General features: G+C 40.6%; 11 protein-coding genes across 22 annotated transcripts; 6 read left to right on the plus strand and 5 right to left on the minus strand.

Annotated features, from left to right (window-relative positions):
• Positions 1 to 1238: 1238 nt before the first annotated feature.
• On the minus strand, positions 1239 to 49563 carry LOC137125022 (histone deacetylase 4-like). 6 transcript variants are annotated; one of them, XM_067499893.1, is made up of 27 exons: positions 49410 to 49563; positions 46460 to 46818; positions 35485 to 35553; positions 27154 to 27473; positions 22954 to 23104; positions 20498 to 20621; positions 18983 to 19101; positions 14726 to 14854; positions 14507 to 14616; positions 13009 to 13143; positions 12665 to 12857; positions 10839 to 11062; positions 7921 to 8145; positions 7322 to 7517; positions 6551 to 6684; positions 6345 to 6447; positions 6196 to 6242; positions 5957 to 6064; positions 5794 to 5849; positions 5465 to 5552; positions 5186 to 5305; positions 4785 to 4882; positions 4354 to 4472; positions 4039 to 4172; positions 2705 to 2789; positions 2364 to 2508; positions 1239 to 2256 (listed from the first exon to the last, which is right to left on the minus strand). In XM_067499893.1, the coding sequence occupies exons 2-27, from the start codon at positions 46482 to 46484 to the stop codon at positions 2217 to 2219; spliced, it is 3297 nt and encodes a 1098-aa protein (XP_067355994.1). In that variant the 5' UTR covers positions 46485 to 46818; positions 49410 to 49563; the 3' UTR covers positions 1239 to 2216. The 6 variants fall into 6 exon arrangements, with proteins under 6 accessions (XP_067355994.1, XP_067355996.1, XP_067355993.1 ...); XM_067499895.1 differs by having other exon boundaries at positions 49414 to 49552; XM_067499892.1 differs by having other exon boundaries at positions 49204 to 49549.
• Positions 49564 to 58062: 8499 nt separating this feature from the next.
• aamp (angio-associated, migratory cell protein) lies at positions 58063 to 65228 on the plus strand. The gene is made up of 11 exons (XM_067499898.1): positions 58063 to 58382; positions 58571 to 58714; positions 58799 to 58918; positions 59347 to 59486; positions 59863 to 60007; positions 60228 to 60311; positions 63155 to 63270; positions 63359 to 63453; positions 63564 to 63654; positions 64096 to 64250; positions 64545 to 65228. Exons 1-11 carry the CDS (start codon positions 58292 to 58294, stop codon positions 64618 to 64620), a joined length of 1257 nt encoding a protein of 418 aa, XP_067355999.1. The 5' UTR covers positions 58063 to 58291; the 3' UTR covers positions 64621 to 65228.
• A 121-nt stretch (positions 65229 to 65349) lies between these two features.
• LOC137125026 (G-protein coupled bile acid receptor 1-like) lies at positions 65350 to 72463 on the plus strand. Of its 3 annotated transcripts, XM_067499902.1 has the most exons (4): positions 65350 to 65600; positions 67211 to 67294; positions 69397 to 69992; positions 71385 to 72463. In XM_067499902.1, the coding sequence occupies exon 4, from the start codon at positions 71453 to 71455 to the stop codon at positions 72461 to 72463; it is 1011 nt and encodes a 336-aa protein (XP_067356003.1). In that variant the 5' UTR covers positions 65350 to 65600; positions 67211 to 67294; positions 69397 to 69992; positions 71385 to 71452. The 3 variants fall into 3 exon arrangements, with proteins under 3 accessions (XP_067356003.1, XP_067356004.1, XP_067356005.1); XM_067499903.1 differs by lacking the exon at positions 65350 to 65600 and having other exon boundaries at positions 66947 to 67294; XM_067499904.1 differs by lacking the exons at positions 65350 to 65600; positions 67211 to 67294 and having other exon boundaries at positions 67321 to 69992.
• Positions 72464 to 73137: 674 nt separating this feature from the next.
• Positions 73138 to 82376, plus strand: LOC137125024 (keratin, type I cytoskeletal 18-like). Of its 2 annotated transcripts, XM_067499900.1 has the most exons (9): positions 73138 to 73273; positions 79106 to 79487; positions 79673 to 79755; positions 79904 to 80060; positions 80165 to 80326; positions 80421 to 80546; positions 81017 to 81246; positions 81524 to 81558; positions 82054 to 82376. In XM_067499900.1, exons 2-9 carry the CDS (start codon positions 79110 to 79112, stop codon positions 82080 to 82082), a joined length of 1200 nt encoding a protein of 399 aa, XP_067356001.1. In that variant the 5' UTR covers positions 73138 to 73273; positions 79106 to 79109; the 3' UTR covers positions 82083 to 82376. The 2 variants fall into 2 exon arrangements, with proteins under 2 accessions (XP_067356001.1, XP_067356000.1); XM_067499899.1 differs by lacking the exon at positions 73138 to 73273 and having other exon boundaries at positions 78971 to 79487.
• Positions 74407 to 78939, minus strand: LOC137125025 (intermediate filament protein ON3-like). Its single transcript, XM_067499901.1, has 9 exons — positions 78595 to 78939; positions 77461 to 77669; positions 77210 to 77270; positions 76937 to 77032; positions 76284 to 76448; positions 76029 to 76154; positions 75727 to 75947; positions 75598 to 75623; positions 74407 to 75441 (listed from the first exon to the last, which is right to left on the minus strand). The coding sequence occupies exons 1-9, from the start codon at positions 78724 to 78726 to the stop codon at positions 75434 to 75436; spliced, it is 1044 nt and encodes a 347-aa protein (XP_067356002.1). The 5' UTR covers positions 78727 to 78939; the 3' UTR covers positions 74407 to 75433.
• A 521-nt stretch (positions 82377 to 82897) lies between the features above and the next one.
• On the minus strand, positions 82898 to 90223 carry arpc2 (actin related protein 2/3 complex, subunit 2). Its single transcript, XM_067499905.1, has 10 exons — positions 90005 to 90223; positions 88360 to 88394; positions 87387 to 87499; positions 85748 to 85793; positions 85336 to 85522; positions 85143 to 85236; positions 84749 to 84875; positions 84537 to 84637; positions 83910 to 84010; positions 82898 to 83020 (listed from the first exon to the last, which is right to left on the minus strand). The coding sequence occupies exons 1-10, from the start codon at positions 90076 to 90078 to the stop codon at positions 82999 to 83001; spliced, it is 900 nt and encodes a 299-aa protein (XP_067356006.1). The 5' UTR covers positions 90079 to 90223; the 3' UTR covers positions 82898 to 82998.
• Positions 90224 to 94155: 3932 nt separating this feature from the next.
• Positions 94156 to 96375, plus strand: LOC137126206 (C-X-C chemokine receptor type 1-like). Its single transcript, XM_067502722.1, has 2 exons — positions 94156 to 94678; positions 94846 to 96375. The coding sequence occupies exon 2, from the start codon at positions 94848 to 94850 to the stop codon at positions 95895 to 95897; it is 1050 nt and encodes a 349-aa protein (XP_067358823.1). The 5' UTR covers positions 94156 to 94678; positions 94846 to 94847; the 3' UTR covers positions 95898 to 96375.
• Positions 96376 to 97055: 680 nt separating this feature from the next.
• Positions 97056 to 105044, plus strand: slc19a1 (solute carrier family 19 member 1). Of its 2 annotated transcripts, XM_067500868.1 has the most exons (6): positions 97056 to 97123; positions 98110 to 98757; positions 100014 to 100788; positions 101265 to 101457; positions 102058 to 102199; positions 103556 to 105044. In XM_067500868.1, exons 2-6 carry the CDS (start codon positions 98467 to 98469, stop codon positions 103787 to 103789), a joined length of 1635 nt encoding a protein of 544 aa, XP_067356969.1. In that variant the 5' UTR covers positions 97056 to 97123; positions 98110 to 98466; the 3' UTR covers positions 103790 to 105044. The 2 variants fall into 2 exon arrangements, with proteins under 2 accessions (XP_067356969.1, XP_067356970.1); XM_067500869.1 differs by lacking the exon at positions 97056 to 97123 and having other exon boundaries at positions 97147 to 98757.
• Positions 105045 to 105409: 365 nt separating this feature from the next.
• Positions 105410 to 110244, minus strand: LOC137125431 (uncharacterized). Of its 2 annotated transcripts, none has more exons than XM_067500872.1 (11): positions 109992 to 110244; positions 109024 to 109143; positions 108751 to 108879; positions 108436 to 108599; positions 108040 to 108145; positions 107833 to 107931; positions 107693 to 107713; positions 107393 to 107413; positions 107264 to 107290; positions 107133 to 107180; positions 105410 to 107010 (listed from the first exon to the last, which is right to left on the minus strand). In XM_067500872.1, the coding sequence occupies exons 1-11, from the start codon at positions 110062 to 110064 to the stop codon at positions 106988 to 106990; spliced, it is 831 nt and encodes a 276-aa protein (XP_067356973.1). In that variant the 5' UTR covers positions 110065 to 110244; the 3' UTR covers positions 105410 to 106987. The 2 variants fall into 2 exon arrangements, with proteins under 2 accessions (XP_067356973.1, XP_067356972.1); XM_067500871.1 differs by having other exon boundaries at positions 108994 to 109143; positions 109992 to 110243.
• A 624-nt stretch (positions 110245 to 110868) lies between these two features.
• On the minus strand, positions 110869 to 115083 carry cyp4f3 (cytochrome P450, family 4, subfamily F, polypeptide 3). The gene is made up of 13 exons (XM_067500870.1): positions 114784 to 115083; positions 114304 to 114448; positions 114145 to 114198; positions 113920 to 114047; positions 113448 to 113569; positions 113222 to 113368; positions 112726 to 112855; positions 112553 to 112619; positions 112253 to 112382; positions 111967 to 112100; positions 111667 to 111731; positions 111508 to 111587; positions 110869 to 111421 (listed from the first exon to the last, which is right to left on the minus strand). Exons 1-13 carry the CDS (start codon positions 114985 to 114987, stop codon positions 111202 to 111204), a joined length of 1626 nt encoding a protein of 541 aa, XP_067356971.1. The 5' UTR covers positions 114988 to 115083; the 3' UTR covers positions 110869 to 111201.
• A 472-nt stretch (positions 115084 to 115555) lies between these two features.
• Positions 115556 to 120058, plus strand: LOC137125433 (insulin receptor substrate 2-B-like). Of its 2 annotated transcripts, XR_010914138.1 has the most exons (4): positions 115556 to 115697; positions 116189 to 116693; positions 116986 to 117878; positions 117964 to 120058. XR_010914138.1 is itself a non-coding variant. In XM_067500873.1 (3 exons), the coding sequence occupies exons 2-3, from the start codon at positions 116203 to 116205 to the stop codon at positions 117269 to 117271; spliced, it is 777 nt and encodes a 258-aa protein (XP_067356974.1). In that variant the 5' UTR covers positions 115556 to 115697; positions 116189 to 116202; the 3' UTR covers positions 117272 to 120058. The 2 variants fall into 2 exon arrangements, 1 of the variants encoding a protein (XP_067356974.1); XM_067500873.1 differs by having other exon boundaries at positions 116986 to 120058.
• Positions 120059 to 123003: the final 2945 nt, after the last annotated feature.

A 123003-nucleotide genomic window follows, 5' to 3' on the forward strand; every position in this document is an offset into this window, starting at 1 on the left:
CTTTTCCCACCACGGAGAACTAGCTACATGAAACAGCCTCTAAACCTCCTGTTGTGAACGTGTGATGTTGTCAGAGTCAAAAGGTAAGTGCATATTACTCATGCACAAGAGGAAAATGTGTCAATTAGGCAATAAAGTGATCAAATGTTTTAACTCTGAAGGTGTTCAAAGTCTCAAAGTCAAATTGCAGTGCTATGTAATGATCACCTTTCATTTGAGGGCGACTTGAAAACAGTGCAGTCGATGACAAGTTAAATATGCTGCTTTTTAAAGTTCATGGAGTAATATCATACACCATACTGTTTTTCGCTCACAATATCATAGCTAGAGTACATTTATAAATTTTTCCATATACAAATCTCCTATAAACAGTACATGTTATAAATACATAATTAATGAATTGGCTTAGACAGCCATAGAAAGAAAGAAAGAGAGAAAGAAAGAAAGAAAGAAAGTGTTGCTCCTTATTTTTGATAAATACAAGAAAGAAAGTTTTGAACAAGAAGTGATGATAGTATTAAGTACATGAACGGCAGCCCTATAACTATCCAGAAAATGGATAAAAACACAAAACAAAATCTATGGATGAAAAAGAGAGAAAAATAATCTTAAACATAATCACAACAAAGTAAGAAGTGGACACGCTTACCAAACACATTTCTGATATTGTAAATTGACAACTCGATGTGAAAATCATACATGTAGATACAAACAGGCAATACTCGATTACTGCCTCTCAAAATATATTCAATTCAATATACATGACTAATGTTTAGCTCACACTAGTAACCAAGGTAGTTGCCAACTGGCGAAGCATGGGAGGTCGATGGATAAGGAACTGCTCCCTTGAACTGTGAAAGATTAAATCAGTAAACAGTGAACTGTGTATTGGGAGCCTGTTCTGAAAGGGCCAGTGTGAAAAATGCTTGTGGACTTGCCAGCTAAATGGAGTAAAAGCACTACTGTATATGCAAACTCATGCTTTGGCTTTTCTTGCTCGGCTTTCTTTTTTGGATAACATTCAAAATTCTTGCAAAAATGTCTGGTCTCTGCTCAACTGCATGCTTTACACTGTGTGTGTTTTTCAAAGCAATGACTTCGGTTAAAGGGAAGCTACATAAAAGGCTAAACCTTTTTCTTTTGACAGTTTTCAATCTAATGTCCTTGTTTGAAGGTCTCCATGTTTGCACCTTTTGTCTACTGAAGCTGGCAACTACCTTTACAAAGCCATTTCTTTCTTTTCTTTCTTTTTTTTTTTTTTTTACAGAAAAATAGATCCATCCAAAAGTAAAGTAACTCTTCACGAGAGACTGTGAGAGACATAAACGTTGTCATCATCACGATCCAAGTAAACATGCTGAAAGATTGTTTGCTTTATGCTTGTTGTCCTCAAAAGGACTCTCCATCCCCCACCCCCCTCCCTCCCTCGTGCCATTTCTCAGTGAGAAAAATCTTTTTAACTTAAGGCAATCTTTTCCTGAACAATCCTGAAATCCAGCAGACCCCCACCAAGGCACTCCTCTCACTCGTCAACCTTCAACGACAGGCTGCTGCAGCGAGGTCACAGTCTTCCCAACAAAGCTTTCTAAGAGCCTACTCTAACTTCGGCCAACCAAAGTCCACAGTGAACGCATCTTGTAAAATATTATCTCAGTCGCAGCGATGCCCTTGTTTTGTAGGGAAAAAATAGAAAAGAAAAAAGAAAATCCCCGAGCTGCGTTGGACAGCTGGGGATGTCTGCTGTCCCTGGTGTCCAAACGGTGTGTGTGGTTGGAGGGCAGCTGTGTAAAGCACCGTATGTTTCTGCACAGAAGTGTTATCGCACCTTTCTATGACGAGACCTGATCTCGACCCAGCTCCAAATACGCTCTTCCGCTGCCTTGGTCACTTGGTTAGCTGCAGTGGGGCTAACGTGAGGGTGCGAAGACTGACAGAAAAACGTAGTGTCTCTGAGCGAGTGCTGCTAAAGCAACGCTGTTATGTTTAATTTTTTTTTCTAATTCAGTCCTCTGTCTCCTGATTGGCTCCCTACACTGAGGCTGAGCCCACCCCCTTCCCCTCATTTTGGCCGAGGGGCCGCCAATCAAGGTGACTGACGTGGTGAGTGGGGTTAGGGGGACTAAATGAAGGGATCAGTCGAGACTCTTTGCAGCTCAAAGAGGTTGTTCTCCGGAGAGGTCAGTGATAACAATGTGAAACCCTCGTGTTTCCCTCCGTTACAAAGGTTCCTCCTCCTCCATCGGTTCTTCCTCTGGCCTGATGGTAAAACAAGACAAAGTTAAAACTTATTTGCCCCAAACCGCCTGTAAACATTTCGCACTCGGTAGAGACCATGCTCCTAGCAGTGTTTGTGGATCCTTTACCTTTGATCCATGGTGTTGGTGTTGGCCACAGACAGAGAGGCCATGGCGCTGACGGCCTCTGCCTCCTCAGAGTCTCCTCGTTTGGCCTCCAGCAGGGACAGTGCCAGCCGCGATGAGTAGCGATGCACTGAGCGCCAGTACTTACCTGACAGGATAGAGCAGTCGCATGAGATGGAGGTCAAAAGAAGAAAGACCATGAATCAAAATGCAGCATGGGGAAAAAAATGAAGGTAGCAAAAAGTTACAAATCTGACTCTCACCTACAAATGTTCTGTTTTACTAAAAAATACGCAATTAATTTGTCTAAAGACGCTGTCTCATATTTTTAAGAACGAACTCACTGTGAGTTTCCAAAACTTTCTCCAGAGAGCAGACGGCGTTGGGGTTGGGCCTTTGCTCCAGTACGGCCTTCGGCAGCGGGTCCAGCTGCAAGGAGCGAAAACAAATGCAGAAAATGTAAACACAGGAAAGTAACAGGCCAAATAGCCATAGACAAGTTCACATCTATTTAGAAAATGACACAGTTTTCATAATTCTGACTTTGTACATGGGATTCGAAATAAAACATTTAACATGTCCACTATTATTTAAGGCTTTGGCTGTAAATTTTTAATTCACTGTGTAGGTGTTTAATCTGTGTTTAATCATAGACCCCCAATTTTCATGGCTCATAAATATTTGAACACAATTGACGTAATCGTAAATGAAATATTTGGTTTTAGTTTGGCTGCTGATCATTTACAGTCAATGACTGCCTATAGTCTGGAGCCCACAAACATCACCTGTAGATTTCACATTTGTGACAAACTGGTCTTCCTGGTTTCTAGATTTACACTCTATATTTTTACGTTACTTTCTTGTAAATTATTAAAGAGGGGATCAACCTGGACACAGAACAGTGAAATAATTGTGAGCTGCCAAAACTGGTTTATGAGCTATACGTTTAGTGCACTTCATACAATAGTTCCGACCAAAGCATTAAGTTAAAGGGGACAGTCTGCACTTTGAGCACATATTGATTGCTTGTCAATGTCCAAATATATATGAACCTGACTGTAATTCTATCAACATGGGGTCAACCTGGAAATAATGGATCCGGTCATTCCACTGTTCCCCATTGTTGTTACTCAGACTTTAGATGTCTAATGAATCATCTTGTGAGCTCATCCTTTTCTCAAACACTTTACCATTAGACATTTAAATTTACTTTAAGTTCCGCCCTATTTTAAATGTCAAGATTTCACAGTGTTACCAAGTCCCTTCACTTTAAAATGTTTCCATTGTTTTTTCTATTGTTTTTCATGTTTCCTAAATCACATTAAATGACACATTAACAAAATGCTGAAAGGTATCAAAAGGCATCAAGAGTACTGGAACAATTTGTCACCTGATAAAGCTGATTTGTAGCAAACATTTCCATACATTTACCAAAAGATTAAATCCAACAGCTGGAAGAAGTCAGACATCAGATTACAGCTAAAGTAACAGCATGTTTGCACTAGCTTTGTGAACTTTGTCCTTCATCATTATATACCACTCTTCCTATTTTTAAGTTTATATTGTCATTGTATTTGGATTTCACATCCCCAGGATGCGAAATAATGACCCTTTGCTTTAGCATAAGAAACATGAATTAGAATTCAGATCCTGTGTTTGGGCAAAGTGACCTCCTTACCTCCTGGCCTAGCAGGGCAGCTACACAGGCCTCAGAGGCATCACAGATGGCAGTGAGGTCATGACCCCCCTCCAGAGCCAAGACCACCCGCCCTCCAGCGAGGGTCATCAGCTGCCTGGTCAGATAGCCAAAACCTGGAGAAAGGTTATAGAAAAGAGGTGAATATACGTAAATTAATCAGCAGAATGCTACAGCAGCCGAATTCCATTAACATTTCTTTTTGTGAGTCATCAGCTTGTGTGCATGTGTTTGTTTTGTGCGGTCAGTAGCTGGAGTGTGAGATAACAGACACACTTCAGATAATCTTGTACTCACATTTGGACGTCAATGTGTAGCCACCCAAAGGTGGAGGGTGTCCCTCCACGGCATCAAAGCCAGAGGAGACCAGCACAATGTCCGGAGCAAACTCATTGGCTATGGGCATTACCACTGACCTGAGAGTGTGAGGGAGGAGTATAAAGATTATACAGTTCAACAGCTAACAGCTCATTGTGAATTAGAAGATACTAACATCTTGGTTACTTCTCTGCATTATTTGTCTCACACAAAAATAGTTGGAGAAAAATGACAAGTATACATTTACTGCTGAGGAGATTTCACTGTCTAGATTAAACCAACTCAGCTTGAGAGATATTTTAATAAGTTATGAGATAAGCTAAAGTAAAACTGTTATTTGGAAGAGAATGGTTTTAAATGGACACTAATCTTTTTCTTCTTGTGCGTGATTTGGTTTGTGTCTCTGGTACCTGAAGGCAGCCAGGTACTCTGCATCTCCCATGGGTGGATCAAGACCCCCAGTGAAGGCAACGTTGACGTTGAACCCAACCCCGGGGCCGCTGCCCACCTGCAAGGAGAACCACATGTGTGACTCATACTCATACAAACCCCCCCCACAAAACCCAAACCATCATGTCTACTTGTTATTTTTAGCTGTTCGTGTATAACATCCATATTAATAGTTGTCTGCAAAAACTGTAATTTTTTATGTTTTTTTTGGTCAATGTTATATTTCCGTTTTTTTCTTTTTTTCATTAATGCCTACTCTTAAATTATTATTTTGTTGGACTTCGTTTAAATACAACTTATTTTAAAGAATAAATCCCCTGTATTAAAGCCTCATCTTTAGAAATGTTTTGCTAACACTCACCTCGTCAGGTGCTCCGCTTCCAGGAAAGAAGTTTCCGTCATCGTAGCGATGAATAGACATGTAAAGGACATTGGGGTCATCGTAGAAGGCTTGCTGGGTGCCGTTGCCATGGTGAACGTCCTGAGGGCAGGTAGGACAGACATGATGTAATCACAAACCTTTCCACACGGCGTGCAAGATGAAACTTTCAGAAGACAATAAAATCTAACTGCTCCTGTTCATTAAAAACTAACAGTGTTCCCACTACGCCAAAGAGATGCACTTTCTCAAGAGACTGACCCAGTCCACGATGAGGATCTTGTTGACATTGAGTCTCTGCTGCAGCAGTTTGGCAGCAATGGCCACAGAGTTGAAGTAGCAGAAACCCCTGAAACAGCAGCAGACAGAGGGAGGGCTGAGTCATCCTGCTTGTTATAAAATTCATCTGTGCCAAAGCTATTTTCCCACTCCATTTTATACATGTTGTGAGAAGGACATGAAAAGTAAATAAAACGTATCACTCTGTGATTAGTGTGTTTTATGTTATTTCTTCTGCAGACATTGACATCCAGTGTTGGTTATGCATATAACGTGTCTCCATGTGAATGTAGCGATTGCTCCAGCCTTACATTGGAGTGCTCTCTTCTGCATGGTGTCCAGGAGGCCGGACCACAGCAAAACCATTCTGTAAAGACAGAGAAACACTGAGCACCATCCGGTTTTACCTATCAGACTATTTTAGATAAAGGAGCTTTACTATAGCGTTACCATACATGTACTGATGGTGGTTACCTTCAACTCCCCAGTGGCCACTTTGAAAACAAGCTCCACTACTGAGCCGACAGCGAGACGAGCTGCGCTGGAGGAGTGGACCTCATTCCAAATGGTGTCGCTGTCCACCTGGAAACACAAAACACACAACACTTACACCTGAGCTAGAAGCACAGACGTTACCAGCTGTTTTAATTCACCAGAGAAAGGCGTAACATGTTGCAAACGTGTGTAGTATTAATTCACCCTGCTGTACTTACCCCCACTCCCCCACATGGGAGCCGTACAAACATTGGAGTGATTGAACCTGGTGGTCAGATAATAAATAGTGACATTAGGAACAGTTAATGAGTGGATCTTAACAGTTGTCTAATACTGTTGCCGGGCGTGTCTGTGTGCGTGAACTTACAATCAAGTTTCTGTCGGAGAGGGTTGGTTCCATACAGCAGTACGTGGGCTTCAGAGTGAACTGTCTGCAGCTCTTCCAGAGTGGCCTTCCTCCCCCGGATACACTACACAAAACACACACGCACACACACAGAGGAATACAACTTTGTTATGCACTTACTACCTTGTGTGATGTTCAGAGATGAGATATTTCCACGTTCAGCGTACCTCACACTGAGCTCTGAGTCCAGTCTCCTGCAGCCGAGACCAAATGCTCTGAATTCGTCCAGCATGCTCCGGGTGGCTGTTAGTATTTCCACACATACACTGATGCTTCTGCATTAGAGAGTCGTACACCAGGCCTGAGGAAGCACACATTAAAAATCGTATGTCACACGTCGCATGATTTTGCATGACGCATTTTCTTTGGATACCCTAAATTCTCTATTCAGTTTGGAACTGGAGTAAAGTCGGCCAAATTGTTATTAAAAATATCCATGGTTCATGCATGCAAAGGCTGTCTTTGTATTCTTAAAGTAGCAAATTGCAAGTCTATTACAGTCAGCAGCTTCATTCTTTCTGAGGAATGATTTCTTCCTAGCTCCCTTTATCATTTTCATCTTTGTTTAAACAGTCAGATGTCTGAGTGGAACAAAGAGTGGGAGAGAAAAAAGGATTTTGGCGAGATTTACTCATCTAGCTCAATGATTGCTGCTACCAGATGGAGGCCCAACTCATTACACCATTTTCTGGCCAATTCACCTGTTTTTTGGATGGAAATTTCTCTTTCTAGTCCCCAGTGGATTAGGAAGGAAGTAAAATTTAAAGCCAAATGCTTCTTAAATGAATGCTCAAGGCAGACCAGAGGGAGGCTACTATTGTTGAAATAACTACTACTGGCAGCTTGACAGCAATTTCAGATTCAAGAGTGGTACATGAATCAGTGCAACACCGCTGAGTGGCGGACAAACTTCAGTGTCAGAATTTGGGGGTGCTGACCTGTCGTGAATCGAGGTTTGACCGGAGGATCGGGGGCTGGGACACTGATTGAGAAAGAGGAAGCTGAGGCCGGGGATGACTGGGCCCTGGAAAGTGGGCGATGTCCCGGGAAGGAGATTGACAAGCCGGCAGCCTCCATTGAGGCTTGATAGTTTCTCAACTGGTGAATCCGCTGCTGCTCCAACAACAAAGCCTGCTGCTCACACAGAAATTAAGGAGAAATACAGACAATTATATAATAATTGTGAAATAACGTGAAATCTAAAAACATTAGGGTAATAAAGGGAGGTTGTAAGTGCTGCTTTAGGCCAAGAGATGGCAGCCAAAACAAGTGATGCAGCTTCAATTTCACCATCACTGGAATGCCATGGGGCACAGAGCACCATATCCAATGCTCTAAATTTTATTTCTGTGTCTTTCTTTTGAGTTTTCACCTCTGCAGGACTTCCCCAGGAACACCTACAATACATTAGTGCCAAGTAGAGTCAGAGAATCAATTCTCTGAAACTTCATATTGATTCTCTCAGCCTACATTGTTTTGCAGCTGTAAACTAGGGCAGACTTTTTTTTCCAGCTCCCCCCACCCCCTCCATCCCTACCTGTCTAAAGAGCAGCTCCTGCTCTGCCTGCCTCTCCCGCTCCCTCTCCCTGTGCTGCTGCAGCGCCTCCTCCTGAAGCTCCTGTGGGTCGGGCGGCTCCTGCTTTATGGTGACCCCCAGCAGCAGAGCATCGCCGTCCTGATGCTCCCTGAGCTCCTCCTCAGTCTCCTCGGGATGACTCTGGTGCTGACGGCCCACAGGTGAGTCGCTGGGCTTGGCTATCATCTTTGAGAGTGGGAGAGGAGGGTGATGATGCTAGGATGTGAAATTTATTTTACAATTGAACAGCAGGATTTTACAAATCCCTTCCATCACGTGAGGCTACATTCAGACAAATGCGTACACTCTTCTCTGAATCAAATTCCTGGCAAATCACTCCTTTCTCTGGAGCATTCTTCTTTTAACAAGCTTAATTTGGATTACTCAGTCTGATTGGTGCCTTGCTCATTTCAAACCTATCCGTTTTAATTGAATGTGAGGGACTGCTCTGCCGACTGTACTCCAGGGCAAAATGTGTCTCGTCGAACAGAGACATTCCACACTCCCTGTTGTGCTCCTTTTCATCGACACATTCTGGGCCCTGCTGTTAAGCGAGTAGTGATTCAGTTGTCTATTCATTCACTTTCACTGACAGGAACCATTCAAAGTGCCATTCAAAGCTGTTGAATACTTGCCTCCGTAGTGAGCGAGTGCTTATGACTAAGAAAGACTAAGAAAGAGATGTGTTTGCTGGACGTCTCTAGAGCAAGATACATCTACAGGTGTGTGTAGGAGGGGGTGTATGTGTGTGTTTATATCCCAGAGCTGTAAGACTCCGGGTCCTCTGGGTCTGTGCCAGGGGACAGGATTGACGTCAGAGCATTCACCAGCTCTCATTCACCCCCCCACTGCTCTTGTCTTCTTTGCGTCCAAACAAACTCTTCTCTCTCCCCCTATTTTTCACGTCCTCCCTCCCTCGACCCCACCACCCTCCTCTGCTCTCATTTCACAGAAACATCCTCTTTATCTGGTTCAAAATTACACTCTTCCTTTCCTTGCTGATTATTTCTGTAGATACATGAGAACACAGGCTTAGAGTAGATATTCAAAAGATAACAACAATCCTGTTCGTGAGAGTCAGGTTGATGACAGATGTAAGTTTACACAGTGTGCAAATGCTAATTTTCATTATCAATTAAGCGGGTTAGTTTACTGATTAATCAACAAATAATTTAATCTATAAAATTATGATAAGAAAAATATATTATTAATTCTTTCCCATAGCCTAAAACAATATCCTGAATTTGATACTTTTACTCATCCTAACATTAACCAAAAAGGTTAAAATCATATACGATAAAGAAAAAACACCTCACATTTGAAAAGCTTTAACCAGCAAATTCGACATTTATGCCCCAATAACTGAAATAATTAACCAATTATCAACATAGATGCATAATTAATTATTTAAATATCTTTTTACATCAGTTAACTAGAGTAAAAACATTTGTTTTTGAATCACAATGTTGTATTTATCACATTTAGAGCTGTTCCTTATGATTTAATACTTGATTTAATGTTTTAAAACATAACTTCATATCCTATTTTAAATGTTTCCAATAAACCCCCACTATATCTCTTAGATATGAGCTGTCATGCTTTGTTTTGTAAGTTGAATGACAAGAAAATGCTAACAACAAATCAAACGTATGTTACAGCCCGATATCTTCCCATAGATCAGGAAACAGCCTGTAATATTTACTAAGGTTAATGTTGCGCAACAAAGCATCGTCATAAACTGCCTAAATGTGTAAAATGTCTCCACACACTGAGATAAAATTATGAGCAGCTGGAACCAGACAATGTTTTTTTGTTTTGTTGAGTGACAATTAAATTAATCTCAATTAATTTTATATGGCAAATTAAATAATCAAATAACAAGATATCTACATTATTTACATTAGAATATCAAGGTAAAAAATTATTCTCATTCTTAGTGACTCTACAGAGTGAAATATTCGAAGTGGTAATTTTCATTTTTGTTCTGACTAAACACCTGCAGAATCCATCTTTGACATGCCAGAGGCTGTTATTGAGGTGTTTGTGTAAAAAGTTGCAACTCGAGAGCTCTGAAACATATGGAGGAATTGAAAAAGAGCAGAGCAGAGCGGGGGAGGCGGAGGAAGAGGAGAGGAAATCCCTTGTTTCATCCACCCACTTCTCCTCCGGCGAGTACTCTGCTCGAATAGGTAAAGCCATCCAGGGAAGCGGCCGATTGCTTCCTCCCTGACCATATAAGGCAAAGGCTTCCGCTCTGTTGCCATGGTAGCGAACACCCCATGGCAACTCTCTCAGCCACAGTCACACAGAGACGTAGATGCAAACATTCACACACACACACACACACACACACACACACACCCTCTGCTATACATGTTAACCCATACCTGCCTCCACCTACTCACAAACAAAAATACTACAGAGAGAGAGAAGCAGGGAGAAAAGGAATAAACAACAAAATCAAGGACTTCATGCACATACAAAGCCAATAATGTGTTATTGGCTGTGTTACTGTCTTACTGGCTGCCACCTACACAAACAACTACACTGCAGCTCCTGTGCAGGCCTACTGTAGCTTATAGACCTAATTAATGATCATTTTATTTGAATGTAATGTCCGATCTGTGGCCTTTCCCATCACTGGTCTTCATTAGTCAAGTGAGCGAACCGCACATACCATGTTATATAACAGTAATGATAACACGTACAACTTGCTAAACAAAAATAGCATCACTTGCATTCAAACTCTTAGGACGAAAATCCTAAATAATAATTAAATGTTAAAATTTAATGGTTCATCTTCTAATTAAGGATGTAAAAGATATAAATAAATGCAGAACAACTATGAGAAAATGGGATTGAGTCTCTCAAGCCTGTACCTTGTTGAGGTGGAGCTGCTGCTGTTGGAACTGCTGTTTGTGCTTCTCCAGAAACTGTTGGTGCTGCTGCTGGACCACCAGCTGTTGCAGGGCCAGGGCCTGGGCGTGAGCCTGGGCAGCACTCCCCTGGGGCAGCGGGGCAGACTGGGTACGCCCAAGGGGCCGGTGCTGCCGCTGCAGCTTGGCCATGGACGCTGCAGACGACATCGAAAGGCCACTCACACCTAGGACACCAGGAAAACTTTAGTTAAGGAGGAAGTGAAACCTAAAACCACAGAACAGATTTGTCTGGAGTAGGAGCTCGCTTCAACCAAAACAGTGAATGCATTGTTTGTCTGACATGGGCTCATGTTGTATGTCCAAGTTAGGGCACAAAGACATTCATAGCTTTGGACTTTATAAGGGTAGCACTCTGATATGATGTGAAGGTCACTGAATCCTTTGATTTCTACTGTATGTATTCATTTGCAAGTGCATTCTTAGTTAGAAGTTTGTCATTTACATTCAGGCTGTTTGTGATAAGTTTGTTTTGAAAACCATTTGTTACATTAAGGGTCTAAACCTCTCACACTCAAGGATCATTTAGCTCCCACCTTCCTTATGAATTATTTAGACTAGGTGCCATAATGATTCGGGAATGTGTGACTGCATGGTCTATTTTGGTGACTCTTTTAGGGGAAATATGACAACATTTCCAGAACAGCCACCATTTCTTTCCAGATTAAAAATCAGAAGCAGCGACGAGTGCAAGCTCAGAGATTTGGAAAGGGGTCATGAAAGGTTCATCTTGCAACTAAACAGCAGCTGATGCTTTGCTGGCTTAAAATAAAAGACCCCTTAGGAAAACACATTGATGAAATTCAAATTGATTTCCTATAAGACACATATTTGATGCACACACATAATTTCACTCTTTTTGGTGTTGGACCTACGATTAGTGAGCAGATGTATTTGTGAACCAAATAAAAACTACCATCTGTGCTGCCATACTGCAATTCTTCTATTGTGATGATACAGGCTGGAAAAAGTGAACATTTTAGTCCTTTAACAGTGTATCAACCGGGTGATAAAAGTAAGAAACAGACACAAAGAAGTCAGGGGAATGATCTGAGAAGCTTGATTACTGTGCAAAACTCAGAACAAAGGGCCATCAGAGCATCTTTGAACTGCTTCTAAAAACCCAGCTGATGCGTAAAGGCCACATGGCACAGAGTTGCTAGAGTTAAAAAAGAAGCAGAAGCTGACATGAACTGGTAAAGTATGTGTTACTGAGATATTGAGAGGCTTTAGTGGCTTGAAACACAATATTCCCTTCTCTGAACTGAGAAGTATTTTATTGCATCCAAGCTGTACAAGTTCATCTTCTACTCCTGGCTTGTGTGTGGGCGTACGCATGTCCTTGTCTGTACGTTTTTGTGCGCGCATACACTCGTGTGTGCGTCTCTATGTGCGTCATTGCCCATTCACTGCTACTGCCCTGCTGAAAATAGCAGCAAAGTGGCAGTCAATGAATGAGCCGATGGGAAAAGGGGGAACAATGCAACCGTGTCACACTGTGATAGCGTACACTGATATGTGAAAGGAGCTCATTAGTTGGAGCTAATGAATGAACTCGTGTCAGTGAGAAGGGACACACAATGTCCCAGGGTCACAAACCTCTGTCGATGCCTTTCTTTAATGTGTTGCAAGAAAAGACTTAATAATAATAATACTTTTAGCCACAGTTGCAGTACTTTTACAATAATTTCTGTACAACCATTAACTGAGCGACCACTTCTGCTTTTACATTCAGTCATTTGTAATGTAAATGTAAATGTTATCCCCACCTGTCACTAGGGGGCTCTGTGCCGGGCTCTGCTCCATCAGCACCATGTGTTGGAGCAGTGGACTGTGTGCACCGTGTCCGCCTGTTCCAGAGCCCGCCTCAGCCAGGTAGGGGGTCAAATGGCCACCGGAAAGGAAGGGAGGGCTGAGAGAGAGGGCCGGCTGTAGAACTCCATCCTGCTGGGCTGAGGTTACCTAAAAAGAGGAGACAGCAGGGAAGGTGAAAGCCGACTTTGAATAATTGGTCACGGACAACACACCCCAAACAATCAAATTATCCCAGCTAAACACGTCTAAAGGTGATCTGTGAGTGATTCCACCAACTTGGCAACAGTTTCCTCCTTACATTGGAAGCAGCAGTGGCCGTGGCAGTGGCAGGCAGCCCCAGGGTGATGTTGGGTAAGGATGGTGAAGTGTAGAGGGACAGCTGGTTAACGGAGCCTCGCTCAGCAGCACTGCACAGCCTCTGGGCCAGAGATGCCTGGGAAACAGATTTTAATGATTTATCTGTGTTTGCATCGTGTACAAACTCCAGCACATTGACAAACACTACAGCAGTGTAGAGTTTGTCCACACATTGAGAAAGAGCTACATGTGCACTGTACTGGTAGTGTAAAATTGTCACCACCACAAGACTCCTCCACACTGCACAAGTGCCTCTAATGACTACCAAAAATAGCATCTCGCCAGCTCCTCGGCTGCCCTTCTCCTCAGGATGTCTTTCACTCAAAACTAGGCTGTCTATGCGGTATATTATTTTCAGTGCCAATATACACACACCTATAAATTAGGGCTGTAAATATAGCTATATTGTTGTGGTCCTTCTAATGCAGTTTCACCACTGTCTGTCTTTCTGTCTAACGGACGGCAGGGCAGCTCCTATATACACACATACCCACTCACAGCGCATAGCAGCAGCGGAGAGATGGTGCCCAGCTGAGGTGAGACCCTCAGGTGGACAACTCGGTTACTGTAATGTTACACACGAATACAACTCGGCAAGCAAAAAGCCAATAAAAATAAATAATTAAAAGCCTGTCAACCAAGCATAAATCCAAAAAAGCAATAGCTCTGCCCATGGTGGTCACGTGTACGTGGTAACCACTGAGAGTTTGTCTAATCTCTCATTTCTATAAATATGCTCAACCAGTTGTCTGTATGCTAACCATTTGACCTGATTAGTCACAAAACTTAGTAACGGAGCAAGTTATAACGGATTTTATTAGTAGCCTCCATCTAAACCTGACCCCCTTCCCTCTACCAGCTGCACCAGTGAACCATGTTAGATCGATTGTGACTGATTTCATTGTGAATCATTTTAAGATGACTATTTTTATTTTATGTATCTTTGAGGATGGTAAATGGTAAATGCACTGCTTATATCGTTTTTTTATCCAAAGTGTGCAAACTCACACACACACAAAGACACAGACACACACACACACCGATAGCTGTGGCAGCCATGCAAGGTGCTGATGCACCGGGAACAATTTGGGGTTCAGTGTCTTGCCCAAGAACACATAGCCAGGAGGGACCAGGAGTCGAACTACGGGCAGCTGCCTGACCAACTGAGCTACAGCCGTAAGATAAGTGACACATTATGCGATTTTGTTGCTGTAGAAACTAATGAATTGGGGGGAAATATGCATTTGGCCATCACTTGACTCTAAAACCTTTACTAGTTAAAGCCATAACGCGCAGTTGTTCATGATTGGCAACTCTCAGGTTGATACAAAATGAGACTGAGAGCTTAAAACATCAGCAATTTTATTAAGTCTAAATCTAGGGTGCACTGAAGTGAAAAATTAATTACTGTATGTGTTTGTGTTTGTTTATTACTGTACCTCTGTGCTGTTGGAGACTGACACAGTGATGCCGTTCTCATTGGGGATGTTGTTTGAGCTGTTGTTTGGGGAGCTTGGGCCAGAGCCGGGGGCACTGCTACACGCAGAGTCTGAAACGCACACACAAAATTCACATGCTAACAAGAAAATTCAGCACAGTATCTTAAAATCAAGAATGAAGCGAAACGCTGGAAAGCTTTGTGTTTGTGTGTCTTTTACCTGCCATGTCGAGCGAGCGTTTCTTGGCAGTTGTGATTGGGCTGTCACGGCGACGCAACAGCGGACTGCTCCTCCGCTCGCTTACCTTCTGCTTCAGCCTGGAGCGAAGCTTCAAGTTCGGCTCGGAGGCTGAAAGGGAAAAAAAAAAAGTTACTGATACAAAATATCAAACAACTGTTAAGTGAATTCAATAATTATCCAAGGTTCCACCCTAAGCAGATATGATATGCAAAAAGTGGTTTGTTTAGGTAAAGCAGAGACCTACAGATGTATCTACTTCACTAAATTGTCGTTTCTTAAAAAAATCTCTTTGCTATGAAGACATCAATACCTTAAGCCAAGCCTAAGAAAGATCAACAGCTGCTGTGTTGGTTAGACAGTTGTGGTGTTTTCTGCCTCTGATATCACTTTGATATATTATATTATGTGTTACTAAAAATGTTAAACTACAGCATTTCCATCTATTTGTACTTTGTTTGTACTACCTCAAACTGGACAATATTTGTTTCTTGCTAACTCCAGCTTAGACACCAATAAACCTGTCAGCATCTGTACTGTTAAGACATATGCCAGCTGTACAGCTTTGGACAAATCAATCAAAAGGGTGTGAGAGTTACCTCAGCTACAATCTCAGTGGCTTTCATCTTAACCTGGGAGCCGTTTACATTGATCTGCCACAGAGCACTTTCCACAGAGCAGCACTGCTGTGAAACTTGTTCGGTAGACACTTAGTTACATGCCACGCAACGATTCCTCGCTCCTATTTAGGCACTTTCTGAACAAGCCCAAATCCGATTCATTTTCCCAAAGACATGAGAGCTAAAGAGCAATTAGCTCCAATTTGGAAGCCATGTCTGATTGTCTAAAGGCGGGTCTTTTGTGCTCGCTGTCACAAACTTTTGAATGGAATTGTGAAAGGAGACAGGGAGAAGAGAACGGCATGTCACCTTGGCTTCAGCCACCGAGGCTAATGGTCAGTTTACTTTGCCCTGCCAATCGGGCTTTGGATAATTTCACTATTCATTATCCAATTTTTGTTCATCAAAGGAGGCCTAGATCCAAATTTGGTACACCACTAACTCTGAATATGAAACAAACAGATTAATCTGCTACACTACTGTATAACTTTACTTTACTATGAAGCAAACTCTCAGGGAAATCTTTTCAGAAACGGTTTAATAAAAAAGGAAAAGAGTGAAATGCAGATTGTGAGGGTGTAGTAGCACAAAGAGGAGCTTAGTCCAGATGGAGGTACAGTAATTATTTTGAAGTGAGTCAGTGAAACCAATTTATTAGTGAATTTTACTACGGATTTCTGGGGTTCCCTGCCCCTCAGTTTGATCTTTAGGTTTCTGGAAGCGAATAAGGCAAAAATATTCTCAAAAACTAAAGTTGAATCCCATTTCTGCCAATAAGAGCCACAACACAGTACATAAATACTTCAAAATGCAGTTAAGCGTAGTATGATGCAATCTCTATGCTCATGTAATGCTCTCATACCCATAGGTGTGAATTACAAGAAGACTTATTGACTGTAAAGTATTCCATTTTGCTTACACTCAGGTTTTCAAGGCATATTGGTTATAATCATTAAGATTTTCCTTAAATTCATTTTTTTTCTACAATTGCCATTTATTTGTATGTTCCCTGTAATTACTAGATAGAGAACTAATTTTAAGACGTTGTTTCCCGATGCACATCACAAGTGCATGAGCAGTACATAAATACAAATAGGGCATTATTTTCTTCACTTGGACAGCAAAACTGAATGCTCATTATGTGGGAAGAAGCTTTCCATGGTTCTACCAGCAGAATGTACATCAGGATTATTCTGAGAAATAAAATTGAAATGGTTTGATTATTCGATTTTTAAAAAATCATTTCAATGCCTGTCCCTAGCAATTACCTCTCTCTCTATATATTTCGTGTTGTTACTGGCGAAGTCCACTATTGCCTGATTAGATTGTATGTCCAAGGTAATTACAGGAAGCAATGCATGCATGTAATTCAGCATTGCAATTTGTAATATATCACTGATATCAAACTAACAGTTTACTAATGCTACATCAGACATCTATGAAGGTACTTTTTGTGTGATTTTTGCATGGAAACAGTTGCATTTCTGGGGTTATTTGTGACAAAGTAGCTGTTACCACACTCCTTAAACTGTGCTATGGATGAGAGTATCAGCTGCACTAAAATTCCAAACTGGTGACAGGAGATGCACAAAAGAGCGCTGTTGCTTCCTTTGACCGTTGCTGGGAGCCCCGGGTGCCAGTCCGCTACTTTATGGCCAGGCGGTGATACAAAAGAGTCTCTAACCTCGCCCGAGCTGGCATTACCATAAGTAAACCCCACAAAACACGTCACTGCTATGGGCAAATATCAGTGTGGCACAGGTTCTTCCCTCTCTCTGCAGTCAAGCACAATCCTCAGCTTTATAGAAATCGAGGGACAAACTGACACTCCAGGGACATGTTTTCACTCACTGCCATCTTCCCGCCTGTTTTCTTTTCTTAATATGAAGCAGATTTTTAGGAGTGTGCTACTATTGTGTCACTTGCTGGATTAAGTTCAAATGTTGCTTGCCACCTTCCATTTGCTGCACTGTCATCTTCTACTTCTCTGCTTTTACGAAGAAACCAACACTCCCTCCATCCTCCACCTCAAATGTTTTTCCTAACCAAACAAGAATGCTGAGGTCTTTTAAATGGTCAGTGAAGCCACCAAAAGCTATTTGGCATGTCATTCTTTCTGCATCTTCCTGATTGTCACTACTTTTTGGCATCTCGTCATCTCATCAGTTCCTTCCCTTCATATTCGCTCTTCTATCCTACCTCTTCCTCCCTCTCTTCTTCTTCCTCTTCTTCTTCTTCTCCATCTCTCATAGGGAGGAATGTGGCTGTGTGGGCCAGTGTCAACTGTGGTCTATCTGCAGTCGTTTCCAGCAGCCTGAAGTCTCAGAGTCAACAGGCCTGAAGCAGTGGCTGTAGCTGCCTGCCACTGCACTAAGTGAATAATTGCACTGTAAGACGACCGCTGCTTCACGGCTACACCGCCACATACACCACTCACACTTTGCACAGACGCAAAGCCACACACAAACACACACCTGAGGAAAATCTTTACTCTGTAAAGGCTTCTATACTTTGAGCACTAAACTTTCCGTCAAAAACTATTAGAAACCAGTTCACTTTGTTTTATTCCTGCTAAGTTACAAGACTGCATTTAATACAGGTTTGAGAAATGAAATGAAATAATCATCCATAAAATGTTATAACAAATTTAAAGTAAAAAAACAACCCAGCATTTTTTGCCTTCTGTTTGGGGTGTAAATCCAGTTTTCCTATTTGCTTTATGCAAACCTGGCTAAAACCTACTAGCATTTAGGACTGGTAAATTACCGCTTTGATGTCTGCATGGTAAGGAGGAACTACACAGAGGAAAGGTCCGATGGGCTTACTGTGTGTTTCTGATCAGCATTACAGAGAAAAGAAATACTGCTTTTGTGAATATCTTGACCCAGAGGTTGTGCGTAAAATGAAAACAATAAAAGGCCAAGAATAGGCCCCTGGGGAACCCCAAAAGTAATTGTTGCACTGCAAGGAGGAGATGTTCCCAAATGACATAGCCCTTAAGTAGGATCTATCAAAGCCAATTAGTTTTAATGTGCAATTATCTAAGAAATTAAAGCCAGCAGAAAGGTTTAGTAACAAAAAACAGTACAACAGCCAGCATTCGAGCACTGGAGCAATTTCCAAAATATCAATGATAACATCAACCACCCATTTAGAAACATATAGAAACAGTGCTGAATACAAACTAAATCATAATAATTTCTTACTCAAAAGGATTAATTTATCAACCTAAGGCATCAGCCTTAAGTTTCTTAAAATACTACTCAAGAACAACTATTCAAAGCAGCATCTGAAGATATAGTTATAGTATTAAGATCTAATAAATGGTGCTGCTAAAATGGTAAAAACTCTTTCACACTATTGAGCTCTTGAACCACCTACACTTACATGCTCTCATGTGCGGGATGCTGAGAGACCTTGACAGCCTAATATGGATGTGATTAATGGTGTAGAGCACTGATGCCATCTAAATTATGCTCAATGTGAGTCTGCATGGCGGCTACTGTCCGTCACAGTTCCCATGTGTGCATGTGTAAAATCTTCTCTGCACGTGAGCAGAGACAACGCTACACTGCCAAGTGTGTAAGCATGTGTGTGGAAGTGTGTCTGCGTCATGTACCAGTCTTTCTCAGTGGGAAGTCGTCCCGGGGGTTGTAGACGCCTAGCACAGGGTGATTGTAGGTTGACACGCCAGTCTGTGGAGGTGAGCTCTGGTCCAGGGAGCTGTGCTGAGTTTTGCTACAGAACAAACACACGGACTGTTACGGACAGGATCAGTATAATAAAATCATGGGATATGATTCCAAAACATTGATAACTCTGTGGACGCGACTGAATGAGTAATTACAATAAAGTAACAATCTTCATGGCTGTCATAGATCTGTATGATTAAAGCATCACACAAATCCCTTGGCAAGGCTGCAGACATGCGCTGCCATCTGTTCGCTGCCTACAGAAAAAAGGTGGTGTTTGTAGGAAAAGTAAAGCCGAGCTGGCTCTGGCCCAAATGCATGTTCCTGACAAGCGGATATACACACTTTCGTCTTTCAGAACTGAGGGGGCTGAGGAGTCCAACTTGTGGAGAAAATTTACATTAGAGAGAAAGAGCACAGAAAAGGAGAGGCAGCATATAGAAAGAGAAGCTTTGTATCACTTTGAGCTTTTGAAAGTCAACGCTTGTGGGTGTTTCACTGGGTCACACATCAAGATTACGTAACATGATTTATTTGGTTATGTATTTACTTGGTATGGTTTTAGTGCTTTATTGCCAACATGAAATACATAATCATTAAGAACATCACTGGTAATTATGTCCTTTGCAACACAGCTATTGTCAGGTTTGTCAGGTGAAGATTTAAAAGAGCGACAGAGAAAAGCTAATCAATTAAGTGCACTACACAGCTGTGAGATACTTATGTTGACGTCAGCTCAACTCCACACAGGGATGGAGCTAGTACTTGTGAGCGACATTTATATTTGACAAATTCCTTGGTTCGCATTGTGTTTCCAATCATGCAGAGTTCCAGTGCTTACGCAAAAGCAATGAATTCATGTGACAGTGCGAACAAGGAGGAATCAACAAGTGTACACACCTGCAAACGGCTCCAGAAATGCTACTATAAACATTCAAGGCCGAGCCTTTAGCGCACGAGCCCCTATCATCAGGTTTTAATATCCTGCTCTCACGTTTAAGTGTGTGAGTGTGCATGTGTATTCCTGTCTTTGTTTTATAACCCCGCTCGATCCATCTCTCAGTCAGGCTCATACAGTGTGGAAGGTGAGGAAGAGGGGAAGCTCACTGACAGATTAAGACACAACCCAATACATTATTCATCAGCTGTCAGAGACAGAATTACCAGAGATCTGCAGTTAGCTTCTATTGTATTGTTCTGCTTACAACAATTACAAAGAATCACGCAAAGGACTTTAATAGTCTTCCAGCTTGTACACTGACAGTTTCTATTGATTTATCTGTGTGAGACAAGTAAGGAAGTCAAACATGACCCGAAGTCTCTGCTTTACTATATAATACATATGACTGGTTGAGTTAGCTACACCCTGTGAGCACAGCGTACAAATCTATGCATTTATTATATTTGTTTGACTTTTGAATTAAACAGCAACCGTTCCTCACCGGTACCAGTAGGGAGCATCATTAGAGAGGCCTCCTTGGTTGAGGCTCCGCTGGGCCAGGGCTTTCTTCTTGTTCAGGACAAACTCCTGGAGACGCATCTTAACCTCAGTACTGGCCACAGCACCTGAAAAGTGAAGTTTAAAAGTAGGAATTTTTAGAACATTACTGTGTAAAGATTGCCACTTATTATAAGGAGCTGGCAACAACTGGCAACAAACCTTTGTATAATGAATTACCTTAACTGATTATATGGCCTTGAAGGAAGCTTATGCCATTAGGTGAAAAATACACTATGACAGACAGTTGGCACAATCTCTACTAGTCTGCAGCAGTGAATACAATCTGTCACACAACCCTCCCCAAGTTCTACTAAGCTTGGGCACTGTCATTAGCTTCTATTGTACTGAAGCTGGGGATGGGAATGGGACAACTGCCTTAACAACTGACCTACAGCCTATCTCTCACTCAATTATACCAAATAAGCAAACATATTAAAACTGAGTCACAAAATTTCCTATTTCGTTTCCTTTAAAGTTTAAATCAGTTTTACTGCACTCTGAAAGTATATCACATTATAAATGTTTACTCTTCCAACTCTTCATTGACATTTTATCATGTTAAATGGAAAACTTAGATATTGTCATTTTAGACTTTGTCCAAAATGTCCAAAATGGCTTCTATAAATTTCAGTAAACATGTTGTTATTTTTCCCAAGTTTGAAGGCACAGCACGAGTTTGTAACAGTTAAAACATCCTTGGTTTAATAAGTAGTTTGTAATAAGTTGGTACAGACATAGACAAACGTTTAAATTTTGGGGGGGCTTTATGGATGACTTAGAACATTGGTTTTATTTACGACCTCTGAGGCCACCAAGTTGTCCGAGCTTGCACTAACTTTACGAATGACAAATTAATCCGACTGAAGATAAAAAATCGACAGATGCAATACACTTAAAGGTGATTTATTGAAAAGTCTTGATGTGTCTTCCAAGCTTAATAAGTAAAAGACCCTTTCTTGTGCTTGAATGATTAGTAATTAAAAAATAATATATATTGTTTTTTGTTCTTATTCTTTTTCATAAACTTTGCCAGCTTTTAGAGGATTTGTGACTTTTCTCTCGTTTACAAAATCTTAAATCACATTTAGTCGACTGTTTGGACAGAACAAAACTTTGGAAAACATTACTGTGCATTTATGAAGATTTTGATGAACAGTTTTAACTATGTTTGACATCTGAGAGAATAAACTATTCATTTAATTAATCTGTAAAAAAATCATTAGTTGCAGCCCTTTCCATCAGTCTAAAACACTGTCATATTTCTTGATGGCACTGGAGCTTGACTACCACAATCAGAGGACGGGGATTATGCAAGTTGCAGGAAAAAGATACAAAAACTATGCACAATCCTGAGAAAACTGAGGGCACTGAGGCAACAAACCAAACTCGCTCAAGTACACGTGAGAGCAAACACACTGTCCGATAATTCCCGCCCCAACTCACATAGATTTACACACACACACACACAAACACACACACATAAGACTCACACTCAACTCGCACAGCCTTGATCTGTAACCACTTTCCATATAGTGTGTAAACTGCTTTCAAGGACTCCTGTCCACTCGCTTTCAATGAACTGTTGAGAGACATCCAGCATGCAGCGGTAATAACTCTGCTTAACCACCACCAAGGCCACTGGCTAATACAGTTCGTTTACCACAGTAATTACACAGGTTCTCCAAGTAAAATGGAAATACACAGAGAAGCAACACTGATCTCAACTGTCCTTTCAACCTTGGAGCATTTTGAATGAAGTGTTCTTACAAACAGGTTTGGACCTCGTCTAAATGCTACCAAACAGCGTAACTTTTGAGACAGGAAACTAAACTTTTTGTCTGTAATTTATGTGATAGATGGTAACACAAAACGTTCACTAATCCATTCAGACCCCCATCACCTTCAGGTTTAAAGCTGATGTTAAACAAGCACACTGTGATTCAACAGCATCAGCTGGTTAAAACATTTTTAAGAAGTGAGTGTGCACAGACCGTTTTTCTGGTATATTTTCTTACGGTGCTGATATTGTGACAAAAAGGTTTAAATCGTTTTGCAGTCTTTTTCCGCTTTTGCCATTTTCTCCATGTTTGTTGCTGCTTTTAATGGTGGCAATGTGTGATTTAATCCTGCATAAAAGGTGTGAGGAAAGAAAAACCTCTACAGTCAGAATTAAGTGTCAGACTGGATTGATTTTTTTTTTTTTTTTTTTTTTTTGAGATTCAGGTTAAATTTCAGCTAGAAATGTGGTTCTGTGTGAATTTTGCACTTTCATTAATGTGTAAAAAACAGGTTTGAACTGTTCCAAATAACATTTGTCTGGTGGACAAATTTAGCAGCGCAGCTTGGGTTTGGATTTAGCTCAGCTGCTTCTCAAAATCACATCTCGTTGGGACTTACTCTCTTGTCCTCTCTCCTTGTTCTTCAGCAATTGTAGTTTCTGCTCTCTCTGCTGTTTCTCTAGCTCCTGCTCCAGACGATGGTTCTCCATCTTCCTTTGGTGCTCCAGTAGCTCCTGCTGATGCTTCAATGCCAAAAGTTCCTGTTGCTGCTACATGAGGAAACATCAGAAACATGTCAGTAAACACCTGCCTATTAGAATTCATCAGCCAAAATCTCTGGCCTGAAATTCTGCAAACTCTATATATCAAAAATCATTCACTACTTCTTTATCCCTTTCAGCCTGAAGATAAGATACCTAAACTTAACTATGAAGGTCACTTCTTCTTCTCTGTTCTCATCTGTAAACATCTATTTACATTCTACTCTCAGTACTCTCTACTCTCTGCTTAAGTTGCCATCTGAAGTAATTATGTCCGACAGATGTTTGAAGAAATAAAATAAAACCTTGGCAATTCCAAAAGCCAAAGCTTTTAAATAAATACAAACAATTTAACCGAGTATAAGGTTTTAGCAAGACACACAATCCTATCTGCTCGCTTCCTCATTGCTGCAAAAAGCAAGAGAACAGCATCTGCTAAAAGTTTAAATTGGAAAACTCGTCTTCCTCAGGCCTCAATACTGAACAAACAAACTCAGCCATGGTCTGATGATTTGTCCTGTAACCCAAATCAAAAGTCAAAAGTAAAATCCCTATAAAAAATGCAAGCTGAAACCTGCTTTCACTTTCGTCAAAGCCTTAATGCACTTCGAGTACCTAAGGCAGCGAATTGAGACTCCCAATTGCAGTTTAATGTCTCTGTAATATACAAGAAATAGGCAAGCTTCCTGTGGCTGCACTCAGCCAGCTACATAATAAGCTCTCTCTCACATGCCAAGAAATTGACACTCTACCCTCCTCTCCCCCGTTTCTTTGCACACCCAATGGCAACATTTGATCAGTTTACTGTAACTGCGTGTAATCAACCTGTGATGGTGTTTTTTGGACATCGTAAATAGACAGTCAGTAGCTGGGACATGCACTTGTGTTTACCGTGAGGGAAAAACAAGTGTATCAGACAAGTCTGTGAATAACTTAGTGGCTGAAGGTGAGACAGAGGTGAGGTGGTGATCGTGTGGGTGGGAAGACTCAAATAATGCATAGAAACATAGGTAGAACCCATGTGGCTCAATAAACCAGAGCTACACACTAATGTTCCTTTTTTCCATTCTGAATAAAACTCGCAGGAGCTTCAGGATTATTCTGACATTTTAAGAGTTTATGTTCAAGGAAAGTTTATGTTTACAGACATCAGAATGTGTGCATGCAGTGTGTGTTGCTGTGGAAGCAAACTGGGCATGCGTGTGGCTGTGTTTGCTGACATTTGAGAGGATATGTATGTTTTAATGTCTGTGCAACTGTGTGTGTGTGTGTGTGTGTGTTTGTGTGCATACACAGGAGCTGTGAATGGGGCTGATTGAGGCTGGGCCTCCCTGCTCAGCCTGTGCGTCACTGGCCTCCACCTGAGTGGTCCTGCAGCCCCACCACAGGCCAGACTGTCACAATCCTGTTCCCTGTGTTTAGTCTGTCCCTGCTTTCCCCAGCTTCAATTTCTATCTCCAGCTTTTATTTTGTAGCCCCTCAGCCTACTTCCTGTCTTTGGTGTCATCAGCGCTTGATTATTTTCACCTGCTTCTCTATCCTTTTAAACCCGGCTTTCCCCTCGGTTCCCTGCCAGTTTGTCTTTGCTGCTATGTTGTATGCACAGCAAGCCTCCCCATCTTTTCCCTATTAGGACTCCTGTTTCTCTGTTCTGCCTGTTCCCTGTTTTTGGACTTTCTGCCATTTGGGTCTGAGGTTTGGCTATTTTGTTCATTGTTTATCTGCCTCTGTTTTACACTAGGTTTAATTACTAGTTTATGTTTATTTGTCCCCTTACTGTTCTGTGCATATCCTTTAGTTTATTGTATAGCCCGGATTCTGTCGACTAATTTTGCGTTTTTGTATTTCTTACCCCTTTCTGCATGTTTTCCTTTCCTCCTAACGCAGCGATTTTTCTGTTGTTTTCACTCCTGATTCCCTAACCCTGCCATCTCCTTATTTGGGTCTTCAAAACCTTATACCCTAATCCATGACCCAGACAACCCCTAAGACAGCATCACTTATCCCCCAACATCATTAAACAACCCCACAACACTGACTCAATACACTCAACGAAACCCAAATTGAAAAAGTATCAAAGAATGAGTCCATGAATCCAACAAAGCTGCAGATTTTACAAAAACGAAAATGAAGAGAGCAGAGAAAAGATGGAGAGACAAAGGAGCTGAAATAAAGAAAAAAAATAGCAGGATGACAAGATCAACCGAGAACAAAAAAAAAAAGAAACTAACAGTAAGGGATGAAAGGAAAAGAGGGAATGAAAGAAAGCTAAACTGGAAAAGGGAGGTGGAAAAGAAGAACGTTTAAGGAAAAGAGTAGATAGGAGGTAAAATAAAGACTAGAGAAAAAGAAGAAAGAAAGACACACTTAAAAAAAAAGGAAAATAAACTAAAAATATAAATGACAATAGGGAAATAGGAGGACATGAAGACTCAGAGGGTCAAGAGCAATATAAAAGAGGTAAAGGGGAGACTGGATAAACAAAGAAGGAAAGACGGAAAACAGGAGGACACTAAAGAGGACAGAAGAAATTAAAAGGTTATGAAATGAGAGAAACAATGACGCACATATAGGAAGGATGAGGGAGGTAAGGGAGAGGGAAATGAAAACAGTATGAATAGGAAAAAAGAACCAAGAGAGCAAAGGAAAAAAGTCAAAAGTGATAAGACAAGTAGACTCATAAGCCACAGATTAAGGATAATAAATGTGAAAGACGACAGGTTGGAGAGAAATGAAGAGATGAAGCAAAAATAATAATAATAATAATAATAAAAAAAAAACGAAAGAGCAGTAGAGAAGTGAATAAAGAACAATCTCTAGTATGGATTAACTTACACATTAAAAAAAACAAAAATTCAAACTAATATAATCCAGCACAATCTAATCTTCTGCCCTCGCAATCCATTCTTGGGCATTTTGTTCTAAAGTCCTGAAAAAAAGTAGTTGAGCTGTTCCATTTGCGCGTATTACAATTCATATTACAGCAGTAAAAAAGAACAAACAGTGGAATATTTTTATATGACATATGAGCCCCACAGGAGCGCTCTCAGAGGGCCTGGTGTATTAAAGCTTCAGAGTGTGGGCGTGCTGATCTAGATTCACTTTGTATTTCCAGGTCACTATGATATGAGCATGTGATCCCGACTCGATCGCTGTGCGATGCATTGTTCAACATGTCAAACAATTCTAGCTTAATCTGCCTTTTTATTTATTAATTCAAAAGCAAAGTAAAGTATTTATTATTGGATGCTGATATTTAAAGTAAAGGTGCATAAGGGGTTGGTTATGTAATGTACCAGCAGAGTTACAAAAGTCTATCCTTTACACATTTTCTGACTCCAAAGGCACGATTATAGTGCTGTTCTCCATCCCTGAAGATGAAGTGAAAGAAGCCTAAGTGCCTCTTTGTTCTCTGCTCTCCTCTTCGCTTTTAATGCAAAGTGATTTAAAGCTGACAGACACGCTCACTGTTGGTGAGTTTAGTCTGTTAATGAGTGTTGTGGCAGACTAAATTAGGAGCTGCCTCTGATTTGTTTAGAAAAGTTTTAAATAGTTTTGGGCTGCGAGCCTGCTGCTTCAATATTGCGTTGTTGTCTCTTGAAAGGTTCATTAAAATGTACTTAGTATTTGTTTATGTACATGCTCTGTGTGCGGCAGTTTTAATTACTAGTGATGCTTCTTGAAAACAACTTATTTCAGGAGTTTAATATGTTCACTAGCCACAGGAATCAGGTGAGGTGCAGGGGAAACTCTTTTAATAAGCCTTGATTCATGTTTGAAGAAAAACATCTTATCTTAAAATACAAATGTAGGGCATGTATATATGTTTAGCGTACTGTATGGGCCTGAATCATCTTGCTTACCTAAAAGCCAAATATCTCCTGGTTAAGAGAACGAATGAAAGCTAAACCTTTTGATTAGTTCACTACTCTGATTCTGGTTTCCTATATTTTTCCTTTACTGTTTTTTTTTTTTGGTATAGTGTTTGCAATGTTCTGAATGCATAAATGTATATAAAACCCTAAACCCGCCCTAAACCTTCAGAATTGTAAATGTACCTTGATGTGTTCCTGGAGCTGGGCTTCATGTTGACGGGACAGCTGCTCATGCTGCCGCTGGAACTCGGCAATGAGAATCTGCCGTTGGATCTGCTGCTTCTGCTTCAGTGCCAGCAGCTCTTGCTGCAGCTGCTGTTCGCGCACTGATGCCGCCACCACGCCCCCGCCGGCCTGGCCCGTTCCGAGGGAACCGGGCGACTGCTGACCAGGTGGGGACAGCGATGACACTTGTTGCTGCTGCTGCTGGTGATGGTCCACGCGCAGGTCCATGGGGATGGCGGCTGGAGGGAGACGCAGGGGCAGCGCAGAGTTGATGTCCACTGCAGGGACAGAGACACAGATAAAAGACGCAGTAAGTATCTTCCTACAGAGTTTTAGCTAGTGGATTATTACATGAACTCCCTTAGTATCTTTTTAGATTTTTTTAGTGACAAAGCATCACATCTGGATAAAGTGTAAAATGTGTGCGATATTGGGTCCTGGTCACTGGTCTTTACATATTGTGATCAAGCCATGTATGTTCCTGTATGTTCTAAATGTTGGATACACTAAACTGCATTTAGCTACATTTAGATGTAAAAATAAGAAAAATCCAAAAGGACACAAAGAAAATCACTGCTACATGTTCCTGTATCACAAGGGCACTGATGTGTTTGAGTATTTAGTTATTACAAGTGCAAGGAGAGACACTGTGCCACTGAATGGGATAAAAATCAAAGCTTTTCAAAATGTTATTTAATGTGGGTTCCTCCTCAGGGATAGAGAACTGAGCGTTATTAAAAAAATACCTGTTGGCAACAAACCGCAAAGATATCTGACATCACTGTCGGCATCAATTCACATCATTGTGAGCCTAATAGCTCTGCAATGTTCACCAGCTTTTCTGCTATTTAAGTGAATGCAATACATAGCTGCATATATTTAGAAACACTACGTAGTATGTAACTTATTTTAATGATGCTTTTCAGTGATACAAAAGGTTAAATTCAATATCAAAATTTAACCAATATGCTTACACAAACAACAGATTATAAGAGTTTCATTAAATAATAAAACACTTTTACAGCCATGTACGACGTCAGAGATGCTTGTAATTGAGACGTATTGATCACCGTTCTACTCATGGTCCCAAGGAACAAGTCAAAATCTTTAATATCTATCAAATGTCATCAATCTTTATTATAACTATATTGGTGCTGCAATACTTACGGCAACTTCAAGTTGCCCTCTGCTGAGTAGCATCTTCCATTTTTGAATCATACGAGTTAAATGGGTATTTTTCGGAAGTAGACCTGTTTATGAAAGAGGTGGTAACATAATGTTCTAATGGGAATCAATAAAGTTGCACATTACACTAATATTCTGAAGTAATAAAAAACTGACAGTGTTTGTGTTTATCCTCTCATCGCTTCTGCAAAAACCTGCTACAAGCTCAACCTGTGTGACTGATGCTGCAGTTATGTATAAAGCTCGTCGACATCTGACAAAGATTGCATTGACCCAGCGAGGTGCAGGCCTCGAGCCGGGACAGCCACCCACAAATCACTGCACAGGAAGCCTTCCAATCACCGGGCTTCCTCCCTATTAAATCTGAATAAATAGGAGTCGATTGACTGATTATTTACCTACATGTTTACTGAGAGTGAGGAGAGAGCCAGAGATACTTGCCTGGAACTTTGCGTTAATAAAGAGGCAAACACGCCACCACTGACACTTAATGCACTGAGCCAAAAACAAACGCACAGGTACATTTATGCAGCCAATTATATGAAATAATACTCGCCATTGGATAATACTTAATGGCGAAGTCGTACTTGGGCTGCAGAGGTCTGAAGAGTAAAAACACTGTTACGAAGGCTCCGGTGAGCATAAATATGGTTTAGTCGTCAAATAGCTACTCAGGCCCACTATGCCAAACTGATTTAAGGGGTGTAGGGCAAAAAATAGACAAATGTTAAAATGCTAGAAGCATTGTTATTGGAAGATTGTTGTTACTTCTTCACTTTCACACCAGTTTTTCAGATGGATTTCCATCTGTCGAGTCACAACACAGACACGCTCTCTTCAGATTTGATTTATGATACATCTTTCTCTGAGACGTGCAATGTTTGGATACGGAGCTATAAAGCATTCGTAGAAGATTCCTTAAATGGCTTGGAGAGGTAAGCTTGGCTAGAGGCATTTTCTACCTCTAAGCACCATCCACTATGCAGACTAATAGTGACTGCGCATCACTGCAATTAAATCCATATGGGGTCTTTTAAAACTCCACTTCCTCTTGTGTGTTTTTGTGCAGCAGGTGAAACACACCCCTGCAGCTGTTGTGATCTACGCTATAGAAGAGCAGAGCAACAACATGCAACAGGTCCTTAAGGACTGCTGTCATGTGGGGAATGACAACAATATGTTATGTGCCGGCACCATCTTGTAATGTGTTAGCGTCAACCCACAGGACTATTAGGTTTGACATTTCCCAATTGTGCGATTCCTTCTTGCAATCCTTTATCGACGCTTCCATTTTCTTGTTCTTACCTACCAGAAAAACAGCTACTGGATTTTTATTTATTTTTTTTTTTTTTTTGGTGCTATTTTTGATTCCGCTTCACAAGGTACCAAATATTTAATTAAATGCAGCGATGTCTTCAGTTTTTGGCTGTTCCAGGGCCCTTGCTCATTTTAGAAGCAACGACGGTTACAGTTTGGCAGTTGATAAGAAGGGGGGGGTCTTGTTGGGAAAGACTAAACTGTAAATTATTCTGTTGATAGTTTTTGATTTTGCATCAGGGAACATAATAAAAGCTTCTTATTCACAGACACATTTTCTTTTCTGAAGTTGCTTTTCTCACCATGTTTTTCCAACAAAATTTCTTTCAGTTATGTAACTAATATACTTGAATACTGTTAAAGGGCTCCCTATTAGGTCTTTAGGGTTATTTGCAAGCTGACATCTAAGGTAAACATGCACCGTGACCATTGGCATCTACATGGAAAAAGGCCCAACTTTTCCTTTCTTTTCCCTTGTTTTCTTATCTAACATTTGTTTAAGGAGGTAGCCAATTATTTAATCTTAGAGGTATTACAAAAGGAAAGAAAGATGGGACAGGAGATATGTAATTATGACTGAAAACTGCTCTAGCGGTTCCAATCTTGGCTAATGCAAATCCATAACTCATACACACGAGCACACTCGTGCACACACACTCTTCCTGTACAAAATGTTCCTCTACAGATATTGAGTCCCTGACACAACACAAACAGCCCAATACACTTTGATGGTGATGCACACAAATGCGCACACACACACTTCGTATGGCATCCCTGTCACATCGGCAGCGCTAATTGCTCACCACACAAAACCGAGAGATACAGAAAGAGAGAGGTGGTAATGTGTGTTGTTGTTACCCATCAGCGCTCTCCTCCTCCTCCTCTTCTCTGCAGCCTCCTCTCTCTTCGTCCTCTCCTCCTTATTACTGCACCTCTACTTCCTCCCCCTCTTTCTAGTCTTTAACAGGCAATGACAGTATGCTCCTTTTCCTGTTCATCTGACTTTTCTACTCGCACTCCACCTCCGTCACTTTTGGCTCCTCGTTCATCCCCTCTCCTGTTTTAACCTGATGGGCGTATCTCTCCTCTCTCTCTCTCTCCTTTCTCTCTCCTCCCCTCGTCCCTCATTTGCCCAGTGGTGACATCACAGGGCAGTCTCAGGCATGCAGCCTGTTTATTCTGCAGCCCTCTGCTTTTCCAGGAACTAACGTCACTCACACACTCACACACACACACACTGTCTCTCTTCTTACTGTCTCTGCTCTTCTCCCCGCTCAACCTGCTTTCCTTGCTTCTAAGGCCAAGGAAAACCCTCCTCACTGTTTTGTAGTGTGTTCAATATCTCTGCCTGCTTCTTTCCAGGCATCTCTTTTGGCTTTCCCCCGTTTCCCTACTTATAAAAAACATCTCTCCCCCTCTCCTTCTTTCCCTCGGTCTCTCCTGTGCTGTTTAATACTGTGTACTCAAATTCCTGGCCTGGAATTTGCCTGCATTTCCCAAACAAATAAAACCACAAAATGGTTTCAGGTGAAGCTGAGTAAGGACTTTCCCCACAGGGAGGCTCCCCAGATTTTTAAATACTGGATAACTTAATATAATTAGGGATTAGTATTTGATCGTTTACTCTTATTTTAACATTTTAACTTCTGTTTAATAGTATGTGTGCGCATGCATGTGCATTTCTATTAATGAATAATTTTGGACCAGGTCTAGCTCCACAAAGGACAATCCACTCGCAGCACAGACCATTAAACATTGTGCTTGAATAAAAGTGTGAAAATACACATAACTCAAACTTGGCTAACCAGAAACATGCATGTCTCCCAACTTCACGGGCAGGTTTTAAAGAGAATTTATAGGCAAGAAGACTAAGCTGGCTGTCACTTAACAAAGATAAGCTCTAATATCGGACCATCTCTTTATACAAGCGGTGACGTCAAACGTACCTCAGTTTACTGATGTGCACAAGATAGAAAACAATGCAGGGACAATTGCACATAACCAAAACAAAGTCAACGGTGGTGTCTCATGGGAGACAGGAGGAGCAGACACAACTGACAATTACACTCAGATTAACCCAAAAGGAGTCCAGTTTATCAGAATAAAGGTATTTTTCTCTATGTAAAGTTTCCGTGATCATACAAAGTGTGATTCAGCTCAGATTTTAGAGACAAACAGCAAGAAAAAAAAAACAAGTGGAAAACTGACTCTTGACTCTCACTGCTCCGATGTAAAACTTTCCTCAAGTACAATATGAAACATGAATCTCAACAACTGTTACATAAAATTCTTTTTTTTTTTAAATCCTGGCACACAAGACTGTCACCACCAGTGTGCATTTATGACATTACTAGAATTTATTCCACTTTTAGGAATCTTTTTTCACCTTTCAATTCCATCTTGAGCCTTGACTGTTCCACCACTTTCTCTTTCAGCGGGTTCCTTCTTGCTCTATCCTCAAGCCCTGCTCTGTGTCCCTTTTCAGTCAGTAGTACCCCCTCCACCTTTCTTCCCTCCATCTCACAGCAACAAATCACAATCTGTTTACAACCCCTCAGGCATACTCCACAGCTCTTCTAGCTCCAATTGCAGATCTATTTATACCAGACAATGCAGAGGGCTGGCGTCTCTGATTTGAGACTTGGTTCGCCAAGTGTATATCCCACGGTCTAACTGACTGAGCTCCTCACTCGTTAGGCTTAATAGATGTCATACTGAGTCAGGCAGAGTTGTTTAGAGTAGCCTCGGTAAAATGTGACAGAGACTTTTTATAAACCATGCAAAAAATAACAAAGAAGTGGAGATATTGTTTGCAGGGATCCACGGTAAATTTAGCACCAGAGAGAGATGAGAGGCAACAAGTAGCACATCTGTTGAAGGCGAAAAATAGCTGCGGTTGGCTTACTGATTGCACTCTCTGGGTCGGTTGGGTGAATATCAGCCTATGCTACTGTCTTTTAAAGACTCTCTGAAGTCTTACCACCAAGCAAGCCGAGACTCTTGGAAATGATAAGGCCTTTTCCAGGTTATAACTTTGCAGCAAAGATTGATTTTGATCTAGTTCTGAAATGGCATTGTGACCTCTTGAAAAACTAGACAGGACTCAGGCTAGGGAAAGAACAGGGAGGGCGTGACTATGGGACGTGTCGAGTGGTAGTAAGTCTTGTTCTGTCAAAAGCAAGCCCCAGCTTGTTGTAGTCTCAGTGATGTCATACAACAGTCTGCAGCACCGCAGCTTAAGAGGAAGGAGATGGTTGAGTGCGGGGCAGAGACATTACGCTCGCGACAGAGAGGGGAGCTATGCATGAAGAGTAAAGTGTAGTACAGCAAGAAGGATAGTGAGCAACAATTTTATACCAAGTGGTAATGACACCCATGAGTACAAGATATATATATATATATATATATATATATATGATGTGCCAGTACATACATGTTTTGAACCCTAGACTCAAACAAAGGTTGTAAACTTTTTACACCTGATTGTCTGTAGAGAGAGAGAATTTGCAACTGCAACTAATCATCACTTTATATTTTCTCTGTGTAATTAAATAGTTGTTCCATCAACAATTTTATTGTACTGTTGTTGGTGAAAGGTACTGGGTTTTTTTGTTTGGGTACATTTCTTATACAGTATAACTTGAAAAATTCAACAATGAGAATTATAGATCATAATACAGTACTTTTAGGCAAAGACTATCGAAAAAGTGAAACCTTCAGTGGGTTTTAAAAAAAATACTGTATAATAACACATAACACATAAAATTCCAAATTATCTCACTAAAGAGGCTGAAACTAGTGATGTTTTGCATTTTGGTTTGGTGACCAAAATAACTGATTCATTTTTTTAATATTGGCACATCAGCTCTATCTCAAGCATAGATATGTTTTAAGCTTAGGCTGCAACTAACAATTATTCTCAATATGTGATTATATCTATGAATCCATTTTTTTTTGTTTACAAAATGTAGTAATTTTCTAAAGCTTATTCTGATATCTTGAAATTCAAAAATGCCGATTCAACTAATATTTAAAGATAAGAAAAAGCAACAAATTCTCACAATTGTTTTAGCTTTAACTTTCGTTCTGCAAACTTGCCATAAAATTAAATTATTGTACAAATAAATCAAATAGAACTGCATATCCATTTAAAACAGCCAGTACTACTTTGTGTGAAAACCAAATTCAGGTGTTTACTTTGAGTCAAGTAGCTCAACCTGCAGGTGCAGCGACCACTGCTTTACATCCCAAAAGAACGCACTGCATCTAGTTTGCTTAAATGCATCCACCAGCATCTGAATGCGTTAAGATTAGATGACACCATGCAACTATTGCATTTTGCATTTTCTACGAGGAAAACTATTCTGAGCTGTAGTTGATGTTGCAGAGTGCCCTATGCTATAAATGCTCAGGTGCACTCTCCTCATCCTGTCAGCAGCACATCCAAATGGTCCGGGTCACACACACACTACCAGTGTAGAGGCCCCAGCGGCTCTGTATCCAAGACAACAGATTTTGAGAATATCTGATGAAGTGACTCCAGTGAATTTCAATATTTTATCAGCCTAGCTGGAGGCATACACAAAATAATGCCAGCAACAACATGAGAGAACATGTGAAGCCTGGGAAGGTTTGGGACAAGAGAAAGATGCTCTGGGTCAAACTAAAGATACAACTTTGTTGTTTATTTGTCCTCTTACCGCAACAGGCTGGCCCGGCTTACTGCTGCTCAAGTGTTAAACACCACCTACTTGCTTAGTGCTGCTCTGTCAAATCATAGACAGAAAGCTGAAGAGCAACATGGGAAGTGATTTATGAATCATACTTTCCCTACTTTTTTTTTTTTTTATAAAGTTAAAAAAATCAAAATTTCTCTTTGTGGCAAAACAGAGAACCGGTTGAGCTCCCTCATTCTTTAATCAGATAATGCATTATGCATATATATTACCTCATACTCATTTCACTTTCAGATTACCTCATCTCTATCTGTGTCCCTTTCGTTTCTTTTTTCCTGCCTCCAAATGTACTGCTTCACCTCTGCGTCTCACCCTAACACATCCTTGAAATTTGTATGTTCATTTTGACTGAATGTACAAGATATGGTCAAAACATTGCAACAGTCCCAGTATCTGTGTCTTAGCAAAGACGACTGAATATGTTTTATCAGATGGGAATTCAGAGACAGAAACATATGTTGTAAACTATTTTCAGTCCACATAAGGTTGCTGAAAAAAGGTAGCTCTCATCTGTTGTGATACTGACAACCTGTCTTAGCAACTTGCAGGAAAGACATCACCAAAAGGCACAATTGCTTTTGCAATTTAGTTTTGGCTGGCGATTTCTCTTCAGACAGCTGACAGCAGTTTCGCATAAGCTCACAAACCAGCGCTTTTACATTCAGGCTGTTGGATTTCCATTCAGCAAAATGGCTCTATGAGAGGACTGCATAAACATACAGTAGTAAACCTGCACTCTTTTTCAGACTCCAAGGGGGCGAATAATACGATATGTTTGTGAATTACAATTGACACAATGCTGCTACATGAAACTATAAAGTGAGTACACATCAAATATTAGAAAATTACATTTGTAATGAAACAGCCACCACAGCCGGACGCATCCGACGAAGTGCACCTATGCATGCAAAGTCATACAGGATGTGGTTAACAGTGAAATCACGTAGATTCACACACACACACACACACACACACACATGCACGAACAAACACACACTCGCTCTGGTTTGAAGATGCCCATGCACACACACAAGCACACACGGAGTCCAACCTGTTGGGATGTGGTTGAGCGCCGATGTCTTCAGAACCTCCAGAGGCTGCTCCTTTCCCAGGATCCCCTCTGTGGGAGAGAGAGAACACTCCGCTTCAAATATGGTCCGCAACATTGAGACAAGCTTCCGTCTACAAACCCGCTAATCACTCAGTTAAGACCACAGTCCAAACGAGTGGGCTTTCAGGTCATCTGCACAGCGGCAAGCACATGCCGCGGTGCCACTATCACCACCTGAGCAACTGTCTGATCCATGACCAGTGAATGAGCGAGCTGTGTATTTGCAGAGATGCTCAACTGCAGAGAAGCTCAAAAATAAGCTTTAAATCTGAGGGATGCCGAGGGAGCAGCCTTCACCAGCTCGCGTGTGCTTGTGTGTGAGTTCAGTGTGCAAGAGGAGGGATGTTGGGACTCGACTGATACTGCCTGTGCTCAGCATAGCAAATGTGGCTGGCAGCCGCGGCAGAGAGGGATTGGGGGGGGGGGGGGGGGGGTGTGAAGAGGAGGAGAGGGAGAGAGGGAGGGAGGGAGAGAGGTAAAAATAGCTCACCCTTTTGTGTATAACTGCACATGCAGAGCACGCACACACATGCAGACACAAAGACAGTGCTGCTGCTGCACTCCTCTCCTGTGTGTGTATGCATGCGTGTCCGTGGGCGTGTATGTGTGTGCAAGAGTATAGGCAGTAATTATAGTGGCAACATGAAAAGGCTTTTGTAGCTGCTGAGCCCTGGGAAGACATGGCTATAAAAAGCAGAGCGACAGAGGGGGGGGTGTTGGAGGAGGACGACGAGGAGGAGGAAGAAGAGAGGAGGATGCATCAGGGAAGAGGGGGAAGACAGAGGTGAGGAGCAGATAGAGGAGAGGGAGGCGAGGAGGATGAAATGATGGAAGGATGAGGAAAAAACAAAAAAACGGTATAAAAAGGGATGAGAACATGGAACTAACATTCATTGTGTCTACACATAAATCTGCCTCTTTCACTTACACATTATGTATGTGTGTGTGCGTATATATTATATACACACACACACACGTATTTTTTGTAATTATATTTACCTGATCAATATATATTTTGAGCATGAAGCGTTACGTATATCTAAGATGCATAAGCATGCGATTATACTCTAGATGAAAGATGAAAACTCATATAAAATCCCCTTAGAGGGATGAAAAAGAGGAAAACAGCAGAGCGTCTCGCTGTGCATGATCTATTTCTGGAATTCTCTCAGGACCAGACTGGCACATACAGACATATACAGACAGACAGACAGACAGACAGACAGACAGACCGACACACACACACGCACACACACACACTTAATTAGCCGTGAAGCTGCATCGTGAGCTGATTATGTGTATGTATTCGTCTTGCACCACCAAGCTAGATTGGCTGCACCCCCGATGCACCAATCCTTGCGAGGACTCGGGTGTGGACTTGAACATCACTTTTGGTCCTGTCCAAACAGATCTCAAACATGCATGGGTTTATTTACCAAAGTCCTCTGACCAGTGGTTGTCAGATACTGCTGGTTGATGTGTTACGATAAAAAAAAAAAAAAAAAAAACTCATAACATGTGGAATTCAAATTCCAATTTTTGTGGCATCTGCAACAAAAACAGTGTCATACATCATGTAAAAGGTGAGGAAATATAGCAAGACCAGAAAGGCGGTCAAACAACTCCACATATCCCTGCCTTTTCAAAACAGTCAATGATAGGTGATCTCTCTTGATGAGCCTAGTCAAATAATACACATGATGCTGTGTTTTGCAATGGAAATGAGGTACATTTATGTGTTGACACCTGTGGCTTGGAGTAATTCTATGCCGCTTTTTGCACAAATTGCTGGTAGCAGCTTTACATCAGGTCTTAAGTGTGGGGAATTAGGGGGACGGCTCTCTTTGTCTGTGGTTTATGAGACAAAGGGTATAAGCTTTCAGTCCAAACCGCACAGCTGATACCTGAGATGGACATGGAGGGATCACAGGTGTGTTGAAGAGTAGGAGACCAGGACAGACAACCAGGGAGAGCAATGTAATGTAGCAACAAACCACACACACAACTACCACACAATTGCAGGGGAGAGGTGCCCTATACCTTGGTAACAGGGTCCATCAATCTTGAATGCAGCCTAGTTACTCAGCAGCACCCTCCTCTCTCTCTTCTCTCCCTTCCTTCTTCTCTTTCTTTCTCTGTTTTTTTTTCTATCCTCCACTCTTTTGGCCCCACTGGGCAACCATTGGGAGACAGGAAGCTATAAATAGCCTCAGCCAGCCTCAGGCTAAGAGTCAGTCAGCTCAAGCTAATGCAGCTACTGTGCGTCAAAAACATGCATGTTATGGTCGCCCCTGTAAATGGAAGATGCAGAAGTAAGCTGGCCAAATGTTGGAGATCTCCGTCCCCTCCATAACCATATGCATTTCTGACAGCATGACAGGCAAGCTTGACCCTGGACTGCAAACTGTATGTTGACAGAGGCCTTTGTTATCTAGGAGAATGAGAATGAGATGTCTGTCTGTGCCTCTGTGATGTTTACAAAGAGAGACAGTGACAAAGAAAGAGAGGAAGGATGCTCCAGCCTCATTACATTCAGGGCACTTCCATTCTGGCTGCTTCATCCAGGGTGACTCCAGTGAGCAAGGTGAACCAGACAGGAACAATACGATTAATCAAACACGCCTCTCCTTGAAGAGCCTTTTCCTCTGGGTCGCAAATTTGCTTCCCGAGGGCACCGGCTGACGTCATGGCGACTGATAAAAGAGAATGGGTGACCCCTGTGTGAGCCACCAACAGTTTGCATCCCATGAACAGTCGGAAACAACCATCTGACCCTTATTTCATGTTGGTAGAGTCGGAAAAACACAGCAGTAATGCAATTTGGCATGGTGTCTAAGTGCTTCTTTGTGCTTCTCGGTGAATGCCGTCATTTGATGTAAAATTGCAAATTAGTTGGGAATTGGTAATTAGACTGTGGGTGTCCGTTGCACGTCCAAAACGCATTAAAGTCACGAGGTCACCAGACGCAGATGAATGAAGAGGCCGAAAAACTAAAACTGCAGAGATGTTGGAACTAGAAATGCATCCAATAAGTCACAAAGACTAGCACCCATGGAAATAAGTCAAAATCAAAGTGTCGGTTTTTCTCAGCTGCTTGTGTTAAACCTGTAATTCAGATTTAGGAATATAATATGATCATGAAGTTAGATAAGTTTATATATTTGATTTATTTGCTAATTCATAATCTAACTATTTCACGTTTAGAAAACAGCTTGTTTATTGGCAAACTCTGCGCTTGATCGATAGAAAATCAGAAGAAAACTCAGACCACTTTTTTGGTTTGCTCAAAATTCAACAAGCGTTTTAAACCATACAGCCATTACAGTAGTCAACTCAACTAATTAATTTTGCTCCTGTTCATTACATTTATTCAACTTCATAGTGTATTCATTGTGTCAAAATCTGCACAAAAACATATATAATTTTGTAGAGGATTTCAAGATGATCGTATTGGATATGATGCATGTTTGAAAGAGACCAAGCAACATATTTAAAAGAACTTGTTCCACACTCCCAGGCACTGCTTTCACAATTGTCAGCAACAGTGTGACTTATTTTTATTGCATTATCCAATTTTGGTTATATATCTAATTCCACAAACTGCCTCAATATGTAAGATGACAGCTGTTAGGTTTGTGTTTGTATGTTTTAAACTCATTTGGTCTGCTTGCATAACAGTAGTATTTCCTTGATGCCAAGGCCACACATCCATATTTCATGTCAAGCACCGTGGAGCACTATGTCAAAAGGCACAAGGATAGGCCTCTGAGGCCACGGTGTAATCTCTAATTGCCTCTGACAGCTCGTTGGCAGAACACAGTGTATCCAGTTTCTCGTCTGGGACAAGACAAAAGACACAGGAACAAAAGATGCATCCCATTCCCTTCATTAGCTCATGCTCCCTCTTTGCTGTCTCTGGCCTAATACCAATTAAAAACACTGCTTTTCCAATGTACCAGGACATCTACCCTTTATAAAGGCCATTAGGTGTTTGTTTGTGGAAGGGGGGGTGGGTGTTTTTGGATAACGTGGGTGCTGCACTTTATTTGCACAAGGACAAAGCAGAGCTTGTGCACGCAAGGGTTGGGTTGGTGCACAAAACACCCCGCTAGGTTTGTTCTGGGATGGACTCTTAGTCATCTTTAGCCAAGTTGGTGGCACATGAGAGAACAAGACTGACAAACTGTCTGGCTGGCAGGAACCTCATCCCTGTTCACCGGGTTCAGCAGAGGAGGGAGGGTGGGGCATTATGGGAACACACCACTGAAGTGTGTTTTGCAATCGTCCACAATTTCGTAATTTGGTTTTGTAGAATAGAAACAACACGTCAGTACAAGTGGACAGAAGACAAACGTGACAATAAGGCTCGAAATGGCCCTTGATGAGGCTCATGCTTTTATCACAATGACTATTGCACAAAGGAGCAGGATTTGTGTCATGCGTGCACTCGTCCTGTGATCCATTTTTAGCTGCACAATACATGGCAACAAACCGCTCGACTGTAAAGAGGAGCATCAACACGGGAGACCAAAAATAATGATTGTTTGTTCGCCATGCATGCACGTGCGCATATCTTGTGTGTGTGTTTCTAAAAATAGACTCAGGGATAAGCCGGGCCCTCTTTATTGCAGTGAAAGCTTTTAACCCCTTCACCCCTGGATTTAAGCAGTGTGATGTGTGATTGCGCACATTTGGAGAAGAGGATGAAAAGGGGTCACAGAATGGGTCTGGAATGGAAAGTAGGATGACAGAAATCTAAATTTAATACGTGAACCATCCATACACTTTGGGCTGATTCTCATATCTGCATAGGCAACGACTGCAGAAAAGCTTTTACTTTTATTTTGCTTTAATATAAACTTTTGACAAAAGTTTCCTTTTCCATAGTTCTCAACATTTATGTTCTGATAACAGCCCAGGGCCACCGAATCCTTTCTGTGGCAGCTCTATTGGACCAGTTATGAACTGTCTTGCTCAAGGGCACCTCAGTTTTCTCACTTTCTTTTACTGGCAGAAGGGAAAGTCACTTTTTTAAATTTACCGGCCTGTACAAGCCAGTGAACTTCTAGTCCCAAACCTGTTCCTTAAATCACTATGCCACTGCTGCGCCATTAATAGTGTTTGGCAGGTGTAATAAAAAGCAAATCCATAATATAGACTTAGAGCCATCCAGAGATCTGTGTGTGTACTTTGCTGCAGTGTTTGTCAAAGACATGGGTCAGAACCAAAGGTCGTTCAAAATAACAAAACATATCAAAAATAGGTTATTCAGGAGAAATTACTCTTTTCTAGATTATGTCACTTTCTTTTGGCTTATCCCCCGAGTTCAGGGTCACCACAGCGGCTCATTGTCCGTATGTTGATTTGGCACCGTTTTTACGCCAGATGCCCTTCATGACGCAACCCTAAAAAAGTAAAAGTGTATTCACAGTTACACAAACTTACATAATGTGTAGTTGACTCAGTATCAATCTGGGATTTAGAAATCAACATATAGTGGTAATAACCTAATGATCTTGGGTCAATTTCTATACTACCCTACATAGGCAAAACACACTAAAAATTGAGTTGGAATTAAATTGTAGACATTTTTCAAAAGTTATTATAAGTATTATTATTATAAAAAAATGTATACCACATGTTGCAAAGGGTGCAATCTCAGCACTTTGCTTAATGTGCTTTTAAATCCTGTACATTACTATTTTTAGGGGGCATATAAATCATTGGCAGTAAATGTAACAGTTGTGGCTACTACTTTGCTTACTGCGCTTTCAAGCAATATAGTATGAAGTATATACTAACCATTAACCATTCAGTAATTAGTCCTGCCTTTGACCTGGTTTGTGTTTGTGTATTAGCATTGCATCGCATTTTTCTCAGATTACTATCAATCACCTCAGTTGGAAATAAACAGGAAATAAACATTAAAACCATCTGGCTATCCCTGATTTACTGTGTATAGAGCAGTTGTTAAATTGAATTGCACCTTCTTTAAAGCCAGTTTTTACACTACACCAACACAACCGTCATCTTGACTTTTGTGACCACTTAATCAGTTTGTACAGGACATGAATCTGTTCTGCCGGTGCCTGAGGCCTATGACTTAACAACGCTTGGGTGCCCATCCAAAACAATGACCCTACCAATTAGTGGTTATTTGAAATGATTTTATTTTTCTCACTGTTGTCGTGCTCCAAGGCTTTGTAAACATAGAAACTTTACCACTCGTAACCTAGATACCACTGAGCCTTCGAGGAAAGCAGTATTGTGTCAAGTTCACCGGTTCTAGCAATAAAAGTCACTCACGCCTACACAGGCCCTGCAAAGGCAGTAAAAAGCTAATCTGAACACAGTTTCACAGTTTATATCCTGCTGTAGATGCCTTCTGATAGTGGAAAGTGTTAATTTTTGCATGTAACAATGTAAAGTTCAAACCTCTCATTCATAAATCATCACTTAGTGACAATTTCTTGCTAACCCCTTACTATGTTTGTGTGTGTGTGTGTGTTTATGTTTGTATGTGTGTGTTTGCTTGTGTGTTTGTGTGTGTGTGTGCGCGCGTGCGTGCGTATCTGGATGACTCATGTGCAGACCCAGTTCTTGTTCCAGTGGTAAGTACTGCAGAGTTTCCTGGAAAGCTGGTGCATTTCTGACTAAGACAAAAACAATTCGTTGCCAGCTAGTGGCATCACATTCCCTCTTTAATAAGACAACGTAACACCTGAGGAGGCTGGCGGCTGTTTTTAAACTTGTGTCTTCATTTTCACTCACTTCATCGTGGCTGCATCACACTCACAGTGAATCATCGGAGGTGAAGCAGGTTTCTGCTTTGTAATGTTGATAAAAGACATGAGTGTTAAATATGGACCAATTTGCACAAGAAAGACAGGAGGTTTTTTTTGTCCTTTCGGCTTAACCCGTGAGTTCAGGGTCGCCACAGTGGATCATTGTCCGCACGTTGATTTGGTACAGTTTATTTTTGACGCTGAATGCCCTTGCTTACACTACCCTCCCCAATTTCTACCGGGCTTGGACCAGCGCTGCACAGCTGGGGAGGGGAATGGGCTGTTAGGGGGTTCAGTGTCTTGCCCAGAGACACTTCGACATATAGCCAGTTCCGGGGATCAAACCAATGACCCTTTGGTCCGAGACAACTGCCTTACCAACTGAGCTAATGCAACAACCCAAAACTCTAAGAATTAAGAAGATTTTTTAAGATGTTGGATTAATATTATGAGTTATATAATTGATACTGTATATAATTGATAATTGATACTTTCCACATACAAACAAATGATAAGTTACAAGAAAAAGCACTATAAACTGTTGTGTCTTCACATCACACAACAGCAGCCTAAACACACTTTAGCTGGAGAAACAACGTTCTTACAAAAGATCATATCTGAAATGAACCATCACCTTCATGTTTCATTCTCACTAATTCTTTCATCTTTTTAACTAAAATGTTCACCTATTTGTCACCGTCCTTTCTTTTTCTCCAGGAGCTGATCTAAATGCACAGAGACATGTGGTTTACTGCAGTCTCCATCTCAGTCTGGATTGGGGGAAACCCAGACTGTCACCAGGAAGTGATAAGGGGCCACGGAAAGTGACCACAACCCCAGATGGGCCCCTGAGAATCAGGGGAAAGAAGCTAACACCTAAATATAAGTTAAGGATTTCTAAGTAAAGCATAATGTACCACAAAACATGCTTTTCAATGGGTCAATGAATCACAAACCAGAGACAATCATTAATTGAAAAATATACAGATTGAAATTATTTTGCTGTACGTTGGTCAATTATGCTTCCGACCAAGGGGTGGTAACCATGGAAGTGTGTACAAAAGCTAATCAGCATCTTACCTGCTGTGATTTGAAAATGTATAAATATATAAGTATATCAAATATGTTAACATTTTTACCGGTAGCTGGAAGCTTAGAAATTTTGGCTGAAATTCTGACTATATTGTGCTCCACATTTAGAATAACTGCTACTGACAAGTGTAATTCATCCTTAGCATGACATTTACAGAAACCGCCCTGTTCACCCAAACGTGGTCAACACGTTAGCCCATTGTTGAGCACACACATAAAACAAATGTCACTAGCTAATGTGCCAAAGCTCTGTACACACACACAGAGTAATCACTTCTGTGCACACTTTAGCATGTTGGCTAATATGCCCACATAAAGACTGATGTGAAGGCCTTTTTAGCCTGACCCCCTTTTGTTCTGGGAAATAAAAACCCGACAAAGGGATCTTTTCAAAGAAGGAGATTTATGGTAAATGATATTTAATCTACAAAAAAAAAAAAATCCCACTGCTGCTGTAATAAAGAAGCAGAGTCCGGGATCAAAACGCTAGTAAGCTCATTTACAGATTACAAAAATGGCACACAAGCATCGTGTACACACGCCAAAGCTGCTGCATGAGGGTGAAAACACACACACGCTCACACAGATACACACACACATATACACACACACTCAGGGTTTTACTTTGAGGGCTGCAAGATGATTGGAAAGAAGTGCAAACCAAGCTCAGAAGAAAGTTGGCAGCTTTGAATCACACTGGTAATACAAGAGTACAACAAAGCCATCAATTTGAAATTCTCGTTTTTCACCCTGAGACCCAAGCTAATGTTATTTAATTACACCCGATATAAATGAGGTTTAATTTAACAGTGGCAGACAACCCTAACACAACAGGCCCACAATCAATTTCTTTGCATGTGTTAGTCAGAAGAACATCACGAAAGAGAAAATTAACCGACGCGCGTCTTCAAACAGAACACAACCTTCACAGTCTCACTTCGGTAAACATCCCTGCCATAAAGATTTAATGGAAAGAAAGCAACATGTTAAGCCTGTCACGCACCAGGAGGCTAGTATTGCACATTTTTCCTGATTTCATGTCTTTAAATGTCTCTTGGCTGCCTGTTTCTGTGTCTTTCTGTTCACCAAAATCCAACAAGTGTCTCTAAGCTGTCATTCAAACAAGAGAAGCAACACCTCAAATTGACGCCCACACTTGGCAGCACTCTGAGGACCAAGATCGTCTCCCCTAAAGCTTTTTCTGAGGCAAACAAGACAGTGAGAAAAAAGCATCTGCAGGTAAAAAACGTCAAGTCTGGACACCCACAGACAGATCAGTTAGAGTTAGAGTTGACTTAGTACGTGTGACAGGCAGTTCCCGTACAGCCTTCTTTGGCCCTCTCGCAAGAGGCAAACTGTGCCGATGATATGTGGAGGAAAGCAAGATCGGAAATTAAAAACGGCAAAATCTTATTATATTTTGACGGGAACTGTTTAGTTGATATGTTCTATCAGCTGCTGCTGCCCATGGCCAGAAAAGAGTGAAGTTTCCTGTTTTTGGCTGTGTTTAGAGCTGGGCGTAGATTCAATATCACTGTTTGTCTTCTTCCAACAGAATCGTATTGTGAATGAAAAAATGACAGAAGGATCATTTCAAAAAATGTTGAGAACAAAAACTAGTGCTGATAAAAAGACAGTACTGAACCTTTGGAAATTATTTAATTTTACTTTTAAGGGAGTTTTTAACCAATTTTAGGGTTGTTTAAATCTTGAGATAGATCTGATGTGTTGGGCGTTTGGCTGAACAAAGCACATTACACATCACTGTATATTAGCATTTATTTATGGTGATTAACACACCTCTGACCATTTAACATGACGCTTCATACATGTTAGCAGATATCAATGTCAGAATATTTTCTTAGAATTGGCTGGATATTTTTTCTGTTGGCCCTGGTTAAACCCGAGGTGAGCAAAAGGTGTATTTGATTTACAGGGAACTGTCTGATGAAAACCGTTCAGCCACGTTAATCCCAGGTAGATCGAACAATATGCCGCACTCTTAACAGCATATCACCCTACTTGGGGAAGGGGAAAGTGTGTCGCATATCCCAGCTACGCTCTTGTTGTGTTCGTATGCATCAGTGAGGGTGATGCTGGAGGGCTGAGATGCAGACTGAGGCTGCAGCTTGTTCATGTCCCTCGGGGCCTGGTGGTTACCTCAGCTGTGGTATTTATAGTGCACACATTCCCAGGTGTACAGAGTAAACATAGCTGACACTGTCAGGTACCACACCGACCAGGGAAGGAAGCTAACGTTTCCATCTGCCTCGTGCTTACCGAATTATTTATCAGCTCACTAAAACACAAGCCATTGCTTCTAAACTCAGCTTCATTAGGTGTCAAAGAGGAAATAGACTCTCCTAATGAGCCCATTTTATAGACTTTTATTTTCACCCTCTGGAGCTCATTCATATTGAATCAAGCCAATTAACAGTCATAAGACTGGATTAAAATGTTTTATTGCGTTTTAGTGAGACATGATTTGTCTGTGCTCCTAATCAAAAAGTTTCACATATATCAATATGGCAGATGTAACTGCAGAGTGATTTCCCCTAATGTGACTGTATTGAGCAGCTAAATTCTCATTACACCAAACATGACAGTTACAAATTTTGTTGAAGATCCCCGATATGTTTCAGCAGCAGTGATAGATCAGTGTTTCCTTAGTGCAGGAAGATAGAAGATGCTAATAAATTTTAGCTACGGTCAGCCTTCCTATCATTTTTTACGCTGAAGTCCATGCTAATAATTAATTTCGTTCCCTCAAATGAATTGGTTTAATCGCTGTGCTATATAGTTTTGCACATACATTTTGAGCCCACATTAACAAAACTTCCATTTTCACTGAATTTTTCAGACTACACTCTTAAGTTAGGCTTTATTGCATGAATTTATAAAACATAAACACTTAAAGACTTAAAATAACCCCAGCAAAACAAATTGTGACTTTGTATCTCATCATACATGTGCTATTGGCACAAGATTGCGGATAAAAGAAATAAAATCATGCTGACAGGTAATGACAAAGCTCTTACCTTGGTGGCTGTGTGATGTCATCATTGACAGGTCGGTCAGATGGGCGCCCACACAGTACAACAGGCTCGGTGTGGGTATTGCGGAGCAGATGCCTGTGTGTTTGTGTGAGTGCAGATGTGTTTTACAGGGCGGCAATCAGGAGGCTGCTGCCCTGCCAAAACTGTGGCTGTCTGGGAGTGCTGTGTTTGAATGCTGTGTTTGTGTATGTGTTCAGGCTGATCCAACACTCAGGACAGTCCCTCAAGAATCCCTCAAGGCTGGATACAGAAAGCAAGCGTCCAGCAGTAGCAGCCAATCCCCATGAGGCTTGTGATTTGGCCACTCCAATCAGAGGGGCAGCGCAGTCTCTAGCGTCAACCTGCCAGAGAGGATAAGAGGAATCATAACACTTCTTTTTCTAGAAAATAAGATTTTAAATTCTAATGTAGTGACACCGGTCTGAAGGTTTGAGGGTTTCATTTAAAAAATATTTTCTTTGCATGCAGCAATGTCTACAGGTTTTACATCTGTGTACAAAACACTAAATAATGGGGGAGACAATTTTTCTTTCCCTTGCTTTAGAGAGCTCTGAGTTTTAACTGAACTTTTAAAGTTGTATCTATCTCCAATCAGTTACTTATACATTTTAAACACAAGCCAACCAGAAGCATGCAACTGAGGATTGTTTGCTTGAATATTTCCTTAATGTTTTTTGTCTAAATAGTATCTGAAAAAAATACGAGCACCTTGGAAAATATATTTATAGGTCTTGTTTTGTCAAATAATCAGAATAGGACCAACAACACAAATATACTTGTTTTACTATGATCTTTAAACTATATGCAGAGAATTTTTGACATTTTCTTCTGATAAAGGTTTAAGTGATTCATTCTTCATCGTAGTTAATTATTTAATTGATGTGTTTAGTTGTCATAGATTACTGCAACATTAGATAAGTAAAATATGACTTTTTAACCGACATGTCTGACATATCTACACTGTACTACTAGTATAAGTAGCTTACCGAGAGGTGAAGGGTCACTTAGCAATTTCTGACCCTTGACTAAATCAATTTCCCATACTCCTAATGTTGTCTGACAACAAACAGAAAAGCAAAGTATTTATATGGAAACACTTGTAATTTTGTGCTATGTTTAAAGGAAAAATACACAAACATAAACTATAAGAATTGTCTTTTAACACTGGTCAGAGTGGATGCACATCACCTGTGTTTGTGACACTCAAAACAAGTGTTCATTTTTAACCAAATACGTTACCCTGCTTCTTTAAATGTAGCCAGAGTGTTGATTATTATACTACTGCAGCAACAACCTAGGAAAAAAAATGCTTGCCCATAGTCTGGAGCCTGTCTGAGGTGCTTTAAGATTAATTATACATAGCCCGTTTTTTAAATGAGACTCAATTTTCTTTTCTTTGTTTTGAATTTAACCGATTGATATTTTTGTTGTTTCTGGAAATAAATCATTGTGCTTTTCTTTGTTGCTGGAGAGTAGCTTAAACTCAAGCAGGACTGTCAGGTGTAATCATGGCTCCCACCCGTAGCATTAAGTCACCCTTACCACCTCAAATAGAAGGGGTAACTGCCCCAGGGCAAAACGGGTGCGGGGTGGGGTGAAGGTATGGGAGTAACATACGCGTTTACAACATTGCGTGTGTATGTGTGTGTTGCCAGTTTCTGAGGTCCCCAGTAGCTGGATGGGTATGTGTGTCTTTGTGTGTGTGTGTGCGCATTTAGGGGGTGGGTCTCAAGACAAGAGGTCCAGACAGTGCAGCTGCAGGACAAATTGCCCCTAAAAAAGTCGGTCACTGCACAGCGCAGGCACACTTGTGCTTTGTGTTGGAAAAGCAAGGCGAGGAGGGGCGAGGGCAAATTTCTGTGTCACAGGGAGTAGCTCACACTCCAGGGGGGGCATCATGCAACACCATTCTCCCAGGGCATCTCATCTGTCTCGGGAGGGGTGTTTGCATGTGTGTGCGTGTGTATGAGTGTGTGTGTCCTAAGCCATTGTCCCTTAAAAGAGCTTGCTTGATGTGGGGTGACAGATTTAGGGAGGCAAGCCCTGCATCCCAAAGTGAGGAAATAAAAACAAAAACCTGGAAAATTTGTGAAAGTTACAGTTTTGACAGAAATATACATCCACACTGGCCCAGAATATCTGCATTTCTTATAAGAAAAGCATCAAATAACACGGAATGTGAACATTACAAGTATTCATTATGACACCAGCTAGCGAAAGCTGCGTTTCTATCCCAGCACTCCAATCCAAACTCAAACTCTCTAACACATCTAACGAAAAACATGCCATTTCCGATTAATTCTGATTAATATCTCTTGCTGCTAAACTATTTCATGCGCTGATCAACACTTTGAAACGGCTATAATGCGCAGCTTTGATGATGTTTGATAAGCCCCAACACTCCGTACGCCCCCATTCACAAAAAAAAAAAGATTGACGCATGCAGAGACTTACCACCGCCCATCCCGATCCATTCACACACACTCAAACACACACTTATGCAGGCCTGTACCTACAATATACACATTGTTTCTCGCCGGTAACACAGATTGAGAGAAATGAATCCATGTGCGTGTTGCGTTAAAACCTACGACTCGGTCACGCACTAAAAATAGCTCAGCAACAATCGGCATAACAAACATCGCCTGTCCATTCCCTCCTCAACGCTCACACACTTCCCGCCCGCCACACAGCAATAAATCGCATGGAAAGTGTTTCACTCCTACCAGATTCAGATACGGTTCGGGCTCCGCAGCAGCCGCTAAAAACAACCGGGAAGCCGAAACCGACGTGGAGCGAGCTGGAAACTTCAGCCGGACATTGTTTTGATGAATCCCGCCTGCATCGCATCCCTGCCTGAACATTCACATCAAAGCGGCGACGCTCGGCTCCACATTCATCCAGCGGGGACACAAGCACACGAACAGCTCACCTACACGGGCCAGGAGGAGGCCAGTCGTCCCAACATGTGTCCCACGGGGCTCTTATTTCTCTCCCATGTTAGACTCTGGGGTTTTTCTCAGCGCAGGGAGGGGAGGGGGGGGGACGAAAAAATTCATCTGCTGACAGATTCCGCCATACTGGATTTTTGTTACAGCCTCAGCGTCACATGGAGCGCCCCTGCATTTACCAGAGGCGGGGTTTGCCTGATGGAAATGTGATAAAGTCTACGGCGCGCGCGCGCGCGCGCGTGTGTGTAGGACGGGTTGGATGAAAGGTTGAGATTATGACTGTCAATAATGAGGAAAAAGTCTCGGGGCGTGTCCTCTATTATCAGAAATATTACTCTAATGTTTCAGCACGCGCTTCCGTTTCTAATATGGTCATTACTTTGTTTTAAATAACTTTATGGTTTTTTGTCTCCTGTATAATCCTTATGGCCTTATGCATGTTTGCGAACATTTTCATGTTCTTCATTTTTACTTTACCCTGATTTCTTGTATTTGTTTCATCCAAAACACATAATACAAATTATGTTCTCCATATCTATGACGTTGTCATTATGTTTTATACCACCCTTTAGTGTCATTACCATTAATAACCTCATACACTAATAATGAGTCTGTCTGACTGCGTTAGTATTGAGTTACTACAATAACCGTGTCAGGTGCATGTAACTTAGTGGTTTATACCCTAATCACAGCTTATAATATCTTTGCTTTGCTGTCATTAGATTAGTAGTTGGCCTGTGTGCAGTAAAACCTTTGGCAGCTGCTTTAACTTTACAATTAAAGCTGTGTATTGTTGATAAATTGCTACAAAGTTTTGCAGTAATATAGCATGAATGCACATATGTTATGACTTAAGCCCCAGCAATATGACTTTCATTGTGTTGCAGTTTAGTGACCCTCTAAAATGTACCACTGGTTGCTATAGTTGCTTATGAGGAACCAAACAGCCGTTATGGATTTAAGTCCACATTAAGGGGAAGTGAGAGAAAGGATACCAATGCCACTGACAAAATGTTTATGTCATTTATGACGGTATTTTCCAGATTTTATATCGCGCAGATTTGCAGCGATAGAAATCAGTTTGTTGCCTGGGATCTATGTTGCACTAACCCTCCTTTCAGGATTGAGCACTTTCTAGTAGCAGCAAAATGCAACAAATGTTTTTATCCGATTCTCGCTCATTACAACGAGAAACGCCTTCCCCGCTGCCTTCTTTCCATTACTTTCTATTTGATTTAGCATATCAGCAGCCACCCACAGGCAAACAGCCCCACCACTGCTTGGTTTAGCTGACTTGATTACTGTAATATGCTAACCAGTTTCTGCACAGGCTGTATCTGCAGGCAGAGACAGTGTTATTATTCACCCAGTGCATGTAGACTACACAGCTCTGCTATGAGTTAAGTCTGCTCTCAGTGGTCTCTCTCATACCCCCGGGCTCCTTTGAAGGCTCAGAGAAGTTCACTGAAAAAATTTGGAAGGATTAGACTTTGGCCTCGAATGAACCGGACAAACACCAGGAGAAGAAACGGCCGAAACATAATCGAACATCATCACTTCTGAGATATGTGTCACCCAGCTTTGACAAATAGCATTACACTGTAACTGTCGTAAATATAGCATAAGCATAAACTTTGCTTCAATTGTTTTTTTAAAGACACACCTACTGTGCCAATATGTCAAAGGTCAAAGTTTATTTTAGAGCTTCCTTACTTTTTTGTCTGCTCTGCTAGATAAACTCATCACATTTTCATCGTTTATCATGTGCAAGTTGTGTTCATTGGAACTGACTGTTAATCACCGCTGAGCATATATAAGTAAGTTATGTTGCAACAATGTTTTCACATAGGCTTTCTGTTGTTGCTTAGGTTGGATTGATAACTATTTACTTTAGTGCTCTTTTTAAAACATTCAACCATTTTACTTTCAGCTGATGTCATGGGAATTCATCAGAGTTTCGAAAGTTTTCTACAAGAATCTCTAAAGAAAACCCAGGGTGATGAGGCCTCCGGTTTGATTAATGCCGCGCGGAGAGAGGAAGGAAACAACGAGCTCATTTGCACTGCATCCTTACTACAATCTTCCTTTTATGCCGCCATGTAAGCCGAACATGTCACGCTGAACTAACTACCGTGTAACGACAGAGAAAGCTGTTCATATATTCCAGGTGTTCATCTCGTGTTGGTTACTGCCTTAGGCCTCAGCTGACTCAGTGACAGAACGGCAACAGTAACCTTCCCACTTGAAACCAATCTAATGGAGACCTGAGCATTTTATTTAGCTATTCCAATAGGTTATAAACACTATATTTAACTAACAACAGAATTAAGTCCTTCCCCATTTCGGCTATTTTAACTGTTGAATTATTACCCTACCGTTAGCTACCAAACAAGAGCTATTTAAAACATTTGCCGACTATCTGAAACATTTATTTTAAGCTGACTACTTAAACCGTCAGACCTACTTTTAGCTCAACTACCTAATGTTAAGATTTTATTTTTCCCAGTTAGTTGAGCTACTCCACAACTTTTTTCATCAGTTTATTCCCTTTTTTGTATTAATTCATAGTGCAGAGAACATTACCAACTTTTCACGTACCGTCTACAGGGACAGTAGAGGCCATGGTCCACCAGCAATTCCTCATCCTGCTCAAGGGCACTTCAGCAGTGCAGGTGCTTAACTGCTTGCCAGGGCCCTGACCTTCCTGCCCTGTCACTATCACCCCTTTCATTATCTTTCTTTATCATTTTAACATGGTCTACGCTTTGTGCTGAAACTGCGGCCACTTGCATTTATTAATCAAGGTCGGACCTCTATTAAAGTACAAGGGAGGCCCGCTGGGACAGCCGTATCCATAGCAACAGAGGATTATAATTTCTGTGGATGAGCCAGGGAGCATCAGTTACATAAGGCAGTCGGTCTTGGAGGCATCACTGATGTTGCTGTGCTTGAGTAATCTCTTTTGGGCTTCAACCTCAGAACAGTATGACTGCATACCTTCTTCTTGTGTGTATGATGTATTTGAACACAAACATAAGTAACTTGTGTAAGAGGTCATGGGCTCCCTTTCTAATCCCTCTATTATTACTGAACCGCTCGAACACAGCATTTATTCTTGATGGTTCCAGGTTGGATTATGGTTTGATTAATGTTTTTGAGGACCTGAACAACTTATCTGTGCCTTACAAATATTTACCTCCTGGAAATGTCTCTTATAGAGCCATAACCAAAGCCAACTAAATGGATATCGCTCATAAATGTGCATACATTACGATAAATAGAAATGTTAACTGCGATTAAAATATATTTAGAATTGCTTGCTGATAAATTGCAATTTACACATTCCCTTCACCACATTTATTAACATATATGTCACTGTATAAAAGAACAGTTTATACTTGGGCTTTCAGGAAGCATAAATTGCCCTTAGACATCTGCATCTGTATTGTTTGTCTATGGGCTTTTGCTGACGCAGACATGCATAAAACACTGAAAAGTGTGTATACACTTGTGTGTGACTGAGTGTGTCCAGAGCAGTGATGTCAAAGCAGGGATTAGATTGGCTTATATTGCCCAGAGCAGCACATTTGCAATTCAGTGAACATCACACTCAGGTTGCCAAATCGCTGATTAGGTTAGTTTAACTATTTTGCATCTAGGGGAGAAGCCATCACCTCCTTCTCCTTCAGTTTTATATTCATGGTGGGTAGCTATAAATCCTCTTATTTGGAGCATGATGCCTTCAAAAGCCTCTGAGCCAAAGTACCTTACATGGCTCTGGCTAAAAACACATATTCTGAGTAATGATGTTCCAAAAATACATCATGTTTTTGGCCAGAGGCTGGAAGAGGTTCAGCAATCAGGCTAAAAAGTCAACAGGCGAGCTTGTAGGGCCTGCAAAAAACTACTGCTCTGCTACCACAGCAGACACATCACACACAAGCTGTGGACCAGACCACTTGCAATACACACACAACTGGCTGTTAGTGGTTTGTGAAGGGAAGCAGTCGTCTCACCCAAGACTATCCCACATGAGTCAGATGCAACATGCAGACAAAGCAGGCAGACCTCAGCATCATAAAGGAGGTTTGCTTTGCTAGCAAGAAAGAAAACACTTCCAAACATATCACAGCGCGCTGACAGCATGTGATGAGAATGCGCAATAGCAGCCTGCAAAATATTGGGTGAATTAAGCACAATTCTTGTATGTTCCTTTGCTTTTATTTAACAAATGGGACGTAAAATCTTTCCAGGATGCCATGAAACTGGAGACTTTAAGAGAGAAAAGAGAGCAAAAATGAGCCATAAAGACTTCTTGTTAAAAAGAAGCAAGAGTCAAGGCTTCTTACAGTCGAGCCAGTTAGTCTAAAACTTTCCATCAAAGCGTCGCCGAGCTGCATGGAGTAATTACCTCTCACACAGCAACAGCTCCCAGGCCTTATTACTGATACTGTTTGTGTGTGCATGCATGTGTGTGAGTGTGTAAAGGTGCGTGGACTGCATAGGCACACACACACACACACACACACAAAGTGGATGAATATGCCTCAGTGTTGTGGTCAGACAAAGTGTGTTTTTCTACGTGTGTGTGCCTATAAAGTAACAGAACCCCAGGCCCTGCTTTTCCGACACAAACCAGCCTGCAGGCATGATAAAACGAGAAATGTTGTTATGACGGGTCGCTCCTGGTCTCTGATGACAGCAGCCCACCCAATGTGCTGTTACCAAAAAGGCCTAGGTAAAAATAGACCGATTCAAAAAACAAAAAGAAAAATATCTGTAGCACTCAAACTTTATGCTGAACAGTCCTCAGTTTGCTGCTTCGCCTGAAAGCATTTCATTTTAAATTCACGTCAATACGTTTATTGACGCTGCAAACACCTTTTTATGCTTCAAAATTTGGTGTTAAAGTCATGTATTTTCTCAAAAAATTGGGTGGAAAACCTCTCAGATCTTTGAATGAAGTAGCTAAAAATTCTCAGTTAGAGGATTTACAAACAAAACCACAACAAAAAAAAAAGCTTTGCATTGAAAATATTACTGAAGTACGACCGCATGTAAGTAATGTTACAGCGTTATAGTTGGTTAAAAATGTGCTTATGTAGTAGTTGAATGTTTCCCAACCTGGTTCCTCGTATCGCTGACATACGACTGGGTTGGTCGTGAGATGATTAGCTCTACACAACCGAGGCTGATGGGAATATCATTATCTGTACACATCCTCCAATCTCATCACAGGCTTTTAATTTAAGATCTTAATCTTGAAAGTTACAATTAGTGAGTGCAGCTCCCAAATAAATGTATAGTATTAAATAGAATAAAATGGAACTATTCAATTAAAACACACGTACCTCAACGTTTAGATGTATTTACTTGACTAAACATACAAACTTACTTTTTAATACTACTGATGCTCAATTATTTCACATTTAATTCAGACAAATTATGGGAAAGACAAACCAAAAAAACCCCAACAGGATGAAAAAAACCCTTTCCTCCTGTTTTATAGCATGTCGTCGTTCCTCAGAGGACTGCAGCACAAGTTCTCCAAGGTCAAACCAGCTTATGATCTCTGTTACATACACAGATTTTATTTATGAACCATATTGACTTAAGGAACTGCTAAGCCTGTAAGAATTTCCTAAGTCTGGATTTAATGGAGACTTTGAGTGTCTCGGGTGGGTCTGACAGGACTCCGACTGCTGTTTCAAAAGGTTTTTTTTTTTCTGGGGAAAACAGTGACTACTTGCCATGTTGTGGTTAAAAAACGAAATAATTGAATTATATGGGAAAATATCTTTTCTTTTGGACGGGTATTTGTAGCATCCATCAAAATCAACTGCACCCACTGTTGTAAAAATGTCTGAAAATATGATTCATATGCTCAAATTAATCCCACAGCGTTAGGGGCTTTTAACGTATGTGAATGGGAGCTGAATGAAGTCTTTTACTGGCACGGCAGCCCGAAAAAATGGTGAGCTGCAAAAACAGATTAGTAAAATAACGCAGCCTCGTAACTAATGTCATTTAAGTTCAACAAGCTCATTCAACGTTACTCATAATTGAACATGGAGTTTATAAATCTCTCACTCACTACAAATTTGAAATGTCTATAACATACACTCTTAATGTTTCCAGTATCTCACCACATCATGAGCTGGTTGTATTTTCCAGGGAAAGGCTTAATATTGAGGGCCCAGGCAGGCAGTAAAACTTTTTTGGCCATTTAGTCCATGTGCTCTGCCAGTAGCATATAGCGAAAGACATAAACCAAACCAAAAAAACCTGAAGTAGACAAACTGTGTTAAGTGTTCATAAAATAACTCTGGCCAGGAAATGTTTGAGAGCCGCTTTTAAAATAGACTACTCCTTCGCTTACAATGTTATATCTGTGGTTTAGTGAAGCCTAATGAATATATATACATAAATGTGAATGACTGTGTCTCTTGTTTTGAAATCATAAATTCATATTTTCTTGCACACAGAGGTCAAACGGGCTCAGAGATTCACTGGTCATTTAATATATTGCCCAAGGACACTTCAGCACAGTGGATTTCAACTGGTGGAAACATTTTTGTGCAGTTTGTTATCACTGCATGACATGATAATAAAAATAAACATGATAATAAGTTAGATTATGCAGCTGTCTACATAGTAATGTAATATACTATGTATATTATTACAGACTATATATACATAGTCTGTAATACTAAACTCCATAATACAGCCAATTTACTGCACAGTGTCATGTTGTTGAATCGACCAGGAACTAAAATACTTCGTGGAGTCGTGCTGAAGTGCATTAGACAGTATTTAATGGTTGGTTAATGGTTGGCCTATTTAAAATGAGTGAGGGGGTCAAAACATTAGAATCACTCATCTGAGAGTTTCAACTTCAAAAGTGAGAAATTAAAGCCTTGGAAATGTAGACTTTCTGGCAGAGATCCTGTGTTGGCTTGCATTAGATTGTAGGAGTATGTAAATGTTGTTGCTGATTGGTTCACGGTAACGTGTGGCTGTTTACTGCACTTAAATATTTAGTCACATATTGAAAATAAAAACAACATCATTGTTAAGACATGATAATCCTGTGCACAGCTGTGCACTTATCAATCCAAAGTATAAAACTGGCGCTGGAAAGTACCAAATATTAATAGCAAAAATTGCAGTGCACTCAACAGACACGTTTAAATGTCGACTTTATTAATATTTGCTCATGAATCAGCTTGTGAGCAACACTTTTTGCAAGGCCACTTTCTTCAGGCTCACTCACTGAGCCTCATTAATAAATTAAAGACCTACATGTCTGTTGAGGGCACTGGACTTTTTGCTGTTAAAATAATTGTTGTTATTAACACTGCAGTCACCTGGTATTTTGGAAAATATTCTATAATTTATTTTAGTACAGTAACATTTCATTTCCTTTGAAACTCTTGCTCATACTAATATGAAAGACACAACAGCCAATTTAAAAATAAGGTTATGATGACGTTTCATGTATTTTTTTGTTTGACCAAGCTATGCAGAAAAAGAGGGATTATTCTTTGGCGTGGGTAGTCGTAGTAGTAGTACTTTAACACACAAGTCTTGACTATTAAAAACAAATACCACTTAAGAACTTTTAACAATAATGTTCTATAGAGACCTTGTTTGCACAATGAAATAATGTTAATACACGGCTGCACCTCTGCTCATGTAAAACTGGTCATCAGTGGTGAAGCAGAATGATGGTAATTCATAAGTTGTCCATTGTTCACCATTGCTCACTAACAAGCCTCGGAGTGTCATTCGTGCAAGGAATGAAGTGAAAGGGACTGATGTCAAACAGCTGGTGCTACCAGAAGGAGCAGAGCATGACACCGTGAGAGAAGAGACTGGCCACAACCAGACAGAACAGAGAAATGACACAATGAGGAACAATTCACAGTGGTATTTTAGGAATGGGTAAGTAGCAATTCTCTCTCTCTCTCTCTCTCTCTTTTTTCTTTTTGCACGTGTAAGGGCTTTTGCTTCCTAGAGAAAATACTGAAATAAAAGCTGCTGCTGCTGCTGACAGTTGTGGTATTGCCATATTATTATTACTGACTCTTCCTTATGAAACATCAAGGACATTTATAAGACAACACAAGAATGTTGCTGGTGACATTTCTTTTCCAGTGAGAGGAAAATGTGATACATTAAAGAAGAAAATGTAAACGGAGAGAAAAGCAAACAAGCATGTGACTCCTAGTTAATTCGTGACAATCTTATTGCTATTGAATACTGTTTATTTAGATGATGCTAAATAAACAGATGATTACTTCCTTCAGTAGTAGTAAGTGGAAGTACAACTGTAAGTAGTTTTGCTTCACTTGAGTTTTATTCAGCTTTACACTTGCAGTCCACTTTGTTTCAGAGATGCACGAACTTCAGACTGCACTATATTAATGATATTCCACTTATTATCATACACTTATTCCACCACTGAGGTACAGTAGGAGCCTGAAATGCATGATTTTGGTGTTTGGTATCATTACCCATGTTTAAAAGGAGAAATAACACAGCAGGAGGTTGCATCTTTGCAACCGAGCTCCCAGCTGCGCATCTTTTTGTGTAACAGCGCCATCATGTGGAGGAAAAAGCAAACAACCCGCGTACGTCATCAATATGCGTGTGTTATTTTTTCCATGTGAAGAAAACATGGGGATCTAGTTATTTTGACTTTCAACGGCTTTTTTTTCGGTATCTGTTAAACACTAAACATAGCATTTGTGAGCAGAATTGTAACTTTTTTTCACGCTTTGACGCTGTGAGTAGCTAAAAGTGCTTTAGCCTAAAGTCAGGTTTAGCCAGCTTTGCTCGCACGGTTTAGCCTGCTAACAGCATGGAGAACACGGAGGAAAATGCCATTGAGCTACACGGAGATGAGGAAATTATTGAAGTCATCGAGCTAAACGAGACGGAGCCTTGTCCTGGTGGGTAGAAAAACAGCTAAATACATCTCATAAGTCACTTTTTGTACATGTAACTGCCAGTGTCTGACCAGAGTTTCTTTTAGTGACTGGAGTGAAACGAGCGAACGACACTTGATTTGTAGGTGTTCAGGGCCGCTTATAATCATCACTTAATATCTTAACTAGTCTACTTTCTCTTCCACTCACAGATGATTTGGCTGATGACCTGGAGGACGTCGACTTTGAGGACACCGGGAATGCAGAAGATGACGATGAAGGCTGGGAGACAGAGGACGAGATGGAAGCTGAGGCTGAACAAGATGACAGCGAGGTGACCTTCTCTAAACACACAGGTGAAGTGCTGCCTCATAGTTTTGTCTCGTCTGCTACGCAACGTCACTCTGTTAAAGGGTTAACTGTGGTTGTCCTCTGTGCAGGCTCCGTGTTTTGTGTGAGTTTGGATCCTGCCACGAACAGCCTGGCTGTAACGGGAGGAGAGGACGATAAGGCGTATGTGTGGAGGGTGAGCGATGGAGAAGTTCTGCTGGAATGCACAGGTGGGTGTTCAGGGCAAAGTGTGTTTGGGTTCATCCTTTGATTGTTCCAATGCTAAAACCTGAGGTCAGCACTGGTGAAATGAAAGGCACTCAGTAATTATTTCAGCTTTAAAACACAGATCCGTGTCACTGACATCAGCTTTGTTTTTTGTTTTTTTTACTTCGCATATGAGTGATCGTAGAATAGATCAGAAGTAATAGGAAGTGGTCTTCACTGTACTACTGCGTAGCAGAAATGCATCGTTATTATTTACATTTTCAGTTTTCTTTTCCTACACACACACAAAACAAATGTTGGGTGTCCAATTTTTGAAAAAGCCTATTTCTATTCTTTGTTTGTAGCTTTTAGCTTTCTGAGATACATGACAGGTCAACTTAGTAATGTGTGACACTAAAATAGTTTATTAAACAATGTGGATTCTCCACAGGTCACAAAGACTCTGTGACATGTGCCATGTTCAGCCATGACTCCTCCATGGTGGCCTCGGGTGACATGAGTGGCATGATTAAAGTTTGGAAAGTGGAAACCAAAGAGGAGATCTGGTCCTTTGAAGTTGGAGATCTGGAGGTGAGGGGCTTGAGCACTGCATCGTTTTGAGAGTTTTGTGTGTCGTGCGTCTGTTTAAGTTTGTGCATCTGCAAGCACTTGAACAAAGTGTTTTATTGAGGCTGAAGGAATGTATAAGAAAATAAGAGGATGACCATTCAGGCTGAGAATTTGTGGTGTTGAAGAGGAAGTGAGTGATCACACACTCTCCCCTTGCTCAACCACCACTGCTGAGTTGCAACAAAGCTTACAACCTATAATAAGTACACCATCTGCTCAGTGGCCACTAATAGAAAACTGGAGTGGAAATCAGAGGGAAACTGTTTGTGTGTGTGTGTGTGTGTGTGTGTTTCAAGTAGCTGTTAATTTGTGGTTGTCTGCCCCGCTTCCCCCTCAGTGGTTGGAGTGGCATCCCTGTGCTCCGGTGCTGCTGGCAGGAACAGATGATGGCAGTGTGTGGATGTGGAAGATCCCTGCAGGAGACTGTAAAACTTTCCAGAGTCCTGCATGCCAGGCCACCAGCGGCAAAGTCTTACCTGACGGTGAGACATGAGAAAACAAGCCAAAAAAGTCAGGATGCTTTACAGCATATAAAAGTAAAACAGAGAAGACATTGATAAGGCATTGATTTTATTTTCAGTATCTTCCCATACAGCTTCATTCTGGACTGTTTTTGTATTAGCTGTTCTGGATCTTTTTAATCATATCCTATGATAAGAGTGAACTTTGGAGTTTACGTGGAGTGGAATGACTTTTTTCCAGGTAAACGGGCTGTAGTGGGTTATGAGGATGGAACAGTACGTGTGTGGGATCTGAAGAATGGTAACGCAATACATGTCATTAAAGGTGAGTGTGGCAGCTCTAATGTGTTGTTTCATCCAGCTTTTCCTTTTTAGATTTTAGGCTTTTAGGTGATTTTATTTAGGGGGAATGGATCATGGAGCCCATCTGATTACAGTTGGAACTGTAAGGGAAAAAGCATTTTCAAAGGAATAAATAATTCTTTGAAAACCTTTTGCTCCATCTCCAATGGGAAACTCCTTCTGGCTTTTTAACACAGATCATTGGACAGATTTCCATTTCATCTTCTAGAATTCATATTAAAGGAACTGCTTCAGAAAGGATTCAGAGCCCTTCCCATTGTGCACACTTCTTTTGTGTTATAGATTTGATTTTTTAAGTGAAGATTAAAAATCAACAACTGAAATCTCTCATTTACAAAAGTATTCAGTACTTCAAATGTGTATTTTGTAGAAGTGCCGGTGGCAGCAGTAATAACCTTAGTTTCTTGATTAAGTCTCTACAAGCACATCCCCTGCTTCTTGACAGATCATGGATTTTTATGGGCTTTTTATCTTCTTCTTTTCCTTTCGGCTGCTCCCTTTCAGGTGTCGCCACAGCGAATCATGTGCCTCCATCTAACTCTGTCCTCTGCATCCTCTTCACTCACACCAACTAACTTCATGTCCTCCCTCACTACATCCATAAATCTCCTCTTTGGTCTTCCTCTAGACCTCCTGCCTGGCAGCTCCAACCTCAGCATCCTTCTACCGATATATTCACAGTTTCTCCTCTGAACATGTCCAAACCACCTCAATCTGGCCTCTCTGACTTTATCTCCAAAACATCTAACATGAGCTGTCCCTCTGATGTACTCATTCCTGATCCTGTCCATCCTCGTCACTCCCAAAGAGAACCTCAACATCTTAAGCTCTGCTACCTCCAGCTCTGCTTCCTGTCTTTTCTTCAGTGCAACAGTCTCTAAGCCGAACAACATCGCTGGTCTCACCACCGTCTTGAACACCTTTCCTTTCATTCTCGCTGATACTCTTTTATCACACAACACACCTGACACTTTTCTCCACCCGTTCCAACCTGCCTGCACTCGCCTCTTCACCTCTTTTCCACACTCACCGTTGCTCTGAACCGTTGACCCTAAATACTTAAAGTCCTGCACCTTCTTCACCTCTGCTCCCTGTAACCTCACTGTTCCACCTGGGTCCCTCTCATTGACACACATGTATTCTGTCTTGCTGCGGCTAAGCTTCATTCCTCTGTTTTCCAGAGCAGACCTCCACCTCTCTAGATTTTCCTCCACCTGCTCCCTGCTCTCACTACAAATAACAATGTCATCTGCAAACATCATAGTCCAGGGAGATTCTTGTCTAACCTCATCTGTCAGTCTGTCCATCACCAGAGCAAACAAGAAGGGGCTCAAAGCCGATCCTTGATGCAGACCCACCTCCACCTTGAACTCCTCTGTCACACCTACAGCACCTCACCACTGTCTTACAGCTCTCATACATGTCCTGCACCACTCTAACATACTTCTCTGCCACTCCAGACGTCCTCATACAATACCACAGCTCCTCTCTCGGCACCCTGTCATACGCTTTTTCTAAATCTACGAAGACACAATGCAACTCCCTATGACCCTCTCTGTACTTCTCCATCAGCGTCCTCAAAGCAAATACTGCATCTGTTGTACTCTTTCTAGGCATGAAACCATATTGCTGTTCACGAATACTCACCTCTGCCCTTAGCCGAGCTTCCACTACTCTTTCCCACAACTTCATTGTGTGACTCATCAGCTTTATTCCTCTGTAGTTGCCACAGCTCTGCACATCTCCCTTGTTCTTAAAAATTGGTACCAGTACACTTTTCCTCCAGTCCTCTGGCATCCTCTCACTCTCCAAGATCTTGTTAAACAAACTAGTCAAAAACTCTACTGCCACCTCTCCTAGACACTTCCATACCTCCACAGGTATGTCATCAGGACCAACTGCCTTTCCACTCTTCATCCTCTTCAATGTCCTCCTCACTTCACTCTTACTAATCTTTGCTACTTCCTGCTTCACAATAGTCACCTCTTCTACTCTTCGTTCCCTTTCATTTTCCTCGTTCATCAACTCTTCAAAGTACTCCTTCCATCTTCCCATCACACTACTGGCACCTGTCAATACATTTCCATCCTTATCTTTAATCACCCTAACCTGCTGCACATCCTTTCCATCTCTATCTCTTTGTCTGGCCAACCTGTACAAATCCACCTCTCCCTCTTTAGTGTCCAACCTAGCATACAAGTCCTCATATGCTCTTTGTTTGGCCTTTGCCACCTCTACCTTCACCTTACGCTGTATCTCCCTGTACTCCTGTCTACTCTCTTCAGTCCTCTCAGTGTCCCACTTCTTCTTAGCTAACCTCTTTCTCTGTATACACTCCTTTTATGGGCTTTTTATAAATTTGTAAATAAAATTTACAATACTAATTGTTCAGTATGTAAAGGGGACTGAATTCTTTTAGTATGTTACTCCTCCCTACGTAGTTACAAACTCATATACAAACAGGAGAACAACAAACAACAGCCAGTAAGTGAACTATAAATGTACTACAGATTTATAGCCCAATAAAAATTGTAAGACCAACAAAGATAAAATCCTTGTAAACAAATTATATAAGACTCTGTTTTTGGAAAACAGCGTGTGAATAGAAAAAGTAGGCCAAGTTCTAGATTTAAAACTCGCCAGCCCTGAGTTTAAAATGGAAAGATAAAACCAGACTTTCTCATATTCTAATTATGGATTTCCTCATCGCAACTGAAACAGTGCAAATTTCTAAGCGGCATCTGTGGCTGAATTAGTGTCTCAGCTGAACTGCGGGGTGGTAATAGTGTCACTGGCCTTTGACAGGTCAGGATGGACACCGGGGGGCGCTGACCTGCCTGGTGTGCAACAAAGATGGCTCCCTAGTTCTGACAGGTTCGGTGGACGGCTACGCCAAGCTCATCAACACCACCACGGGCAAGGTGGGTGTCATAGGAGTATAACGAAAGAAAAGGAAAAATAAACACGGCCTTAAGTATTTATGGGTTTCCAATATCGGTGTGTGTGAAGGTTGTGGGAGCATTTTCTGTGGAAGGAGGCAAAACAAGCGCATCGAAAGACGAGGAAGAATCCAACTCTGTGGAATCTGTGGGGTTCTGCAACGTGTGAGTTGTGAAGCTCCAAAACGTGCCTTGTTCCAAAACAAGACAAAAATTTTAGTCTAGTACAGTTCTATTGTTGTAAAAAACTGTTTGTTCTCTACTGTCGTTCCCAGTCTGCCTCTTGTAGCAGTGGCATACCTGGACGGGACTCTGGCCATATACGACCTGTCAACACAAATCCTAAGGCACAGGTGCCAACATGAGGTGAGACCCTGCAGAAACAGAAGCTGGTGATATGTTTTGGCTCACTTACCTTTTGGCCTATGAGTACAGCAGCCAGTGTGTTAGATGGTTAGATACTTTATTAAAGCCCGGAGGGAAACGTTTGTGTTGCAGCAGCCATTACATAATAATACAGTATGTATACATACATACATACATACATACATACATACATACATACATACATACATAAGTTATAAGATATCAATAAAGAAAAAAAGGGAAAGTAATAACAATACTATTGATACACTGTGCAGCACTAGTATTTGCAGCCACTAATACCAGTTTAACCACATTGCAAACCAGGTGTTTCCAGGGTCAGAATGATGGTCGTAACCAAACCAAACCAGAAAAAAATGGGTTCCGCATTAAACTGTTCACAGCTGCTCTTGTTAACCAAAACTCCGGTCTGTGTTCCACCAGGCTGGAATTGTTCACCTGCAGTGGGAAGAGTCTTCTTCGGTGGTGTCCACCTGCAGCTTAGACGGAGCGCTGCGTTTATGGGATGCTCGTTCTGGCAACCTGGTCTCTGAGTACCACGGTCACACTGCGGAGATCCTGGATTTCACCATCAACAGGTACGACTCCACTGACGGATGCGTATTACCGGCGCAGTTTGGTTGAGATCAAACAGCAGAGTGGCTGCAGGCACTGAATGCTTTACCTCAAGCCCACTTCAGTAGGTGTAGCTGCTTAAGAAAACGTAGCATTAATTTAGTTTTGAATTAAAATACACTGTAATGTACTGATGTTATAAAGCAGTTTGAGTCTGAAGAAATTTAACCAACACTTCCTCAAACACTGCATTTGTCATTTTCCTGACTTGCTTGACTTGACTTCAGCCTCGATGTCATTTTCCGTATCTTCTTCAGGGAAGCGACTCTCGCAGTAACAACCTCAGGAGACAACCAGGCAAAAGTCTTCTGCCTCCAAAGACCTGATCGGTAAAGAGAGCTGGAAGAAAATGGACAAAGAGCGGAGGAAATACTTCAGGAGAAATGGAGACATTGGATTGATCAGACTTTCTGTTGTCTAACTGTGGAGAACATTCCCCCCTCCTCATTTTAAAATACCCTCCTGTGTAGGATTGTAAGCACCTAAAATATTATTTTTGTTGTAATGATTTTTTCAGTTGTTTAATTTACAGCACAACCACAACTTTAAAAAAAAACCCCAGCACATATTCTCATCTACACAGGAGTCTCAAGTGTCATTCTTTAAAAAAAAAAAAACTGTTATGTTTCTAAAAGAAACCAAACAGAGAAATTCAAGTGTGATGCATTGTGTTGTCCTGCCCTTGACGTCCCCTTTAATTTTCTGTCCTCAAAAGGGTTTTTGAAACTTGCCCAGGAAAAAGGGGAATTCCCCTTAGTGTCCACCATCATTTTTCCCGTAATGGGACTAAATTTCTGAAAATCTCAGTTGTGTGTCTTCCAGCTCTCAGACAGATTGCTCGGCCAGGAGTTATCCTGCCAAAATGTAAACTCAAGTGTAAATACAAAATAATAATTAATATACTTTCTTCTGGGTAACGATTAAAAAGAATTTTCATCCAAGTGTGACTAATGTCCCTCTGTACGTCTTAAACACTTACAGTAAACCTATTGTCACAAACCTAACCCATCTGTCAAAGTAGTTTATTCTTGAACCTATTTTCTGCTTTGTGCATAGGTTTAGCTCAGATTTAAAGATAAAATTGGTCATGATGACCTGGCCAAAAGATGCAGCAAACAGGAAAATGTTTATGAAATGAAGATGTGTTTAGACTGTATCAGTGATGGAAGTTTTTACTCAGATCTGTTTTATCAGATAAGAATAAAAGGCGGACGTGAGTCAGACCGGAGATGACAGGACACTTAAGGAAGTAGCTCGTCCTAAAACTACACTGTAGATATGATTAAAGCTAGAAAAGTGCAGCTGCGGAATTGGTGAGTAATTAATACTTTTTTATTTCATAGATTATGTTCTTTATGGTGTAACAGGTCTGTTCATCTTCATGTCAAGCTGCTTTTGTGCTCGACTCGTTAAGAATAGACACCAACTTAACGTCACAAAATTGCCTACAATGGTCACGAAGCAAAATTTCAAAATGGTGAAACCTCAGTTTCCCACGGCATCAAAGCAGGAAACACATTTTTAAGACGTTAGTAAGTTATAGTCAGTGCTCTGCTCTGCGTTTGCTGCCAGCTGCTGAAATTTTGAATCAACAGTTACGGCAATAAATTGGTTTTAGTCCACAGTATTAAGTGAAACGATGACATCAAGACATGTCAAAGACATCAAGTAAAATTTTTGCCAATTTTTTTTACAGATTTAAGTTTTAATCATGTATGTGATTAAATTACTTTATTGTCTTTTCTTATTTAATTCACTTACTAGTTCATAACACACTCTAATTGATTTATCTTTCAACATCTACAGCAAAAACTCCATACGGGCAACAATAAGTCACGACAAGTGTGTGAACAACGAATGACAAAGTAAAACACAGTTGTAATGAAATAAAACGCGTCTCCAACCCAGAAGTTACCAATTTAGACAGAATCTTGAAAAATCAGTGTTTCCAAATATTATATGTATTTAGATTATTATTCAGATTATCTAGAATTTTTAGTTCTGATGTATTTGGGGATTGTTAATTATCTGGATGGAGTGAAATCATGTAAAGCATCAACTCAGCAGTTTCTGGGTTTCTTCTTCGTATGTCAGAGCTTTAATATAGATCAGGTTGCCATTAGGAGGAGAGCATGACCTTGTATGGTCATACAGTGAACTTCTATACTGTGGCTTCAGAAACTATTAAGGTCGACGCATCTACGTGTGTAAGAAAGTCACAGTATTACTGGTCTTTATTGGTGTGTTTCTGGTCGAAGGTTACACACCTCTGCACTTCACAGTCCACTGGTTTCAGTTCTGTTGTTGAGTGTGAGATTTGGTGGTGAGCCGTCAGAGCTTTGATGGGTTACCCACACCCTGAGGAAGACCAGACTAGCCTTCGACTGGCCTCCTGGTCTCAGCTCTTTGCTCTTAGTCTGTTCTTAAAACTCCATTGTTCTGTTCTTTTTCTGGCTTGTTCCTCTGTCAGTGGGAGGAAAAAACATGTTATCCTATGCACCTAAGTGCTTCTTCCTTGTACCTGGACTCCTGGATCACCCTCAGTGTAAGTGTCTGAATGTGCAATGCGTGAATTCAGGAAAAACTTGTGCTAAACTTCATTTGAGTCTGTATGATACAAGAAAATGCGTTGCAGGCTTTGGCACATTGTAAAATTGGGTTACGCCCAACAGTCTTTCAGCAGCACTGTGACCTACAGCAGCGATGTTGCTCAACACCAGTACAAACTTGGGGAAAATAACACCTGTTAAGTGTGGCATTCAGTGGCAGCGGGATATTTTCCTCGTCTGTCACGGCAGCGTGTTTGGCCACAAAGGTCATCTTATACGGAGACAAACGCTGGGATTGGCCAGAGGGATTATCACTTTAAACCTTGATGAGGCTAAAGCCCGATCTATTAAACTGCAGCTCGTATTCTCTGCAGGCTGCTGCGCTGATGACAGATGCCAAACAAATCTGCCGAGGACAGGTGTGGCTGCCAAGACAAACATGCGTGGAGGAAGACGAGGCAAGTGACAAACACATTAACAATACATCTGTTCTATAAAAAGTGTCAGGAGAAAAACTTTCCTAAAGCATTTGTGAAGATCGAAACTTTGTACTTTTTCATTTTGAAGTGGTAAAATTTTTTTTACATTAATTGATGTTTGAAATCTTTTGTTGAAACATTAGAACGTTTTAACTTGTGTTACGCAAATACAAATTGGCATGAAGCTGAGTTTTACTTTTACTATTTGCACTGAAAGAAGTAGAAATGTCAATTTAATCACAAGGGTTGGGTGGTAATAAGGCATCAGCTGAAATAAAAAAATAAAAAAAAGAAAGTCAAAGCTGAAGCACTGAAAAAAAGTTGAAATGTCAGCCAAAGTAATAAATTGAGCTCAATTGAAGTGTTAGGTCTCAAAAAAAAAACAATTGCCTCAAAACTAACAAACTGAAAGACAAAGGAGAAAAATTATAATCTCAGTTGCCAGTTTATGTGGTTCATCAAGTCAAACTCAGTGCTTCAGTAAATTCCCCCTTTATGAAGGTTATAATGATCAGTTTTTGTTAAATTATATATTTTGGGTGTATAAAATATTCTATTTGTACAATGTGTTAACTGTAGTTGGACGTACTGTACATGTCTCCACTGACAAACGTGACTTAATGCTCTGTTAATTAATAGTATCACATGTTTCCACTGTATATAAAACAATCATGATAAGATCTTCGTGAAGCAGCCGGTGTGGCATCAATGCCAAGGTTTGCTGCTAGCTTCTTTGTACTGTGAAGCTGTTGTAGTTTCATGTCCAAATTATCTTCCCTGCGTAGTGTCTTCCGAGACGTCCTCGGGCTCAGGAACGCTTGTGTTTAAAACCATTATCTGACTGCCGTTCATCCGTCTCCCACGCCAGCTCCAAACTATCAGTGCAGGAGTCTCCTGTGTTTGGCTGAAGACACAGGTCACCACCAGCCTTCCATCCAACGCGCTTTTTAAAGATGAGATGTCTGGGACAAGTACACACGTGGTATATATATGTTTAAGTCAGTGCTGAGCCGAATAAATAGAGCAAATACATCTTAGCCTTTGTTTTGACCTACTTATAATATGGCCTCTATATACTACAAAGTCTGGGATGCAGGTACATTAGCAGATTGATATTTAAAAATTAAATCAGTGCTGCAAAAGATTAAAGACAGTAACTTTTACAGTATTGTCATTTATTGTCATATTCTAACAAAGTACACCTGAAGCACTGGGCTGAGTGTAGCAGAGTTGTAGCAGGGTGTAGCAGAGCAGGGCTTAGTTAATGTTTGCTTACTGCTAGTCACAGTGTGTATTTACATTTATGTACAGTTCATTTATCAATTTTACAAAAATGCAGGACGTGATGTGCGAAATGATGAGATCTAAAGTGTTTGTAGGTATATTTTTCACTTTGGAGAGACTATTATTTCAGGGGATCCAAATCCTGGTCCTCGGGGACCCGTCCCTGCCCTGCTTGGTTTCCAACTATCCCTATTCAGTCAATCAGAAGCTGGAATAAGGGTGGGTGGGAGAAGACGAAGCAAAATTGGTGTTTTTCAGCTTCTGATCTGCGGAACCAACCTGATGCTGAATTTGTAGGGATAGTTGGAGAACAATCAGGTCCCTGTATTCATTTGTGCTAAGCTGTGTGTCTGGAGTGTGATACTTATCCAACAGAGAGATATGAAAGTTAATAACAATCTTTCCATTTATTTCTTGGCTGGAATTACGTGAAACTGCCATTTAATAACCGTGTTCTATCAGCCTGCATTGACTATTTCACTTGACAGTCACATGACATGTTATTTGTGTTTCAAATTGGGTTTTAAATCCACATGTAAAATAAAATGTAAAGAAGCACAATAACTTTGCTTCTGATTATGAAAATTGTTCAAGCTGAAGCGCAGTACATCTGTTCTCTCCGTTCCACTTTAATAAACGTTTACGCTGCCTTTAGAATGCTTCATCGACCTGTGTGCTTATTTATTCATAGGACAGATCGAGAAACTCGTGATTTATGTTGTTGAAAACAGACTTTTAACTTGTAAATGGGCAGCAAGGACGAATCTTTGAAATGTTTTCTTCACTTTGTGCACTAGTTGCAGGTCATGAATATCTATGATGCAATAGCTTCCTTAGAGCATCTGGAGGCCATCAATAAAGCCGTGAAGACAAACCACATGCTCACGGATGTCAACCGGGAATGTCGAATCATTTTCGGCCTGCAGTGATTAACAGTTTTCCCATCTTCCTCCATTTATGGATGAGCATGCGGGGCCCTGATGGATGGGAGAAGAAGAGCAAAACAAAATGAGTTAGTAGGTCAAGGGTAATGGATATTCCCAGCACATCCTGAGACCCCCCTCAGGAGGATATAACAGTATAAGTGCCTCCTCCTCCTCCTCCTCCTCCTACTTGGAGCACTTCCCCTTTAAAGAACGGGAGAGGAACACTTTACACTTTACACCTCCTGCAGTTGGTGAGGATTTGAAAAGGCTGCAGGGCTTGAGCGGCCTGAAAGCATCTCGAAGGATAAAGAAGAAGCTGCTGTGGTTGCTGATGGAGTCTGCACCTTGTTGGATATGAAGTGCAAGACAAAAGGCCAGAAGTTTTCAGGAGAGTGACTAGAAAGCTCAGTTGGATTTGAATTTTCCACGTCAAAGGGGACATGACTTTGCTTATAATCCAAAAAAAGGTAAAAAAAGTCACATTTTAAAGTTCATGTTTCTCTCTTTATCATTATGTATTTCTAGAATTGCATTTTGAACCACATCACTTTCTAGATGACGGCATTGACATTACTGTTTATATTGGATTAACCCCTTTTTGTGGTCGTCTCATATCAGGACAGTTCTGAAAAATAGTTTTAAAATGCAGGAAAAACATAAAGTTTCAGATCAACTGAACAAACCAATGAAAGTGGTTGCATTTCAGCAGCAATGTCAAAGGCGATTAGTGTCGGTGTTAGTGTTGTTTTCACCCTTTAAAGACGGCATTTGCTGAAACTGTACCAGGACTTTGACACCACAATATTTACTTCACTGAACTTGTTCACCCGCAAATTGAAGTTCGCTTTCTGTCCACATGTGGACATAAGTATAATTGCAATATATTATTCAACATACATTTTGAATAACATTTATTGTTTCTGGAATATTCCCGTTCTGAAGAGTTATAATAGACATATATATGTACATGAAACTGTGTCACATACAGGTGCGGTTTATTATACTTCCACTGACTATAAACTGCTGTGTGTTAACGCAACCATAACGTAAACCTTCTAACACATAATACACTGGTTACAAAGGGAGGGGATGAATTATTAACTGAGAGCAGCCTTATGCCCATTGACACAAGCTCTCATCTCAGCAGTGGGGTTTAATTTGTTGTGTTACCAAAACTAATGACTCCAACAAGAGAAAATGTAACACGTATAATATAAGCAAATCTATTCTGTGTCATTTCTCCTGAGGGTTTCACGGGTACAACGAGAGGAAAACAGTCGTAAAAATACTGCACTCTATTGTACACGCTGTGAGAATAAACCATCTAAAGCTTCATTTGTTCCTCTCTCCACACGACAGTGGTCTGAAAGCCAGTGTGAAACTATCCAAAGGATAATTGATCTTGGGTTCCTGTGGTAGCAGCACGACATGGTTAACAGTTAACACGCTTGGGCCTAAACACACTCTACAGAGTTTTCTGTAGCTGTTGGCTGTTGGCTGACTGCAGCAGGCTGAGTGGAGCAATATGTTTTCTAAACCTAAATTATAGAATATGTTCTAGATTTGGTCTTATTTTAGTTTGCACAAACTTCTATAGAATATAACATTTGAAGGATTATATTTTGATTTCAGATTTATTTGGGGAAATAAAGTCCTGAACTGCTGATATTAAAGAAAAATACTTGAATTTCTTACAATTAATACCTTATATGAAGCTAAATCATGTTTTGTGGAGGTTTCTGATGGTTTTTTTATGCCCTGTTGGCAGCTCCATTTTTTCTAGAACAGTTTGTGTTGTTTTTTTGTCAGGCAGCATCTCATAACCTTTTCAGTTTGCTCATGTTTTGCTTTCCCTACAGAACAGCTGGACCTTGATCAGAGAGGAGCCAGACTTCCAGTGAGAGGAAGTCTGCACATTTCACCAAACATGGACCCTTTTCTCTCCGGGGAGCATCTCATCTACACCATCACGGTACCACTGTCGACCTCCATCATCCTGGCCAACACCATCATCATCCTGGGCATCGCCTGGAACCGCCAGCTCCACAACACGCCGAACTACTTCTTCCTCAGCTTGCTGGTGGCTGATATGTGCACGGGCGTGGCACTGCCTTTCATACCACTGATGGGCTTGAACCGGGAGTTAAGCTTCAGCTCCTGTTTGGTGGCTCACATTTTCCCAAACTTCCTCTTCTTGGCCTTCCTCCTCAACTTGGTAATGGTCCACTGCGAACGCTACATTTGCATCGTGGACCCCCTGCATTACAACACCCTGTGGATGCATCGCAGCTTCCCTCTTGCATTGCTTGTGGTGTGGGTGCCGCCACTCCTGTACGCGTGCTTACCTGCCTTTGGCTGGAATAACTGGACGGAGCCACGCTGGAATGGCTGTTGTGAGAGCAGCCAAAAGCTCGTACCCCTGTCAAACTGCTCAACCAACGGGACCACCTGCTGCTCGTACAGGCGCGTATTCCCCAACGCTTATATCTACTTGGAGGTGTATGGACTAGTGTTACCTGCTATCCTTACCATTGCTGGCATGACCGGCCGGGTTTTGTGGATCACACGAGGCCAGCTGAAGGACATTTGCCGGCTCCATCGTTCAGTGGAACGAGGAAGTCAGGCCTCGGACAGGGAGCAGAGGCTAAACCTGAGGTACACCCGCTGTGTGGTGGCCGTGTCGCTGACCTTCCTCGCATGCTGGGTCCCCTACCTGATTTACATGCACGTCTGCATAGCGTTTTTAATCAGCGACACCAAGTGGAGCTCCACCACCCACATTGTGCTGTCGTGCACTGGCATCGGAAGCATGGCTGTGGTGCCGCTGGTGCTCGGCCTGGCTAACAGGCAGTACACGGAGCCGGCATGCAAAGTCCTCCTGAAACTCAGAGACCGGTGGAGCAGAAGGACGCAGGGGTCGCGGGATGTGACGGCCTGAGAAAACACAGCTGGCGTGTTGCTGGAGTTGATGAACTGCACGCACATGGGACACAGAGCACATCTGCCAGCGACATATAGCTTTAACATCAGTACAAAAGATGCAAGTGACGAGAGGTTAAATAAAACTGCCATCGAATCGGTATTGTGCTCTTTTAAATGCAGCTCAGAGACTTACGGTGTATTTGTATTTGGCTTTGTGTTGCCTGCTCTGCATCAGCTTTACCGGTCGCAGATTTTCTCCATCCGTCACCCAACTGCCTGCAATGTTTACTCCTACGACCCCCACCAGTGTTTATCTATATACTGGTATGCAAGCTGGAGAGGGGGGACAGAAGCTCCCACAGTCTGTAATACATCTCCAAGACACGGGGAGATTATAAGTTGAGAGAAACGTGCTGCTTCTAAATAGTTTTGAAAAGTTTCCTGTGCTGCGAGGATCTGTTCAAAGTGCTTTTTATTTAAGACTCAATTCAACACAGAATTTCTGCCACGATGCCTGGAAATGTGTCCGCACAGTATGTGGGTGGAAAAAAAGACAGCAAGCAAGAGCACCTGAGGAGGAAGAGCAGCTTTGAATATGAAATTAAAGAGCACAACGAGGTCTGAAGTGTTGGGGAACATTTGGAGGGATAGGATGTCATCAGGACACGTCTTCTGTCTGTCTTCCAGTGTGTTTTCCACATCGGGATATTGCGTACGTATGTGTCAGGAAGACAGAGGAGAACCGGGAGAGGAGAGGGAGGAGGGAAACCTCGAAGACAGGATGAGACTGTCAGGTTCCAGCTCCTCGGACTTCTATCTGGATCAGGTAGAAAACAAGACTTTTTTTTTTTTCTCTAACAAACACCCTGAGGCCAAGTTGTGTTTCAAGTCATTACAAATAGGAATAATAGAAATTCATGGAAATGCTGCTGCCTGTTTATAGTAAACATGTAGCAGCCTGTTTTCTTACCATAAAGACTAGAAACACTCATCCTGACTCCACCCAATGGCAACAGTCCCCAGCACCTCTGAGCTTATTGAAAGACTGATTCCTTCATTGTGTAATTTAAACTAAAACTAGTGTAAAATCCCATAACCCAGAGGTAATCGCATTTTTTTCGTGTAACTGTCAGCAAGTCTTCAAACACTTTGAAATGGCCAAAAGAGAAAAAACATTTTTTTTTTAATGTGCATTCAGTCTTACAAGTGTTCCTTCATAAGCCAAAGTAACAAAATTGGTCCAGGAGTTAGTAAAAACCATGAGTTTGCATGACCAGTTGTGACATGACCTCCCTTTGCCTTTGTAACCTCCTCCATCCTCTCTGTCCACCCACTGAGCATCATGACAAAATTTGTTCCAAGTCTACCAGATTGTTCAGTTGTCTCCTCTTCAACGTCCTTCTTCAAATCTACCCACAGGTTTCTAATGATATTTAAGTGTGCAGACAGTGGAGGCCCTGGTAAAACATTCACTTTGTTCTTTTGTCTTTGACTTGACTTTGCGACTTTGTTGACTTTTCCGTTGGATCATTGTCTTGTTGAAGGATCCACTGTCTCTTCATTTTTAGCTTTTTGACCTATGCTAGTGGGACTGTGCTTTACGATCTTCTAATTCGTTCGTCACATTTTTTCAAATTCAATTTCTCATTTTGACGTAGTGTGAAAACTGAATTCCTGACTCATTGTTTGTGTTGCTCTCAACCAACTGCCTGAGGCTGCCTCAGCAGATCGACCCACTTGGAAATTTAAAGCACAGGCCGAGTTTAACACATCTGATGTAACCTATCAAGCTTTAACTGTTGATCGTTTTCATTAAGTTTTTGTTCCGATGAGGGCGAATTTCTACTCATTAAATGTGCATTAAATATTTTGTTGATGCAAATACTATTCTTTGTTTTCCTCTTTTTGCCTTTTTCACCTGTAACCATGTGTGTGAGCATTTGGAAGAACGAGGACACATACTTTGCTTCATTTATTTATAGATTCCATTGCAAGCACTTGTCACTCCGAACATAAGTGATTAATTTAACACATTAGAGACTTAAAGGTGCAGATATGTTGCAAAGTTCAGGAAATTTACAGCATTTCAAGCTTTCAAGCATTTTCCATTCCTAGTCTCTGTAAAGAGTTTTCTGAGTTTGCTGAAATTGAAAAACCATCCCAAGCACACTTTTGCTACCCGTCACCCAAGCTTGCGCCCCTTTAACGTGACCTCGTGGTTCTAGGAAACATTATCTTTGTGTATTTGTTTCCTGATGTTACCAAGACGTGGACGAATAGAGCCCCTCGTTTAACCTTCTGCGCGGTTCCACAAAAAAAAACTTCCCACCATTAGAGATGTGGGTTTTGTGTTTTACAAAAGCAAAACCTTTTTCCCTATGAAAGAAGCAACTGCAAGAGGGCTAAAACAAAATGCACCGACGGTACCAGAAACACCAAAAGTCTTTGCAAATGCAAACAAAGATAAGAAAACCTTTAAAAAACACTGCTTGATGCAAACAAAATGTCTCTATCTTCAAGCACTGATGATAAACATTCAACCTGCCACCGAGCGGTTGTTAGCCGGTTCACCCAGCCAGAAAGCACACAAACACAGATTAATCATTGTATTGTAGGTTAGTTTCAAGATGATTCACTAAGGGTTTTTCCATTTATTTCACGAAATTTAAATTATTTTGAAGATTTTCTACTTCACATTTTGCGGATACGGTGCAACGCTGCAGAAAGAGGAGGAATGGACAGTCACAGTCAGTCCTCGGTGTACCTGGAACTTACGGACAGGACTCTGCCTGCCTCCACTTCCACCCGAATCAGCAGGCGTTTCTTGGTGGCGGGGTACACTGGTGGGAGAACGGGTGTTGCTAGGCTGGTGGTGGTTGGTGGGACAATGGAGGGTTCTGGGGCTTGTGGCTTCTCTGGCGGGTCTTTCTTCGACGGCAGGTGAACGTCTGCGTGCAAGTAAGGACTTGGATTGGTGGGTTTGTTTTTAGAAATCTGAGCAAAAGAGAGGTTTGATTTTAGTGGTGATACATGATGTGTATTACTAATAAGCTTTCTTTGCCTCTCATACTTCAGCTCTCGTCTACTTCTGCTTTATCCTTCTGTTAAGGGTTGGCTGACTACAGAAAAGGTTACAAAAGTGGCTCTCACCTGTGTTGCGCATGAAGTTGTTAATTCTACCCAGCAAAGGAGAAGATACAGTCGTTAGTATCAGTTTTATATTTTAACAAACGGCAACGTGTGAGGATTGTGCAGAATCGACGCTCGCTGCTCACATACCTCGCCTCCTCGCCCTCCAGCAGTTTGCGGTAGGTGCCGATCTCCATGTCCAGAGCCAGCTTGAGGTTCATCAGCTCCTGGTGTTCTCGGATCTGTCCGACCAAGTCCTGCTTAGCCCTCTTCAGGGCCTCCTCTAACTTCATGATTTCATCCCGAGCCTTGTCCAAGTTTTCTTCGCCGTTCGTCCTGCTGATCTCGATATCCCTCTTCAGAGCGTCTTCCTGCAAGGAAACAGAAGAGGGGATCACTTTCTGGTTGGATAGACCGGATGTGTGTCTATGGTGTTTTTGTGTGATGCCAACCTTCCTTTTCAGAGACTCCACGTCTCCATTGAGCCTCTGGATTTGGCGCATTAGGTCTGAGATTTCCCTCTTGGTGTCACGCACATCCTGCTCGGCCTTCTCTACCTTTTCGACCATGTTATCTATCTGAGGTCGGAGAAAAGAGCAAAATATGAATAAAGGTACAGTAACAGGATCTGACCTTACATAAGTATTTAACGCTATAACAGTTTAACGTTTGTTTGTTTACTCTTAGAAAAAGTACTACTTCCTCACCTTTGTCTTGTACCACTGCTCGGTGTCCTCCCTGGCGCGAGCCGCCATGTTGTTATACTGATTCTTGACAGTTTCAATGTAATCATCCAAGTCCAGAGACCGTTTGCTGAGGTCGGGTAGGATCACTGTCTCGTTTTGGATTTGTGACTCCAGCTCCTTGATCTCCTGTAAGGAGCAGACATTAGGAGTTAGTGGAAATTTACTTTTGGTGTCAAATATTAATATGCTTATTAATATGTTTCTGACTCCCACTACATGTACATGTGATGCGCTGTTTTTCTCCACAGAAGTGGTTCCCATCCATTTTTTTTTCTGACATAAACCACAGACAAATCTTCCAAATGTGTTTAACACTTTGACTTATATAATTTTGGATATTGCGACTTTCTTAGCTCTGACTAATGAAGCTTATAAACCTGGTACAATAGATCAAATGTGTTTTTCACATTGTACTGTATTTTACTAATATGAACATACTAAGGACATTTCAGACATTTATCCATTAGATTTAGAAAATTATTTAGATTATTATTTTGATATTACTTTGTTAATTTTATTACACTTCTTTTAGCTATAGGATTTTCTGTGACTTTAAGCTGCCAATAAGTACAAAACAAACAATGTAAATAAATGACAATAGACCCCATCATTACCTCATCATAGCCGATTCTAAGGAACTCCAGTTTTCCTACCAGGTCCTCGAGCTCCAGCTGCAGCTCTATTTTATGCAAGTGACTGTGGTCTGCTTCCTGTTACGCACAAGAAAAAGTATGTGGATGCACTGATGGGATAAAACTGAAGAAAAAAAGCCTCATGTTACATCTGTCAGATACACAACAACACATCTGAGTTACATGTCTTTACCACTTGGGGAGGTTGTGAGCGTTACCATGTTTTTAAATGGCAGCAAATTTAGGGCGCAGTACCTTCTTGGAGATCATAAACTCTTTCTCCAGATCATCTTTCTTCTCCAGTTCCTCCTGATAACTGAGACAATTTAAACAAATAAAATGAACTTGTGCTAATAAAAAAAATAACTGACGCACTTATCTCCTGGCCCTAAACACAGCAACACTTTCAAGTCTGACCAATCCAGAACACTGGCTACGTCGTCTTTGTTAGTTAATTGATGTTTAGTGTGTACAAGATAAAATCAGCTCCACTTTGAGCCTCTGACCTCTTCTTGGTGTCCTCCATCTGCTTCTGCATTTGGTGCAGCTCAGCCTGCAGTTTCTCTTGGTCGAGGAGCAATTCCTCGATCTTCTGCTGCAGGTTGGTCTCCGCTTGCCTCACAATGGGGTCAATATTCCCCTCGTAGCCCCCCTGCTCCTTGAGGATCTTCAGTTTGGTCGCGAGCTTTCTGTTCTCATCCTCCAGGTGTTTTGCCTGAAGAAGAGTAGGAGGCAAAGTGGAGGAGATAGAGAAAAAACACAGACCCAGTTATAAAAAAGACATTATGTCAGAAAAGACTTGCTATATTTAAATTAGTTATTGATTTTTTAAAATTCCCTTTTTCCCTTTTTGCAGCTAGAATTTTTTTTTTTTTATTATAATACATACGTTGATATGGTTGTGTTTTCACTTTAAAGCGTCAAAGCACCTTAAACTAAATCCCAACAAATATCATTTGCCAGAAGATGGCGCCCCACAGACAACTCCAACGTCGTCGAGCGCATAAAAGAGCAACACTTTCTGTGTCCTCAGGTCACAGATTTTTAGTGGCGGCAGCGAGGATTGTGTAAGTTGTGAACACACCTCGTCTTACACAAAAGGTCTGACTTTACCTTGAACTTGATCCGTTTTTTTTACCTAAAGTTTACCCACAAACCAAAACAAATAAACGCACTCAACATAACAGTGAGGGAGGAAAAAATACAAACATTTAAAAAAAACACACACATATTTTATTTATTTTTGTTTTAATCGAGTGTTTTATGATCATTAAATTTGATTATTACATTTTTTTAAAATATTTTTGTCAATTTTACTGGGACATTTAAGACATTTTCCATAGGGGGAAAAAAGTGTAATCAACATTATAATTCTATTATAATTAATAAATTACAGAATTTGTTATGTTAGAAAAATTGGATCAAGTTTAAAAACGTTTTATCAACAATACAAATTTTTTATTAATATTCCTGTTATAATCTTATTGATTTATTTTTTTATTTTGTATTTATTCTTACGTTTTTATCTCATTAAAGCCTCAAAGTTTATTTTCCACTGACACTCCTTAAATTGAAAAAACATTGTTATTAGTTTTTCCTTTATCCAAACGCTTGACTTAAAAAATAAATAAATCACAAACCTTGTCGATCACCTGGACGAACCGGTCGTTCAGTCCAACCATGTCGTCCTTCTCCTTGTGTTTCCCCGATTTGTCCACTTTGCTCTTGCTCGGGATGTTTTTGCCCGGTGTTGAACATATTGGTTCAGTCATGGTGAAGCTCTATAGAGGACTGCAAGTCTACAGGATGGAGAGGTCAGCGGTGTAGGTGCGCACAACCCTCCGCATCACCTGCTTTTAAGGTGGACACGGACCACCCATGACCTCCCCAAACGTCGGCATGCGTCCAATCACCAAAGGACAGGTGGAATATTAAAGCGAAAAAATGTAACAGATAACATGAAATACTTGAATTTCAGCTCTTAACCAGTTTGTCCAGGGGCGATGTTGGGCACGGGGAGCCAATGGCATCACTGGGGCGGATTTGTGCGCAAAAGACAAGTTATATAAAGTACCTCTATATTGGACATCCATCAGCTGATTCTCCAATCTGAACCTCTCTGTGACTTTTCGTTCTGTCCCATTCTGCTAGAATCATGACTTTAAACTCCTCAGCCAGCCTGTATGGGGCCAGGGGAAGGGGCGCCAAAGCGTCCGTGGCGAGTCCGGAGGGGCTGCGTAACATGCTGCGCAACGAGACGGAGAGAGACTCCGCTCCCGCACTGGTCGCCGCTCAGGCGGCACCACCCGCCGCTGCTGCTGCTGCCCCCGCTCCTGCCGCTCGCGCAGACGACAAGCAGACCCTGCGGGGTCTGAACGATCGTCTGTCCGGCTTCCTGGCCAGGGTGAAGCAGTTGCAGGAAGAAAATGAATATCTGGAGAGACAGATTGATGAGATTTTGTCTAAAAGAAAAACCCCTGAGGGAAGGGACTGGGATAAAGTGGAGAAACCCCTGGAGGACCTCAAGCAGAGGGTTAGTCATCAGATTTCTGTTTTGTTTGCTTGTTTAGGAAAAGTTAAACTACTTTCAGTTTGATACTGCACAAGTATTTAGTTGTTAATTATCAATTTTAAAGTAATTTCAATATTTTGACAAGCAAATACTTCTTTAAAGATGCAATAGATTTGATAATTTGGCTAACTAATTTTTCTTGTCAGCTCAAAGACATCACCATGGACAACGCCAGGCTTCTGATTGAGATGGACAACACCTTAATGGCTAATAATGACTTGAAGCACAAGTGAGTTTAATGCAATCTGGAGTTTTATAAAAAGACATAGTTTGTAAAATGGGGCTTAGGAAATATTAATATATTAGCTGCTGTTGTGCTGATGCATTTGTTTGTTGCTGCAGTCGAATGATGTACTGTATCCTTCCCCTGTTTGCAGGCTGGAGGATGAGAAAAGGGCACAGGAGGTGTTATTAAATGACCTGGAGAGTATTAAGAAGATAACTGAGGAAATGAACCTGAAGTGTGACCAGACAGTAAGAGAGATTGACATGGTGAAGGATGAGGTCGAACGCCTCGAGCAGGACCACAAGATTGTGAGGCTGCACACAAACACATACACAAACACGCCCTCCAAGGTGAACTAACAGAACCGTACTGTGTGAGATCTGGGTGAACGTCTAACTGTGGCTCTTTCTAGGAGGTGGACATCCTGCGTGAGAAGATCAGGGACTCCGAGGTGAAGGTGGAAATTGAGTCCAAGATGTCTGACCTGTCTCAGCATATCAAAAAGATTCGCGCTCAGTACGATAAACTGGCCGAAAGGAACCTGAAGGAAACAGAAGAGTGGTACAAAGCCAAGGTACCAGCCGGTTGTCATCCACACGTTGGATGACTCTTTGGTCTCCATCTCCACACGCTGCTCTTTTTATGTCATTGTGTCTTTCTCTTTCTAGTTTGAAAACATCAAGGTGGTGGAGGCCCAGAACACGGAGGCTCTGCAGTCTGGACAGACGGAGCTCAAGGATCTGATGAAGCAGAAACAAACTCTGACTATGAAGATCCAGAGTTTGAACAGCATGGTAATCACCCATTCACACACTTGGCCTGGCACTCTGCCATAGAACACAAATAAAATACTACAACGTGCCGTCACGGGGAAATGCAGCCTATCACCCAGGAAACAGTTGAGCAATAACAAGGTCATTCTCACGACATGTTTGTATTTACACGCATAAAACCTTAACGTGAACATCCTCCAAACCCTCACATCAAAGAGACGCCCGAGACGTTAAAGTGCTTTTTAATACAACCACCCAGCGGTGTTAGTTTACCTGTCCTTTTAACAAGCATTCCTCTGTGCCCTGTCATTACACGTACAACTAGTACTTTAGAGGCGACCTATGGGCATGCAAGCGCTCTCAGGGATAACTCTCTTATCTCCTTGGTTCATCAATCCAAAGACAATGGTATGAAAAGCTTCCGATGTATCCCGAAAAAAAAAAAAAAAAACATAGGAAGTTTAAAAACCACTCTAAATGATTTATTTCAGATCCAAAATCTGGAGGAAGTCCTGAAGAACATCAAAATGGAGTATGGCCACAACCTGGCCCCCTTCAACCAGGTGATACTGAGGCTAGAGGGAGAGCTGAGGAAGATCAGGTCACAGGTGGAGCTCCAGGCAGCAACCAACAAGGACCTCGTCAGTATCAAAATGAAGCTGCAGGCAGAAATCAACGATTACCAGAAACTGATTCATGGCCAAATCGCTGATTCTGACAGGTGAGGATTGTCCAAAGTCCAAAATGGTTCCAGTTGTAGGACCCCATGAAAGTTGGACAGTTTGGGAAACACACCTGTTAAAAGTTATGAATTGTTACGAATTGGCAGTATATAAATAACCATTTGAATGTTTATACCATAAATATGGAAGGTGAGGGAATCCACCTGCAAGCACCTCTAACGGTTGTCTCATGTAAATAATGTTCAACTGAGTGTTTTGCGGTTTAACACGAACACATCCCAACACTGATGGTGTTGTCCTCTTCTTCCCTGACAGCTTGGAGCATTCTTCAAAGGATGTAGTGACGAGTGGTAAGTTGTGGATACGTGACACTGGAAATCATAGTGATTCCAGCATGTCTGTTCCCATTACCTGATCAACAGGTTTATCGTTCAACCAGATCCATGTCAAGCGCTGGCTGCTTTCAGTTTGCACGTTCATTGGCATTTCTTCAACAGGAAAAAACTAATAATAATCAGAATTTGACCTTGTCTTTCCCGTAGACACAAAAGAGCTAGAGGCGAATAACAAATAAGGTTAATAACATTCTTCGCTGAATAGTTTACTGGTTCAAACTGCACAGATAAACTAACATACATTTATTACAATTCTTGCTAATAATTACAAATGATATGACAAGAACTCCTGCACCCAATAACTGCATGCAAACACATCTGATCTGCATGAAAATTTTAATCATTTTACAAGCAAATGCAGTGTAAAAAAGTTCTTTTTTGTTTTCAGCAAATCTACACAAGTAAGGACCAAAATATGCTGTTGGATCAAATACATTTTCTTGTTTCCAGATAAGCCTGATAACAAGGTGCGGAAATGAGTGGAAGAAGCAGCGTCTGTGAAGCGAGAAAGTCGCCAAGGCCGAGCCAACTGCTGTCCGTAAATGCAGCAGTTGAAATCTCTACAAACCACTTAAAAAAAAAAATATTAAAATAAAATAGGGCAAAGCTAAGCTGGGCTAAAAGGAAAAAGGCTAATGCTGACGGTGAAGGTACAAAAGCTTGGTGTTTAGGTTTTGTCTGTTGTTTTCTGTCTTTCAGTGACTGTCATAATAAATGGCTTCCTGTATGGTGCATTTCACTCGTGTTGGAAAATAAATGAGTTGCATTTTCAAATACAAACTGTGTTTTGTTTGCTCTTTGAATACTTAACTACATGTAGTCAAATAGTGCAGGGATTCCCAAATGGTTCCATTCAGATTTAAGTAATGTTCAGATGTTGAACCTTAAGTGTAAGTAAATGTCACCCGCACATCACACCTGCCAAAGGCTGTTTTTTTTAAAGAGTGATTTATTTTATTTATTTCAAATGACAACGGTACATACAACATGAAAGCACAGAGAGGGAAGGATGGGGGATTGAAAACATCCAGTAAATGGACATTGCATGGTGAGGTTTGAAGGGCAAGCAAGAGTACCAAATGGAGTAAAAGATATTGTATCAAAAATTTCTTTTTTTTTTTCATATATATATTTATATAGGACTAATAATTATCTTTTATCTATGCAAAGCAAGGAATGCCCTTTTTTCCATTTATCGTGACCCTTGGCTTTCCCTAAGTAGAGCCGACGTTATTCATTAAAACAAAAACCGAAAAACAAAAAAGAAAGACGACAGGGTTTTTGGGAAGCTGGGCAGGGGTATTTAGAGGCGTCCTGGCGTCCTGTCTGATGTGGTGGTAAATTTCAGTGTGTCGCATTTCGGGCGTGTCCGTGGGGGTTTGAAATTCTCAGTCCTCAGCGGGTAAACGTCTTTCCACTGAAACAAAATTGAAACGAAGACACAATATATCAAGTGCATCCCACAAAACAGGTCTTGGGTTGTTTTCTGGCGCAAACATACCTCAAATCTTTGTTGTACATTTCAACATGATGAGTTAAAAACTACTCTTATCTGTTATCTAAATAGCAAGCTATACCCACTAGAAACAGAAAGAAACACAAAAATAAAAATAAAAAATGCTTTACTGCACCATTCGGAGTCTAAATCTCTCAGTCAATACAGAACCATGCTGTAAGTTTTGAACAACCGATTCTGCTGATATGAGATAAAGATGACAAACAATAATAAAAGTCCAGCTTTTGATGTCCTGGTAGGTGGATCCTGTTACTTCTGGACCGGTCTAAGCTTCCCGTTTCCAGTCCATACGCTAAGCAAAGCTAACTGCCTGCTAGCTCCATGTTTAGATTTACCACCCAGAAACGAGAGTGGTGTCAATCTTCTCATCGAACTTCTACTGAGACAGCAGTTTTCAAAACAATGTCACTCTACAGTTTTAAAGTAAAAGAGAAAGCTAAAGGTTGGTTTTTTTCCCCTGTGGTCTGTGGACATATTTGATAATGTGCAGAATATCTGCGGTAAGATTTGACGTGCGTAGAGAAATTTAATAATAAGTGATTGACACTACCATTTCAGTTCCATGTTCCAGATAAGTTAGCTTAAGGGGGACATTTTTTTGTAGCTTGTAGATAAAAATAAAGTTGTGTGACTGGCTTATCACTTTTCAAAACTCACAACAATGGCATTTAAAGGGTTCCCTATTTTATTAACAACAGAACAAGGACTCCGTGTGCTAAGACAGTATAAACCTCCCAAATATTTGAGTGTAAATACTCAGACACTGTGTTCACAAGAGGAGGCTACTTACGACATGGTCTTCATCTCCTTCTTCTCAGCGTCGGGGCGAGCGCGGTTCAGCACTTTGAGGAAGTCTGACGTCTTGGCCCTCATACGTGTGTGAATGTAGGCCTGCACAGAAGCCACAGACAGTGTTTTTAGTGCAAAGACCAATCATAACTTGTTACGTAATCTCGAACCAGCTCGTGACATATTGAGATGCTTGTTTTTTGTCCAGTGTCATTGATTTGGCGCTGTGTTGTTTTTACCATCGCTTTAACACAGTAGGCAACAGAAGCAAAACTTGATGTCATGTACAGTTGGGAGACTATACCATAAGGTGCCAACGCATTTCTTATAAACCCATTACCAGCTGATACTTGGGTAAAAATGGGCAGTTGCTAGGGAGACTACATTTGACTACATTTTGATTCAAGGCTGAAGAGAACTCGTTTAGACATGGGGAAGTATAATTTAGGTCAAATTTAAACACTAATTTTAAGTTTTTTGCTCAACAAATCTTAGAGGCAAATTTGGTCAGATCTCCTAAAGCATTACAAAGAAAAAAATAAAAATAAAAAACACCTCCACAACTGGACAGAACTTCACAAAACTTTTAAACAACAGAAAACTCAGACACTGGCATTGTCGAACGCACCTTAGAGCACTTTATGTGGTAGTGCAGATAGTCCCTGAAGGTGTGGATGAGGTTGATGGTGTTGTCTCTAGCATTGGCATTTGTGTGACGTGGGAACAGGACTGAAAGGAGCCAAAATAGATCACGTAAATCGATGTTATCCTCATAAATACGTAATTAGCACAACAAGTAAAAAAACTATGTGGCCATGTTTTAGCTCATTGAGTGCTGACCAAAGGTGATGTATCCAATGTTGTCCCCGATGGCAGCGTCTGTGTCTTTCAGCTCCAGGGGAGGCTCCCTGTGGCTGAACAGCACCTGAGGGGCTGTGTGGCTGGCTCGCCGACCCTCTTTGAACTCCTACACACAGAAAACTGTTAGTTTTGGATAATTCTTCTGCTATATTCATTTTAATTAATATGGTAAAACATACAAAAGAGCTTCAAAGGACAATACACTGCATAGTAGTGCTACACTTTATCAAATTAGCTTCATTCGCACTTATTGCTTAACTACATCTCAGTAATATTCTAATGCTGCATCTACATTCACAAGTTTGAATGAATGGAAAGACCAAGAAAAGCTCTGTGACACCCCTGTCACAGAGCTTTTCTTGGCCTCACACACCTGCATGAAGACTTTGCCAATGATGACATCGTCGTCGTCTTTGAACACTGTGCTGAACACCACTGTCACTCTGTCTTTCTTAGCCTCCACGTACCTGAGGAGAAGAAGGTATTAAGAAAAAGCTTTAGTCTCAGTTGAGAATAAAACCAAACAACAAACTCTTTAAAAAATGTCAATCTCTTCCTCCACGTACATGGACTCATCGTCTCTGTAGTGCACCACGGCCCTCTTCTCTCCCTCTTTGCCCTCTTCCTGGAACTTGAAGTACTTTTCAAACACTGAGGCAAAGCAGTTCCTCTTGAGCATCCCCGCCTGGTGGACTACCTCATCTTTGTTAGCTGGTAGTGCATCCAGGTCATAGAGGAGGGACACGTTGTAGCCTGAGAGACAACCAGTCCCACACACAGCGATTGAGATTACAGATGACACAAAAAGCTTTTAGTTTCACACCCATCTATTAAAGGAACAAGCTTGTTAACACAAATGACCAATACTGGAAACAATGTTCTACTAATGGAACAAAGTTAACACAACACTGCTGTGTAGCACATCAAAAGCCTATAATAGCTGACAGCATAGCTGTCTAGGAGCTATTAGAAGCTTACCAGATTCTGCTGAGACAAGGAAATTCCCATAGACCCTCTTGAGCAGCTGAAATAAAAATAAATAAATTTTGAATCACACTTCTCTAAATCTAGTTTCTAAAAAAGGAGCAACTTACAGAAAATCGAGACACAAACAAAAAGAGAATATGAGGACTTGATAGAATATAAGAGAAACATGCAAGACTATAAAAGCCATTTTGAAGGTAATGGATGATTACTTAAAAAGCTTTTCAATTGGCCCTGAAGCTACTGCTTTGATATGAGTAGAAAGAGGAAAAACATCCAGAGACTGAGGATTTCATTTAAACAAAAATATGTAAACAGGCAATTTCAAAGGTTGATGTAAAAAATTAACACTTCAGTGAACATCATAGCTTTTGTGAATCCTCTGAGACCAAGCGGGTAGTTCAAGATAAGAGAAAAACAAACAAACGGAGACGTCAAGGCTATTAAAAGCACAGAAAGCACAGCTTTAAACAGACCTGCACAACAAAAATGATATAACAGCAGGAAGAGGGTGTGTGTCTTGTGGGGGTAATTGCAGGGTACAGATTTGCAATGGCGCCCCTGCTCTGATGGATAGTAATGGATACTTGTCATTTCGGAATGAACGGAAATAGTTAGCAGAAATATGTATATGGAACTGAGTAAAGTTAAAAATAACCGAAAAGGTATCTACTGTTCTTCCTCATTTCAATCTCAGCAAAGCTTAAATATGTCAAATCAAAATAAATAAATAAATAAATAAAAAGGTAGGAAGAAGCCGGCCTCTTTGGCAGAGTAACATACCACCCCCACGGACTGCTTTCGAAGCAGACTATTCACCGGACAGAAACCTGAATGTGACAATCTCAAACCATTCATTTATCCCTCTGCACTTCAGCTTTTAGAGAGCGAGGAGGGGAGTCGCTGGACAGCAGCCAAGACATTCACACACGGTAGCTGCTGCTCGCAGTCAGCACTTCCTTGCCTGGGGTTAGTCACACAAACTCACTTCCTGTTTCAACCAGAGCCCTTTGCAGCTTCTTTCTTCCTTACATGGCAACAGAGCTCTTGTGTGTAGAGGTGTGTGCATTTAGATAGCAATCATGACCTCATTGAGTTTTTTTCTAAGATTGACACCATTCGCACAAATAAGTTAAACACAATCTTGCCTTGATAAATAAATGAGAATTATTTATAGTTGCAGCAATATTTCATTGGAGGCTGACTGCAGGTTCAGACAGCTTTCTTGCAGCTTGAAGGACTATCCTTGCTAAAATTTAAACTATACCACAAAAACAACTGCTGACCTCTCAGAAGACAATGTACATGAGTGGTTTATTTTTGCACCAGAGAAACAGTGCATCAGAAAATTCCAACCACATTTTAAAACCTTAAGGATAAAACCTCAAAGACCACAGCATTTGGGCTCTTGATAATATGATCCCATAATTTCAAACATTTTAAGATCTTTCCAGGACTTGCAGTTTAACTGGCTCAAATTTTCCAATCACGAAGAAGGGGATTCAAAATTGAAAGCACTCTGAACTGGCTGTTGGTGAGGCCCTGTTTCTGCCTAGGCAGGCGCAGAGAAATATTTTCTAAACTCTCCGTTTGTGCTGCTCCCTTTTGCTCTTCGTGTTTGTGTGCGTCGTACCTCGTCAGCGCCATGCTCCACTAGCTCTTTGTAGAACTTTAGGGAGATGCTGACCATCACTTTGGTCTTGTCCCCATTGGGATTGGAGATGTGGTACAAGACTCCATCGAAATCTGCAGCAGAGACAAACAAAAACATAATTAAAGCCTGTAAGTTGCTTCTGGCAACTTGACACAATGACACATTTTGCACTTGGACACTTGGATGAATGCATTTATGGAACAGAATACATTTATGGCCGTCTGTGGGATTATTTCTCCAAATTTCACATGTAAGATTGGAACATTTTATAGCCACAGTCAAATATGCGCAACAGGCTACTTGCCTAATAAGGTGATAAGCACATGCAAGCGCTGTAGCTCAAAAATGACCTATACCAACAATTTTCATAATATCTGTGGTGCTAAAAACAGGGCAAAAAAGGTTTTGCTGAGTAGATGGAACATTTGTTGACTGTAATTCAAACTTGTGTCTTGTGTTTCTAGTAACAAAACAATTTTCTCAGGATGAGGCTAAAGACAACTTAACCAAGAGCACAATAGCTGACACACCTCTCTCCACGGGTTCTAAAACAATATGTTAGCACACTGTGCTGAATACTTCAGTCCACCCTATGAAAACACAGGATACCACCAGGGCAGCTGTGCTGCAGGTGTGGTTTTGGCCTCAAAGAGCTACTCACACTAATGTAAGCTACTCATTTTAAAAACATGTTGGAACATATTGGCAAACTCCTCAGTTTTGCAACGAACTGTGTGCTTTGCACATAAAATATTATATTTGTCTTCACCTGCTAAACTACAGTGAGCACACCACCAATGATGTGCTGCTCTCAGTTAGGATAGAACTGCTAAAAAACATTTCTAACTCAATGTTTGCTGTTAAGAAACTGCCTGGTTACACATAAAGAAGACATTTTAAAAAGAAACTAGATACAGTATAGAGCAAGCTTATTCATTAAATGCTATCTGACCTGCAAACGTCACATCGACGGCCTCTGGTTTGGTTCTGTGGGGAGAAAACAAGATTAGGAGATGCATAAACAAACCACTGAACTTGTCAAGCCCACCACTTACACAATGTGCACAACAATGTACAGCCTATTGGCTATGAGATGTGTGAATCTGATCATATAGCTAACATGTATTCTAGAGACAAAGTCAACAGAAGGAAGTGAATTGATGAGTCAAAAAAAAAAAAAATCTATTAGCAGATTATGTGGTTTGATTTCTTTAACACAAAAACTTTCAGGCTCTAAATGAGAGGAGTTGCTGCACTTCCTTGTCATATCTTTGGGTTTTGGGCTGTTGGTCAGACAACATGTATATGTCAAAACAACATTTTACTAATAATTTACATTTTACAGACAAAAGTCTAATGAATAACCCCCTGCATAATTGAAAATAACAATAAAACACTACATGAGTAGCAAATATTGATGCAACTATACTGTACATAAACTGTACATATTTGTTCTTTTGAGGGCAAACAGTGCATATTTTTTTCCCAAAAATATTTGACAGCGACCTAATAAAACAAGCTGTTCAATAATCAGAAATAATTTATTCATTACTTTCAATCTATGAGCGCCTATGTTCGTTGATATGAACGTACTGTCCAAAACAGCTGGATTTTAATGGGAGCTTTCTATTTTAATGAACCACCATGACAAAAACAGTGGCTTAAACCATCTAAGCGCCATGTTTTGCCGATGGAAAATAATCTGAGTAATAAAATAACCCTTGTATGGGTGGATGCTGCAGCGACTTATCCCGTCTGCAAATGCACGGAGCTGAGGCTGCCTGTGCACAGACTTGACTCAGCTTGCTTACAGGAATGCGGAAGCTGCAAAGAGGGGGCCGTAGTTAGTGGAATGTAGCCTTTAACGGGTCCTGCGGAGCCGTGAAAAAAAAACTAATAAGTGGCATTTACACAGCAAGCACTAACTTTATTATAATATAATCAGCCCTGTGTTTTACAGTGTCCTTGATGACGTAGATGAGCGTTTATTTTTTGGCTATGTTGATGTGTATTGTGTGTTTAAACGGCTATAAATCCTTGTTTAATGTGACTCTGTCGAAAATGCCTAAAAGTCAATTCATGGCTAGTGGAGTCACTAATAGACACTTGAGGTTTGACATCAGTATCTGCATGTATTACAAAGACACTGGCCCACGAACATCAACAGCACTACGGTCGGCTAGCAACTTTTCATGCTCTGTAACCATGCTAAACGTTTAAAAAACATTTTTCCAAATATTAGTCAGGCAAGTGGTTTTGAAAGTAACACAAGTTCATTTTTATTTTTGCTTCTACGGAATATGGGATAGAAATCCATTGAGGCTACACTTTTTTGGCACAACTTGATCGTCCAGACACACCCCAGCTTTGGGCAACCCGGTCACGGCAAATCAGCACTGAGCTAATATACTGACCATTTTTGGCTTTTCTAAACCCAAGAAAATTACATAGCTGACCCATGCAAAGCTGCAAACGTTTATGAGTTGGATCCGAACCCCCTTCTTGCATCATTAAAAGCAACAGCAGCTATAGTAAAATGCTAAATGGGAAGCTAGTTGGTGTTAGCATGTTAGCCAGGTGTAACGATGATTTCTCACCCGTTGGATGCGCCGTCGAATTTCAACGTCAGCGTCTCTTCTATGATGCGGTTATTAATTTCTAACAGGATCATCGCAGCGGACGCCGATGTCAAGGAAAAGGGGGAATGATCGGTGCTATTTGGTGGGATTAACCTCTTTGTGTCAAATTCTGCAAATTTTTCCTCCCTTGACAGACGAGACCGCTTCCGTCGAGGGTACTTCCGCCTGTCACTTCCGCGTATTTTACACTAAGGACCCCATAAAAATTCAGGACGACCGTGCGGGTGCCTGTAATAAATTCGTAATGACAATTTTGCACATGTATCGAAGTACTGTACTTTACTTGACTGTTTACATGTTCAGCTAAACTACACTAGAATTCAAAGTTACCTTCTGTACCGTTTGACATTAATCTAATACCTATAGTAAAAGTTAATTTGTAGAATTAGGTTAATATCAAAATATATATTGAACAAATAAATAAAGATGTATAATTACAGCTTTAGATTAGACGTTATTAAAAACACTATATATAGCATATAAAAAGAGCTACACTATTATCAGCTGCACCATGAGTGTTTGTTGCAGATTAGTGCATCAATTCTTTCTATGTAGTTACTGTATTTAAATAAACTATTCTAAAGTGAACTGCTCTGGATGGTTAGTGTCTTATTCTAGTGTTAGAAATATAATATGATCATAACACTTTGGTGTTAATTGTAATTAATTTTAAGATTGTATACAATAGTATGTAATTTTTTAATATTTAAAAACAACACTTTGTTACCTGAGTCCTTTCTTCACCTCTGGATTTCTAATACTTAAGGCCAACTGGATGAGAAGAAACAGGTCTGTAATTTACCTAATAGCTTATCTGTTTAGTGTTTAAAAGTTGTGCATCAAACCAGGTTGAGCCTGGTCCAAACGCAAATAATTATTAAATAGCAGTCATTGCATCCACAATTCTCCCTAATCTATGTTGCTTGTTGATCAAAAATGTTATAGTTCTTCATAACATGTCTTACAGAAAGGTAATATGCAAAATAGGATTCCACATACTGACACGCTTTATCCTGGAGCAAAACAGACCAGTTCTGTTTATATTATGAGTAGAAGCAAAAGCAAAACATTTCAGTCAAATTAGAGGTAATGAAAATGCCTGTCAGAAATAGATGAAATTTTTGATTTGTGTATTATATAAGCCGGAGTCGGACTACTTTAATTTTGACACGTCAATGTGTTTTAATTCAAATTAAAATTTGAAAAATCGATACAATATGCTATTTAACTAATGCTTACACAAAGTATTAAGACCATTTTTAGACACTGAACCCCAAGTTGCTCCCGGTGTGTCAGGTGAGCACCTTGCATGGCAGCCTCCGCCATCGGTGTGTGAGTGTGTGTGTGAATGGATGAATGGAAATCAACATTGTAAAGCGCTTTGGATAAAAGTGCTATATAAGTGACCATTTACCATTTACCATTCTAACCCCCCATTAGTTGACTTGGGCAAGTAGCTTCAAGCTTTGTACACCTGGACTTGGGCAGTTCTTCCTCTAGGTCTGACCAGTCTCCCTGTCCCTGCTACAGAGAAGATCAGAGGGAAAGTCTTCAGACGTCTATGCCATCACTCACAGGGGCTTCCAACCAACCACTGAAGGCCTGATTGATGGAATGATGCTGAGATGTTCCTCGATTTACCAGCTTCTCTCATCTCTGCAGAGAACTTCTCAATCTCCGTTGGGTGCACCTTTGGGTGCTACTATGGAGACGTGCAGAGTGTTTTTTGGAGTTCTTACTAGTTTATCAATTCGGTTTCCCACATGTGGACTTGAGTCAACTTCGGAGAATTTTTAAAGCACAGATAGACGGCACTTTTATCCATTTAAAATGACATATTCACCACAATAAACAGTTCAAAACGTGAAGAGCTCTGAATACTTTGATCAGGTTCTGGGAAGCACAGTTATGTTCTCAGAAATTAAAGGCCATCGCGCAAGACATCAATCCTAAAGTGACAGAGTTAAAATAGAGTCTCACCGACAAACTATTTGCTTTGAAGAAGATGCGATACAATCTTACTGTATACGTTACGTAACCAGAAATTACTTCTCTCGTCTGTGCCAATCTCTCTGTTGTTGTCCTCTTTTTCTTTTAGTTCAAAGAACACCTGGTTATAAATCAAATGGCTGCATGTCTTGTACTGTCACATCCAGTTTGAATGTTTTTTTATTCACAAATTAGCCCAATGTGCTTCAAGGCTACACAGATGCTAGAATAAAGAAGATTTTGTACTGGACTTTGCTACTGATAAAAGGAGCTGAAGGTCAATTCAGCATGTTTTATTTAGCCCGGCAGCTGCCACTACTAAAGTTTAATTATATCCATCTGTGAGACCTGCTTTCAGCCCGGCGCAACAGAGGTTTTCATTTATTATTTTTGCAGCGGAAAATATTTTTTCACTTTTTAAACTCAAGCGGTTAAGGGAAGGAAATTGCTTTACTTGCAGCATTTTTTCAAGTGGATGACAAAGAGAAACATTTACAAACAATTGACTGTAGTTCGGTGTTTGACTGGTCCCAGTTTTTTTTGCTTTCAGAGAGGAACATTTTTTAAATCTTCTTATTGATTAAACCAATAAGGTGAACTACCTGTAAAATACTACTATCATTCATTTTATATTATTTGTCAGTGAAAGGCGGCGGGTTTCACCAAAACACATTATACTTTTCATTCTTTAATTATATTTTGAATAAAACACTTTTATTTGTAATGGAGGGTTTTCACAATGCTTTTACGGTACTTATATTGAAATAAAGGATCTGAGTAAGTGTTCCAGTGTTTCAAAATTTACCTAATCTGTTTCATTGTGTTGCAGTATTTTGAAATAAAAAAATGTCTTAACAGGGGAAAATATGCAAAACCTACTGAAAAGAAAGAGCTGAGCGGGGACACCAAATACATTTCTTGTGTTCATGGATACTTCCACGCTCCCAGTGATTCAGAACAAAGCTGCATTACAACCTCATAATCTTAAGAAACAATCTCCAGGTTTCAATGTAATTCTGATGAAATCGTATAAGATGCTTCAAGAATGCATATTACCATCTGTTAGCTGGAGAGCTATTTTTTTTTTTTTTTTTTTTTGGATTAGCTGGAAGACAATAAAAAGGAAACCCGATGCCTTTTCCACAGAAGGGGACTGTATCTCCGATTCCAAAGAAGTTCATTGTCTGTGCCAAGTTTCAGAGTTCTGTTTACATGTTTCGGTGAAAGAAATGCAAAGTGCGCGATCCAGTAGGTTTGTGAGGCCAAATAGAGGTGGTACACAGTTGGCACAACAAGCACACAAGATCCTTACAACTGATTCAGGTTTAGCTGGTTGCTTTCTTGTGAACTGCTGCATAAATTATTATTTATATTTGGTTTTTTTATCAGATGTAGTTTTAAGATGGATAATGTTATACATAGTCATTCCTTCACTTTTCCATAGTTTCCTGGTTTAGATTTAGTTTTAGAATTTAGAACAGTCATTTCACCCATTTAGCTAAACTCTGGAAAAAAATATTTAAATCAGAAACATGAATTGCTCCTTTAGCATACTATTGGGTTAATTGAATACTTTGTAGGAGTCTCTACAAGCTCCTTGCACCTGTCACAGACGTGGCTCGAAGACAATGTTGCTTTGTGTCGCATGCTAAAAGAACAAAAATGTTTTCCGTTTAGAATTAAATCTACAACACACACAAACACACACACACACACACACTTAAGAATATAAAATCAAGCCTGTCTTGTTTGGAGACATCCTGCTGGATGCTGGAAATAGTTGAGCCATCATGTCTCCATTTACTTACAAGTGTCAAAGTCAGAGTTGATGATTATGTTTTTTACCTGTCAAAATCTGAAAGAAGTGATTTAAGGAAACAAAAGAGGAGGGAGGTTAACATTGAGACACAAATATATTTTCTGTAGGGACAAGAGGAGGAGGGAACCTGTCAGTCACAGCACAGACATGTTATCATGTTTTTCTCTGTATGCTCACTCATGTTCGACATACCATAACACTAAAACTCAGACATTATACTTACATAATTGCTGAACATAAACATCCATCATTATAGCACAGTACTTTTTAAAAAACAGGTAACAGAAAACCTAGTGTGGCAAAAAAATAAAACAAACAAAAAAAAAAACGTGCAAATGACATCAAGCTGTTGCAACAAGGGGAGTGAGAATATTTCCAGTGTGTCGCATTGTCCACCCTGCTGATTCTGTTTCCTCAGACGGTTGATTGTCCAATAATCTCATGCAACTCAGTCACATCCCATGTTGTAGTTTAGTCTTCACATGTTAGCCTGAGCTGCAGCTAATGTCTCCAAAAGATGCTTTTAAAACAAAATATACTGTTTCTCGAATGTTACTTCTCTGAATGTAGAAAATAGTATTTGGATGATGTACGGATGAAATGATGTGTTGCATTGATGCATTTTTACAGGGGCTCCATTGGAAAAAGATGTACCTTTGACGCAGACGAACAGTCAGTGCTTGGGGAAGGAAGCAAGGTATTGGGTCAGCAAAGGAAAAAACCCATGTTGTATCACTCTTAAGAGGATGCTCTTCAGCAGGAACTTATTTGAGCATCAAGGTGTTGTCCTCTCTGAAAGTCACAACCAAGCTGTCTTGGAGAAGGTGAGTGAACCTTTTTACAGAGGGATGATAGAACGAGTTAAACCATTTCATATGTGTTTAATGAAGTTGAGGGATTTAAATTCTTCTTGCTTTATTCGAATCATCCTAATAAGGAACAAGCTGAATCAGTTTTTTTGTACTAAAATCTATCTGCTTCCTCTCCACAGTCATGTCCATTATCTTTACATTTAGTGATGATTACTTTGAGAATTACACCACCCAAGACAATCTCACCCCCTACATCGTGAATGAGGATGTATCACCATATGAGATTAAACTGCCGGAGCGCACAGCAGGTCTGGTTATTGCTGCCATCGGCTTTGCCATTTTTTTATTGGCTGTACCCGGGAACCTGTTAGTGGGGTGGGTGATCGCCACCAGCAGACACACCCTGACTCCATCTGATGTGTACTTGTTCCATTTGACAATAGCGGACGGCCTGATAGCCCTCACCTTGCCCTTCTCGGCTGTATCTGTGATCTATGGATGGGTATTTGGAGACTTTATGTGCAAACTCCTCAGTCTCATATTCGAAGCAAACTTCTACACCAGCATCATCTTCCTGGCCTGTATCAGCATCGACCGGTATCTTGTGATTGTGCGCGCCAGTGAGACTCTGAAGAGTCGCAAGAGGAAGTGCAGCTGGATCCTCTGCACAGCGGTGTGGGCCCTGGGTTCGGCCCTCTCATTGCCTGCACTTTTCCATAAAGTCATACAGTTAAATGAAACGGACACGCTGATTTGTTCTGAAAGTTATGAAATGGGCAGTGCCAAATCGTGGAGACTTGCAATTCGTGGGTTCCATCATATTTTTGGCTTTTTTCTCCCTCTGGCTGTTATGATAATCTGCTACAGCATCACCATCGCAAGGCTGCTGCGCACCCGTGGTTTCCAGAAACACCGCGCCATGAGGGTGATCTTGCTCGTGGTGATTGCGTTTCTGCTCTGCTGGACTCCGTATCATATAACCAGGATGGTGGACACGCTCCTGAGGATGAATGTGATACCGAATAACCGTGCTGTCAGAGGCTCAGTGACCATGGCTTTGACTGTAACCCACAGCCTGGCTATGATGCACAGCTGCATCAACCCTGTGCTCTACGCATTTGTGGGAGAGAAGTTCAGGAAAAACATGATGCTGTATTTTCAGAGGAAGTCACTGTCCAGGTTCAGCCGGTCCTCATCTCAGACCTCAGAAGGAAGCACAGCTGTTTTCTAAAGTCTTCCTATTTATCAATACACCAGTTACGACAACTTTAGTTTTCCATTTTCTCTCAGCCAGAGGAGCAATAATTTGGTCCACTGCTGCCATCTACTGAGCTCACTGTCATTAAAACCTTCGATTCCCTTCATCTGATTTATCTCAAGTCTGTCTTTGTATTTCTCATTATATTGTATTATATTGTACATTTCACCTGTTGTAAATACTTTTTGTTTTTAACCAACAAATCATTATCTGCGTTTGTATTTAATATGAAACAATTCAATCCTTTAATCGGACACAGCTTTTCCAGTGGAGCTACATAATCTAATAAATCCCAAGCCTTAAAGATTAACTTCATTGTTTACCTAAGGGCAATCTATATTTATAAAATCTGTATTTGTTTCTGTTTCAGTACATTTCCAGAATCGCTCCTATTAAAAACCTTTCAAGTTTGAATGAACTACTGAATGAAAATAAAAAGTTTTGCATCCTTCACTGCACTGATTGACTTTTTCCTACAGCCTGGTTCTGGTTTGTATTTGCAGGTTCCCTCCACTTCCAGCCATTAAAATTACTAATAACTCATCTCATATAGAAAAACCAGGAACCAGCATTGGTTTGAAAGGACAAAACAGTATTTTGTGAGATATTGTAAATATTATAATATATATATAATAATATATTGTAAAAATGAAAAACAAAGACCCAATTTAAGACACATTTTTTTTTAATTTTTAGACACAATCACAGATTCAGGTGCCTCTAAGAACCAGTCTCTGCTACAGGTGTTTCCGAACACTCAAATGACAGTAAAAGTAGTAGAAAGTAGTAGTAGTGCATACAAAAACAAAACTAAATAATATAAAAGCGTGCAGTAAAAAAAACATTTTCACACTAAAATCATGTTCCATCAGCTGTTTGTAGTCAGATAATTTGCACCCGCACGCTGTTTTAGTAACTGTCCAGCAGATGGCACCCATGTGCCTCGTGTCAAGCACTTGCTTAAAAAAAGTGAAATAAAATTTGAGAATTGTAAAAACCTTTAATTAGTTTCATTTTGAAAAGCTGAATATTTGCAGCATTTTAAAGTAATTCAATTTTTTTTAGCTCCAAACGCTACGTTAAGTAACATTTTCCAGGTTTGTTAAGGGGTTATGACGTCAGAACTACATTTCCCATAAGTCAACTCGAAACTAAAGCGCCGTGCTTGCAGCACTGTAGGGTCATATGCACTGCGTGAGGTAAGTAACTTAATGTTATATTATTATATTTAACCGTTACAGATAAGTACATTGCGCAAGACTCGCTTGTTTGTTTGTGTAAACAGGCAGTCAGTCACGTGCTGTAAATATATTTTATGAATTTTTGCCGACAAAAACAACAGGCATGCCCGTTTTTAATATTCAAGTAACGTTATCGTTAGCCACGTTGCTAGCTGGCGTTAGCTGTAAATTAACCCCAGTAATAGCAGTGTCATACATTGTGCTCCGGAGTAATTACTGCAGACTTTCTTAATCGAGTTTTTAATATACACTAAAACCCAGAAGAAAGCATGTATAGTTTGTTTTTTTTTTGCTTTACCTGTGAGTACAAAACTGGTTTGCTTTGCTCCTTGACGTCTTAAAATGTTACTGAGGGAACGCAGCTTCTTGTCCTGGAAAAAAAAAAGGTCTTGGCCTGTTTTTACCTCCACTACCATATACTATCAGGCATAACATTAAGACCACCTGTGCAATTTAATGCAATCCGGTACAGTGGCTCTGCCATGAATTTCTACTTTTACAAGGTTTTCATTTTTCACTTTTTAGGTTGAAAGTGTCAGAGAGGTGATGATTCTGCTATGTGTTTATGATCCAGTTCATACTGGGTGGTGGAGTCGTACGGTTTACCCTATTTGAAAATGAATGAGGTGGCTAAATCGTTAGAGACCCCTCTTCTTCTAATACACTAGTAACTTGTGATGCATTGCATCGTTGTTCACTACTTTATAGATCAACTAATAAACCGAACCAAAAATAATTAGAGTTCATTTCACCCCTATATGACATAATAGAGATTGCTATATGTGACAATGTTGGTTCTGCATTGTTTCTTCTCTGAGAATATAATGTGTACTTGAAAACAATGTTTTGTATTTGTAATCGGAGTGTACTTGTACACTTACTGTTCTAATGTCATCTGCAGTGTAAAACAGTGTGACTAACTGACAACATTGTTTTGTTTACAGGTGAACAATGACACCAGAATCAGCTGCTGGATAGCTTACGGTCAGACAATATCCAAGTGTGGGGTCAACGTTTTGTCTCCCATGTAAAATAAAGCACGTAGTATTTTAACTACCTTGTTAAATGGTTGATTTGCTTTACTCCAGTCTTTTCTAGCATGGACTGACAGATGAGTTGGGAGGAAACCATAGTTTGATTGATGTTCTTCACACAAGCAGTTAGTTTGAGTTTTTTTTTTTTTTTTTTTTTTTTGGTTCAAAAAGGAAGTCGACAGCTTTTCTCATCAAAATCACACAGTGTTTTGACAGAGCAAAAACTTACTCCTGGGTCACAGTGTGGTCCATAAACCAGCAGACACAATGGTAGTGGATGGCACTGCAAAAAGTGGGGACAGATCGGAAGACGAGGAAGAGCTGAAAATGCCTGCATCTGAAGACACAGAAGCACAAGTAGACTCAGAGATGCCCGTTTATAGCTCTGAGCTCCAGCTGCCCTCCGAAGGTCCCCCAAAGGAAGCCCAGGAGCCCAGAAAGTGGAAGTGGTCTGTGATATTCTTGTGTTTCTATGGCTTTATGGGATCAATAAAGCCAGGAGAGCCCTTCATTACGCCGAATCTGCTGAGCCCTGAGAAGAACTTCACCAGGGAACAGGTTAGTGGTTTCCTCAGACCGAAATGATTTTTTTTTGCCGACATTTAAATAACCTACAGTGCCACAAAAGCAAATATGTGCAGAAGATATTCCAGCTGTCATTAGCAAGTGGCAGCGCAGGCTAAAGTGTGAAGTCTAATACTGCCACAACGCCTTGTGCAAGCAGTTCCACATACCATAGTGAGTGCTCTGTGGGGAGTCAGCTGATGCATTTTGGTCAAAGTTCACATTTCTCGAAAGTCGATCAGTGCAATGGATTTGTTACAAAGTTACTGGTAGACTGAGTTGTAGAATGGGGTTGCAGCGCCGCCTTGTTTGCCAATGTTTGATTTTTATGGACTACGATCTCTTGCTCTTTGAGTGTCATTCAGTAAAAACTGGGGGGGGGGGGGGGGGGGGGTGTGCATTTTTTTTTTTTTAAACAGCATTTATCAAACCTGCAAGGGCAGTGTGTGGAGAAACACAAGAATGTCAGGTTTCTGGTAGAAGGCTTTGTCATGCTGAACACACATTTCACCTCAGGAAATATGCTTCGCTTGTCTTCAGCTATCCCTCATCATACGTCCCCCTGTACAACTGTTTTAAGTGTGTAGCAAAGCATTTAGGTTTTCTTGGGAATTGGCAGTTTCTTTGTGCCAGAGGGATTTTCTGTTTGTTCAGGTTTAACCAGTTTCACTGTCATGAAGCCAGAGGAGATGAATGTAGAATAATAAACAGTTTTTCATGATGCTGGAAGTAGAGCAAATCATGGGCAAACTATCAAAATAAAGCAAGCTTGGAGAAAAAAGTTCCAGGTTCTCACATCTGTGGTGTTGTTACAGCAGATTCTTTATTTTAGACATTATCTTAGGCTCTGGAAACAGTGATTTTTTTTTTCCATTATATTCTAACAGAGTTGCAGTTTTAATGTTGTGCATCACTGTGAAATGGTTTATTGCATTGAAGTTGTAATTATTTATCAAAATCTGAAAATCTGTCAGTTTTATGACGTGTTATCTTGGTTATCTTGGCTCTACTAGTTATTGTGGTAATTATTTCTCTGTGTCTCCAGCTCCAATGACTTTTGTCACGTTTTATGATATTTTAGTAAATGATTTATTTATCAATTTGGTAATAATTCTGTGATATAATTTGATAAACTGTAGTGTTGACTTATTGTAGAGTGGCAGTTTGGACAGTTTAGAATCACGCCTGTAAAGAAATGTTGGTATATTTAATACTGTATAAACTTTTTAAAAAAATTTTTTAATCTCCAGGTGACCAATGAGATCACTCCTGTGCTGACGTACTCCTATATGGCCGTTCTGGTGCCAGCCTTCTTGCTGACCGATCTCCTGCGCTACAAGCCGGTCCTGATCATCCAGAGCATCAGTCACGTGGTCATCTGGATCATTCTGCTCCTTGGCACCACCCTCCTCCAGATGCAGTTCATGGAGTTCTTCTACGGCATCACCATGGCGTGCCGCGTAGCCTACTCGTCCTACATCTTCTCGCTAGTCACCCCGGTGCTCTACCAGCGCGTGGCCGGATACTCTCGAACATCGGTGCTTTTGGGTGTGTTCACCAGCTCGGTGCTTGGTCAGCTCTGCTTGTCTCTGGGCAACATCAGCTACTACACTCTCAGTACCGTATCTTTGGGTTTTGTCATCTTTGGTCTGCTCCTCTCAATGTGCCTGCCCTGGCCCAAGCGGTCCTTGTTTTTCAACCGAATGCAGAGTCAGGCGCAAAAGGAGCTGGCTACAGTAGATGCCGCTGAATCTGAACTGGACAACATTAACCCGAAATCCAGCGGTCCGCCCACAGCTGCACCTTTCTGTTCTGTATCACACTGGAAGGACTCTGTGTTTCTGCAGATGCTGCTGGAGGTGAGAAATATAGTGAAGAATCCCAACTTGAGGCTCTGGTCGTTGTGGTGGGTGTTCAACTCCACAGGGTACTACCTGGTGCTGTTCTACGTCCACATCCTGTGGAACCAAGTCCACTCGACCAATGTTTACAACGGAGGAGTGGAGGCAGCTTCTACCTTACTGAGTGAGACATTTTGGGGCCACAGAATTTAGCTCAGCTTTATTTCCTGTGCTGATGTAGCAAATTCAGGCAGTGTCGCTGTAATTGTCTGCAAAAAAACAAATTTGACTGAAACACTGAGTTTTTACAAGTCTAATTAATATTATGTGTTACTGTCTTGCATTGCAGTTGCACATAAACAATGTGAAAAACACAAACGGCTGCAGAGCTTAATGGTAGCACTTTTGCTTTAATACCAATGGTCACATGCGAGCAGTGAAATCTGACTGTAGTGACATAATACAGCGAGACAGTACTTCCTCGTATTATTGTTGGTTACTTGTTACAGCGTCTTATTTAGCTTCTTGTCTTGAATATGCTGGTTTAAAAGCCAATATTCTTTTACACGGACTACTGGATTTCATGCAGTCCACTTGCTTCCAGAAATTCTTCCCTTACGTTTGTCCACAGAGAACTAATGAGTCTGTGTCTTTATCCAGGTGCGATGATGTCTTTTATTGCTGGTTTTGTGAAAATCCGGTGGAATGTCTGGTCGGAGCTGGTCATTGGCATCATCACAGCTTTGCAGGCCGGTCTGCTGCTCCTCATGGGCACCACAGGAAACATCTGGGTCTGCTACATGACCTATGTCCTCTTCAGAGGCTTCTACCAATTCCTGGTGCCTATTGCCACGTGAGTGCCCAATAGTGTATTTTTACTGAATTTAAGGCCACAGTACCTAATGTTGAAGACGAAACAAATGTTTTTTTGTTTTTTTTACACCCGAGCAAAAACGTTGGTGCCACAAGATGTGACAGAACTGTGTGATTACATTATTACATCAGCAGATTTGGTTGTGTACAAAACGAGTGGGTTTTACTTAAACTGTTTTCTAATGTTGGACAGACAAAACAATTAAGTATTAAGTAATGTTGACAATGCAGTGTTAGCTGCCGCTCTAAAGTAAAAGTTATTCTAAAGGTCCCAGCAGATGGCAATTGTAAATTTTTACTACTAATATGTAAAATTTGCATCACTATATTATATTGTACTGTATTGTACTATTATATTTTAATACATAAACTGAACAAATGAGCAGAATGTTGAGGATTTTAATATTTCTGTCTTACTTCTCAACATGAGGTACGGTAACAGATGTTCATATCCTGACTGACTCTATCAAACGTACTTATCTTTTTGTTTCACAAGTTATTGAAACTTTCAGCTACATTTTGAACAACCTCTCTGAGCTTGCAGTGTTGTACTCATCAGTCTGGATGTTTATATCCCTAGTTTCCAGATAGCCTCATCACTCACCAAGGAGCTGTGTGCTCTGGTGTTTGGCATCAACACTTTCCTGGGGACCATCCTGAAGAGCATCATCAGCTTAATCATTTCTGACAAGAGGGGCCTGGCGTTGGATGTGAAGGCTCAGGTAAAATGTTCTTTTAATACAGTGATATTACGTGTGAGAAAACTCAAACACCAGCAGGTTAGCTCATGGGGCTTTGGCTTGATACACAAGTTCACTATGTAAAGACATATTTGTTCATAATTGCATATCAAAGTAAAAGCCAATGTGAAACTGAATGTTATAACACATAACATGTAGAGGTGATCTTACTCGAATCTGATGCTCCTGATGCTCCAGCACATACACTATATTGCCAAAAGTATTCGCTCACCTGCCTTTAGAGCCATATGAACTTTAGTGAGATCCCATTCTTAATCCATAGGGTTTAACATGACGTCGTCCCACCCTTTGCAGCTATAACAGCTTCAACTCTTCTGGGAAGACTTTCCACAAGGTTTAGGAGTGTGTTTATGAAATGCATAATGCACAGTGCTCGCAGTCTTCACTCTAATCCATCCCAAAGGTTTTCTATAGGGTTGAGGTCAGGACAAATTTCAGTACAGTGATCTCACAAGCACGTTCACAAACAGTTTCATCAAACAAGTTTCTCATAGTATGTCTGTACTCACAGAACTCTGTAAGAAACCGTGGGCCTCCACAGCCACACACTGAACCCTTTTCTTCTACCTTGCAGTCGGCACCACCGTGTAGTCAGTTCCTCTGCACCAGTCACTGTGTCACCACTGCTCCCTTCAGTGGCTGAGCCCAACAACATCTCTCTTTAACAAACCCTTTGCATTGCAATGTTGCCTTGACCACTGGTCAACAAACTTAAAGGGTAAATTACAAAGGTAACCATCAATGTCACTAATGACATCATCAGTACGCAGACGCATAACGCACACACATACTACATAAAACAAAAACTAAACTGAGGAAACCCTTTAGTTGGCTCATGCATACCATTTAGTATTTTTTTTTGTATTAAATATGGAATGTAGTAATTGTTAGTGTGATTACCTGTAGCTGGACAAAAAATGAAAAGATCTACAAAGAGTCCTTGAATTGCATTATAAGAATAATGGCAGCAAGATTTATTCAGAAATAGAAACGGAACTGACGTTCGGAACTAACTGGACAGACAAACGTAAATATTTGCAGAGTTAGGAACAATTTGGCAGCTAGGCAGCACAGACTTTATTCCATAACCTGATGTTATGTTTTGTAGATGTTATTATTTTTTTGAAATTTTTTTATTGGCCTTAGACTAAAAAATTGTGCTACATTTTAATGGAAATGTGCCTAACGACAAGAAAGCAAGTGGCAGGTTAGTCCAGTGTGCAACCACTGTGATATCTGTCACCGTCAGTCAGTATGTGATGGAATTATTGTCTGATCTATGTGGATGAGCTGATTCACTGATTTTTCTTTTTACAGTTCTACTTGTACTTCATCTACTTCACCTTACTCACGGTCGTCTACTTTGTGTGTGCTGCTGTGGTCATCACCCGTCACTATAGAAACCAGCAGAGGGGAGGTAACGGGCCCAGTGAGCAGCCCGTGCCCACCGAGCTCCCCCCCGTGGCAGCACATTCAGAAGCAGAACCTTTGTCTAACAGTAAAAGTGCAAAAGATCAAGAAGGGCAACTCGACATCTTGTCCAGATGCTAGATTGTGCTCCTAAGCTCTTCAGACTCGGCAGGATCAGTGGCTTGTGAGCGTCTGATGTTGACGCAGAGGGTCCTTCAGTGTTGTTAGCTGCCAAGTCTTAATCATAAAAGTGCCTATCTGCATAATGCTGCATTATAAACGTCAGACAGGCTGCAGGCATCTCGGCATCTTAGACCAGTTTTTTGTTTTAGATGATCAGATGTAATTTGTTGTAACTGTGAGAAGACGTTTGAATGACTTCTTTTATTACATGCACTAAATGGCACCATGCTGTAATATTGACCATACACGCAGAGAGGGACCATTAATGTAATGGCCAAAATATAGTGATTGTTTATTTAGAGGAGAAAACATTTGAACTGTGCTTTTAGTGACAGTGATTACGTCAGAGGTTCAATTACTATGTGATTATAACAGTGTTTTAATACACATTGTTTTGTATCAGTACCCTGTGGTTCTTAATGTTTAACAATTATTGTTAATTCCATTTGAACAAAAACAGTATTTGCTTTTTAGATTGTTTTTTTTTTTTTTCACTTCTTGATAATCACATTTTTATATCCCACTGTTATAAAGCCAGATTAGACCAGTTAGTTATTTATTTGAAGCTGTGAACCGCACATGGTTCTGTGGTTTCAAATGCGTAGGAGCAACAGCATCAGGGTATTTGTAATAATTTGATAGGAAAATAATTTCTACACAGATTTTGCTTTTACAGTTCTCAATTTAGTTGTTTACCTTGTGATACTTGGATCAGAATTTTCGTATTACTTCACTCATACTCTGCTGCAAATTCTGCACCTGGCCTGTGACTTTGTTTTTGCCATTCTGGCAAACATGCAAGCAACCACCAAGAAGGGCTCTGATTACTAAAACGATGTTGTCTTCATTGTGGCTCGAAGCCCGGCTACTTGTAAATTCATTAAACGGCAGAAAGCACTTGTCTCATTCCTGTGGTAAACACAGGAATCCAGTGTTACTTGATGCAACAGTAACTACATTTAAAACATTAAATAGGTTTTAATCTCTGTTTTCCTAAAAACAGATCTTTTACATCTTTTAAAAAAAATAGTCACAACAATAGTTGTGGTAACAAAGTTTTGACATGCAGGATGTAGACTTTGTTGGAATGCAATATTGCTGAGAAATGACAATTATGACTGTCTCTAAATGCTGTATAAATGAAAATAGACTTTAATAGTTTATTTTTTATTCACAAATAAATTAAGTTTGTTGGATAAAAAAAAAGCTTCTGTCATCTCCGTCTCTCATTTCTCTCCTGCCTGCGACTATTCAAGTGATTATGGAATTTTACAGGTGTGTGTGTTTCAAAGCACATTCATAGACACTGCTTTGTAAATGTGAGTTGTTTGGTCAGCTGCACTTCCTGCAGACCCCAAGAGCCTTTTGATTTTTGTTTTCCTACATTTCTTAGTAGAGATTTGTTGTTTTAATTCCCTCTCAGTGGGTTTCACAGCTGAACACTGATGTGAACCCTTGAGTTCTTCTAATCTGGGAACACAGTCTCTCCAGGGGGGAATATTTGTGTCTACAGATAAAATTAAGATAAATGATTAATACTGTAAGTGTATAGTAAGTTATGTAGGCGTAAAGCAGAGAAAAGGTTTTTATTTTTTTTATTTAAAGCTCTCAAGAAGGACACATGTAATACAACACACCGGCTTTAAGTGTAGAGTTGGGCAGGTAGAACAATGTGCAATTTAGCATTTGTGTGTTAACATGCACATGACATAAAAATCAAAAAAAGCAAAAAAGACAACCAGTAATCCGGAAATCTCCAGCTGCTTTTTATTCTCCAGCGTTGTTGTTGAAAAATGATCTAATCTGCAATTCATGACCAGTGAATGTAGTGTTACGCTGCCCTCAAGTGGTTCATGCCTGTATTCACTGCCTTTTACCATAAAATATTAAATGTGCTCATTTCCTTTGTAAAAAGAAGTAACTTGTATTCTAACAAGTCATTAATTTCAGAGTTGATATATTATTGGTTTTAGTATTATAAAATCCCTACTACAAGCCACAATCATTAGGCAAACAGGGTAAAAATATCTTTTGTTTAAAAATAAATGGAAGCTTTAAAGTGTCTGCAACTTTTTACAAGTAAAGACGGCACAGCTCATACTTTACAAGTCATTAAATTTAGTGTGAGTGTGTTAAACACAAAAAACTATTTGGACTGTTGTCTAATATTTCCAGTTGTGTCGAGCTGGGTTTGGAGCTTTTGTGTGAGTTTTTTATAATTAAAAAAAAAAAAACTAAAAAATAAGAAAACTACGAGCAAAAACAAAGCATCTATAAGATAAATGAAACAAAACCCTAAACATCTGACCTTTTAGCATTAAACATTTTTAACAGTTAAATCAAGTGAATCAGATTTGAAAATGTGCTAACAAATGTTCAAACATAAAAAAAACAAACAAACAATGAAATAAACTGGTTATTCAGACTCCAAATCCCCATGTAGTCAATAATCAGCAGTAGAGTTATGCACAACGCCACAACTAGTGGATGAACCAGACAATGGTGTCTCTCTCTCCTCTCCCCCCGACTGTCCGTTCAGTCCCTCCCAAACAGTTCAAACTATTCTGTACGAGGCTGCTTGAATCCACATCCTTCAATCCTTCCTTGGCCGCTGATTTAATGAGCCAGAGATACCAGTTGGTGTCAGATATGACTTCCGCCCTAGGAAAGCCGTCTCTGCTGAACTTCCTGGCATTGTTAAAACTTTCATTGCCTCTACTCATGAACAAACCTCACTCATCTCTCTTTAGCAATGCCTTTATGAAACTTTATCTATTTTATTCTGGAGTTTCTACTTCTTAATGTATTTTAAATGTTTGTTTTAATACACAGAAAATATGCCCCAGGAAGTAATCTGTGGATTGTATTCTGTTTTAAACCACCAACATGTGGAGTGAAAGCAGGCTTTTACTTTTTTGTTTTGTTTCAGTTTTGTGTCCTCAAAAACCATAAAACACATAAAAAGCTGACTATGGCAGATACGTTATGTGACATTGATACTACTACTAAAGGAGTCAAACTCAAGAATATCAAACTACTGTAAAACCACTGTAAACAGAGGACACATGAGATCCATTAAAATGTAAGAGAAATCTCCACCTCGCTCTGCATCTTGTTTCGATCTTGATTGGTCCTGACTTTGCGTCGTTTGGGCTGCTATGTCATTTGTGTTTCTGCAACTAAAAACAAAAACATTTTTAAAAACAATACAGCAATTTAACACACTGCTGCTGGCCGTAACTTTCATATTATAACCTTTAAAAGTTGCTCAGGGAGGGATATATATTTTTGAGTATCTTACCTTCTTCTTTCAGCGGTTGTCGAGTGGTGTTGTTATCACTGGTTGCCGCTAAATAATGGACATACAGATGTTAATTTGCTTTATTATACGCAATCAAACAACTGGACAGAAATAAATAAAACAGAACCTACCTTTCTTCTCCTCGTTCGTCCAGAAGTCTGCAGTGGTGGACAAAAGTAACATTAACGCAATAGACAACGCACAAGAAGCAAAGTCTGTTGTAACATCAGTCAAGGCAGAAATTTTGTTTAGTGACTGACCTGCTTCCCAAGGCATTGACCCTGTGGGGGAGATAATTACAGGAAAAGAAACCTTAAGAAACTCAGTATGCATCACTGATTGCTTAACAGAGACAAAAAAGCAGAGAGCACGCATGCAACAGAGCCAAGGAGTTTCCTCAGCATTGTTTCAAATGTTACAAATGTACCGACGGCATGTCAGAACAACCCTGTAAAAGCTTTTTTATACTTATATACAATTTGTTGCAGAAGTAAATATTTTGGTTCGATGCATAGCGGTTTTTACTTTCAATAAAAACCACAGGAGTAAGTACGTCTCACCTTTTTCATAGAACCACACCCCTAAAAGAAAATCAACACGACAATTAAAATCACAAAATACAATGCCGACAGATCACTAAATATGAGCTGCATATAATAAAGAGTAGCATCTGCTTGTTTACATGGATGTGGATTCTCACCTGCTTTACATCTGTGTATCACAACCAGCAGCACTACAGCGACCAGCAGGCTGAAGAAAACTGTGATTCCTGTTACGATTTTGGGTAGGATTTGTGGTGCTGAGGCAATAAATGGATGTTAAACTTTTGCTGGTTTTCACACACTCACGTTAAAGCCTTATTTGATTAGATAAGTAGTTTGAGGAATCTTTGACAGGGATAACTCACTATTGTTGTTCTGAATCCAGAAGGGGCTGGCGATGGGTTCACTGTTCCTCCGACTGACGTTGTTCATCAGCTCACAGCTGAACATTTTTATTCTTGAACCTTCCTCCTAAGAGTTGAACCAAACAGCAACTACAACATTATAACTAAACATGAATCCACATGTATTTTTTACGTTAGCAAAAAGAGACATTTTTTAAATCTCTCGCAGAAGAAAGAATACGTGAAATCAATGTCATCGTTAAACACAGAGGAAGGTGATGGGCAGATGGCCGAGAGGATTCAGGACCACAAAGAAAAGTGATTCAGCTAATAATATTTGTGTTTATAAATTTATTTTCTAAGTGAAATCAGCCACAACTTCATACATTATTTTAAACACTATAAGGTCCACATTACCTTTGTAACAATGTGCTCCTTGGATACATTTGACAGCACTGTGTCGTCTGATTTCCATGAGTAAGTAACTGGCTCAGCACCTGTTGTGTTCCCATCACACATCAAAATACAGCTGATGTTGTCATCTTCGCAGGACGTTGTAACAGTAGGCACAGGGACTGGATCTGTTATTGGTGAAGAAAAAAAAAAAGAGAATAAATCATGATGACGCCAACCTATGATGCGCATTTTATGTTTTATTTCAGTCTCAAAAATAAGGTCAAGCCAACAGAAAACCTACAAGGTGAGTGATGTGTGTGTGATGTATCCACTTACAGAGGACTATGAGACGAATAGGAGGCGTCAATTCTTGGCCGTTGATTTCTACTCTGTACAACAAACTGTCGTTTACAATCAGACCTGTGAGCGTCATCTCTCCAGTTGAAGTGTTCAGATGGCCGCGTTCTTCAAACAAACGTGGACAGTGACAGATTCTTAACAAATAAATAAACAGGAAACCACTGCATCATAAAACCAACAGATAACAAAGAGGAAGAAGTTAATCTGGTGGTGCTAAACCTTTAAATTGACGTTTAGAATCAACTTCACCTCCCTCCCAGTCCATAGCAATGTTAGGATCATCTTTCCATGTGATGCTAGTGATGTTTTTCGGCACACCCCTTGGTTTGAGGACAACTTTGTCCCCAACCTTCCCGTAGACAACGATCTCTGCAAAGACAAAAATCAGCTTTTTCCACTTAAAGATGTCACATTGGCAATTTTTCACACCATAACCCCCTCATGACAAAGAGAAATTACAAATTAACTGTCAGCACGACTCAGATGTTGTCTTTTAGAATCAACACATTCAATTTATTTTGAGTAAAGATATTCTAGAGGGAAATTACAATTTATTACATGTTCACTTTATCTTTCTGTTCTGGTTTCTATAATTAATATCAAATCAGTTCTGCATTCTGCGTGGATGGAGTCGTGTGCTGTACGTAATTATCCCTTCATTCGTTTGTATTTCACATCACCAACATCTTGTCATCCTGTGGAGGAAAAAGAACCCCAGACTGAAGAGACACCAAATGATTAATCATTTGATTAAATGAGTTATTTTTGGTTTCCTGTCTCTGGTATTGTTTTGGTCATTTTGCCTTTTCCGTGGACATTTTGTGTTTGAACTGATCCTTGTGACCTCCAAACATGACGTCACTCACATATGGTACAGAGGCTGTGTAAAACTTTTAGGCAGCCCACTTATTCTACCTCTGACAATGATTTTTATATTTTCTTCGCATGTGAACTCTGTTGTTAAACTCTCCCTGGTCTCGATGTCTTCTCTCCTCAGCTATAACAGGCCTTTTCTATTTATAAGCAGTTTTATTCTACATGTCTAACAGAAATAACATTAGTTATAACCCCTGCTTTACACTGGGTGGGGTCATGGAGATTGAACATGCCCGATGCTGGGACACATGCACATATACACACCCATATAAAGCACAAACAAAGATACTTTTCCACGGTGTAAAAGTGGAAACAAAGTGAACTTTTGGTGATTTTCTTACCGGACGCTGCGGGAGCCAGAGAAACAAAGCAGCATCCGGCCATCAACGCCATCAGGGAGCCGCTCCGCTTCATGCTTACGGCTCGTAGCTAAATGCTCGCAATCGAAGAGAAACCTAAGCTTCTTCTGTCCTGAACTGACAGAACAAGAAGCGTTAACTAGCAGGAAAAAGCGTAACAGCCTTAGTAAAGCTAGCAATGCGGCCCAGAGACACTGAAACCGAAAGTTCAACCGACAGACTCCGCCTGCGCTGCGTCACTTCATTCACCATTTTATTTTAAATTCATTTACGTATATATTTCTTAAAAATCACTTAAATGAGTTTGACGAAAACGTAAATACATGTATTTAAATGACTTAAATTTAAAATCCATTACTCCGTAAACACAATCCTGTCCGCCACCTAGTGTCCGTCTGCTGCTACTGCAGGCAGGACGCGTCACAACAGCTTGGTCTGGTTTCACTTTGTGATTGAGGTTTCAGTTTATTGCACATTAACATGATGTGATGATTGAAATGATAAATACACCTGCGATAAATACTCAAGGAGAGGCGCACAGTTATTGGAATAACTCTCTGATTAACAATAACATGTGATCATTGAGGTAGTAGTTTGATGTGTCTTGTCCCAGCAGATATCCCTTCAATCAAACCAAAGGCATTCATTTGTTTTCACAGACTCTGTCTCTGCTACACATCTGATATCAAATGTTTTTGTTGGTAGGTCCAACTTGGACCACAGCGAACTACGCAGAGAAAGGCCTGAACTTTAAGTCTCTCTTTTACAATAGAGAACAGTGTATGGATGATATAAGTAAGTCTCTTTAAAACTCTGATTATTTAAAGCAAATGTGACACAGTCAAAAATAGTCAAAAACTGTAAATTGCGATATTTATATAAATTGTTTTACCTTTATTGTAAGTAAACCTTTTATTGTCATGTAGCCTAAACAAGTGCATTGTAGAAAACACAGGTCAGAAATACACTTAGAAACATTACAGTAAACCCGGCTGTGGTGGTTTGACTCCAGGTTCCGTTTGGCTACATGTTGAAGTGTCCTTGTATATGACACTTGCATGGCATCGGTGTGTGAGTGTGTGTGTGAATGAGAAGCAATGTTGGAAAGCGCTTTGGATAAAAATGCTATCTAAGCAGACCATTTATCATTTACATCTTATAAAACTTGTGGATATGTCATCTTGTTAAATCATCAACCTTGCGGTTCCTCCAGGTTGGATGGGAGCTTCACAAGCTCCAGCCGCAGCCACAGGCCTCCCTCAGCACGCAGGACAAGCTGGGGGAGACGACGAACGCCTCCAGAGCTGCTCCCGAGATTAGGGTTCACCCCTGGCGTCAGACGAAACTTAAGCAGAGTCAACGCCACTACGACTCGCAGCTCTGCCAGGGCAAATTTCTGACCAATGCAGTTTCTGTTAACACACAGATTTATTTGTCAACCAACACACTTGGTTTTAATTGTGTCAGATCCGTTGTACAGTAAATGAGGACACTGTACCTGGGGCCCGAGGAAAAGGGGATGAAGGCATGGGAGTCTCGTCCCTCATTGTTCGTTTCAAAACGCATGGGGTTAAACACCTGAAAAAAAGAATCACACAGGTTAAACGTGACAGATTTACATAAAAAACACGGCTGTGATTATTTTATTCATCCTCACATGAGGGTCTGTCCAGACAGCAGGGTTGTGGTGAGTTCCATAAATACTGACCAAACAAATTGCACCTGAAGAAGGAGAAGTTGAGTTTGCTTAATTTTCTAAATGTTATCCTAAACCAGTGAAATGCTGTGATCTGTCATTTCACTTCCCAATTGAGGTTGGAACAGTGTAAATCATGTTCACATAGGAAATTCACCAACATGTCTTTCAAAAACAAAGTTGTGTGTGTGAGGTTGATATCAAGAAAACCACACTCTTTTCATCTCTTGAAATTTGTTTCGGGAGCTCTCGCCCTCTCACCTTCTGGGACTATACGACCCCCTGGCAGCGTCATGTCCTGAGTGTATTTCCGTGTTACAGCCTGCACAGGACAGTGGAGCCTGAGAGTTTCTCTGATGCACATGGTGGTGAAGGGAAGGTTGGACAGATCCTCCCTTTAGACAAAGATGTGTGAATGCACAAACATGCATGTTCACATCTAAATATTCCTCATTTATTCCTTATTAGACTTACCGCAGTTTGACTTATGTAGCATTTATATTAAGGAAATTCCTCCGAAAAGTCGGACGTGTGTGTGTTTTCTCACCACTCTATTTGGTGTTCATCTCGTCCTTGCATCAGATCCACCACTTCCTGCCTGCATTGTTCCTGATAGTGAGGATGTTGTGCTAAATTATACAGCGTCCAGCAAATTGCACTGGCTGTTGTGTCATGACCTGTATTGGAAATACTAGATGTCACGGTGTCATATTGTAATTCTGTGACTACTTTGAGTCATGGGAATGTGCAGTTTTTAGCATTTACAGTAGTAGTAACCTGTAATTTACACTTGGGACAACATGGGCAACTGTTACTTAGGCTCCCTTCAAACAGGAAATTGTCTCACCTGCAAACATGAAGGTGTCGGCCTCAGCTTGTATCTCCTCATCCGTTAAGCCCTGTCCATTCTCGTCCTGCAACACACACATCCATATTAAAACTCCAGTCCGGCCACCTCACTTTTTGTCTGTGCACATCTCAGTTTCGAACTCATCGTGCATCTTCCTTCCTATCCCCCACCTTTGATAGCAGTATGATGTCTACAAAAGCTTTCTTCCTCTGCGGTTTTGTGGTTAACTCTGACTGGGTTTCAGTCTCTTTCTGTTGGCTAATGAGGGCACGGCGCTTCTGAATCACTTCCTTTGTGAACCTGCAAACACCAACTGTTACCCACACATAGAATATGTCTAAGTAATATCAATAAGTATAGCAATAGATGTTACTGTAGGATACTGTGCATTCATATAATTGGGAAGTGCACATTGTGGAATGGTGTATTCTGACACAACTGACATTTTAGAAGAAAGTTACAATACAATTTATTTGCAAAAGTTAATCTGCAAAGGTGGTCTCCAGTACATAGAGGTGCAATAGAATGTAAGATTGTAGTTTAAATATAAATCACGTAGTAGCTGATACATATTGCAGTAACATCTTGGTTTTCTTAATTCGGCAGTGAAGTGGTGAAATGCTCTTACACGTGTTTGTGTAACTCTGACTTTTGAGTGTGCGATACCTTTGTACAACGCCTAAGGCCTTTTTGAACCTTTTTCCTTGCTGTGTTTTCCAGTAAATCCAGTCCCAGTGGTGCAAAACATTTTGACGTCGATCTATTATCAGGTCACTGAGTTCTACTATGGCGGACACGTATTCACTGTTGGATCTAAAGAGCGAGAATTGAAAATGAAAAATGAACAGAAGTAGAATATGCTTGTTTTAAATTGTAAAGTGTGCGTCCTCACTCCTGACAGTTGCTGCTGTGGCTGAAGGCGCATTTCAACAAACTGTCCAGTGTCATCAGAATGACATGGTCAAACATATCTAGATCAGTGCTGCCTTCTGACACCAGACGGCGCCATTTGTCCTGAAAGATACAGAAACACCCAAACATTTTGAATATCACATTCTTGAATATATGACCAATGTGAATATATGTCCACTAATTTATGTACATTTATGTGATTGTCTACTTTTGGCCAGAATTAACATACTTTACATCTTTTTGTTTTCTCCGCATGTGTCTGTGTTCAAAAAGAGTTTTGAACAAAAAACAATGTACTATGGGTGTAGTAACTAATGCTGATTCACCATAGATGCTTCTGTTGTAGACACTAAAGGTCACGCAATGAAGCAATGATTAATCATACAACAGAAAATACACTTAAGGTCAGTGTTTCGATGTTTTACAAACAGCAGTGGCCGTGTGTGTCTTACATGCATGATGTTAGTTGAGGCATTAAACGTGCTGACGTAGGTCTTCAGAATATCAAAATGAAAAGCTGGAGTCAACAGCCGCCTCCTACGAGACCACTCCTCCCCGTTGCTAATCAATAGACTTTGTCCTGGAACACAAGAGAGACAAACGGTTTGGAAGTTTGGGGATGACTCCTAAATGAAAGTAGGCTTATAATTCATAGCTACACAAGCTATTAAACTCACCGAGCCATGGACGCAGGTGGTCATAGATGAGCTCATCTTTCACTGTAACACTGGCTAAATAGAGGAAGGGAGGAGAGAGGAACACCATGTACATCTTTTAAGGTAGCTCCAATATCACTTTGTGTGGCGTGAAAAAGGTTCCAGTGTGTGTTACCCTACCAGGTGCCATTAGCAGAGGTTTGACAAAGTCAGGGTGGAAGACTCTGACCAGGTGATAGAAAGGACCGATGAACCAGCTGCAGGAGTGTTTGTACGTCTGCACCAGCTCATCCACCTGCTGGAGACCTTCTTCTGTGCTTTGCATCTAAGGCCCAAATACACATCTGTTTTTAATCCTAAAACCCAACATTACATTTGTTTCAATCCTTTTAATCCATATAATAGATGGATAATCTCTTATAAAGTTGGATAAACCACGTGTCTTAAATAAGTTTTGGTATGTTTAACTTTTTCTCATACAATAATTCAGGGGAAGTATGTGAGAAAGAGGATATTGCAACATGTGACATCTATATTTCCTGACTGACAACCTTCAAAGGTCATAAATAAAGCATACATTTTCATCACATATGAACTGACAAATTGTGTCAGTTCATATGTTTGTTTGTGTGTGTGTGTGTGTGTGTGTGTGTGTCTTACCTTGCCCATGTGGCCGATCAGCCAGGAGTTTGTGTGTGGTTTGCTGAAGCAGGACAACCTTTGCATGTACCAGGCATGTCGCATCAGCAACTTCACCGTCCAAATTGCAGCCACAGCAAGGAGTCCTGTGCCGACCACATACAGGATTTGACAGAGGCCGTCCCAGCTGAGGACCAGAGAGAGGAAACCCTGGAGGAGAGACATGCTGGGAACGAAAAGACAGACAAAGTGAGTGCTATCCAGAGATGTGACACTTTCTGACAGTTGTCACTTGCTCTGGCTTTTGCTGTGCTTGGGAAAAGCTGCTGGTGTTGAAATACACAAAAACAGAAACAGCTCCACCCACTATTGCACTTAGAGGAACAACTGGTGTAACCATTACCACCAACTCATTTTGCATGAACCTGCCCTGATGTAAGAGCAGCACTGAAGTATTTGAATGCACCCGTTGAGAAGGCTGAGATGTGGAGTTCACTGTAACTGCACGTAGGTCATGAGGAAAATAATAGATTTCAGTTAACACAAGTTTAATGAGTCACCTTACTTATGACAAATAATTCCAATAAATTATGCACACCTGCTGTAAAACAGAAAATACCCAAACGAGAAATACAAGATATAATCAGAGGCTGCAGACACTTTTCGATAGAGAAAGTTTGAAGGGTGTGCACAATTATCGTTTTCGACTTAACTTTATTTGACAGCTGGGTTTTACGAGCAGCCCCTGAAGGCCCCAGTGATTGGCCGCTGATGCACCTGTGTGGCCAAACCTGTCAGTCAACAACATGCTAATGCTGGAGCGTTGACGAAAATAAGTTAGGAAATTCCTGCTTTACTCCTGTAGCCGGTCAGAAATGAAAAGCAGACGATAATATTAGTCTTTCTGTTTGTCTTTTCATACCTGTCAGTTTCTGGTGAGTTTCATTTAAAAATTGTCCGAAAAGCGCGACCTAGCCTGCTAGCTGGGTAGCCATCTTAGCTAGGGTTGATTAGGTTTATGTCATGATGCTCTAAAGAAATAACTTGTTTTGCTAGAATTAATATGCATTTGTTGATTAAAGTTGTAAAAAAAAAAAAAAAAAAAAAAAAGACCCTCAGATGATGCCTGTAAATTTCGTGTAATTTGGTAACATAAGAGAACTCTCAGATACTTAAATGAAATAACAATTTAATTAAACATAACGGAAATATCTCATGGCAGGCGATAAGTGAGCTTGAGAAACCAAATTAAAATATGTGGCAATTTATGTATTTAGGTTTGTCCGTCTAGAAATAAAGTGTATTCATATTCACCTTTTAAAGTCTAAGCAATAATGTTTTTCTAAATATATTCTATCTCAGATTTACAACTCATCTGAAATAGCTGTTTTAACATGTATTAAATATTTTTGTGTGTATGTGGCAGGTTGTCAGTTTGAAATGAACGACATGGCAGACGGACACAAAAGATGTAATGACCAGAGGAGATCTCTGCCTGCTTCCAGCTCCCCTCTGTCGTCTCCTTGCTATACCTCCCTCCAAACATGGCTGCACTGGTCCCCTCTACAGCCACCCTGGATGACTGATCATCAAGTGGAGCAGGACCAGGATTCTCAGGACCATCATGTTGGCATGCGGTCCAGTGAGCATCCTTCATCTCGTTTGTATGAGGAGCTCTTCTGTACCGGTCAGGCTTCCATCCCTCTGGCCCCTTTGACCAGTGCCCTCGGGACGTCCTGTCCCCAGCAAAGTGACGTCATGAAACAAGGTTACCTGGGGAAGCTGGAGCGGAACCAGAGAAGATATTTTGTCTTGAAAGCTGGAAGTCACACAGGGCCGAGCCGACTCGAGTGGTACAAGAACCAGGAGAAGTTCACAGCAATAGAGAAGTCTGCTGGTAAAACTGCTGTGTTCGGCCCGAGCAAACAAGGGTTGGTAAAACTAATTTAAGGAATGGTCTTAAACAAAGAATCACATTCGCAAAATGTTCATTAATTCTGATGTCAGTTGAGTGTATTTTGCATTTTAAAAAATTAGCTAGTAAATTTAGTTAATTGTCTCTAATATGACCAATATTTTGCCTAATTGCTGCGTATTTCTCATTAGAAAAATAACAAATTTTGCTTGAAACAGGATCACAGATTTAGAGCTGCATCCATAAGCTGTAAAAAAAAATTACCCAAAATCCATAGTTCATATTAATATTTAATTTCTACTTCTCAGGGTGATCTATCTGAGGTGCTGTCTTGGTGTGAGCCGAATTGGAAGTTCCAGGAGAGGCCACACGGTGGCGCTGTACGCCAAGGATCAGACCATGGTGCTGGTGATGGAGGACCAGCAGGAACAAGACGAGTGGTATCTGGCAGTCAAGAAACTGATGGAGGAAGAGCGGAAGGATGAAGAGAATGGAGAAGGGTTTGAGGAAGAGGATGATGGGTACTGCACTCTGCCCTCTGCAGCCTTCTTCAAAGAGGTTAGATTTTTCAGATGTCTTTTTTTTTTTCTGTGACGTAACTCGTTTGAAGTTTAAGTTTATGTCTCTATGGGTTCTGAAAATTTCAAACACAGTTTGAAACTTCAAATGCATTTCCAATACATTTATATGCACAATCCTAACTTTCTCTAGCCGAAAAAAATAAAAATAAAGTAATAAAGAGTAACATGTTGAATATGTTGGTGATGCTGCGCTTATTCACTCATCCAGACATTTGCTTCCAGGCAGTGTTTACAAAAGGAATAGCTCCCTTGCAGCACATTATTGGATATTTAAAATAAAATAAAAAAACTATTCAAGTGCCAGCTTATGATTGAAAATAAAAAATAACTCAGCTCGATCTTCATCCTTGCTCCCCTCATTGCGTCTAAGGTTTGGCCTGTCATTGTTAAGCCTAGAGGTCTGGGTCATTCCAAATCCCTTGCAGGAGAAACCCGCCTCTGCCTCACAGCCACCTCACTCATCTTGGTCAGAGTAAGTGCGTGTAACAATTTGCCTTCGGTTACAATACCTTTGCTGAGCGTTCGACGCTTTGGACACTTGGATGGCTCGTTTTTTCTGGAGCTTGGCAGGTCGGCACCAAATGGCCCTGGTGAGATTTGGATGGAAGCAAGAGATCAAGGTAATCAAGGCTAAATGCTGTGTTTATATTAGCATTGCCTTACAGTAGGACTGTCATCTCTCATGTGTTTGTCTCTTTTGTACAGAAAATCCAGCGGTTGCCCAGAACATACATGAAGTGATTCGAGAGACAGTACGAGCACTGCGAGCTCTTCCAGACTTCAGCCGATCACCAACTAACAATCAGTCTCACGCACTTCTGGTCTCAAAACGCAGCAGACCCAAATACAGAGACAAGTTGCTGAATGTGAGACCACTTAGTTCTCCCGTGGCCATGCCTCTAAGTAGCCCTGACGTCCAGACCAGTTCAAAACCGTGTCACCTAGAGCCCTGCAAATCAGACAGAACAGAACCTGAATCCTCTGTGACCTTCACCTCACATCTCAGCCCTTTCAGATCCCAGCAGAGCTCCATGCTTGACACTGGCAGCTACATGGAAATGAAGCTTGAACATGACACTGTTTCAAGCTGCAGGATGGAGGACTGGGAGCTGGGTAAAGAGGAGGAGAGGAGGGGGTACATGATGATGTCCCCTCAGGTCAGCCACAGTCCATCAGTGCTGCCTCAGAACGACTATGTGGTCATGGAGAGTCCACACAAACACGAGCGGTCAGCTTACTCTCTGGCCTCCTTTTCCCTTCAGACCTCATTCAACAGGTCAGTTTAATTATTGATAGAATTAATGTGAGTTGTCAAATCGTGACCACAGCCTTTATTTCCTCAGTGCTACAGTTATCCAAGCACTGGTTTTTGGTGGATACGTTTCAAATGTATTTTTTTTTTCTCTTTTCATTTTTTTCATTAGATCAGAGCTCTCTCTCTCCCTCTCTCCCTCTCCCTCTCGCACCACGTGTTGTGTTTGGTTTTGTCTTGTTTTTGTGCACCACCACTGCACCTTCATACATCAACATGATGACTCACTGATTGAACATTTTCTATATTTAACATAATTTGCCGCCGATAATGTAAACAAACGTTTGACTCTTTGACTTTCCCACTAAAACTGTAAATTCCCTTCTATGGCAGTGATCTCTGAGCTGGGTCATGATAATTATTTTACTTAACAACAAAACATTTTGCAGTTTTCAGTACGTTTTTATAAAACCTCTAAGAAGTTATCTATGTTGTTAGTGCCTCATTCACAAACATGCTTTTTAGCTGCTGGGTCTTTCCATAGACAAAGTTTTGATGCAGGTGTTGGACTGAAATGTTTCCTCTGATTATTCAGAGTTACAATAATTCCTTCAGCAATACATGTGCATAACCATAGTGTGCAGCTTTTTCAAGATATTGTTTAAATAGAAATATGCTCTACCTCTCATCCTATTGTGAGCGGTGCTGCTGAAGATTTCTGTGGCAGTGGTGCAGAGATTTGTTTTTCAGTGAGGCTCACCCTTCTTGCAGAGATCAGCTCATCTTGGTCAGAGTGAGTGTGTGGGATCATTTGCCGTCTGTTTCGATAAATTTACTAATTTAGTAAATATTAGAAAGAGACCAGAGTTGCATTGTGAAATGTGGGTTGATTAGTTGTATGATGTAAATTTCTGCTTTATTGCAACAGTACAACAGCTTGAGACAATAGATAAATCATTAGCAAGACAGACTGATAGAAACTCAGTAAATAGACTCCAAATAAAACCCTCAACATTTACCAAAAAAATGATAGGTACTATGGTGCTTTTGTCCTCAGAATGGTAGTTTTTTTTTTTTTTTGGTCATTTTTAGCTCCACCCCTGACAGCTACTCTCCTGCACCTGTCACATTATCAGACCATTGTGCACACTCCTTGGTCTGATACCATGTTGGCAGATGAGCATCAGCTGCTCCACTCAACCACAAGATGAAGCAACGCAAGGAAAAAATCAGCTCAGCACATGCATATGAATAAAAGTAAATAGAAAAAGTACAATGCAAATTGTAATGATCAGCATAGAAGTGTATTCCAGCCAAGTTGATGCTCGTTCAGATCAGACTCTCAGAGCCGGTCAGTGCTTCTGACCGCTAATCTTTAGATACATGTTAATAATTAGATTTTATGGATTTCTTTTGTCCATCGTTGTAGCTGAGCTCCCACTGGCTCCCCTCTAATTGGATTACTGTTTTAAAGACTTTGGTTTTGATCTAAACATCATTTGAAAATTCCACAGTTTAAGTATTTAACTGATTAAAATGATGCAGCTTTTTCTTTAGACCTTAAGTTCAACATTTGTGTCATCACATAATAATAATAATAATAATAATAATAATAATTTCATTTTATTTATAAAGCACCTTATAATTGTCGACAAATCTCAAAGTGCTACACAAGCAAATGCAAAGCACCAATAAATGATTTAAAAAAAAAAAACACGTTAAGCATATAATCGCTGACATCTTGTGGTTTTCACAGAACCAGCTCTGTTCTTCCTTCATTAGCAAGATGTAAGCAAATAGTATGATCAGTGTAAATGTGCAGGGGGCGATAAGAATTAAGTGTTGTTACACTGTGTTGTAAGACAATATGTTCTTAGAATATGTTCTGATATTCAAAGGTCAGACTTCCCTTTTTTTAGTTCCTTAAACAGTGACTTGTAACTTTCCAATATGTTATGTAAACAGGACCTATAGTATCTAAGAGAAATGAGGAAACATCTTTTGCAATAACTTTACACTGCCCTTTATAAATATTACAAATTTTTAGAGTTTAAGATAACATTTCTATTCTCTAATATTCTTTATTTTTTTTTTTTTTTCGGGCATTTATATGTAGTTATATTAAACAACCTAGATACTGTTAACAGATCACCAATGTTTTAACGAGTTCTGCAGCCGATGTTTTTGGGTAAGAAGATGGTCACCCACAGTCCATCAGTGCTGCCTCAGAACAACTATGTGGTCATGGAGAGTCCACACAAACGAGCGGTCAGCTTACTGTCTGACCTCCTTTTCCCTTCAGACCTCATTCAACAGGTCAGTTTAACTATAGACACAATTAATGTGAGTTGTCAAATAGTGACCACAGCCTTTATTTCCTCAGTGCAGCATTTATCCAAGCACTGGTTTTTGGTGCATACGTTTCAAATGTATTTCTGGTTTTTGTTCTCCAGTTAAGGAAATCAATAAGCATGTTTTTCTGTCGTCTTAATACATTTGATATATTGTTAATTTGCATAGCATAACCTCAATCAGTCATATTAGGCAGTGCAGAGAACAAGAACGTTTCTGTAAACAGAGAAATTGACTGCACCTTATTTGAATACTGGCTTTATCTTTATAGTATATTATAGTAATATTTATCACAGTAATTGTAACAGTTTTAGTAAAGTTTCTTGTGGTAAAACGTTACATTTATTAGTGCTGTGAAAATAAATTTAAATTGACAAAAAAAAAATTCTGTTGTGCATTTGGAACATTGCATTATATTGTTGATGTGCTAATGATTCAGGCAGTGACTAAATAGCATCTTTGTGTTGATTGTTAAACTCCGGTTCAGTGTGATATTTAAAGCTGTTTAGCAAATCCTTCATTAGAGACCAAAGCATATACTGGCTGACCAGTGTTCTATAATTAAAGAAGGCAGGTTGAGTACACTTAGTAGACATGAGACAATATCAAAAGTACTTACTGTGGACACTTATTGTATTGTTATGACTAAAAATACAACCTCTTCCACCTCTGACAGCTGCTCTGCTATGCACGCATCACATCATCAGACCAATGAGTACCGACTGCCACAGTGGCTGGTGACCTCAGTCCAACAAGCAGAAACGCAAGCTGACCAGATGAGCATCGCTAGCTCCGCTGGACCACAGGAAGATGCAAGACAGGAGCAACCTGCACAGGCAAGAGTCACCTCCTCTCCTGTGGGGAGAGTTGATGGGTCTGGTCTGGTGGCTCCATTTGACATGAGTGGACCAGTCTTTACTAAGCCAGTCCAGCCCAGTCCAAACTGTGCTACAGACCAATCTTACCGACGCCAAGCTGTCCTAGACAAACCTGTTAGACGGCATCGCTTGTCGTCCTGTCTGCCTTCTTGTCTTCAACCTTAGGAAAAATCCTAAGTAACTTACTATAAGCTAAAGATTTATAGTAGCTGCTTATTTAACCTAGTGCAGCATGTGACTTTGTTGTTACTAGAGGTAAAAAGTAAAACTGCTGAAAAATGTTGATGGTGGAACAATTGAATCACAATCAATGTAATTGCTGCTTACACTTGTTGCACTTATTCACACTTGCATGTTGCACATTCAGTCAAATTCACATGCTTAGAGAATGTGGGCTTCAAAGTTTTGCTTTTCATGCTACAGTATGTTTGAGGAAAATAAAGTTGTCTTTGTCAAAAGTTTTAGTCTCATTCGTCTGTAAAAGCACAGTTTGTTTAAATTTTGCTGTCATTTGGTGTAACTTTACAGTCCAATCGTCCTATAATTCCATACATTTAAGTTTAAGAAAAACCTTGTTGGCACATCAATGACATTGATTGGACCTCACAGGAACCTCAATTCAACTCTTTATTAATGAGATGGAATCAAATATTGAATAAACTGTTAATTCTTTGAATGCACTGGTTACATTCACTGCTGATCTCTACCTTTTCAGTCCCAAAGAGCAGAGTAGCTGGTGAACACGGTAATGGCAATGTAACACAAAAAGTTCCAGATAAATTCCACAGAACCAAAAACTTGTCAGGCAACAATATTGGATTGCTTGCTCTGTAACTGCTGAATATGTAATAAGTTTTCCATATTAAGTTTAATGGTGATGAAGGTTCAGTTTTGTGTTCACAACTTGCTTCTTTTGCCCTCAGGCCAAATAAATGTTATTGCAAGTTTAACCAAGTGCTGCCAGTGCTTATATCAACAAGAGGTATTGTTTTATGTATTTTAAGATACTGCAGTTATTTGGAAGTACAGTAGCCCATTCAGTGTTGGAGTGTGTGTGTGTGTGTGTGTGTGTGTGTGTGTATACACACACACACACACATAAATATTTGTTATTGCAATCAAAACCTACTGAATCAAATGTCTTTAATTCCATTGGGGTAATCTCAGAACATTTTTTTTTTTAAATCTAAAAATCTAAACTTAGTTTATACACCAAAATAACACCAAATAGCATGAAACCTACTTTTTCATGCTATATTTTTT

This window comes from Channa argus, chromosome 4, assembly GCF_033026475.1.
Source record: "Channa argus isolate prfri chromosome 4, Channa argus male v1.0, whole genome shotgun sequence".
NCBI classification, from domain to species: domain Eukaryota; kingdom Metazoa; phylum Chordata; class Actinopteri; order Anabantiformes; family Channidae; genus Channa; species Channa argus.

What these genes read in the sequence shown, in the direction of transcription:
- LOC137125022 (XM_067499891.1), bottom strand. Translation starts at nt 35,599, where the DNA reads ATGTTGCGGACCATATTTGAAGCGGAGTGTTCTCTCTCTCCCACAGAG. An exon ending in GCTCAACCACATCCCAACAG is followed by an intron (nt 27,474 to 35,484) that starts GTTGGACTCCGT and finishes CTGTCCCTGCAG; the next exon opens with TGGACATCAACTCTGCGCTG. An exon ending in CTTCCCACTGAGAAAGACTG is followed by an intron (nt 14,855 to 18,982) that starts GTACATGACGCA and finishes TTTCCCTTTCAG; the next exon opens with CCTCCGAGCCGAACTTGAAG.
- aamp (XM_067499898.1), top strand. Translation starts at nt 58,292, where the DNA reads ATGGAGAACACGGAGGAAAATGCCATTGAGCTACACGGAGATGAGGAA. An exon ending in CGGCAAAGTCTTACCTGACG is followed by an intron (nt 60,008 to 60,227) that starts GTGAGACATGAG and finishes ACTTTTTTCCAG; the next exon opens with GTAAACGGGCTGTAGTGGGT. An exon ending in CGCAATACATGTCATTAAAG is followed by an intron (nt 60,312 to 63,154) that starts GTGAGTGTGGCA and finishes GGCCTTTGACAG; the next exon opens with GTCAGGATGGACACCGGGGG.
- LOC137125026 (XM_067499902.1), top strand. Translation starts at nt 71,453, where the DNA reads ATGGACCCTTTTCTCTCCGGGGAGCATCTCATCTACACCATCACGGTA.
- LOC137125025 (XM_067499901.1), bottom strand. Translation starts at nt 78,726, where the DNA reads ATGACTGAACCAATATGTTCAACACCGGGCAAAAACATCCCGAGCAAG. An exon ending in AGTTTATGATCTCCAAGAAG is followed by an intron (nt 77,033 to 77,209) that starts GTACTGCGCCCT and finishes TGTGCGTAACAG; the next exon opens with GAAGCAGACCACAGTCACTT. An exon ending in TGGAGTCTCTGAAAAGGAAG is followed by an intron (nt 75,948 to 76,028) that starts GTTGGCATCACA and finishes GTTTCCTTGCAG; the next exon opens with GAAGACGCTCTGAAGAGGGA.
- LOC137125024 (XM_067499900.1), top strand. Translation starts at nt 79,110, where the DNA reads ATGACTTTAAACTCCTCAGCCAGCCTGTATGGGGCCAGGGGAAGGGGC. An exon ending in TCGAGCAGGACCACAAGATT is followed by an intron (nt 80,061 to 80,164) that starts GTGAGGCTGCAC and finishes GGCTCTTTCTAG; the next exon opens with GAGGTGGACATCCTGCGTGA. An exon ending in TCCAGAGTTTGAACAGCATG is followed by an intron (nt 80,547 to 81,016) that starts GTAATCACCCAT and finishes GATTTATTTCAG; the next exon opens with ATCCAAAATCTGGAGGAAGT.
- arpc2 (XM_067499905.1), bottom strand. Translation starts at nt 90,078, where the DNA reads ATGATCCTGTTAGAAATTAATAACCGCATCATAGAAGAGACGCTGACG. An exon ending in TACAGAGACGATGAGTCCAT is followed by an intron (nt 85,237 to 85,335) that starts GTACGTGGAGGA and finishes TCTTCTCCTCAG; the next exon opens with GTACGTGGAGGCTAAGAAAG. An exon ending in ACCACATAAAGTGCTCTAAG is followed by an intron (nt 84,011 to 84,536) that starts GTGCGTTCGACA and finishes GCTTCTGTGCAG; the next exon opens with GCCTACATTCACACACGTAT.
- LOC137126206 (XM_067502722.1), top strand. Translation starts at nt 94,848, where the DNA reads ATGTCCATTATCTTTACATTTAGTGATGATTACTTTGAGAATTACACC.
- slc19a1 (XM_067500868.1), top strand. Translation starts at nt 98,467, where the DNA reads ATGGTAGTGGATGGCACTGCAAAAAGTGGGGACAGATCGGAAGACGAG. An exon ending in AGAACTTCACCAGGGAACAG is followed by an intron (nt 98,758 to 100,013) that starts GTTAGTGGTTTC and finishes TTTAATCTCCAG; the next exon opens with GTGACCAATGAGATCACTCC. An exon ending in GGCAGCTTCTACCTTACTGA is followed by an intron (nt 100,789 to 101,264) that starts GTGAGACATTTT and finishes GTCTTTATCCAG; the next exon opens with GTGCGATGATGTCTTTTATT.
- LOC137125431 (XM_067500871.1), bottom strand. Translation starts at nt 110,064, where the DNA reads ATGAAGCGGAGCGGCTCCCTGATGGCGTTGATGGCCGGATGCTGCTTT. An exon ending in TTCTAAACGTCAATTTAAAG is followed by an intron (nt 108,880 to 108,993) that starts GTTTAGCACCAC and finishes GTTTGTTTGAAG; the next exon opens with AACGCGGCCATCTGAACACT. An exon ending in AGGAGCACATTGTTACAAAG is followed by an intron (nt 108,146 to 108,435) that starts GTAATGTGGACC and finishes TTCAACTCTTAG; the next exon opens with GAGGAAGGTTCAAGAATAAA.
- cyp4f3 (XM_067500870.1), bottom strand. Translation starts at nt 114,987, where the DNA reads ATGTCTCTCCTCCAGGGTTTCCTCTCTCTGGTCCTCAGCTGGGACGGC. An exon ending in CCTCAACTAACATCATGCAT is followed by an intron (nt 113,570 to 113,919) that starts GTAAGACACACA and finishes TGTATCTTTCAG; the next exon opens with GACAAATGGCGCCGTCTGGT. An exon ending in CTGTCTGGACAGACCCTCAT is followed by an intron (nt 111,588 to 111,666) that starts GTGAGGATGAAT and finishes TCTTTTTTTCAG; the next exon opens with GTGTTTAACCCCATGCGTTT.
- LOC137125433 (XM_067500873.1), top strand. Translation starts at nt 116,203, where the DNA reads ATGAACGACATGGCAGACGGACACAAAAGATGTAATGACCAGAGGAGA. An exon ending in TTCGGCCCGAGCAAACAAGG is followed by an intron (nt 116,694 to 116,985) that starts GTTGGTAAAACT and finishes TCTACTTCTCAG; the next exon opens with GGTGATCTATCTGAGGTGCT.